Source organism: Eretmochelys imbricata, chromosome 2 (assembly GCF_965152235.1).
Source record: "Eretmochelys imbricata isolate rEreImb1 chromosome 2, rEreImb1.hap1, whole genome shotgun sequence".
NCBI classification, from domain to species: domain Eukaryota; kingdom Metazoa; phylum Chordata; order Testudines; family Cheloniidae; genus Eretmochelys; species Eretmochelys imbricata.
This window is the reverse complement of record NC_135573.1, coordinates 194179294-194305577: the sequence shown is the minus strand read 5'-3', so window position 1 is coordinate 194305577 and position 126284 is coordinate 194179294. Positions and strand designations below refer to the sequence as shown.

Below are 126284 nucleotides of genomic sequence, written 5' to 3'. Positions count from 1 at the left end.
CATGGGAGAGGCCAACGAAGGAGGCGAGATCTAGAAAAAAAATCCCCCCCCCCTTTAAATCATAGTACCCGATCCCATCCCATTGAAAGGGATTTTAGGTTAGTCTTTTTGTGTGTGTTTTCCTCTCTGTATTTAGCTATGGGATTCAGAATGATTATTATTTACGATGTACAATGTGCTACACATTCTCTAAACGTGATAACACACTTGATAACACATGATAACACACCTGTCCTGAAGAAAACACACTTACTTCTCAGATGACAAAGTCTGGAAAAAACATAAAACATACAATTTTTAAAATGCGTTCTTCCCAGCTGGCCTACTGTTTATCCATTATGATAGTGCTCAAAACATCCACCCATTATTCTTTCTCGCCTCTTTGCCCCTAGTTTTATAGATAGATGGAATGCCTGCAAAACAACAAAGTACAGAAGCATAGATAATTTCATGGAGGAGAGATCCATCAATGACTACTAGCCAAATTGGTCAGAGATGCAACTGCATCCTCTGGGTGTCCTTAAACCTCTGACTGCCAGAAGCTGGGACTGGGTGACAGGATGGATCACTCAACTGCTCTTTCCCTCTGAAGCATCAGGCACTGCCCACTGTTGGAAGACAGGGCACTGGGCTAGATAGACCATTGGTCTGACCCAGTATGGCCAGTCTTATGTTCTTGTAAATAAACCATCTTAAATTAATTAAGGGGTTTAACGAATACATGTTTTCTCAGTGTGATGAGCATCTTTGAGTTAGGGAAAATATAATTTATATGGGGGACATTTCCCAGTTTTCATCAGACCCCCATAAATAACGAGGATATTTCCTGAGTTTCCCTGCTTCCTCGGATATAAAAAGGTTGGGTTTTTTTGCATGGATAATGTGTTAATGTTCAATACACCTCACCCCCACACAAGTGTATATATTCATACATGCCAACCTATTTAAAAGTGACAATTCCCTTTTCAGAAATATATTTGTAATTTTTCCACTTTCTCTCCAAAAAAGCTTTTTCTGTCCTATGCTTTTTTATTGAGTTAAAATGTGTGCTTATTTTATATACCCAAATGTTCCTATCAATAGCTTTCCAATGCTCTGCCATTCCACCTCTAACTGACCATTCCCTTATACACTGTGATGAGGGAGTTTGGGTGAATCATCATTGAAGCTAGTGGGCATAATAGCCATCCTTCATTCAAGATAAATGCAAGTAGTTACGCTGATTTTTGGTGTAAAATGAAACAATAGGAGCCACCACCCAAAACACATACCCACAAGACTAGGCTAGTCAAAAGTAGAGCCATGTGGGAGGAAGGGTTTTGCTGGGGACTGAATATAAACATAGGGCATTTGGTATCGTTTAGTGGAGGTTTGTCTGCAGGCTGGTCTACACTTAAAACACTGTATCGGCCCAGCTGCACTGATGCAGCTGTGTTGCTGTAGCACTTTAATGAAGATGCTCTACACCAGGGGTAGGCTCCGGCCCGCTAGCCATTTTAAGCTGTCCCGCAAGCTGCACCATGCAACTTGGCCCCGCTCCGGCCAGGGCACTGGGTCTGGGGATGCACCACACGGCTCGGCCCCGCTCTGGCGCTCCAGCTAGGGCGCAGGGTCGGAGGCCGCACCATGCGGCTCCTGGAAGCCACGGCATGGCCCCGCTCTGGCTCCTACGTGCTCCAATGAGAGCTGCAGGGGTGGTGCCTCTGCGTGGGGCAGCATGCAGAGCAGCCTGGCTGTGCCTCCGCATAGCAGCCAGAGAAGGGACATGCCACTGCTTCCGGGAGCTGCTTGAGGTAAGTGCCACTCGGAACCTGCACCCCTAAACCTCTCTCCACGCCCCAATCCCCTGCCCCAGCTCTGATCCCCCTCCCGCTCTCCAAACCCCTCGATCCCAGGCCGGAGCACCCTCCTGCATCCCAAACCTGTCATCCCCAGCCTCAACCCAGAGCCCGCACCCCCTCCCGCATCCCAACCCCAATTTTGTGAGCATTCTTGGCCCGCCATACGATTTCCATTCCCCGATGTGGCCCTCAGGCCAAAAAGTTTGCCCACCCCTTCTCTACACTGATGGGAGAGTGCTCTCCCATCGGCATAGTTAATCCACCTCCATGAGAGGCGGTAGCTAAGTCCGTGGGAGAAGCCCTCCCACCGACATAGCACTGTCTACACCAGCACTTAGGTCGGTATAACTATGTCACTCAGGGGTGTAGATTTTTCACAACCCTAGGCAACATAGTTATACCAAAGTAATTCTGTAGTGTAAGCTGCCCAGAGAGAAGCAGCAGAAAGAAGCACCAAGGAAACAGCAAGAAAAGCACTTGCAGTGCGACCTTAAGAAAAAGCCCTGAGAGAGAGCTTTTGGGGCAGGCCGCTGACTGGAAAGAGGTTTGGGACTGTAAGCTAAGAAGCTCTCCTGTTGTTTGATTCTACTGTCTACCAGGAAAAAAGGACTTTTGTGTACATCCTTTGTAAATGAACAGGATTTCATCAAATAAATACCTTATTCTATCATCAATTTCTCCTGATAACAGAAGTAACCTGCAAATTCTGAATATTGGTTAACTGTTTGGATTGCAAGGGGCAACAATATTTTAATATGATTTGCATTTCATTTAATAAATATATTACAACTGTAAGCAGTGTCAGGATGAGCTCCACCCTGACACCTGGTGGTGAGGTGTGGCAAGTTGTGGAAAAGAACTTCAGGGGCCGATCTCATTTGCATAGGCACAGCCACCCCGCCTAGAATGAGGCCATAGCTGCCCAAATGGTCACTTTGGCTGCTATGGGATCCCCAGTGTCTCTGTTATTGGGACAGGAAGAATAAATTGTTATTACCCTGATTATGGGAACTGTGCTTGGAACTGTACTTGGCCTTTTGTTATGATGGAGGGACTCACCATCAACTAAGTAGCACTCGCTAGGCAAGGGTCATGGGTTTTAAAAATTAAACTCTGTGAATTGAGAGAGGCTGGGGACAAGTATTAATACTTGGTGGTATGGGCCCCTGGGTGAGGGCCTTACATGCTAATTGCACTTCCTCCTCTCTCCACTGTGGAATATCAGAGCTAATTTTGATTCTATTAGGAGTCTAGCTACAGGCTGCTGAGCTCACTTTGGGCTAATGGTGCACCAGCATTGAGGCTCCCCTACAACAAGCTGAATTCACCAAAGAGCTGAAATGACTAAGAGCTGAAATCACAGAGCATTGTGTTAAGTAGTGGGGGAGCCTGAAGATATATTGTGGAGCAGTTTGTGGGCTGGCTGGAGTGCCTTGTGGACAGGCTAGTGGAGCAGTTCGTAGGACGGTGGGAGCTGCTGGTGGGACGCGGAGCAGTTTGTGTACTGGCTGGTGGAGCAGTTCGTGGGACGGTGGCAGCTGCTTGTGGGCTGCGGAGCGGAGCTGAGCGAAGGAGTTCGTGGGGCGGCTGGCGGAGCGGAGCGAAGCGCAGGCCTATGGAGCTGTGGGGCGGTCAGCTTCAGATCATGTAAGGTGCCTCTTACCCCCGTCCCATCTCCACCCAGGTTGGGAGGTAAAGCTCCGCAGATAAACTTTCGAACTCTGGGGCTGTCCTGACCAGGGACAGAGACTTTTGGGTCATTGGACATTTGGGACTTTGGGTGGTTTGGGGTTGCTGGACTCAAGAACCAAAGGGAAAGGGGCATGCCCCAATTTGCTTGGGGTGGGTTTTTTTTGCTCATGGGTTGTGTTATGAATCCTGTTGGTGGTGTTTCCCCAACATAATGCCACATTGTTTCTCTCTGTTATTAAAAGGCTTTTTGCTACACTCAGACTATGTGCTTGCGAGAGGGGAAGTATTGCCTCTTGGAGGCGCCCAGCGGGGGTGGTATATATTTGTCCCAGGTCACTGGGTGGGGGTTCGAGCCGGTTTGCATTGTGTTATTGGAATGGATCCCCTAGATATTGAACCCGGCCCTTGTTGCTGCCAACTCTGACGATCAGAAGGGTTACATTTTTGGGGGCTCATCCAGGATGCCTGGGTCAGTACCCCTCGCAAGTACCTGTTGAGTGATCCACTACATTGGGAAACAATTTATATATTTTTTGTTTGTGCTTATATTTTGAGGAAATTACTGTTTGTATAATGGCTAATATGTCAGGTTTGTTGGGCCCTGGCTCAGCAGCTTCTAGCTCAGAGGCTGCAGCCTCGGCTGATGATTGGATAAAAGCTCTGGGGCAAACATTGGAAAAGGTTGTGCTGTCCCATGCTGCGTCAAACTCTTGTCGTAAGTTAAGATTATTTGCTGGGGAGGAGGAGTTTGAACCCTGGTTAGAGCATACCACTGAAATGCTGCAAGAATGGGCCGTACCAGATGCAGAAAAGCGAAGATGCCTCATAGAGAGCCTTGGCGGTCCAGCATTAGATGTGATTCGCACCCTGAAGCTCATTGACCCTGGGGTCAGTGTGAAGGACTGCCTAGAGGCCCTTGAACACAACTTTGGGAGCGTAGAGGGCCCTGAAGACAGCTACTGTAAGTTCCTTAATTCCCAACAACAAAAGGGCGAGAAGCCTTCAGCCTACATACAGAGACTGGAGAGACTGCTTCAGAGAGCTGTCATGAGGGGAGCAGTGACTGCTGAGCAGATGGATCGGACCAGACTGGCTCAAATTGTAAGAGGAACTCAGTATCAGAACCCGATTCTACTTCATCTCCAGCTTAGAGAACGACAGGAACATCCCCCAAGTTACTCCCAGCTGATAAAAGAGGTCAGAGAGGAGGAAGAAAGGCAGGCTGCCAGTGAATTTTGGGAAGTCCAAGCATCGGATCCAGCCAGCACAACACCACTGCAAACGCCCAGTGTACTGATGGTGAGCACCAGAGAGGAACTTGCCCAACAAATGCAGGTCCTGATGGAAAGGATAGCTGAGCTGCAAAGTACCGTTGACCGAGTTAAGACTTCCAGGAATAAGAAGCCTCAAACTGTGGCAATTGAGAAGCCTGCACTTAGAGCCACCATCCCACCCAGGCGAAGGGGGAAGGGTCAGTTCTTCTGCTACCGATGTGGTCAGGATAGACACAGTGCTGCCAAGTGCCATAATGAAGAAAACCCCTCCTTAGTGTATGGAAAGCTGAGGATCATTTGGGAGAGATCCGGTAGCTGCCAGAGGGTCTGGGGACGGGGACCCCCCAGGTCTGCAGGATTTGAAGATTCCCCCAGAAAAGACTGTCCAGCTGGGATCCCCGCAGGACTGACAGGGCCTCGAGCAGAGGTCACGGTGAGGATTGAAGGGGTGGAGTGTAAAGCAGTGCTTGACACTGGATCTCAAGTGACTATTATATTTCAGTCATTCTACCAACAGATGCCTTAGGCACCTGCCTATACAGCCACTGACTGGCCTTGGCCTGTGTGGCCTCAGCATGGATGAATACCCCTACCAAGGGTATGTCATAGTGCACCTGGAATTCCCAGAGGAGGTTGCTGGGGTAAGAGAAGAGATAGACACAGCTGCCTTAATATGCCCTGACTCTAAAGGGACTTCTGATGTGTCTGCGCTGATAGGGACCAACTCCAGTCTCTTCAAGGTACTCGCGGATTACTGCAGAAGGCAGGCTGGGGACCAGTACCTGAATACCCTAATGATCCATACGCTTTGTGCTGAAGCCTATAGGAAAATTGAGAACGCTAAAAGGGACACATCTGAGCTACCGCTTGGGGCACTGAAGTACGCGGGCACGACCCCCTTAGTAGTGCCTGCAAGGACGGAGCAAGAAGTGCTTGTCATGAGTACCTGTCTGAAAGGCAGTAAACGGACGTTAGCAATGATAGAGCAGCCGATGGGAGGAGAGCTCCCTGAAGGAGTGCTGGTCCCCAGTGGAGTCATAACTCTACCTGCTGAAGCCCAGGAAAGGGTGACTATACTGATTGCTAATGAAACGAGTCGTGATGTTGTTGTGAAGCAAGGACAAAAGATAGCAGACCTCTTTGAGCCTGAGTCGATTGTAAAACCCCAGTGTGAAACTCAAGTTCCGACAATAGACCCAGCAAAGTTTGACTTTGGAGATTCACCAGTGTCCGAGGACTGGAAAGATCGCCTGAGGAAGAAACTTTGTGAAAGATCCAAGTGTTCTCACTGCATGAGTGGGATGTGGGATGTGCAAAAGGAGTAGAGCACAATATCAGACTACATGACTCTCGACCTTTCAGGGAGAGATCTAGGAAGATTGCTCTCTCTGAGATGGAAGATGTGCGACATCATCTTCAGGAGCTGGCTGCGAATGGCATCATTACAGAGTCCCGCAGCCCATATGCCTCACCCATTGTAGTCCGTAAAAAGAATGGGAAAATCCGGATGTGTATTGACTACTGCACCCTAAACCCTAAACTGTGGTCGACCAGTACACTATGCCTCGAGTGCAAGATGCCTTAGACTGTTTGCTGGGAAGCCAGTGGTTCTCTGTGTTGGATCTTCAAAGTGGATACTACCAGATCCCTCTGGGAGAAGAAGATAAGGAGAAGACAGCCTTCATCTGCCCATTAGGGTTTTATCAGTTTGAACACATGCCCCAAGGGATTTCTGGAGCACCTGCCACCTTTCAACGTCTCATGGAGAAAGTTGTGGGAGACATGAATTTACTGCAAGTGTTAGTTTATTTGGATGACCTGATTGTGTTTGGAAGAACCTTAGAGGAGCATGAAGAAAGACTTCTTAAAGTGCTTGATAGGTTGGAGGATTATGGTCTGAAGCTTTCAATTGACAAATGCCAGTTCTGCAGAACCTCAGTGAAGTATGTGGGTCACATCGTGTCCCAAGAGGGTGTGAGTACTGATCCTGATAAAATAGAAGCACTCACTACGTGGCCGCGTCCAAGTAACTACAGAGAACTCAAGACCTTTCTTGGATTTAGTGGCTACTACCGCAGATTTGTGAAAAACTATGCTATGATTGTAAAGCCTCTGAACGATCTTACCAGGGGACATCAGTCCAGCAAGAACAAATCTAGGTCCAAGAATAAGGGGAGGTCCCCAAAGCCTCCTGTGCAGAGACACTATGGCCCCTTTGAACCATTTGGGCCACGGTGGGATGAGAGATGTGAAAGGGCTTTTCGGGAAATCATTACTTGTCTAACTCATGCTCCAGTGCTAGTTTTTGCTGACCCAAGCAAACCATTTATCCTGCATACTGATGCCAGTTTGGAGGGTCTGGGAGCAGTCCTGTACCAGGAAGTGGAAGGCAAACGAAAACCTGTAGCCTTTGCCAGCCGAGGATTGTCTGATAGTGAAACTCGCTATCCCACCCACAAGCTGGAATTTTTGGCCTTGAAATGGGCCATCACTGAGAAATTTCGAGACTACTTGTATGGTGCTCAGTTCCAGGTGTGGACAGACAACAATCCACTGACGTATGTGTTAACAAGTGCTAAGCTGGATGCTACAGGGCAGAGATGGGTGGCCGCCTTGGCTAGCTATGAGTTCAGCATTAAGTACCGATCAGGGAGAAGCAATGTAGATGCAGATGCATTGTCCAGGCGTCCGCAGGCTCCAGAAGTTGCTGTGATACCCACAGATGGAGTGAGAGCTATTTGCAGTGTGAGTCGCAGAGAGCCAGACGCCCATGAGAGCCTTCAGAGATGTGTTGCAGAAGCTTTGGGCCTGCCCCCTGAATGCATGCCTTCTGCTTCAGTGAACTATATTGCATTGGACCAATCTCCTTTGCCCATGCTCAATGCGGCTGACTGGCAAGAAGCCCAGCGGCAAGATATTGACATTCGTGATACACTGCTTGCCAAAAGGGAGGGGCGAAGCCCAGCTGCGGTTGTCCCACCTAACCCGGAGGGTAAACTACTATTGAGAGAATGGACCAAACTAAAACTGGTTCAGGGAGTGCTACACCGAATGACCACTGACCCTTTACAAAAACAACGAGCACAACTAGTACTGCCAAAAAAGTACAGAGCCCTGGCCATGAGGGCCCTGCATGATGACTTTGAGCATTTAGGGATGGAGAGGACCCTGGAACTTATTCGTAGTAGGTTCTATTGGCCCCGAATGGCTGAAGATGTTCGCAGGAAATGTGAGACTTGCGCTCGATGTGTTTAAAGGAAAACTCTGCCCACGAGGGCTGCATATCTCAAGAACATCACCAGCAACAAACCTTTGGAATTGGTATGCATTGATTTCTTGTCTGTAGAGGTAGACAAGAGGAATGTTGGAAACATTCTAGTAGTGACTGACCATTTTACATGGTATGCACAAGCATATCCCACACGTGATCAGAGGGCCACCACCGTTGCTCGAGTATTATGGGACAAATATTTCTCAGTCTATGGATTCCCGGCTCGGATACACTCTGATCAGGGGCGGGATTTTGAGAGTCACCTTCTGAAGGAGGTGCTGAAGATAGCAGGAATTAAAAAGTCTAGGACAACACCTTATCACCCCCAAGGTGATCCTCAGCCAGAGAGGTTCAACCGAACTCTATTAGATATGTTGGGAACTTTGCGACCAGAGCAGAAGGCAACCTGGAGCCAGCATGTCGCATTTCTGGTGCATGCTTACAATGCCACAAAGAACGATGCTACGGGAGTCACCCCATATCTCCTGATGTTTGGGCGAGAACCAAGATTACCCATAGATTTGTGCTTTGATGTATCAGAGGATGGAGATAGCTATGAAACTCATCAGCAATATGTATCCCGACTAAGAGAAAAGCTGCGGGATGCTTATCGCTTAGCTACTGCTGCGGCTTGGAAGAACGCAGACCGCAACAAACATCGATATGATGCTAGAGTGCGTTCGCAGGAGCTCCAGCCGGGGGACAGAGTCCTGCTGCGAAATTTGGGTATTGCTGGCAAACACAAGATAGCTGACAGATGGAAGGCAATACCTTACCTGGTGATGGAAAAGCTGGGAGATCTGCCGGTCTACAAGATCAAACCTGAAGATGGTCCAGGGCAAATAAAGACGGTGCATAGAAACCTTTTGCTCCCTGTGGGGGAATTGGTAAGCACCCCTTATGAGATGGGCCATGACAGGGCAGCTGGGCAGAACAGAGGTGTTAGACCAAAGCCGCCATCCAACACAGACAGCGGGCCCCGTGCAGCTAACTTACCCCTATTCTGCACATCTGAGAGTGAGTCTGAGGAGGAAGACACAACCCTGGTGTATCCTGGGATGGAGACAAGATTTCAGTCTCGATCAGCTGAACCAAACGAGAGTTTTCCCTCTTCCGCCCTAAACCCCATGGCGGAATTATTTAGGCCCCTTTCTGACACCCCGGTGCTGCTGATGAGACCCCCGTGTGATGACACACACAGGTTATTGGACAATGGAGACACACAGGTAGAGGATGTCCTGGGCACCTTGGACCCTCCAGCGTTAGAAGTAGGAGTGCAGGGGCCTACGCCAGTAGCCGAGGGACCCTCCAGGGAAGCCTCTCCATCCGTCACTCAAGAGGATGTTCCCCCTACCTCAGCAACAGAGATTCTCAATAGACGAGACAGGGTGATACGACCAGTGAAACGGTTAACTTATGATGCACCTGGGGTGACTAGTGAGGAGCCAATACATTTAGCACACAGGCTTGTGGAAGCTAAAGTGGGCTTCCTGAGGCCCTTTGGAGGAAACCAATGAGTTGGTATAAAGGGAGTGTGATTTGTCGGGACAACAAATTCTTGGCTGGGGGGAGGATGTAAGCAATGTCAGGATGAGCTCCACCCTGACACCTGGTGGTGAGGTGTGGCAAGTTGTGGAAAAGAACTTCAGGGGCCGATCTCATTTGCATAGGCACACCCACCCCGCCTAGAATGAGGCCATAGCTGCCCAAATGGTCACTTTGACTGCTGTGGGATCCCCAGTGTCTCTGTTATGGGGGCAGGAAGAATAAATTATTACCCTGATTATGGGAACTGTGCTTGGAACTGTACTTGGCCTTTTGTTATGATGGAGGGACTCACCATCAACTAAGTAGCACTCGCTAGGCAAGGGTCATGGGTTTTAAAAATTAAACTCTGTGAATTGAGAGAGGCTGGGGACAAGTATTAATACTTGGTGGCATGGGCCCCTGGGTGAGGGCCTTACATGCTAGTTGCACTTCCTCCTCTCTCCACTGTGGAATATCAGAGCTAATTTTGATTCCATTAGGAGTCTAGCTACAGGCTGCTGAGCTCACTTTGGGCTAATGGTGCTCCAGCACTGAGGCTCCCCTACAACAAGCTGAATTCACCTAAGAGCTGAAATCACGGAGCATTGTGTTAAGTAGCGGGGGAGCCTGAAGATATATTGTGGAGCAGTTTGCGGGCTGGCTGGAGTGCCTTGTGGACAGGCTGGTGGAGCAGTTCGTAGGACGGCGGGAGCTGCTGGTGGGATGCGGAGCAGTTTGTGGACTGGCTGGTGGAGCAGTTCGTGGGACGGTGGCAGCTGCGGAGTGGAGCTGAGCGAAGGAGTTCATGGGGCAGCTGGCAGAGTGGAGCGAAGCGAAGGAGCTGTGGGGTGGTCAGCTTCAGATCATGTAAGGTGCCTCTTACCCCCGTCCCATCTCCACCCAGGTTGGGAGGTAAAGCTCCGCAGATAAACTTTCGAACTCTGGGGCTGTCCTGACCAGGGACAGAGACTTTTGGGTCATTGGACTTTTGGGACTTTGGGTGATTTGGGGTTGCTGGACTCAAGAACCAAAGGGAAAGGGGCATGCCCCAATTTGCTTGGGGTGGGTTTTTTTGCTCATGGGTTGTGTTATGAATCCTGTTGGTGGTGTTTCCCGAACATAATGCCACATTGTTTCTCTCTGTTATTAAAAGGCTTTTTGCTACACTCAGACTATGTGCTTGCGAGAGGGGAAGTATTGCCTCTTGGAGGCGCCCAGCGGGGGTGGTATATATTTGTCCCAGGTCACTGGGTGGGGGTTCGAGCCGGTTTGCATTGTGTTATTGGAATGGATCCCCTAGATATTGAACCCGGCCCTTGTTGCTGCCAACTCTGACGGGCAGAAGGGTTACACAACCTTATGTTTATCTCTATCTGCAGCTTTGAGGGCATTGTTCTATTCTATATAGGTTTTTATATCATGCTCATAACTGTAGTATCTGAGTGCCTTCCAGCAGTGAATTAGGCATCATGATTATAAATCTGACATGTGGTGTTTGTTCTCTCATTGTCTCCCCGGAGGGAAAGTTTGTGCAGTGAAGTGTCTTTTTTTGATAGTGGTGTCTTTATATGTGTGACACTAAGCACTCCTGTATTCACACCCTTCACATGATTGTACTGATCTTTGTACAAAATATGTCTTGTGAGGTATCATTTGAAAACTAATAACTCACTGATCATTAATACACTTGCAAGATGTACGTACGCAGTAGGCATTAAGACAATGGTCCTCAAACTTTTTTTTCCGCAGACCACTTGAAAATTGCTGAGGGTCTCGGCGGACCACGTAATGATCTTTCCAAATGTTGTTTGTACCGTTAGCTAACTATTGTAAAGTGCTTTGGATAAAAGTGCTATATAAAAAAAACCTTAATAATAATTAACTTTTTTTGTTCTACAAATAAAAGCATACAACTCATATTTTAATATCACTAGTCTTACCTTTCTAATGCGATGGATATGCCCTCTCTCCCCTGCCGCATCAGCCTATTAGCTGAGGCTGGGAAGGAGGGCCATCTCTCCCCGGCAGCACCGACCTGGAGCTGGGGAAAGTCGCCTCTTTCTCTGGCCGCCGCACCCCTGCACATCCCAAATTCCCCCCACCCCCTCTTCTCACCCCACTGCCTCCTCCCACCTACCCCTTATTCTCCCCAAGGCCACCACCTCACCTTACATGTGCATCTTCTCCAGAGTCCAGGTACCTAATTAGTGGAGCCACACCTGCGCAGCTCCACTAATTAGGTGGGTGGCCCTTCATTCTCTTGTGCGTGGCTGCCTAGGCATGCACCTTAGGGGGAACCAACCACGGACCACCTGAATGGAGCTCGCGGACCATTGGTGGTCCACGGACCACAGTTTGAGAACCTCTGCATGAAGAATTCTGAACATATATTGGAATTATGACTAAAGTGGTATGTAAACCAGGTTTGTCAGAGGGAGCTGTTAAACAGAGTATCCTAAACAAAGGAATCACTGTTTACCTCAGGTTACATATAAGCAGTAAACAGGATTATCAGTACATCAACAGGCAGAGATGTCAGGAAACAGAACATTTTGCATTTCAGTGAGTAAACTCAAGTGCGGGAGGAAAGAGCATGGGGCTTCCTTTGCTACCAGACTCAATGTTACCTTTCTCACAGCTTGAATAAACTTTACTCTGAGGGGTAACCCTCAGAAGAATCCATTTCAAAGGTTTACTGGTCTATAAATACGGGGGGTTGAACCTCAAGCAATAAGCAATTGAATCAACTGGTGGTACACAATATTACTGTATTATAAAAGTACATAGAGTAAGGTCTTCTCTGAAAGCTAATGACACACAGTGATTATATCATTGTGAAATGTATGTATTAAGACTGTATGAGGATATATGGATACTTAATGATATTATGTTTTAAAGTCTGTGGCCAAACAGGTTCTCTCCCAGACAGGAGAGAAGGTCTCCTCTGTAAATTAAACATAAAAACAAATAATTCAGAATCAAAACAATGGAAGCACCATTTACATATAAGGGGATGGGAAACCCACAGGAAGCATGCTGTCTCTTGAAACAAAGTCATTGAACTTTGCAAGATATAAGCAAAGACAGAAGCCATCTTTGGCATCCATCAATAGACAGACACAAAAGGCCTGAGGTCTTGCAAGCCAAGAAAGATGGATCCTTTAACCAAGCGGGGAGGGAGGGGGTTGTTGTAATCTCTGGGAACTAAATATAGGTGTGAAAAACATCTTAAACAAAGCCTGTACCTTGCTAGAGTATGTTTTGGACTGTTAAAAGTGAAAATGCATCTATTTGCTTGAAACGATTTCTAAGTTTATTCTTTTTACTTTGCGTTACTTAACCTATTTCCTATTGTTAACAAATTTGTTTTATTTTTACTATAAACCAACTCAGAGTTTAAATGGAAGGGTTTATTTACCCCAGTTAATAATCTGTGATGTGTTTTTAGGTTTTTAAAAGAACAAATGTTATTATTTCTCTGAACTGTCCAGGACAGGGTAGACATTACAGAGCACACGGTTTTGGGAAAGTCTGGGAGTGGGAGTATACTGGAGTCACCCTGCAAATAGTAACCAACGCTGGTAGAGACTAAAGAGCGTGACAGGTGTGTTGCTGGCAGGCTGCTGGGGTCAGTGTTTCTGGACTAGGGCGGCAGTTAAACAGAGACACTCTCTGTGTGTGAGCTGTCTGCTTGTTGCTGACTATGAGTGTCCCAGGTAGGGGGTTACAGTAGCAAGGCATTGTGAGGTAGAGCCCTGCAGCGGGACTGGGATCCTGCAGGACCCACTGCCATAATAGTGGGAGCTGGAAAAATGTACTTCGTTGCGGGCAGGATTGGGTGTGCAAAAAATACAGACTGCGGGAATTTGCGGAGAAACACTAAATCTCTCATCAGTTTATCAAGAGTCGCCTATTCAAGAAATTGCTAATTATTTTGTTTGAGCTTCTCTTTCCGATACGTGTTTATCTCCCTCACTCCGAAACTGGTATAGTACACCAGCTCAAGTCAGGTCAGAGAATCATACTCACAGGTTTTGTTGTTCTAAGACATCACAGATTGTCACTGTAGTATCAGCTGGCTGTCAGTGCTGTGAGCAGTTTTTCTGTTAAATGTTTTTCAAAAAGCAATAATAATCCTGACATATAAGTATCTTGAATGGTATGTTTCAGAGTTCTAAAAACAATGCTTAATTGTTTGGTGTAAAAAATTACAGTTTTTTTAAACAACTTATTTTTTATAATTGATAAAAAGTATCCTCATTATTTAAGGCATAATTGTGGTGCAATTTGTTTTGACATTCCGTATGATATACACATGACGGCAGTTTGGCATAAATAGAATTTTAGCAATATAAAGCAAGTTTTTCTTTTTTAAAAAATAAAGGCTTTAATACTTAAATTTAAGCGAGGGATAGAAAGAGATTTGAAGTCTATTATAACAGCAGTTAAAGTATTTTTTTACATAGTTTAAGCAAGATTTGTTTTATTCTTTTAGTGGTAAAAATTGTGTCTGAATTCCATTTATCTATATATAATAACAGACCCTTAAAAAATGTATTTAGTAGCATGGGGATATCTGTCTCTCTTGCGGGATTTGAGGGATCTAATGTTTTTTGCAGGTGGGAGCAGGATAAAAATACAAGAAACAATGCGGGAGTGGGTAGGAGTGGGTGTTGCGGGATTAAAAAATAGTCCCATGCAGGGCTCTATTGTGAAGCACCCAGAGTTACAGGGTAAGATGTGACACAACCTCTCACTAGTCTGTATCGCACCCCAAATGCTGTCACTATACACACACACTTATCCCCATTGCTTTGTGTTTAGAGAGGGAAAGATCAAAGAAATGTGCTGTCAAGGCTGATTCCCCACTCTGGGGGCCTGCAAGGATTTTAAAAATTAATACTGGCCACTCCAGGCTTGTATTAAACTCCCAAGGTTACAGCTTCTCTCTGACCTTGGATGGGTAGATGCTGCCACCAGCCAAGTGCAAAAACCCATATAAAACAAGAAAGGTGCACTTGGGAATTCCTTAAAATAGGTAAATTTTATTAAAAACAAAAAGAAAGAAAATACATCTGGAACTTAGGCTTTTTGCTAGATCTAAAAAAAAAAACAGTTAACAAAATTAAGCATCAAGATAGCTCTTTTGAGGTTCAGCTTTAAAGGTTACAAGCAAAACAAAAGCATCTGGCTGGCTGGGTGTCCATAAAAGGAAGCTACCCTCCCCCCATTTAGAACATGTGTCTTGCACTTGGAGTGGAAATTGGTGAGGTTTGCAAAGGTCCTTAGTTCCTTGGGGAGTTCATTCCACAGTCTTAGATCACCCCCAGAGACAGTTCTGTTCCCCACACAGATGAGATTTACTCTTATTATTGAGAGTTCCATTGTGCCACAGGAGCATTGTTGTCAACCCCAGTTTTCTTCTTAAACAGTTTTTTAGGTATCCTGGGCCAGGTTATGTAGAACTTTAAAGATAAGGATTGAGAGTATGAACTTGATTCAAAATCCTATGGGAAGTCAGCGTAGAGAGCAGAGGACAGGTTTGATATGTTCACGGTTGCTGAGGAGATGCGTTGTAGAGCTCTGAATTAGTTGGCATTTCCTAAGCACTGAAATCTTCAAACCCAGGTATATTGCATTGCTCTAATCCAGCTAAGAGGTGACAAAGGTATGGATAATTAAGGCTAACTTCATCCAACAGAATGGGATGGAATTTCCTAGCCAAGTGGAGATGGTAAAAAGCATTACTCATGGATGCTGCTCTGTCAGAGCTCAGTGTCAGTGTGGAATCCAAGAGTACTCCTAGAATACAGACTGAATTTACCAATTCTGGGTATGTATATTCAACTAACAGACTGTACCAGAGCTGCAAGCTCTTCAAAATACATTCCTCTGCCCACCAGCATCACGTTGGTCTTGCTTCGGTTTAGCTTCAACCAGCTGTTCCTCATTCAGGAGCTTATCTCATCCCAGCACTGGGCCATATAAGTGGTAATCGTGTGCTTGTATGTGATGAAGGATAGGTAGAGTTGTGTGTCATCTGCACGTTGCTGACACTTGAGTACATGTCACCTGACCAGTTCACCTGGTGGTTTTATGTAGACGGTGAAAAGGACTGGAGAGAGAATTGATCCTTGTGGAACGCCACAGGGGAGACTCTAGCGGTGGAGGTGCAGTTTCCCATCACTACTTATTGGGGTCATCCCTCCCGAAAGGACTCCAACCACTTTAGTGCATTACTCCTACCACCTCTGTCAGGCAAGACAGCAGAATCTCCTGGTCACCAGTGATGAATGGAGGACTAGGCTGGATGTCTGTCCTTTATCCATTGACAGGAAGAGATCCTGAGTGGCGGGTATCAAAGGCTAAGCTTCCCCTGATCCAGGCCGTGGCACCACCCATGTTCCACGGGGAGGCCCCACCCTACTCCCCACCTCCTACCCTGAAGCCGATGCGGTCTCAGCCCCAGCTGGTGGCCTGGAGCTCGGGTGCACCAGTGGCCTGAGGCAGTGCTCGGGCCAGCCCAGCAGGGGTTGGGCTGGCCTGGCTGGGGAGTCAGGCCAGTGGCTCAAGCCAGCGCTGGGGTGGCTGATGGCTCGGCGCTGGGGATGACCCAGCACTGTGGGGGACAGCAGGCGTGGAGTTCCTCCGGCCTCAGCGGGGGGAAGGGGGAGGCTCGGGGCTCCTCCGGCCACATGGGTGCAGCCATCTGGGCTCTGGTGGGCGGAGATGGGGCCTCAGGCAGAAGGATGGGGCCATCTGGGGTTCACCCACCACCCATTCAGGAGCTCCATCAGTGCCATGAGGTTTCGATTCTGCGTCCTGTCCTGAATACCAACTAAGCCCAGTCTAGAATGTTAGCTTCAGTTAGATGAGCTTGTATTTCGCCTTTTGCTAGCTTCTCTATCTCTTCTCTATCAGCTTGCTTAGGAATAAGACACTGGGTGGTAGTTGGCTAGGACTGAAGTATCTAAGGTGGGTTTCTCCAGTGGTGGTTGGACTATTGCGTGTTTGAAGGAGGAAGGGAAGATTCCTTCTCTGAATGAGGTGTTGGCTATTTCAGTTAGGAGTGTGGCTTCCTACCCCTCCTACAAAGTGGAGAATCTTTTACAATGCCAGAGATACCTTTTTTACAAGTAATTAATTTAGATGGTGGAAATAAAATTGTGGCTACTCAGTGTTACCTCCTATTTTATACTAGGTGTCCTGTACTAGATTGATTGTGTGGTAGTGAAATATATTGGAATAAATCTATGTAAATACTGTCCCCTAGGACCTTCATGAAACTAGTATCTGTATCCAATGAGGCTACCACAGCAAGCATGATTTTAAATAAATAGATACTGCAAAAAATCACAGAACACACAGAAGACTGACTGAAATAGAAATACATCACTTTGTGCTGGGGAAGAACATGATGATAATAATGAAAAAAAAACCCTGCAGGAAAGAGCTGTAGAGAGATAGTGCTGTTTCTCTGCTCTCCTGTTTTCACATAGATCAGTGTTCCTTTCTGAAAAAAATATATCTAGTGACAGCTGAGCTGCCAAATGAAAGAGACAAGTCACCTCCTTCCTCTCCCCTGCCCCTTCCCCTTTCACTCATTCTGGATTATTTTTAAGGTAGTTTTTACCCTTTCACCCACTTGTAATGCAAGATCTTGTAGTGGAGGATGTCTCTTGAGAGAGACATTTACAACGCCCCTCATAATTTTCTGAAAGCTCACTTGGTCATATTGTCACAGCTTGACAGCCTTGATGACAGCTGTTTGGCATAGCTTCCACACAGACACACATCCTCCTATTTTCCTTCTTCCTCAGGAGCTGCAGAGGAGAAAGTGAAAAGGGATATGCTTGGTCATTGTACAATCTTAAGAAATGGTGAGATCTGGCCTGGAGCAAAATAGTGATAAAATCAAGCCCACATTTACTAATTTACTTTGATAGGGTATCTTTATTAAGAAGCAAGATTCTGTTATACATAGGTTGCTATTCACAATGTTGCCTATGCTCCCTACAGCTGTGTAGTGTGGAGGAGAAGCAAAACTGGAAAAAGCTGTGGCAGGGGTGGGACAGCTACACAAAGGGGAAAAGCAACTACATGGTATTTTCCCGCCTCTACACATTTTCCCCTGTATAAAAAAAATCGTGTGTGTGGCAAAGGGGGCATAATTGGTGATTAAAGGAATGGTGCATGGGAACAGCCCTTCCATACAGCTTGTTCCCCTAAGAAAACTGCAAAAGGGGACTAAACGTAATGCTGCCCCAACCAGTTTAAAGGCAGTGGGCCTGATTCTGGGCTGCCTCACTCCTTCTGTAGTCATTTACCCTGTGCAAAGTGAGTGTGAGATCTTGTCTACATACAAAGCTGCTCCAGTTTCACTACTATTGCACTGGTCTAACAGATTTAGTTAAACCAATGCAACTTTTGTGTAGACAAGCCCTAACTCTCTACCATTCTGATCTGATAAAGTTTTATATCCACTCTGTGCAGATGTAGATTACTAAAGAGGGTGCAAGACAGTAGAGAATCAGGGCCTTTGTCTACAATAAGGAGCAGCACCCTTTCAGCCACTAGTGGTTAGCAATTACTTTAGCTGAACCAGTGCTAACCAGGGTTTAGTTGTAAATGTCGACAACAACAAACCCTGGTCACCAGTTTTGCTAAGCTGCTTGCTGAAATGGTGCTATTTCCTACTGTAGACAAGGTCTACATTCCCCTCTGCAGTCTGCAAGCCTTGCTGGAGGTATCGCAAAGTGCAGAACCTGACGGGGAGCCAGTTGTATAGTTCTGAACAAGTTATGCTGCCATTGCAAAAAGAGGGGGTCGATAGGAACAGAGAAAGATTGATACTGTGCATAACTAGTTGGAGATCCACACAAATAGGATATTGAGTTTTCTTGTAGATACCAGACAATTTCTAATTTGTTATGTAGCGTGTAACCTATCATTTAAATCAGCTTCTGTACCAAATGACTAGAGGATAGCTAATGTGACGCCAATTTTTCAACAGGGCTCCAGAGGTGATCCCGGTAATTACAGGCTGGTAAGCCTGACTTCAGTACCAGGCAAACTGGTTGAAACTATAGTAAAGAACAATCATTGAAAATTTTTACAGTAAAGAAAAAATTGTCAGACACATAGATGAACATAAATTGTTCGGGAAGAGTCAACATGGTTTTTGTAAAGGGAAATCATGCCTCACCAATCTACTAGAATTCTTTGAGGGGGTTAACAAGCTTGTGGACCAGGGGGATCCAGTGGATATAGTATACTTAGATTTTCAGAAAGCCTTTGACAAGGTCCCTCACAAAAGGCTCTTAAGCAAAGTAAGCTGTCATGAGATAAGAGGGAAGTTCCTGTCATGGATTGGTAACTGGTTAAAAGATAGGAAACAAGGGGTAGGAATAAATGGTCAGTTTTCAGAATGGAGAGAGGTAAATAGTTGAGTCTCCCAGGGATCTGTATTGCGACCAGTCCTATTAAACATATTCATAAGTGCTCTGGAAAAGGGAATAAACAGTGAAGTGGCAAAATTTGCAGATGATACAAAACTACTCAAGATAGTTAAGTCCCAAGCAGACTGTGAAGAACTTCAAAAGGATCTCACAAAATGGGGTGACTGGGCAACAAAATGGCAGATGAAATTTAATGTTGATTAATGCAAAATAATGCACATTGGAAAACATAATCCTAACTATACATATACAATGATGGGGTCTAAATTAGCTGTTACCACTCAAGAGAGAGATCTTGGAGTCATTGTGGATGGTTCTCGGAAATCATCCACTCAATGTGCAGCAGCAGTCAAAAAAGCAAACAGAATGTTGGGAATCATTAAGAAAGGGATAGATGATAAGACAGACATATATATTGCCTCTATATAAATTCATGGTACGCCCACACCTTGAATACTGCGTGCAGATGTGATCGTCCCATCTCAAAAAAGATATATTGGAATTCGAAAAGGTTCAGAAAAGGGCAACAAAAATGGTTAGGGGTTTGGAACGGCTGCCATATGAGAAGAGATTAATAAGACTGGGACTTTTCAGCTTGGAAAAGAAACAATTAAAAGGGGATATGATAGAGGTCTATACAGTCATGACTGTTGTGGAGAAAGTAAATAACAAAGTGTTATTTATTCCTCGTAACACAAGAACTAGGGTCACCAATTGAAATTAATAGGCACTAGGTTTAAAACAAACAAAAGGAAGTATTTTTTCACACAAGCATAGTCAACCTGTGGAACTCCTTGCCAGAGGATGTTGTGGAGGCCTAGACTATAACAAGGTTCAAAAAATGCATTGATAGCTTTGACTGGAGCTCATCAAATAATACAAAAGTAAACATTTTTGCAAATGAAAACACAAGTTTGGTGTTATGAATATTCAGAGAGCTTTCCTGAAAACATTTGTAATTCTTGAAAGTGCCATAGATTTTAGCATGAATGATTAGTCATCTGAAAATTCATACTAGAAGTGCATTACTGATTATTTTAAAAAGCTTCAGTCATCCAATCTGGAAGCAGAAAAAAGACAATGTTACCAAGGTGACCAATCACATGCCACAGTTAGCAAATACAAGCAACCTATAGGTTGAAATTGGTTAACATAAACTATTTGTGGAATACTTAAGAATAACAAACACATCCGGGGTGGTGAAATGGAATAAATTAATAACAAATATTATTAATTTATTCACAAAGAATTATTTGACCAGCTCTGTCTATGACATCTCTATCTTCCATTCAGCCAAGTACAAATCTTTTTATTTCTCCAATAATATTGTGTGCTGATGGGTAATATAAGCTGTGGAGCATGTAGCTATGTAACTGCTCTGATTTTGTTTTCTATACACAGTACTGCCCTTTTAAATTTCCAAGAGGCTGCAGGGATAGCTATAGTTTTGTGTGGTAGAGTAATGAAGCATGTTACAAAGGAAACACAGGCTGTTCTCATGGAGATTTTACTTTTTTCCTTTATGTTTTGTTGGTTCCTTCAACCTAAAATAGTAGTCAGTCACACCCTAATTCAGCACAGCACTTAAACATATGGTCAGCTTTAAGCACATGCTGAAGTACAGTTGAAGTCAATGGGATTTAAGCATGTGCTTAAAGTTAAACATGTGCTTAAGTGCTTTGCAGAATTGAGGCCTCAGACCAAAAGTATATAGTTGCTTTTTGTATATGGAAAACATAATACCCCATATAGGGCCTGATCAAGCAAGGTTCTGAGCACTGTTCCCTCTAAGCTGTGCGCGTGTGAACGCGCACACAGATCCTAAAGCCCACGCACACGGCAAAACACCGCATGCACAAAAATTTGCACAGAAGCACAACAATTTGTACAGAAGAAATTTTTTGCGCACACGACCTGTCGAAAATTAGAGGGAACATTGCTTCTGAGTGTTCTTAACCCCCCCTGATTTCAAGGGCGAGTCAAGGGTACTAATCACCTTATGGGAGGTTTCCCACATCTTGCAGGACCAGATGCATACAAGGTAAATACTGTTGCCCCTTTTGCCTGTGCAGTTAGCCAACATTCAGGGCCTTGCTTGCTAGATTGTTTGCATTAGGAAGAGAAATGGATGATACAAGTCAGATATGTTCTTTGGCATAATCCTGTTCAGTTACAAAGAATGTTCACAAAGTGGTGTCTCCCTGAACACAGAAGAAACAAACAACAGCAGTCAGTTTCCTTGCTATTTCCAAGTCTGCCTTTTCAGTCAGTTCTATGCCACAATGAGCTCTGTCTCTCTGTTTCCTCTAAGGACCATGCTCACAACTGCTTCTTTTGCTGTTTGCCCACTTTTTCCAGGCTTTCTGGCTCACTCACGCAGTTTGCCAAACAATCCTCTCTCGCCTGCATTTGCAATCAGTCAGCTTACACGGCTTAGCTTCTGATCAGAATTTGCCATATGTCCCATTGCTTGGGGTAGTGGCTTCTACTGTTTCCAGCTATCACACTCCATAGAGGCATTTCATTGCTCTTTCTGTTGGGCCTGAAAGAAGGGTGCTTAGCACAACCTCACTGTAACCAGGTCTGAGGTCATCTGTAGCTTAAAACCTGGATGATGATGACGATGATGATTTATTTATATTACCATAGTTCTCCATTATTAGTACAGCCAGTGTGCTCATAGCTAATTCCTAATAACAGAGGGGCCTAATCCTGCAAAATTCTGAGCACCTCTTGGGAGGTAATGAGCACCCTAACATCAGTGGGAGTAGAGCACTCAGCACTTCAGAGCACTGGGCTCCTGACTGCGATGTTCCGAATATGGGACTATTTTAAATAAGTATACTGGTGTTCTACTTTTCATCATTTCCTATAGCTAGTGAATCTGACACCTTTCACCCACTAAATCCAATTATACTTGTGCACCAGAAGTTATGTCTGGTCACTTTCCTGTAGGTAATTCTAATTTCATTTCAGTATTCATAAAAAAATTAATATACGTTTTGTTTATTGACATAAGTCAATATGCCTCTAGTGTAATTGATGTCCCCTCCCTTCTTTCTCCTCCCATTTTAGAGTCTGTCACTGAAATGCTGTGGAGCTAAGAAATATGAGTTTCCTTGAAATTCTTGGCTGGTAATTCCTATTTTAAGTCAGTGATGTGTTGAGTCTTATGGTAGAGGAAGACATTCTTTGCAATATTTCCCTTCCATTTTCTGCAGCTAATGAATGGTGATTTCTCCATTAAGGACACAATCTGTTAGTTCTTAATAAGACAAAACATCCTATTGAAGTTTTATCCTTGAAACTACATAAATGGGTGACTCTGTCTAATTCAATCAAGTTATGAATGGAGGTCCAAATTCTGTTACATTAATGTTAATGAGGGAAGAATTTGGTGCATAAAAATGAGAATAAAAGAAAACAGAAAATAATAAACGTTGGAGATGTGGAAGAGGAAACTGAAATGTTTTTCATTTGCTTTGGAATTGTCCCCTGGTAAATCTGCTTGGTGCAGAAACATTTAAGAGAATGACATTGATTTTGAAAAAAGAAAAGGAGTACTTGTGGCACCTTAGAGACTAACCAATTTATTTGAGCATGAGCTTTCGTGAGCTACAGCTCACTTCATCGGATGCAAGAGCTCATGCTCAAATAAATTGGTTAGTCTCTAAGGTGCCACAAGTACTCCTTTTCTTTTTGCGAATACAGACTAACACGGCTGTTACTCTGAAACCATTGATTTTGAAGCAATATTCTGAAGGATTTGCATGTTTATTTTAGATTGATTTTTAAGGGTTAGTCCTGGAATGAAAAAATATAAAGATCAGGTTGTGCATAGGTGGGGGGAGGGGCATAAGGAGCCTAGCTCCTCCTTGTAGAAAGGCCAGGCATAATTATAGTCCCTGCATGCAGGGGAACCTAAGGGGGTTGCTCTCTTCTAGTGCTTTGGGAGGCACAAGCTAAGGAAGTGGGGGTGGGAAGAAGATGGGCCCAAGTCCCTGCCCCCTCTTTGTACTGTGCAGCAAAGCTCCTAGCTAGTCACTAAGAAAGAGAGAAGCATGCTGAACCACCTGAAGGGATGGTGCAGTGTAAGCACTCTCACTGCACAGTGGGGAGCTCCAGGAGGAAATGTGCCTCTTGAGGGACAGTCTCCTCAAAGCTCTCTCTCTCTGGGGAGGTGTGGCACACAATGACCCAGTTAAACCCTAACTGTATAAAAATGGCAGATAATAAATATGATGAATATTGTTTATTGCTATGCTCTGTTAAGAGAGTGATCGTCCTCATCTCCCCTCGAGCCATCCTTTTGCTATCCATGGTGCTCATTTCCAGTATTGCCATCCTCAAGCGCTTGAAAATCAGGAGTCAAGCCCCCATGAGATTGTTTTAAAAGTCATGAAACTTTTAACAAGTAATAAATGTGATGTCCCTTTTGTTTGTCCTGGTTTCCCCACAAGTGCACTCAGTCAACGTTTTCAAAGTTTCCTCTGCAACCATGAGGCCTAGAAACTTAGGTTTTCTTTTAAAAGTTATGTCACAATCAACTGAGTCCAAGAGCTCGGGCTTTAAGAAAAACTCCAAATGCCACATGATTCTCAATAAAATTGTGACTGTTGGTCACATCACATTTTCCCTGGAGCACCTGTGGAGGGAATTCTGAGACATGGGGAGACAAGTACAAATCAGGAGGAACCCCACTGAGGCCAGTGAAGTTACACGAGTGTAAAACTAGCATGAGAGGACATTCAGCCCAGGGATCTGTCTATATAGCTGTTACCTGTCTATAAACTCTTTCATTTCTGGATGCCTATTCATTTCTTTATAAATATCAGGAGTACAAAGGCCAAGAACAGTTCTGGTCTGAATGCTATCCTGAGCTCAGGAACTGCTCAGAGGGGCTAAGGAGGGAATGAGGTGGGAACATGGCCCTGCTCCTGCCAGCAGAGCTCTGCTTGGGGGAGCAGAGGTCTGTGTCACTCCAGTGTGGGTCTCTGCCTTAATGGCCATTCCTCCCCTACCTCATAGTACATCACCTCTTACAGTGGATCATTTATCCACCCAGTGAGTCTTTCTGGGGGAAAGGATGTCCCGATGTTGCCCTTGGGCAGTACCTCTCAACCTAGGGCTGTTCCTATTTCCAGGGGGTTGGGAGTCCTGCTCCTTCCCCAAGACTTTCTTTAAAAGTTTAAATATTATTTGTGCTGCTGTCCCCTTCAAGGTTACAAACTGTCCCCTCTTCCCTTTTTTTTAGGACAGGTTCCACTGATCAATCAGTTACTCTTGTGCCCATTCCTGGACCCAACCTCCCCAACTCAAAATGAGTTAGGATTATAAGAATGTCCACATATGAAGTTAACTGGGGATAGTTAATCAGGAATAACTCCATGTGTAGACAAGCCATTTCTAACCAAAGCCAATGTGAAAGTGAACTGTCGGCTCAGTTAAGTCAGTGGCAGGCAGCCTGAGGCCTTGTTCTCTGATGCTGTGCAGCATTATGTAGTAGCATGGCTGACAAGAGCAAGTCTGCTGGTTGGAACAGAGCCTTCGCAGCCAGGAAGAAGGGAGGGAGTGCATGGCCAGCTAATCAATGTGGACTAGATGGTGGGGTGAGTAGAACATGGGAGTACTAGAGAATGGACACAAAAAAGCAGAGCCACTTGTGAGCACTACATCTTCCGCTCCTACTGCTCCGCCTACATTTCTCTCCTTCTCTGGCAGCTCTTAGAAACTTGAAGATGAGTACACTTATGTACCTCCATATGTCCCACTAATATGTTAGTGACCTGTTTTTACCAAAATGGTCAGCAGTGATATAAATATCACAAAATTGTCATCACTAGGTTTCCGAGTTTCTACCCCATTGAGATGATTGGGTGCGCTTCACCCAACTCAGGGAGCTGTTTCAGGCTCTGTGAAGACCTGTGCATTTAGCATAGCATTGATTTACATTCAGTTTACATTTGTGAGGTTATTATTGCAACCATTAAGAGTTGGACATTTTTCTAAATGGAAGTTTCAAACCTGCTGCACAGTTCTGCTCAAGTGGTGGATTTGGTGACAAATTCAACTGCCCAAGTATCCAAGAATAGCAGAGCTCTGATTATAAGCATTTGGGGACAGCAACATTGACTTCTGTTATCACTGTAATATTTTTCATTCTTGGTTCTATATAAATAATAGTGATAGAGCTAGGTAGCTGCTGAGCAAATTTACCTGTACAAATCTGCCAGTGAATATCGTTCATTACAGCAGCACCCCAGTCATTCTAGTCCTAAACCTCTCTTACCTTGGGAAGCTCTTTATGAAGGAGAGAATACAAGCAGATCTCAGCAATTAAAACTAGTCTGATCCTTTTTTTTTCCACAATCAAAAAGCAGTTTTTGTCAGTACAGGTCCGTTATATGTTGCATTAGTGGGTGTGTTTGCTTGTTAATATGGCTTTCTCCTGTTTTCTCTGGGTGCAGTTCTGCTACTCAGAGGATATATCAGGCAACACTTGGAACAGGAGAGAAGACATAGAAATACACTGGTTTGATCATTAATTTAACAGACTCTGTTGATAATTTTGTATAATTATCATTTGAATTTCATATGAATACAAGACTCTCTGGCACATGCCACTGATTGAGACTGATTGCCAGAAGCTATTAAAAAGATTTATAATCAAATTATTTTTGTTGTTTGTTGTTGTTGGGGTGTTTTTGTTTTTGCATACTGGTGCGCAAAAGTGGGAGGGAAGGGTTGTTGGTTTTTTTGGATGACTACAATCTTCTATTGGTTTAACTCCACTATCCTTATTTATTAAGCTATGAATACCTGCAAATCCTTTAAAAGATTAACTGTATCAACCTGCTAAGCTTTCAAAGTAGTTAAAAATAACTACAAGCTGATTCTAATGACACACTGAAAACTGTACCTACTCTACATTTTACAATCTGTTTGCTGCTGTTTTGACTGGTGAGAAGTTACTACCCATATCTACTTAAACCTTCATGAAGATTTAGCAGAAGTGAGTGCTATTGAAAGCAGTTCTTATAGCTACAAGCCATTTTCACTTCTCAGTCCACTGAGAAGCAGAGGGGCACAGCTTTTGTTTTACTTTACAAGAAATGCCAGGGAAGAACGGTATGTAAGATGAAAACAGAAATCCAGCTATTTGCCAGTGCGTTAATGAAAGTGCTGTTTTTCACAGAAGTGCCAGGCTTGCACAAGATGGTCTCACTGGTTCCTGCAATGAATCCGTGCATGCGGAATTTTTCTGTGCTGTGCTCTGGCTAGCTGCTTTCATTGAATTACACCAAGGAAAATTTGGGCCATTATGTTTAGGAATGTTGATGTATTCTGATGAAATATGAATAGAGAGGGCTGGATTATGCCTAAAAGGCATTGGGATGGGCGTGACGCACAGGAGCTTCACTGCAATGGGAGCCTCAGAATTTTTAATATTAATATTCTAGAATTCCTCCTGAGGAGTGTATGGAATGGCAGCTCTGCCAACCCTTCAGAGGTGCAGTGGGTGCTCCCTTTCCCTCCAAGCCTAACCAGTTCTGCTAGCCAGTGGGGAGGAAGCGCTGGCTATGATCCCGCCCTTACCCTTCCCTGCCAGCTTTGGGAAAGCTAGAACATGTACTAGTACAGGGATCAGCAACCTTTGGCACACGGCCCGTCAGGGAAATCCGCTGGCAGGCCAGGACGGTTTGTTTACCTGCAGATTCCGCAGGTTTGTCTGATCTCAGCTTCCACAGGCCGCGATTCGCTATTCCAGGCCAATGGGGGCTGCGGGAAGCGGCATGGGCCAAGGGATGTGTGGGCCGCCGCTGCTTCCCACAGCCCCCATTGGCCTGGAATGGCAAACTGCAGCCAGTGGGAGCTGCGATCAGCCGAACCTGTGGACGCTGCAGGTAAACAAACCGTCCCGGCCCACCAGTGGATTTCCCTGATGGGCTGTGTGCCAAAGGTTGCCGACCCCTGCACTAGTATGAAGCGGTGGCTCTGCTCCAAGAGTCACTGTGGCAGGTCCTTGCACAAAAGTGTTTGAACAGTGCGGAAAGAGGCTTCTTGTGCCTCTCCTGGCTCCCTGGGCCCCTACACAGTGCTCTTAATTTTTAATCTTGTGGCTCTTATGTTTTATCTTCTGGCTCCAGGAACCTCAGTTAATGCTTTCATATGACAGAGGTGGATTGGAGAATTTGCAGTTTTCCGTCTCTAACACTGTAACAATTTGGCAACCTCTCTGAATCAAAATATAGGGCTCCACAGAGGTGCAGAGGTCCACTCATGAAAATCAGTTTATAGGATCAGAGCCCTTAGGCTAGATTATCAGGTCTTTCTAGTTCACTTAGTAACATTCACTTGCAAACTGAACAGATTTCAACTACAACCAGCCAATGGAGAATCCCCTTTGGGCAGGGGAAGTCTCCACTGGTGTATGTTGGGTGCAGGAGGCAGGACCAGCTTCTGCACCAGCTTTCCTTCACCCATAGTGTCGGGGAAACGAGGAAGTGTGCTGGCAAAGTGGGGGCATGCTGGAGCAGAACTCTGCTATGTTTCTCCATGGGCATTAATGGGGTAAGTTAGAGGAGCTTCTCAACTGCTCTAATACCAAGGTTGGGCAGTGCAGGATCAGGGAACTGCTTGCAGCTCCCTGTCAGCCTCATCTCTCTCCTGTGTTGAACAGAGCTCTGGCATGAGGAGAACTGAACCATTAGACTGTAAATTCCTTAGGGACGAGATTCCATTCTTGTTCAGACTTCTTCCACCTATGCACACTTATGGTGCTGTGTAATTAACCTGACTTTGTTTTTGGTGATTTAGGTTGCATCTTACATTGTAAGTATATTATCAGTTTTCTGTGTAGAAATTTTCTTTTTATTTGTATTCACTTTTGGATTGAATAAAAGGCATTGAGAGGGGATTAAAAGGTTGTGGAACATATATATATCAAATAGCCTCCATGAGTATGTGGGTTTTATGCCAGCAGCAGGAAGAGTACATATTAATGTACCATTCTTTAAATCATGCAGAGAAAATGAATTCAGTGCACCCTTGAGCAAAAGGTTAGAGACCTCAGCTAGGAGTTCAGAAGTGTGATTATTAAATAAAATCACAATGACAGCATTCAAGGACAGTGTAGCGTAGTTTACTGATCCCAGGTAGCTTTGGAGATGCATGTTTACTATGCCTTTGGGTAGTCATTTATGACAGTTGCTATATTCTGCAGTGAATATATGTGCTTTAATAAAACTACTGTGATTTATAAAAGCAAAATGGAATGTCCTGTTATGACTTCAATACATAAGGCAATTCTGGAACCTGTATTCATAATGTATTTTCATGGGAGAGTTAACGCAGTCTGATATAGTGAAACTCCTTTCATATCATGTGTGTCCTCACACAATAAATGCAACCTCTTTATTTTGATATTACAGAAAGAAACATATTTTAAAATGGACTACTAAAATCTGAGCTTTTTCAGGTGCACAGTACACACCAGCACATAATGTTAGGTTGATTAACTCCTGATCTTCTGAGGTGCTAATTGCTCTCTGAGAGTATAAAATTTTTATTAAAGCTAATGTTAAAATATATATATAATAGATAGGTTGGGAAAAGAGTGTCTGTACGTCTGGGTATAGTGCTTGGATTATCCACAAATACAAAGTTAGTTTTTTAAAAGTCATATGATACACAGAGTACATAATCAGCAATAACCCAAATTTAGGTGAATAGATTTAACAATGCAGTTTAGATATCAGAATCCAAATACTCGGGTACATCACTCATGAAAAGTTGTACAGAGATTTGGTTGTGGAAAGCAAAATATATCAATGAGTGAAGATCATCCCTCAGTCACTGAGAATTAGGTAGGTTGTCCCTTAAGAAAATACAGTCCATGAGGAAAGTATTTCAGTTACTTTCCTGACTGCGCTTCTCATCGGCACTCCAGCTCATCCCTCCTGGTATTGCCGATGTCCGGTGAGGTGTTCTATGTAGATGTCCCTCTGCCACCTGATGGCGTCCGACACCATGAGTTGCTGCATCAGTCAAGCTTAGCGTTGACCGATTCTGCATTCTCTCAGCACTCGCTTGTTACTGGGGTCCCATGCGCCTAAGGCTCTGACGATCAGTGTGTGTGTAACCCTTAGCTGGTAACCCTTAGCTCTCAAGGTTTTGGCCAGAGGGGCATATTTCTCTACCTTTCGAGCTCGGGCATTGTGGAAGGTCAGGGTTCTGTTCTCGAACGGCACTGTGACGTCCGCAGTGATGATCTTCTTCCAGTCCTTGTTAGTGATGACGATGTCTGGTCGCAATTGGCTGTCAGTTCCGGGGATGGCGGAGTTTATGGCAACCTTCCCCACAGGTGGCGGGATGGCTCTGGCCTGGCGATCTTGAATGGTGTTGTGTCACAGCTGCCAGGCTCTCGAATCGGGCTTGCAGCTACACAGGACGTGGGGTAGCATCTCATTGGCACAGCCGCACTTCCTGCATCTCTTGTCCTGACTCCCATGAGGAACGGCTCTGTTCAGTGGGATGCAGTTGAGCTGGACCCTATGGATGAACCTCCAGTTGGCAAATCAGGTGAAGCTGCCCCCCAGGGAGGAAGTGATTGCTGGTGTCCCACTTGCACGTCACCTCGAATGCCTTGCGCTGGTCGGGCTTCCGTTTCAGGTTTTCCACGTATTGGCAGTGGATGGCATCCTTCAGGGTCCTCTCCAGCAAGGTTCTAGCTCTCAGGGTGATGACAGTGTGAATCTCCACTGCAGCTAGACTCGAGCTCATGGCACTTGGCTGTGGGACTGTTTAACTGCTGTGTAGACTTCCGGGCTTGGGCTGGAGCCTGGACTCAGGACCCTGAGAGATGGGAGGGTCCAAGAGCTTGGGCTCCAGCTGGAGCCTAGAAGTCTACACAGCAATGAAACAGCCCGGCAGCCGGAGCCCCATGAGACAAGTATATGGGAGCAGGAATGGATTCTGCTACTAGGAGAGGAGACAATGTTGTATACAGCAAATAGAGCAGAGGAAGAAAGTCAAGAGATCTGGGGTAAAATCCTGGTCCTACTGAAGTTAAGACCAAAGCTCCTATTGATTTCAGTGCAGCCAGGATTTCACCCTTGATTCTGTGAATAACTTTGCCATGGACGCCCTGTGTCTTCCTGGGCAAACCATGCACTGTAACTTCTCGGTGCCACAGTTTCTCCATTTGTAAAATGGGGATAATAATACTTTCCAACTTAGTAAGGTGCTTTGACATCTAAGGCTTGATTTTTTTCACTTCTGGCACCTTCCACAGTCATTTGCACCTGTGCAAAGTTAATGCGAAGTGGATGTAAAATACTACCATTCTGATGTGGTAGCAGTTTATAACCACTTTCCACAGGTGTAAATGAATGTGCAAGCTGAAAGACAATGGAGAATGAAACCCCCAGGCCAAGAACAGCTTAACATTATGAATCCATTATGAAAGGCCTGATTATCAACCTTGAAGTCTTTGTACCATTCCATACCAATGTATCTTAGAATTATTATAAAGGTCCAAATTCCCAGGTGTACTAGAGCTCCACTCAGCATACCTGAGGAAAGAGAGGCAAAGTTGTTCTGAAGACACCTTTGTGCTGTCCTGATCCCTGGCACAAGTTAAAGCAGTCTCAGGGAAGATCTATCTTGTCCTGGCTTGTGGTGGGCTCCTTAGGAGATGTTACAGGTAGAGGTCATACTCTGGTCATGCCACCAGCAGCGCACACAAGGTGGCATAGTGTCCCCATGCTGAGGGAGTCATCAGCTGCCAGTTTAGGGCAATTTTATGGCCATTTTGCACCACTCCAGTAGCACCAACTGGCTGTAGCACAGACCAGAATCTGGCCCAATAATATTTACTTTCCAAAAATGTTGTTGTATGTCTTAATTACTTAATGTTTGTAAAAGAACTTTGAGATCCTTGAATGAAGAGCTCTATATAATGCAACGTAGCATCAGACCTCATCACAATATACAACATTTAAGTTTACCGTTTTCACCCTTCATGGCAAGTTACTCATTGAAACTAAAGACATTCACAAGCTGTCTGCCTGGCTGCAGCATACCACCCATTCTGTGACATGCCCCAGTGGCCAAGAGTGTGGCATGCCTTTCTTTTTGAGAGGCTTGTCAATTGTCACAAGATGCCAGTCTCTTCTCACACTTTTACATGTAATTTCCATTCAGTTATATCCTCTCCTATGTGGTAATCAAAAGGGTTTTTTTAAATGTTTCTCATGTATATAAGCAACTTGCACTGAATCATAGTTAAATAAAAGACACTGAATGATTAATAGCATCAATATTACATCTGCCACAGAGTGACAGAAATGGACGTGTGTAATCGAGTCACTGTTCTATGGACATACTATTGTAACCCCATTTTAGCCAGAGCAGTTAGCCAATATCTGGGGTCTTGCCAGTTGTTTCAATGTTAGGAGGATAAATTGATGATAGTTATTTCTTTGATGCAATCCTGTTTATTTACAAAGAACTGTTTCTCTAAATACAATAGGAATCAAATATCAGGATAATTTCTTTACATACACTTCTAAGCCTCTTTCCAGCCAGCATTCTGCATCAAAAGCTCTTTCTCTCAGGTCCAGGTTACCAGTTTTCCTCTTGCTGACTCCCTGGCTTTGCTGCCTTCTCTGGCTGCTTTTCACTCACAGACACACACAGCTCCACCAAACAATATCCAGCCCCACTCTTTGCATTCAGGCCCCAGGGAAAACCTCTCAGTCTACATGGCTCAATTCTTACTCCAGCCTTGCTATGCTGCTCTGTGATTTTGGTGGATAGCTTCTATTGTTTCAGCTATCACTAAACAAAGAGGTATGTAACTGCTTCCTCATTTAGCCTCAATGGAAGGCGGCTGTCAGGCCTGCTAGCTTCAAGAGGTTTGTGACTGGCCATATATCAAAGACACACTCCTTGGGAGTGTTGTTTAGATGTCTGAATTAGCTGAAAAATGTGTACAGTCAAAAACAGAGCTCCTTATTGACTATATATCAGGGGCTCTATATAATTAGGTGCTGAGCTCTTCCTGAAGGGAGCAGAGCAACCTTAACTCCCACTAAACTCACTGGAAATTGAGGACACATAGCACCTTACAGGATCAGGCTCCTAAGGGGGAATGTGTGTTTGGTTTATTCCAGGAAGTAACTGAAATAACTTGTAGCTGTGCCATATTTCACAAGCACATAGTTCAGATAAGACTACATACATAACAGATAGAGCTGAAACCACCCACTTTTGGGAAGTTTATAACTGTCCTCATTCACCTTTTAAAGAATACATTTCTGGCTGCAGCTCCCTCTTTTAGCAGAAATTGTGGCTAGCTCCTCAAATGCATCAGTTGTTCTGGCTTTTGAGGCTATGCACATGTCTCTCAGTTTAGATTTAATTTTTCAGATACCCAATCAATTTCTTCCTGTGCTTATGTTTGAGGCTTTTAGTTATGCTTTCTTCTTTAGATCATAAGGGCCATATCCTCAGCTGGTGTAAATTAGCATAGCTGATTTACCCCAGCTGAGGAACTGGTTAATTCTGATACTTTTCATTAACTTTCACATGTTCTCAGTTTGATACTCAGAGACATCGATCTAGCTTTTGCCCAATCTAGCTTTTGGGTGCTATCAGTTTCATGAAAATTCCCATCCACTAAACTGAGGTTAGTTTATAGTAGATCACTCTGCTCTACTGTACTCATCTTTTTTTCACATTGTTTCAATCTCCTAAAGTAGCTGGCAGAAGATGGCAGTGCCATGCCTGGAGGAAGACAACAAGATGCATTAGGATCTCGGCTGTGATGAAATTTAGGCTTGAAAAATATCCAGGATTTCAGCTTTATTTTTCACCCTTTGACATTTCAATTCCATATTGTTTGATGACCAAAGGAAAACTAAAAGTACTCCAAAATTGTTGATGTTTAGAGATCTTTTGTTTGCTTGGGTTGATTTGAAAGTTTAAGTGGAAAAAAAAAAATCCCACATCCTACTGCTAATAGGACTAAATTCCTCTTTTGAAAAGTTTTCATCTCTCAGAACATTTGGGACAATTATCTTGGATGGATATGGATATTATAAGTCTGAACCTATCTCACCAGTTTTACATCAGTGTAATTCAACTGACTTCTGGGGACTCACTCCTGATTTTTTGATTCACTGGTGTAAGCAATGGCTTGAAGGCTTCTTTTAAGATATACTTTTGGATTTCTTTGAAGAGAACTACTTTTAACGTATGTCTCCTTGTGTAAACTATTACACAGTCTTAACTCCAATATAATGAAGAGTCTGGTGGCACCTTAAAGACTAACAGATTTAGTCGGGCATAAGCTTTCATGGGTAAAAACCCACTTCAGATGCATGGAGTGAAAATTACAGATACAGGCATAAATATATACTGGCATACACCATACTACAGAAACACTAACCAATCCCTGTAACAAACCTCATTGCCTTCTCTGTCCCCATATCGACTCTTGCGACACCATCATAAGACCTAGCCACACCATCAGGGGCTCATTCACCTGCACATCTACTAATGTGATATATGCCATCACGTGCCAGCAATGCCCCTCTGCCATGTACATTGGCCAAACTGGACAGTCTCTCCGTAAAAGGATAAATGGACACAAATCATACATGAGGAATGGTAACATACAAAAGCCAGTAGGAGAACACTTCAATCTCCCTGGACATTCAATTTTAAAAGTAGCCATTCTTCAACAAAAAAAACTTCAAAAACAGACTCCAAAGAGAAACTGTGGCGCTACAATTCATTTGCAAACTTAACACCATCAATTTGGGCTTGAATAGAGACTGGGAGTGGCTGGCTCACTACAAAAGCAGTTTTCCCTCTCTTGGTATTGACACCTGCTCATCAATTATTGGGAGTGGACTACATTCACCCTAACTGAATTGGCCTTCAACATTGGTTCTCCACTTGTAAGGTAACTTCCTTCTCTTCATGTGCCAATATATATTTATGCCTATATCTGTAATTTTCACTCCACATATTTGAAGAAGTGGGGTTTTTACCCACGAAAGCTTATGCCTGAATAAATCTGTTAGTCTTTAAGGTGCCACCGGACTCCTCGTTGTTTGTGGATACAGACTAACACGGCTACCCCCGGATACTTAACTCCAATATATATACAAAAAGGAGATGTATTACAAGTTGCCTTTTTCCCTAAGAAATCCAAAAGGAAAATTGTAAGTTAAAAGAAAGATATGTGCTGTTAACATATATGTCCTTCTTGTATGTTTGTCAGTGTTAAGGCTGCATGGTAGTTTAAGAAGCTTTGGGTATTAACAATATGCTGTGGAAGGAGTAGTAGTAAGGGGAGGCTTGGTAAGTTTTATATTGGTGTAGTTAGAGAAACAAAGATCTGGCTGTTGACTTCAACTCTTTATTTCCTAGCTTTTAGGCACTGAGGACAATGTGGTTTTGTAACAGGGTTCACATATTGGCCACTAGCGTGCCTTGGCCTGTCTTGATCTGGGAAAGTAGCTCTTGTGGCACTGGGTGCCCCCTTCTGTTCTGTGCTTGCTCTGCAATAGTCTCTCCTCTGGTAACTTGGCTCTGTGGCCAGGTCCCCATTTAGTTCACCCCTTCTGGATTTACAAAGTCCAGCAGGACCGCTGTCCAAATGGCTTCTCCAGATGGTGTTCAGCCCCAGCTCAGGATTCCCCTTACCAATGGCTGGCAGAGGAACCCGGGCCTGCCCACTACACTGGGTTCCAACTCAGGGACACTATAACCAACAATCTAAGTCTACTCAGTCTCCACCCCTGTTGCTGTTTTCCTAGGATCCTTTCTACACAGCCTCTTTCTCTTCCCTTGTCTGCTTCTTGGTTTTGCATAGAAACCTACTCAACCACCCATGGCTACTTCACCCCCTCTAGCCTCTTTACTAGACTCCTTACTCCAGGACAGGATCTCAGGGGTTACTCTTCCCCTGGACTTCCTCATTCTCACTAATGGCCTCCCTCATCCCAGGGAATGACTGCAGCCTTCTTCTCCTTTTTCTTTTGTTTTATGGTGATGCAGTCTCACTTGCTGAGTCTATGACTGCCAAACACTGGACAACATAGATTAATTCTTGAATTAAAATCTTTCACTTTTCCCAGTACTCTTAAAGAAATGCAGTATTGCTTTTTTATAGGATTCCATTTTTCTGATGCTCTTCTTAGGGGTTGCAGTGAACTTTTTGATACTTTAAGGACTCTATATTTTTCATTTAAATACCCTTTTTTGATGGTACTCTCTTTGCACTCCCACAGGAGATCAGCTGTTTCCTGGATCTTGCCTCCCCCACGTAATCCATCTTTATGTTTGTATATTAGAAACAAATTACTATTTAAGGAACAATGGCCAGTTAATATTCGAAATAAAGCCACTTCACTGTTTGTCTCATGGCCTTGAATTACATCAGCATTTTCAACTTGGGCAGAATCTTTTCCCTTTTATTTCTTTTGCCCATATTTCCTGCCATTCTTCTCTTCACTCATTTTTAATTGGATTTTTAAACTCCACTTTACTTAAAAGGATCTCTAAATCAACTTGCTCATGGTTTGACAGCATTTTTTTTGCCACTTGCCAGCTCATTGCCCACAACCCCTCCATGTGCTGGGATCCATGCTATTACTATGATTACATCCAAATACATCAGTTCTGTTGTTAGCAGCAACATTTCACTAAGTATATCATTTCTGCTGCCTGAAATGTCATTTCTGATTGCTAGTAGTCCTGATAAGGAATCCGACAGAATGACCATGGTGGCTGGGTGCACATCTATGACCTAATTTAATCCGGTATTATCCCTGCCTGTTCAGCCATCAAAATGGCTACAAAATTTAATAGCCTTACAGTTTTTTTGAGTCCGAGCGAAGGAATGCAGAATGCTGTTTCCACTCTTTCTGTTCTTACATCTTTGGAGCTGTTAGTATACATTGGGCAATAGCATCCCTACTTATCACAAACATATTGCACATTTAACACTCCTGTTCCTCTTTTAATTTCATCATACAATTCCATATTTACCTCAGGAGACATAATTTTCCACTTTTAATGCATTTTCCCAAAGCTATAGATTTTCACCTCTTTTAGGTCTTTCTTTTCTCTAAGATCCTTTGTTCACACTTTAACCCTACTTACATGAGGCATTTTGAGTTTTCGTCCTACATGTTGGTGACATAATTCCCAGCATTCATCATATATTAGCTTAGCGTTTTTATCCATTCTTTCCAGTGACTTAAGCCCAAAAGGTTAAGTCTAAAAGCTTCATTTTTAAAGTAACAGGCATTTCATCCATAGCTATCTGCAGTTCACACAGTGGCATTGTGATGAAGGCATCATATGTAATTCGCAACACCTGAGCTTGAATTGAATCAAGCTTTCTCAAATTCATTTTCGACGCCAAACTGAAAGCCTGGCACCCATACTCATAACGAGTCTTATTCTGCGTAGCATTACCACTGGTTTTTTATCCATATTCGAAGCAGTTCCAGAAACACTTTTAAGCGAGTTGATTCTCCTTTACATTTATCTCTAATATTTTCAACATGAACCTTCCAAGAGGGCTTGCTACCAGATATCACACCTAAACACCTGGAGCTTTTAACTATATCTATTTGTTATCCATATAGATACAATTTATAATTTTTAAAACTTTCCTTTGTCTCATTCCCTTTGTATTGTCAAATGAGAATTTTAAAGCCCAAGATGACAGGTTTCAGAGTAGCAGCCATGTTAGTCTGTATTTGCAAAAAGAAAAGGAGTACTTGTGGCACCTTAGAAACTAACCAATTTATTTGAGCATAAGCTTTCGTGAGCTACAGCTCACTTCATCCTTCCTCAGACCTTCATTTACTCTTTTAGCAGATATTTCAGGGTTTTTGTTTTTGCCCTGTGTGGCACGTCATCAGCAAACAAAGTGATCATCTCTTTTGGAGGATCATTTATCATGATGTTGAATAAGGTAGGACTGATGACACTCCCCTATGGAGTGCCATTTGTAGATGTCTATATACTGAAGCAGGCTTTTCCTTACTCTAACTTGTATAGTTCTTTTACTTAAGAAATCCCTTATCCACCTATACATTTTTCCTTTTATACCCATGGTAGCTTTAATTCGGTAGCTACTTTATGAAGTAACCCTCCCTCTATATCACATCATAAGCTTTTTCAATATACAGAAAAGTTACTTTCATAAATTCTTTAGTTCCCATACTTTTTTGTGTTTCTGTTCCTATCCTTACAATATGGTTGACTGCATTCCTTCCCCCCATAAATCTACTCTGCAAGCTATATATGAGTCTATTTCTCTCTAAGTATGAAAGCAATATCTGAGTTACCATTTTTTCCATGGTTTTACACAAACACGTTGTGAAGGCAATTGGCCTGTATGCATCAGGTCTTGATCAAAGCTTGCCTGGTTTCCTTACTGGAACAATAACCATGGGCTTCTAGTTCATTGGCAGCTTACCATGTCCCCATATGCTATGGTACAATGTTGGTATCACTCTAAGACTCCCTTCAGGTCAATGTTTAAACATTTCAGAGTTTATATCATCCTTGCCTGGAGCAGGATTTTTGCTCTTTATTTATAGCTTTGTGAAGTTCCCTCATACCAAAGTTTTCATTTAAAATAGTTTCCTCATCTTCCTGCCACCTTTTCAGTATCTCATAGTTTTCTTAAATTAATTTTCTTTTCCTGTCATGGATCTTTACACTCTGATTCTCATCCTTACTAATTCTGGAACACTTCTGCCAAAGTTTCTGCTTTTTTCCCATTGGAGCATCTTACTCCATGACCTTCCACAATGAGGCCTGGTACTATGTTGTTCTTACTTTGCACACCATTCATTTTCCTCTACATCTCTGCGTTACTGGTATCTTTATTAATTTTTCCAAAGTATTTTCTCTAGCTTTCTGTTTTTGCCCTTTGTATAGTCCTTTTTGAAACTGCCTTACTTACTGTATCTAATGTCAAGTTGAGTTTTCATATCAACAATATTTTTTTTTAATTCCTGCCCATGCGCTATCAGGCTGTGCACATTCCAGCTAGAAATTGTTACCACCATTCAATTTTAACCATCTGCACTTCCTTCACTTAGGAGGGCAGGTAATTGTTCTTCTGATAAGTTGCTAACATGTAAATACTTTTCAGCTGCTTTAACTATTATTCTTACTTTCTCTGTTTTCTTTCCTGAGATGTGCAATTTATTACTTCAGTCATAAACCCTATGAACCACCAGTTCCTGAACCAGTGAGAGGCAAAAAGGCATCCTTTAAAAGTGGAAGATAAATCCTAATGAGGAAAATAGGAAAGAGCATAAATTCTGGCAAATGAAGTCTAAAAATATAATTAGAAAGACCAAAAAAGAATTTGAAGAAAAGCCAACCAAAGACTCCAAAAGTAATAGCAAAAAATTGTTTAAATACATCAGAAGCAGAAAGCCTGCTAAACAACTAGTGGGGCTACTGGACAATCAAGATGCTAAAGGAGCACTCGAAGACGATAAGGCCATTGTGGAGAAACAAAATGAATTCTTTGCATCGGTCTTCACTGTTGAGGATGTGAGGGAGATTCGCAAACCTGAGCCATTCTTTTTGGGTGACAGATCTGAGGAACTATCCCAAATTGAGGTGTCGTTAGAGGAGATTTTGGAACAAATTCATAATTTAAACAGTAATAAGTCTCCAGGTCCTGATGGTATTCACTCAAGAGTTCTGAAGGAACTCAAACGTGAAATTTCAGGACTACTAACTGTCATCTGTAACCTATCATTTAAATCAGCTTCTGTACCAAATGACTAGAGGATAGCTAATGTGACTCCAACTTTTAAAAATGGCTCCAGAGGTGACCCTGGCAACTACAGGCCAGTAAGCCTCACTTCAGTACCAGGCAAATTGGTTGAAACTATCATAAAGAACAAAATTGTCAGACACATAGATGAACATAATTTGTTGGGAAATAGTCAACATGGTTTTTGTAAAGGGAAATCATGCCTCACCAATATACTAGAATTCTTTCAGGGGTTCAACAAGCATGCGGACAAAGGAGATACAGTGGATATAGTATATTTAGATTTTCAGAAAGCCTTTGACAAAGTCCCTCACAAAAGGCTCTTAAGCAATCATGGGATAAGAGGGAAGATTCTCTCATGGATTGGTAACTGGTTAAAAGATAGGAAACAAAGGGTAGGAATAAATGGTCAGTTTTCAGAATGGAGAGAGAGAAATAGTGGTGTCCCCCAGGGATCTGTACAGGGCCCAGTCCTATTTAACATATTCATAAATAATCTGGAAAAAGGGGTAAACAGTGAGGTGGCAAAATTTGCAGATGATACAAAACTACTCAAGATAGTTAAGTCCCAGGCAGACTGCGAAGACCTACAAAAGGATCTCACAAAACTGGGTGACTGGACAACAAAATGGCAGATGAAATTTAATGTTGATTAATGCAAAGTAATGCACATTGGAAAACATAATCCTAACTATACATATACAATGATGGGGTCTAAATTAGCTGTTACCACTCAAGAGAGAGATCTTGGAGTCATTGTGGATAGTTCTCTGAAATCATCCACTCGATGTGCAGCGGCAGTCCAAAAAGCAAACAGAATGTTGGGAATCATCAAGAAAGGGATAGATAATAAGACAGAAAATATCATATTGCCTCTATATAAATCCATGGTACGCCCACACCTTGAATACTGTGTGCAGATGTGGTTGCCCATCTCAAAAAAGATATACTGGAATTGGAAAAGGTTCTGAAAAGGGCAACAAAAATGATGAGGGGTATAGAACGGCTTCCGTATGAGGAGAGATTAATAAGACTGGGACTTTTCAGCTTGGAAAAGAGGCGACTAAGGGGGGATATGATAGAGGTCTATAAAATCATGAGTGGTATCGAGAAAGTAAATAAGGAAGTGTTATTTACTCCTTCTCATGATACAAGAACAAGGGGCCACCAAATTAAATTAATAGGTAGCAGGTTTAAAACAAACACAAGAAAGTATTTTTTCACGCAATGCACTGTCAACCTCTGGAACTCCTTGCCGGAGGGTGTTGTGAAGGCCAGTACTATAATGGGGCTCAAAAGGAAGCTAGCTAGATTCATGGAAGATAGGTCCATGGATCACTTGATGATAACCTGTCTGTTCATTCCCTTTGGGGCACCTGCCATTGGCCACTGTCAGAGGACAGGATACTGGGCTTGATGGACCTTTGGTCTGACCCAGTACGGCTTTTCTTATGTTCACTCCTTCTCTATCAACAGTATGTCATGTCTGTTATTCCCAGTATCACTCATAACATCTTTTCCATTATTTTGTTGCTTTGTTATATCTTTTTTGAGATGGGGCAACCACATCTGCACGCAGTATTCACGGTGTGGGCATACCATGGATTTATATAGAGGCAATATGATATTTTCTGTCTTATTATCTATCCCTTTCTTGATGATTCCTAACATTCTGTTTGCTTTTTGGACTGCCGCTGCACATTGAGTGGATGATTTCAGAGAACTATCCACAATGACTCCAAGATCTTTCTCGAGTGATAACAGCTAATTTAGACCCCATCATTGTATATGTATAGTTAGGATTATGTTTTCCAATGTGCATTACTTTCCATTTCTCAACATTAAATTTCATCTACCATTTTGTTGCCCAGTGACCCAGTTTTGTGAGATCCTTTTGTAGCTCTTCACAGTCTGTCCTCCTACTTGCTGCTCCTTCTTCTGGATCAGGGAGATACACCCTTTTCTTTTTCCTAACCTGTAACCAGTCTTCCTCCCTGACATCCACCTCCAACCTTTTCTAAACTAGCTTCAGTATCATTAATTACATCTTCCATCTCTTTGTCCTCCCTCCTAGTCCTGTGGATCAGCAGCCTCCTTCAGCCTGTATCTCCCCAACTTCTCAGACATTCTGCCCTCCCTCACTCCAACTGGTTCTCCAGTCAAGTCCCTCACCCAACCACAGCCCCCAGCTGATAGCCCTCCAGCCCCTTCTTCTTTTTCTTCTTGGGTTTTATGATGCAGCAGACTCACTTCCTGAGTCTATAAAGGCCATTCACTGAATCTCATAGATAGGTTATAACAAAGTCTGTCGCCTTTCCCAGTATTCTTAAAGAATTATAGAATAGCTTTTTAATTGGGCCCCTTGTTTTTTCCTTGTATTCTGGCTAGGTTTTTCAAAGATAATATTGTTACTTTAAGGCTTCTGAGTTTTCATCTAAAATATCTCCATTTACCTGTACAGTCTTTACAGTTCCATCAGAGATGATGTATTTTTTTTTGGGACCTTATGTTTTGCATAGTCTATCCTTTATGTTTGTTTATTAGAAACATATTACCATGACCTGTTAAAATTCTGAACACAGCCACTTTGCTCTTCCTCTCAGGGTCTTGGATTATCTCAACATTTTCAACTATTGGGGATATTTCATGGAATTTTCCCCCTTCGTTTCATGTGCCCAGTCTTGCCTTTCCTTCCTTAGCTCCTTTTTGATTAAGGGGATCTCTAGGTCAACTTGTTCATGCTTAATAACATTTTTTGCGTGTTTATCTGCCAATGCTGGTCTCCCACGTTCCCGGGATGCTGCAAACAACCTTTGACTCATGGCTGCTTTGACACTGCAGGCCATGGGATCATGTCACCTAATACTGGCCTCCATCTTGGACTACTAGTATTTTTCCACTAATAGGGGGTGGGGATCAAACTGGGAAACAAAGGATTCCCGCCCTATGTAAATCCTATTTAAGGCAGGGAAATGAGTTAACCAGGGTGCATTCTTCACTGAATCCCTGCCCAGGATGACTGCTGGAAACATCTAAGAAACAAAGACAAAAGGGGGAGAGAAGAGCTGAGCCCAGACTGGAAAAGGTGTCTGGCCTGTGAAAGAATATTTAGAGTGAAAAATTACGACTTGTAACCAGTTTCTTTTGTGTCTTAAGCTTATATTACAGGTTTTTGTTTTATTTGCTGGGTAATCTGCTTTGATCTGTTTGCTATCCCTTATAATCACTTAAAATCAACCTTTTGCAGTTAACTCGTTTTTGTTTAGGGCTTGGCTACACTTGTGAGTTACAGTGCAATAAAGGAGCCCAGGCGCACTAGCTCACTACCCGTCCACACTGGCAAGGCACATAGAGTAATCTGACTCTGCGGCTACAGCGCTGCTGGTACTCCGCCTCAGCAAGTGGAGTAACGTTTGCTGCGCCCTCGCTGGAGCGCCACAGCGCCATTGTGAATGAGGTGTTGCTTTAGTGCACTCTGATCAGCCTCCGGAAACGTCCCATAATCCCCTTAAGTCAAGTGGCCACTCTTGTCATTGTTTGGAATCGGCTGTAGGAATGTGGATATGGCCTTTGAAAGCTCAGTTTCTGACAGCTGGCTGCTTATCTGCTCCAGGACAAAGCAACCATTAGTGTGGAATGCTGTGTGTGTGAGAGAGAGAGAGGTGGTGGGGGGAGGAGGGGGTCTGCTGCAGTCTGAACTTACAAGACAGAATGCTAACATGCTCTCAGCCTCCCCAAACCCCACTCTCTCTCCCCCCACATACACACAACACACTCCCTGTCACACTTCACCCCACCCCCCCCATTTGAAAAGCATGTTGCAGCCACTTGCATGCTGGGATAGCTACCCATAATGCACCCCTCCCAATGCCGCTGCAAATGGCGCAAATGTGGCCATGCCAGTGCGCTTGAAGATGTCAGTGTGGACAGACTGCAGCACTTTCCCTACTGCGCTCTATGAAGGCTGGTTTAACTCAAAGAGTTCTACATCTGCAAGTGTAGCCATGCCCTCATTCTAAAGCCAGTTTGTGGAATTCATAACGGGGGGAGGGGAAATATCTTTCTCCACATTGAGGGAGGAAGCAAAATTCAATTAGCTTATGCTGTACACTTCTCTGTGCAGCACAACACAACACAATACAATTTTGGGTTTACTCTCCAGAGTGGGAGTGCACTTGAGTGCTGGGCAATTCCCTAACTGAGTCTTCCCATGCAGAGCTGATTTCAGTGTCTGTGTCTTTCTGCAGGTGGGTGTGTCCCTGTGTGTGTGCTGGAGGAGGCTTGAGGACCTGGCTCAGCAGGGCAGTATAAAGGAGCCCAGGCTTGCAGAACAGGCAGGCTCAGTGGTACCCCAGTACAACAGGTAGCACCCTGGGGGTAATACCATCACACTGACTTCAGTCTGAGGTAAGTACAAATGTAAAGTTATGTATTTGCTTAAATGCTTTTCTGAATTGGAGTCCCACTCTCTCTATGATATTTTAGTAACACTGGTACTACACTGCATTATGTAAACATTATATTTCATTATGTAAACCCAAACTTATGCAGGAATGGTAACACACATTTTTAGAAACACACAAATGGGTCTGTATAGCCCTTTGTGTATATTGATTAAATACATGAATGGATGGTGTGTTGGTAACAAGCATGACTCAGTATTGTTCTAACCCCAGACAATATAGAATCTGCACAGGGTCTTGCTACATCCATTATGACTGTCACATTGCTTGTGTCACTAAGCTCTCATGTATGTACCAGTTCTTATGGGATAGCCATGGGTTTCCAGTCTGTCTGAAACATTTTGTAACCAGATACACAGGTATTTATAACATTATACACTTCTGAAGGCCTGCTGTCTAGCACATCTGCTAGTGATTTCCTACGGTATGTAGATGTCAGTGCATTTCCCCTCCTTTGTGACTTTTTCCTTTAAAGGGCTTCATGTGGTCACTTGTACACAGTTACCAATCTCCTCGTTTTTCTGCTTATTTACAAATCTTCACATCAAAGTATCTTAGTAGTGAAAAGTAATACACAATTCACTTTGTAAAAATTTTAAGAGCTATTTTTCAGTGTGGATTTCAAAGTCTAAATCAGGGCTTATAAACTGTAAATGAAAATCATTACATGGAACACATAATGAAGTGATGGATGTAGGCAGTGGCCTTACCTAACATCACAGGTTTCTCTCAGAGATTCCATAAATTATAGATTTTTTTTTTTTAGCAAAAAGCCAGTTCAGATTTTCTGTGCTTTGTTTTCTTTTCCAAAATAGCACACACTTGCAATAATATCTCTCTAGACATTTATTATTATTATTTTATTATTCATTACTAGTAGCTGAAAACATGGGTGTAATTCGTAAAGTCTTGTGGGTAAAAAAGCCAAAAAATGGTTGAGAAATTAAAACTTGGATGGTAATAGACCATCAATCTCAGTAATGATTGAACCTGGTGATAGTCTAATAAAGAGATCCCTCAACCATGCTTATCTTGTTTCAGTCACTTTACACTGACTCTGCAGAAATTCTAGGCTTCGGAATGACACAGAGTGATGATTATATACATTATTATTTGTATTACCATATTACTGTCATGGACCAGGACTCCATTGAGCTGGTGCTGCATAAACACTGAACAAAAAGACAGTCTCTGCCCCCCCAGGATCCTACAATATAAGTGTCAGACATGAGACAACAAGTGACTTTTGATAGAAGAGGGAGCACAAGTAAACAATGAGACAACACTGGTCACTGTCATAGGCAGTAGTTTCTGCACACTATCAGCCGAGTTGTTTTTTATAGGCATCACAGCTAAGGAGAGTTTTGGTGAGGGATTTGAAGGTGGATAATGAGGTAGCTTTGCAGATGTTTATGGGGAGCGTGCAACAGTGTGGGAGAAAGCATGAAGGTGTTTGTTTTAATATTTAACAAGTGGGTGATCAGAGGCAGGTATCCACAGCTCAACAGCCAATGAGAGATGATAGGAAGGGAGGGGAGTGACCATGAAAGGCCTTGAAAGTGAATACAAACAGCTTATGTTTGATGCAATAGAGAAGGGGGAGCCAGTGGAGGAATGGAAAGGGAGGGGGTAACGGTCAAAGCAATAGGCTAGGAAAATTATTATTGCAGCAGTATTCTGAGTGGACGTGAGCAGGGAAAGATTGCATTTTTCAAGGCTAGAGAGGAGAAAGTTGCAGTAATTGAGATGCAAGATGATGAAAGCTTGAAGATTTTAACTTTGTGGATGGATAAGCAAGGCCATACCTCTGATGTAATGCAGAAAGAATCAGCAAGTCTTAGGGCTCATCTTCACTACCGGGGAGATCCACGCTGCTGCAGTCAACGCAGTGGGTGTCACTAAACAGATGGCAGAGCACTCTCCGGTTGATCCTGGTACTCCATTTCTCTGAGAAGAGTAAGGAGAAAGCATCTCCCATCTACGCAGCGCAATGAAGACACCAGGGTAAGTCAACCTAAGCTATGTCGACTCCAGCTACATTATTCATGTAGCTATGTTATTCATGTAGCTGGAGTAGCGTAACTTAGGTCAACTTACCCCTTAGTGAAGACAAGCCCTTAGACATAGAGAGAGGTCCGAGTTGAAGATGATGCCCAAGGTATAGACCAGAATGACAGGCAGGATGGTGATGATGTCCAAAATGATCAAGAAAGTCAGTATTTGAGTGCCTGGATAACCCTGGATATAATTAAATAAAAGGACAATGTCACAAAAAGGGGGAGGGATAGCTCAGTGGTTTGAGCATTGGCCTGCTAAACCCAGGGTTGTGAGTTCAATCCTTGAGGGGGGCCATTTAGGGATCTGGGGCAAAAATTGGAGATTGGTCCTGCTTTGAGCAGGGGGTTGGACTAGATGACCTCCTGAGGTCCCTTCCAACCCTAACCTTCTATGATTCTAAGGAAAGCATCACACATGTACAAATATTCACAAATAGAAGCTAAGTGAAAAATATATGTATCAGAATTAAATATTTTAAGTATGCAGCACCTTGTACATTTTAAAGTTTTCACTGCACATCCATACATGGCTGCATATTTTTAGGTCCTGTGTTAAATCACATGTGACATTTTGTCCACTGTAGTTTCTATGTGCATGTGTGTTGTGAAGGGGAAAGGACAGAGGAGTCAAGAAATAAACATCTGAACACGTCACAAATCCAATTAACTGTGACAAGGCTCGTAAAGTTGAGTGAATAACAAAGCAATGCTGTCTAGAAGCAGCTTTGTGTTTTGAATTGCATTGGAGAGTGTAGGGCACCAGCTGGACAAGGCAAAACCACTTCACGCTGCTGGATTCTCTGCACCCAGTAAGACCATCTTACTTATATCCTAGCTGGGTCATAGGACTATTATTTTCAAGCGTCAGTTCTTATCTCTTCACTGGTTCTGAGCACTGAATAAGGGAAGGACAGTATCCCACACACAGAATGCAAAATATGTGCTACTGTCATTACAGGATAATACCAGAAATCACGATGAACATCCGACTCTCCAATCCTCAACAGCCAGCACCAAAAGACTGCCCAGTAAGATGACAGACTTGAACAGAGCCGAACTTAACCCCTCTCAGACACAAGTTCTCCTGGCTGTCGTCTGGACCTGGAATCTATGCAGGCCAGAGGCTTTCCTTTTCTTTCCCCCAGCTCTTGACAGATGCATATTTTATTGCTGGGACAGGTGAGAGGCAAATGAACCATAAAATTTCTTCCTTCGATGATCTATTACATGTTTGGTTGAGATTCAAACATTTGGGGCCAGATTCTGATTTCAGTTATATCAATGTCAATCTGGAGTGTATTTGCTCTGGATTTACACAGTGGATTTACCCAGGATCCAGCCCATAATATTTTGGTAGGAAATTTAATCTATTAACTGCAACATGGTTGCACATACTGCACTTATTTGGATTACTTAGATCAATTACTTAATACTTGTATTGCACTTTGAAGCTGTAGGGCCTGATTCGCTGTGCAGTTAAACCAGTTGTATAACTCTGCAATGCCATTGACTTAAATGGAGTTATTTCTTATTTACATATGGAAGAGAAAAATCAAACCCATTAAGTGTTATATAATTAAGTATTTTATTGATATACATTATTATTGTATTAAATTATCCCAATGCTAAGGAAAGATAGGAAGAATAGTATGAGGTCAATATGGCTCCATCAGAAGTTCTTTATTTATCTGAAAATCAAAGAAATTCTACATAAAGTAGAAACATGGAGAAATTACTAAGGAGGAGTACAAAAGAATAGCACAAGCACGTAGAAACAAAATCCAACAGGCTAAGGTACAAAATGAGTTTTATGCCCCTACAAGGGGCATAAAAGGCCATAAGAAGAGGTTCTTTAAATGCATTAGAAGCAAGAGAAAATGAAGGAAAGCATAGGTCCTCTTAACAGGGAAGGAGAGCTAATAATTGAGGCATCAAGAAAGCTGAGATGTTTAATGCTTACTTAGCTTCACTCTTCACTAAAAAGTTTAATGGTACTCAGATACTCAACACACTTGATATTAACAACAAGGGGGAAGAAATGCAAGCCAAAATAGGGAAAGAACAAATGAAATAATATTTAGATAAATTAGATGTATTCAAGTTGATAGGGCCTGTTGAATTTCATCTTAGAACAGAACTAGCTAAAGCAATCTTGGAACTGTTAGCAATTATCTTTGAGAACTTCTGGAGGACAGGTGAGATTATAAGGACTAACCAGCATGGATTTGTCAAATCATGCCAAACCCAAACTCTGTCCTTCTTTGACAGAGTTACTGGCCTTGTGGCTAGTGGGGAAGCAGTAGATGTAATATATCTTGATTTTGTAAGGGTTTTGAGAGAGTCCCAGATGACATTCTCATAAGCTAACTAGGGAAATGTGGTCTAGACAAAATTACTATAAAGTGGATGCATAAATGATTGAAAGACAGTACTCAAAAAGTAGTTATCAGTGGTTCACTGTCCAACTGGGAGGGCATATCTAGTAGGGTCCTGCAAGGGTCAATTCTGGGTCTGATACTATACAATATCTTCATTAATGACTTAGATAATGAAATGGAGAGTATGCTTATAGAATTTGCAGATTACACCAAACTGGGAGGGGTTGCATGCGCTTTGAAGGACAGAATTAGAATTCAAAATGAGCTTGACAAATTGGAGAACTGGTCTGAATTCAGCAAGATGAAATGCAATAAAAGCCTACTGAAATGTACTTCACTTAGGAATGAAAAATGAAATGCACAACTACAAAATGGGGAATAACTGGCTAGGTAGTAGTACTGCTGAAAAGGATCTGGGCTATAGAGGATTACAAGTTGAATATGAGTCAACAATGGATGCCATTGTGAAAAAGGCTAATATCTTCGTGATGTGCATTAACAGGAGTGTCATAGTTAAGACACAGAAGGTAAGTGTCCCATTCTCTTTGGCACTGGTTAGGCCTCACCTGGAGTACCATGTTCAGTTCTGCATGGCACACTTTAGGAAAGATGTGGACAAAATGGAGAGAGTCCAGATGAGAGGAACAAAACTGATAAAAGATTTAGAAAATCTGATCCATGAGGAAAGGTTAAAAAACTAGGCTTGTTTAGTCTTGAGAAAAGAAGATTGAAGGGGGCCTGATAATAGTCTTCAAATATGTTAAGGGCTGTTATAAAGAGGACAGTGATCAATTGTTCTCCATGTTCACTGAAGGTAGGACAAAAAGTAATAGGCTTAATCTTCAGAAAGGGAGATTTAGATTAGATTTTAGGGAAAACTTTCTAACTATAAGGGTAGTTCAGCTCTGGAATAGGCTTCCAAGGCAGGTTGTGGAATCCCCATCATTGGAAGTTTTTAAAAATAGGTTGGACAAACACCTGGGGCCAGGGATGGTCTAGGTTTACTTGGTCCTATTACAGCACAGGGGGCTGGACTTGATAATTTCTTGAGCTTATGCACTCAGAGTCTAATAACAAGAATTTTTGATACAAGCTGAGGATGTATCAGTTGGAATCAAGAGAGGAGGAGAAAGATGTGAGTGAGTTAGTCCATCCCAGGATGTCTATAAACCACCAATATGTGGTAGCTGTGAAAAAGGCTAATGCAATCCTGGGATGTATCACCCAATGTATTTCCAGTAGAGATAGGGAAGTGTTCTTACCATTATACAAGGCACCAGTGAGACCTCATCTGGAATACTGTGTGCAGTTCTGGTCTCCCATGTTTGAGAAAGATGAATTCAAACTGGAACAGTGCAGAGAAGGGCTACTAGGATAATCGGAGGAATGGAAAACCTACCTTAGGAGAGGAAAGTTAAGGAGTTTGTCCTGTTTAGCCTAACAAAACGAAGCCTGAGGGGAGATATGATTGCTTTCTATAAATACATCAGAGGGATAAGGGAATGAGAGGAGTTTTTTAAGTTAAGGGCCAGTGTTGGCACAAGAATGAAATCTGGACCCATGGAAAAGAAGCCCTTGAGGAATTCCACCATGATTTCAACAATTTCCATCCCTCCACCAACCTCAGCCTGGTCCAGTCCACACAAGAGATCCACTTCCTGGACACTACAGTGCTAATAAACAATGGTCACATAAACACCACCCTATACCGGAAACCTACTGACCGCTATTCTTACCTGCATGCCTCCAGCTTTCGCCCTGACCACACCACACGATCCATCGTCTACAGCCAAGCTCTGCGATACAACCGCATTTGCTCCAACCCCTCAGACAGAGACAAACACCTACAAGATCTCTGTCAAGCTTTCTTACAACTACAATACCCACCTGCAGAAGTAAAGAAACAGATTGATAGAGCCAGAAGAGTTCCCAGAAGTTACCTACTACAGGACAGGCCTAACAAAGAAAATAACAGAACGCCACTAGCCGTCACCTTCAGCCCCCAACTAAAACCCCTCCAACGCATTATTAAGGATCTACAACCTATCCTAAAGGATAACCCAACACTCTCGCAAATCTTGGGAGACAGGCCAGTCCTTGCCTACAGACAGCCCCGCAACCTGAAGCAAATACTCACCAACAACCACATACCACACAACAGAACCACTAACCCAGGAACTTATCCTTGCAACAAAGCCCGTTGCCAATTGTGCCCACATATCTATTCAGGGGACATCATCACAGGGCCTAATAACATCAGCCACACTATCAGAAGCTCGTTCACCTGCACATCCACCAATGTGATATATGCCATCATGTGCCAGCAATGCCCCTCTGCCATGTACATTGGTCAAACTGGACAGTCTCTACGTAAAAGAATAAATGGACACAAATCAGATGTCAAGAATTATAACATTCATATACCAGTCGGAGAACACTTCAATCTCTCTGGTCACGCAATCACAGACATGAAGGTCGCTATCTTAAAACAAAAAAACTTCAAATCCAGACTCCAGCGAGAAACTGCTGAATTGGAATTCATTTGCAAATTGGATACTATTAATTTAGGCTTAAATAGAGACTGGGAGTGGCTAAGTCATTATGCAAGGTAGCCTATTTCCTCTTGTTTTTTCCTCCCCCCCCCCCCCCCAGATGTTCTGGTTTAACTTGGATTTAAACTTGGAGAGTGGTCAGTTTGGATGAGCTATTACCAGCAGGAGAGTGAGTTTGTGTGTGTATGGGGGTGGGTTTTTGGAGGGGGGTGAGGGAGTGAGAGAACCTGGATTTGTGCAGGAAATGGCCCAACTTGATTATCATGCACATTGTGTAAAGAGTTGTCACTTTGGATGGGCTATCACCAGCAGGAGAGTGAATTTGTGTGGGGGGGTGGAGGGTGAGAAAACCTGGATTTGTGCTGGAAATGGCCTAACCTGATGATCACTTTAGATAAGCTATTACCAGCAGGACAGTGGGGTGGGAGGAGGTATTGTTTCATATTCTCTGTGTATATATAAAGTCTGCTGCAGTTTCCACGGTATGCATCCGATGAAGTGAGCTGTAGCTCACGAAAGCTCATGCTCAAATAAATTGGTTAGTCTCTAAGGTGCCACAAGTACTCCTTTTCTTTTTGCGAATACAGACTAACACGGCTGTTACTCTGAAACCTGGATATATACTGACCATCAACAAGTTTAGGTTTGAAATTACATGAAATTTTCTACCCATGCGAGGGCTGAGGTTCTGGAACAGCCTTCCAAGGGGAGTAGTGGGGACAAAAAAACCTAACTTGTTTCAGAACTGAGCTTGATAAGTTTATGGAGGGGATGGTACAATGAGATTGTTTACAGTGGAATATGGCCCATCTGTGACTGCTATTAGTAAATATCTCCAGTGGCAGAGATGGACACTACAGGGGAAACTCTGAGTTACTACAGAGAATTCTTTCCCAGGAGTCTAGCTGATGACTCTTGCCCACATACTCAGGGTCTAACTGATCATCATATTTGGGGTTGGGAAGGAATTTTTCCCAAGGTCAGATTGGCAGAGACACTGTGGGTTTTTCACCTTCCTCTGCAGCATGGGGTACACATCTCTTGCTGGTCTGAACTAGAGTAAACGGTGGATTCTCTATAACTTGACGTCTTTAAATCGAGATTTAAAGAACTTCAGTAACTCAGACAGAGGTTATGGTGCCAACTACAGGAATGAGTGGGTTCTGTGGCCTACAGCGTGCAGGAGGTCAGACTAGATTATCATGATGCTCCCTTCTGACCTGAAAGTCTGAGTCTGTGAGTCACTTCCAGCTCGTTCACCTGCACATCCACCAATGTGATATATGCCATCATGTGCCAGCAATGCCCCTCTGCCATTTACATTGGTCAAACTGGACAGTCTCTACGTAAAAGAATAAATGGACACAAATCAGATGTCAAGAATTATAACATTCATAAACCAGTCGGAGAACACTTCAATCTCTCTGGTCACGCAATCACAGACATGAAGGTCGCTATCTTAAAACAAAAAAACTTCAAATCCAGACTCCAGCAAGAAACTGCTGAATTGGAATTCATTTGCAAATTGGATACTATTAATTTAGGCTTAAATAGAGACTGGGAGTGGCTAAGTCATTATGTAAGGTAGCCTATTTCCCCTTGTTTTTTCCTACACCCCCCCCCCCCCAGACGTTCTGGTTAAACTTGGATTTAAACTTGGAGAGTGGTCAGTTTGGATGAGCTATTGCCAGCAGGAGAGTGAGTTTGTGTATGTGTGTGTGTCCCCGGGGAAAAAAGGTGGGGGGGGGTGAGAAAGCCTGGATTTGTGCTGGAAATGGCCCACCTTGATTATCATGCACATTGTGAAGAGAGTTGTCACTTTGGATGGGCTATTACCAGCAGGAGAGTGAGTTTGTGTGTGGGGGGGTGGAGGGTGAGAAAACCTGGATTTGTGCTGGAAATGGCCCAACTTGATGATCACTTTAGATAAGCTATTACCAGCAGGACAGTGGGGTGGGAGGAGGTATTGTTTCATGATCTCTGTGTGTATATAATGTCTGCTGCAGTTTCCACGGTATGCATCCGATGAAGTGAGCTGTAGCTCACGTAAGCTCATGCTCAAATAAATTGGTTAGTCTCTAAGGTGCCACAAGTACTCCTTTTCTTTTTGCGAATACAGACTAACACGGCTGTTACTCTGAAACTTCCAGCTCTACATCTCTCATTTCTATGATTATTGGATCTGATGACAATGCACCTGGTCTGGATGCCAAGATGAGTCAGCAGAATCACCCTGCCCCTGTACATAGGGTCCTAAAACATTGCAACAGTCAGTGATCCTAAACCTTTGGCTCCAGAGCTATAATAGTCTTCAGGAAACTGCATGGGGATTTGATTTAGTCCACATTTTAGTGAGTCTTATCTTACTTAGGGAATGTGAACAATGTGCTGAACACGGATGCTAATTCCCATTTTGGCTGATAAATATAAGTTAGCATGAGGAGAGCTGAGCAAATGTACTTGAACTGCCAGGATCCCCTTAGAAACTACAAAAAGGGAGTATGAAAAGGGAAGATATGCTGGCCAAATGCAGCCACAAAGAACTACAAGGCAAAATATCTTGATATTGCATTTTGATGACTGCATCAAAATCTGGGGACAACTCTCATTCCTCTGAAGCCACATATATTAACCACTGGCAAAGGTTAGGATGCTGGACTGTTTAGAATACACATATGATCTGGTACGTTCCTCTGTTCCTCTATCGAGAAGCTGATAGGATTTCCAGGGAAATACATTGAATTCTATTTGTATTAGCAACTTGGAAAATAAACTGAAGATACTATGTTGTTGTTGTTTTTTTTAACTCTGCAGTGCTCTTGCCTGAGGAAAAAACACTTTATTACTAAAGCTTTCCACCCTGAATTGATCAGAGCTACAAACAACAGATTTAATTATATTATGAAACGGGGCATGTTAAAACCTAGGCCAAAAAGAACAACATATTAATCATAAAGTGCCACATGCAAAGATCCTGAAGCCATCTGGAGTAAGGACCTTATGATTTGGCCCCCAGAATAAGGGGAGTCAATAACTATGGATTCCCTGTTGGTTTTCCACATAAGTAACAAAAAATGTGGATGTCACTCGTGATCTGCAAATGTGTATTATAAAACACCAGGCGCTGAATTTTACAGAGGATCAATCTGTTAGTAAAATAGTAAATAAACAAAGCCTCTTCTATCTCAACAACAACAACAAAACCTAACTGGAATATTCAAATGCCTTCTAGCAAAGTGCATGACTGCTACAAAATATAGCCAGCCTTATGTTAGGTTTGGCATTGGGAAAAAATGCTTCAAAATTATTGAAACATCTTTAGAAAATTTAAAAAAAAAATGCTTGGAATGAAAAGGTATGTTAAGATTTTTCTTTCCCATATGGAGGCACAAAGTCTGCTTTGAGAACTCTTATTGAGACTCATTTTTTGGCTGCGGGAAAATCTGGTAAAATCTAGATAGCAATACAAATACAGTATCCCCTTTTAGTTTACTGCCCTATCAATAAAATGCTTGCAAATGTTACAGTATAACAGAGTAAAGGGTGAACACTAAGTTGGTGGAAGGGGTAGGAGATGGACAAGTTTGTTTATATCTTTGGAGAAAACACTTCAACAGCTCCTCAGGGAGGACCCATTCCTCTTTGAATGTCTGGAAAAATGTGTAGATCATCATAAGCACTACCACAAACAAATAAATAATATTCTGTAAATTCTCTTTTTTCATTTATTTAACATTCATGTTAGGAGAGTTGTTAGTTTCACTTCTCACTGAACACCACGGGCTTCACTAGAGTTTCAAATGCACTAGGGTATCAAATGTTCAGTTTTTACTTCCCCCACAGAATGAAACAGGTAAGTTTATTGAAAAGCATAGAGAATGAAAATTCTCAAGGACCAATGTCTATTCAAGGCTACAGATTTAATATATGTACACGTTTTCAATTTTCTGCATCTCAGATCACTTTGTCAAGGAACAAGGTAGCAAGGTTGCAGGATGCAAAGTGCTGTTCAGATGCATATGATACAAATAAACTTCTCATGCAAGCACGTCAGTACTTTGCATCAACCAGTTACTCAGGGACATTTTGTTTGGTTACATAAATATTTCAAAGCAAGTAAAGGGCCAGATCTTTTAGCTCTTACTCACGTGGAAGTTGAACTTAATGGAAATTTTGCCTCGTTGAGGATTCGACCATAATATACCTATGCTGAAATGCTCCCATGTGCAAAGTACCACTCAAGTCTTACTATTTGAACACTTAAATGGGACTTGAGTGGGACACAGACTTTGTGGTAGCCCTTTGCACAGAGAAGCATTTAACTTATTGAATATGAATATTCTAGTTTTTCTTCCCCAAATACCATGATGTTTGGAAGTACTGTCACTGGGGGCCAAACTGCTTCTGGACAACACCAAAACTGGGGAGCTGCAAAAGTGGCATAAAGCTATAAAGCCATTTTTGTTCCCCACCCCAAGCCAGTTCTGCACCAAGCACAATTCAGCTGCTCCCAAGAATGGGACCAATTACCGTGCAAATACCACTAGATCTTTCAGAAGAGAAAAATGGGAGGAACATAGTATTCCAAAATGAGAATAAAGATGTAGGTATGGGGATGGGAAGGGTCATACAGTGCATAGAAGGTGAGTACAAAGATTGGGGAGAAAGATAGTTACCTCTTTTCAAGAACTACCACCATGAAAAGTTTATTCAGGATGTTGCTATTCCACAGACTTCCTGTTCCATTGTTATTTTATTTACACTGTGTAAACAAACAAAGGTGCTGAAGCACCATTCCTTATTCTGTAGGTCAATGTGCTGCCTATCATCTCAAAAGAACTAATTCCACCATTGTAACAGGTTTGTGATGTGTATATATAATGTGATTGCCAAATTAATTCCTAATGGCTACACATGACTTATTTTGTGTAATTAGCTTACATTTTAAAGCATAACTCCATCTTAAAATGCTGCATTTATATGCATTAAAATATATACTAAAGGCAAAATATTAGTATATATTAATTTGTAATATAGTGCCACCTAGAGGTCAAAAGCTTTTTGGTAATGTGGAATAAGGAAACTGTGATGGGTGCCTATGCTACCAAAGCAGAGCAGGTTAAATTAGGTTGATTAACATACGGCACCTGCAGGAGAGCCAGGATTCCATAAAACCTAATGGAAGATGAGATTCAGTTGGGAAGGAGCAGGTTGGGCCTGTATACAGAGAGAAAAGAAGGGGTCTGGGCTGGGAATTCAGAGGCAATTTGGGCTTGCTGGCTAAAGCTGGGAATACAGGCTGAGACAACGCTGAAGCACACAATACTCCACTTGAGGCCTAATCATCGTGGAGTAGAGTGGAAGAATTACTTCTGGTGTCTTGCTTACAACGTTCCTGCCAATACATCCCAGAATAATATTTGCTTTTTTTGCAACAGTGTTACACCGTTGACTCATATTTAACTTGTGGTCCACTATGACCCCCAGATCCCTTTCCGCAGTACTCCTTCCTAGGCAGTCATTTCCCATTTTGTATGTGTGCAATGGATTGTTCCTTCCTAAGTGGAGTACTTTGCATTTGTCCTTATTGAATTTCATCCTATTTACTTCAGATCATTTCTCCAGTTTGTCCAGATCATTTTGAATTTTAATCCTATCCTCCAAAGCTCTCTATACCATTATCTAAATCATTGATGAAGATATTGAACAGAACCGGACCCAAAACTGATCCTGCGGGATCCTACTTGTTATGCCCTTCCAGAATGACTGTGAACCACTGATAACTATGCTCTGGGAATGGTTTTCCAATCAGTTATGCACCCACCTTATAGTAGCTCCATCTAGGCTGCATTTCCCTAGTTTGTTTATGAGAAGGTCATGTGAGGCAGTATCAAAAGCTTTACTAAAGTCAAGATATACCACATCTACTGCTCCCCATGTCCTCAAGGCTTTTTACCCTGTCAAAGAAAGCTATCAGGTTGGTTTGACACAATTTGTTCTTGACAAATCCATGCTGTTACTTATCACCTTATTATCATTGGCAAATGCTTTGAGCAGCCGGCTACCGCTGCTGCTGGGTTTAAGAGCTAATCTGCTGATTCTTCCCAATACTCAGGTGGTGTAGTGTGACAACCTACTATAAGTCAGCGGTGCTCATTAGACTGACCAGAGACTGGTTTTGCTGCAAGCCCTGATTCCTGACAGATGTGACCACCAGGGGTTACAGACAAGGCTGCTTAACATTGAGGGCAGGTAGTGGTAAGATGCCACACAAGCATAGGTACCCCTGGGGAGTACCACAGTTATTTTTGGGAACACTTTTATAACTGCAAAAGCCCTAGTATAGACATAGTTATACTAGTGTAAATGTGCTTTTGCTAGAGTAGCTTATTTCACTTACTGAACCAGTATGAGCTATACAGGCAAAATACTTTTCTGCTAGTTTGAGCTGTGTCTACACTAGGAATATTTGCTGACATAGCTAATATAAACTTGGCCTGCAACCTTCACACACACACACACACACACACTGATTTCAAGGTGCAGAACTTAAGAAGTACTCATGAGTAAGGGTATGTCTACACTTGCAGAGTTTTTGCGCTGTAAGTTTCACCGGTGACAGGGAACCAGTGAAAGAAAAGCGCTGGTTTGTGTACTCACTTAATTCCTCAGGCATCAGAGAGTGTTTACACTAGCAGCACTTCCATCGCCCCGGATGAGAGCAGCACTGTAGGGCAGCTATCCCACAGTGCAGCTCTCGATAGGTCTATTGGGAATGGTGGGGAGGCATTCTGGGTCCCTGCTCAGTGCCCCATGCTGCCCTGCTTCATGTCCCATTATTTCCTTGTTTCTTTTGTGGCATATTTTTAAAAACCTCCTGCTGTCTGGCTGCTTGACCTGCCATATCTACAAGCAAAGGGAAAGGGAGTTTCAAACTTCCCGGGGCTTACAGGGGGAGGGGCGGACATCCGTTTACCTGGCGTCAGAGCAGCGGAGATGCTGGCCAAAGTGGTCACTTTTGGAACTGTGGGATATCCTTCGGAGGCCAAAAGGTGTTTACACTGGTAGAACACAGTTCACAACAGTGCAAAAAGAACAGCGGTAAGAGCTGTATGCCTCTTGTGAAGGTGGTTTTCTTTTTGTGGTGAAACTTCTGAGTTTCACCACAAAAAGTCATTAACAAGTGTAGACACTACTGTGGTTTTAGTGCAAAAAAGGGACTTTAAATGGTAAGTGTAGACATAGGCTAAGAATTTCAAGATAACTCCACCCCATACCTCTTCTTTTGACACATGTGCGGGGTGGTTAAGTGAAAAGAAAACATGAAATATCAGCAAATATTACTTTTACAGAATATATTAACTCACACTTAAAACTCTAATAACAAAATTACAAGAATTCCTGCCACCCTCAAAAATGTCTAATACTAAGTCCACAATTTCACAGAAATATTTTTTCCAAGATCTCTGACAGTGTGATTGGGAAAAGAATATCAAGAGGCCTAACAGAATGGGACTCCCAGGCCCCAGTCAAGGCAACGAGTTTTGCCTCAGGGGATAGGATTTCACCCTCAAGTCTTAACCTTACTGGAAGAGGGGGCAACAGATACATGTTCCAAGACAATCTGGTCCCTCTTAACAACAAATATGACTAGCTGGTAACAAAGTCAGTAATACCGATGATATAACAAATGGAATTGATTAAGCTATGCTCACACTTACTGCAGCAAATATATAAAAAAGTCAATATTAAACAGGAATGAAATTTATCAAAATTTTGGAGAACCAAATTTGAAGAAATAGTACAGAATAATACAGATGAGTGTACTTAAGTTATCAGATGAGTAAAGTATGGAAACAGTCTTAAAGCATTTGTCCCAAAAGCAATCCGGTGTTAAGAAAAACCCATTATTACATATATAAAGCTTATAGAATTAAACAAAGGAGGAAAACTGCCACACTAAAAATGGTAATTATCTAAAGGTTTGACCTCAGGGGCTCCATGGACTGCCACGGAGCTATGCCAATGTATATCAGCTGAGGATTTAGTCCTGAAGATGTTATTGGCACAGATGAATACTGAAAATAGCTTATTTGTTATTATTAAACGTGTGAATCTTTGTGATACTTATAGTACTTTGGATGCTGCAGTGCCTAAGCTCATGTCTTAAAAATAAATCATCACTACAAAGATATAAAAATAAGTGTTCAAAGAATCTGGATGGTGTCTCTAAATGCTCTTTTCTACAGCACAGAGAATCCCATGGACACTTAAATCAATCATGTGAAACAGGCCTCACAGGGATGAGGCCAGAAGTAGGAAGAATCCTGGCAGGATTAATATGGGATTCAAACACCAATTTTGAAAGGAATTTAAGACTCATACACAATGCCACCTTCTGCACGTTTAGTGCTATGGTGATGAGCTCCTTATCAATACATAGTCATATAATCCATATAAGATACAAAGCAGGCTAGGAAATGCTTTTAGAGAAACTCATCCAAGCACCAACAAAGATCTCAGATTGGATGCTTGCAAGTAAATACAATTCTTCACGGAACACTGAAGTTCAGGACTGTAAACAGACGAGTGGAACCAAGCAGAATCAAACCATCAAGGCAGGAAGGAAAACTCGTCCTGGATTCCGCTGGCCAATGGCGTTTCCATGGGCACAGGGCGGGTGGGGCCTCGCTTTCCATTTCAACACCCGCCTGCGGGGGGAGGAGCGGCTCGGGCAACGGCACCAGACACTGTAGAGTGTAGATGAATGGCTGGCTTGGTCAGGGTGGGGATGAATTAAGGGTCACTTGGGTTTTGCAGGGAGACGGGCGGGAAGACGGGGCTTGTCGAGCCTGCAGCTCGAGCCCAGACTACCCTGGCCTCAGGCGCAAGCGGCTCCGGCAGGCGGGGAGGCGGGGCCTCGGGCGGAAGGGGCGGGGCCAGCGGGCTCGTCTCCCCGAAGGGGCGGTGTTCGCCCGCCGCCCAGGCACTGGATTCTCGCGGGAGGGGAGCGACCATGGCGGCGGACAAGGCGGGCGGTGAGTATGAAAAGCGCCCCGCTGACCCCGGCCTCTGGCTCTGTGTGCGGGGACTCACGCCTCCCCGCGCAGGGATCCCCTCCCAGGCTCGCCGGAGGCCTGTACCCCGTCCTAGCGGAGGGATCTAAGCAACAGTATCTTTCTTCGCCGTTCGACTAGTACCGTAGTGTTGTGCCCTTCCGCCGGTGGGAGGCGAAGTAGGGCGGGCAGCCCCTTCTCCTTGCTTGGCGGGTGGGGGCTGCCCCCTCATTCGCGGGGCGGGGCTTGGGTGCGTGACGCGCGTTCCCGGCGTCGGCGTTTCCCGCTGCGCCCGTGTGAGCGGCTGGGTGATGTCCCCTCGGTCTCTGCCCCGGCTTCCACGGGGCAGGTCCCGAGCCTCCTTCGGCGGAGGAGCGGCCGTTGGGGCCACGCTACATCTTGGCTCCTGCGCTGGGGCGGGGGCGCCTGGGGTCTGGCCGCTGGGGGGCTCCGCAGTTGCCTGGCTCCCTCAGGGGTCCCCTGGTGCCCAGTCTTGCGGAGGCCCCTCTGCTCCTGAGCGGTGGATGCCTGGCACTGGGCTTGGGGCTATTGGGTGGGGCCCGTCTAGGGGGATGTCCTGCCTCTGGCAGCACCCGGGATGAGATGCTGCAAGAAGCCCACTGCCTCCCGCCCTGTGGACAGGTTCTCTCCTGCCAGGTGCTCGCTCTGAGCCCTGCACCGGGCACGTGTACCCCATGCTTGGAAGAATGGGGTTTGATGGGCCTGCCATCTCCGTTTGCCTGACTATTAGTGTTGCTGCTCATACGCTATTGCAATGGCTCTCAACCTTTCCAGACTACTGTACCGCTTTCAGGAGTCTGATTTGGCTTGTGTACCCCAAGTGTCACCTCACTTAAAAACTACTTGCTTTCAAAATCCGACATTAAAATACAAAAGTGTCACAGCACACTACTGAAAAATTGCTGACTTTCTCATTTTTACCATATCATTATGAAATACATTTATTAGAATATAAATATTGTACTTACATTTCAGTGTGTAGTATATAGAGCAGTATAAACAAGTCATTGTATGAAACTTTAGTTTGCACTGACTTTGCTAGTGCTTTTTACATAGCCTGTAGTAAACCTAGGCAAATATCTAGATGAGTTGATGTACCCCCTGGAAGACCTCTGTGTAACCCCCCCACCCAAGGATATGTGTACCCCTGAATGAGAACCACTGCCTTAATATACTAGCTCTGTTTAAAAATCTTTCTTCGGTTTTTGATGCAGTGGTCTCCTACAGAAGTGAATTCCCCAGGCTGGTTGTATGGAATGCAGAGAACCGTTAACTCAGAGTTTTACGAAGCATTTCAATAAATGTTTACTAAAAAAAACCCCTAAAAAATGTTGAACGTCTGATTTTAATTCCCTAAATTAGGGAGTGTGAAGTTGGAAGACGCTAAAAATGTATTGCTTTGTGAAAGTTTAGTATGGCTTCTGATTGTGGATGTGTCTTCTGAAATTAAGCAGGCTCAGTCCTGGTCACCTGGTTTAGATGGGAGACCAAGGACCATCCTCATCCCCTACTTAAAAAAAGATGCCGCATGAAGTAATACTAGTAAAATGAAATACTACTAATGTAATACTAGTAAAACAACCCTCACATGCCCAACCTCCTACCTCTGCCCCTCCCCACAAAAAAATTAAGGCCTGATTGACAGTTGCTGTTACACTGGGCAGGCCCCCTAAATAATACCCATGGTTCACAAAGACCAACTAGCTTTGTGATCCCTTTGGCCCAGTAGGATGGGGCTCAGGCAGTGTGGAGGGGGAAATGGCCAAGATGTGCTTATGCCCTGGTGACTCTCTGCTGCAATGGTCCATTAAAACCTGAGCAACAAGAGCACAAGCTAAAATAGTCCTGAGCACTGCCTTGTCCTGCATTCAATATTGAATTGGCCATCAGGAGCCTCTGAGGATGGGAGGGCAAGTTGCCTCTCTCACTGCACTGGTCCAGAGAGGAATTCATGTGTGCGTTCTAACATAAAACAAAACAAAAATCTTGTGTGTTGGGTGGGTGATAGAAGATGTGTACCAAATTGTCTTGTGCATATGCACCTAGTTGTTTTGTGCATCTTTATAAGGATGTACACTCTTCTTAAATAACAGGAGAACTTAAGACTTACAAGAAAAACTTTTAAAGTGAGGGACTTATTTTTGCCTTAATTGAGTTTCCTAGAAAGGAAAATGCTGCTCTATCAAGTTGATCAAACACAGGTTAGTTTTCATACATATTATTGTAGCATACATACTATAGTGTACTGTGCTATATTTGTCCTCTACTGGGTGAGTTATGAACAGGGCTGTTGAAAACATTTTATTGATACAGTTTTTCAAAAGAAATGTGGAGTTTTGACTAAATTTTTAGTGAAAATTATTTGCTTTATTTTGAAAATGTTAATATTATTTTGAGAAACTGAATGATCAAAAACGGAAAAGTTTTTATTCAAAATAGCACTGTAGTGCCTCATGGGAGTTATAGTTCAGGTGGCTTATGTTCCCATTCTCCTCTAGAGACTGGCTTCACTGTCTGGACTATGTCTCCTATGATGCACCATGGCTAGAGACTCTTGTCTCTTGTAACATACCCTCTCCCCTCACCCAGAGTGGAGAAAGTGGTGCATCACAGGAAATCTAGTCCAGCTAGAGAGCCCAGCCCATAGATGAAAATGGGAACATAAGGTACACAAACTGCAGCTCCAAACTATGAGACATTGCAATATCAGTTTGAACTGAATCTTTCAGGTTTTTGATATTTCATTAAAAAGTCAAAAATTTCCACAGAACACTTAAACAAACATGAAAAATGTTTTTTGTTGACATTTTCCCCAGGAAGATAAACCTGTTTTCCAACCAGCTCTAATTATGAACAATAACTTCACTTAGCCCTGGTCTACACTAGGGGGGGATCAATCTAAGTTACGCAACTTCAGCTATGTAAATAACATAGCTGAAGTCAACGTACTTAGATGGACTTACCGTGGTGTCTCCACTGTGGTGAGTCAACTGCTGCCGCTCCCCTGTCAACTCTGCCTGCGCCTCTCGTGGTGCTGGAGTACAGGAGTTGACAGGAGAGCGCTTGGGCGTCAATTTATCGCATCTAGACTAGATGCAATAAATCGATCCGCGCTGGATCGATTGCTGCCCGCTGTTCCGGCCGGTAGTGAAGACATACCCTTAGAATTAAAATAGTGTAGGAACTGGCATACGGTCTTTGACATTAAGTTTCCATTCTGCTAAAGTCCTAAGTTTTTTTTGTTTTTTTTTTAATCAGGATGCCCACACACACAATTCATATACCAATTTTAATTAAGATATTCATTTTTTAAAAATACAACTGAGAAGTTATGCATAGTGAGTAGTACTTATGTGATTTTTTTTTTTTAGAACACTGCGCTGAATAGATTAGTTTGAACTTTAATTGCATGCTGCAAGTCCGACATTCTTGCTTTTCTACTTAGGTACTGGAATAATCTTCAATGTTATATATTATGCTTAGGCAGTGTGACTTTTTTTTTTTTTTAAAAGACAATTTAAAAAAAAACCAGAAAATATGTTAGCATCTGTCATAGCAGAGATGGATTTGGATAGTGTGGAATAAACTAAGAGTCTTCCTTATATTTTCTTTGAGAGGTGCTAGAGAGTAGTAATACACAATTGTTCCATCTACCTAAATGGCACACTAGTGGGCTTCCACAAGGGTCTGTTGTATCAACTCTTGTGTTCAATGTGCATATGAGGCATGGTGTGCTTTGGTAGAGTCAGTATGCAGATGACATTCAGCTCGGTCTCCATTGCATTGGATTTGAACTATGCAGTTGTCATAAATCCAGTGTCTGGCCACAGTTGGGGCTTGCAGAATTTACTGGCTGAGACTTAATTCAGATAACATAGAACAGTGGTCCCCACCGTTTCTGTGGGAATAGCACATTCCTATTCCCAACAGACTGGCGGGCGCCAAACACCCCGCTGCCGAAATGCCATTGAGAAGTGGTAGTGGAAAAAAACCTTGCTGCCGAGAAACGGCAACGCTTCTCGGTGGCATTTGGGCAGGTGGTTCTCAGGTGGCAGTGCTCAGCGGTGGCATTTTGGCGGCGCGGTGTCCTTCGGGCGCACACAACTGCCCCACTGTGCACCATTGCGTCCGCGGGCACCGCGTTGGAGACCCCTGACATAAAAGAATAAAGGAAACAACATAAAAATGTCTTCAGTGTCTTTAGATCTCTGGATGTCCAAGTAGTAGTAGTGTATATTAGTGTTCTTCCATCGTGTGTGGCAAGTACCTTAAATGTACCTACATTAGATTGCCTTTCTCTTTGTGTGATACCTAGACAGTTGAGAAAAGCTGAGGCAACAAACCCATGTTTACAAAGGCGTGGATGGTGGCAGGGTATGTCAGGGAGTATCCTGAACTTGTAACCTGATTTAGAATGTGCTTGATAGAGAAAGGTAAGAGGGGCAAAGGGGATAAGGAAGAGCCAGAATTCAAGAACATTTTAAGAAAATGTTACAGAGAATATAATATGTACAACTTTTAAAAAAAAAAAAAAAAAACCCCACAAGTAAATAAAATTCCGTGTTTTACATTAATTGGTTCAAACATAAAACTCTTCCCAGTAGGAATCTTGCTCAGGCTTCACTAAACTTCTTGTTTAGGGCTTGTCTATGTGCGCTGTCAAAGCCCACAAGAGTGGTGTGATTTGTAAAACATTCTAAAATACTGTGCTGTAACTGCCCTGTGTGGGTCCTGCTTCAAACAGGACTACGTTAACACGAACTATATACCTGCTAGAACACTCCAGTTGGATCTACGTGGGCCAGTTACATTGCAAGATGTTAGTGTGCTCTACAAATAACACTCCTCTGGCACATTTTGCCATGCTGTATATACAAGCCCTTAGTGTTTTGTACTATGCAGGCCATCAAGTTGCTCTTTTTCTGTAATGTTACTATTTTGTGATTACAGAGGCTTGTCCTTTAAAATACCCCACAATTTCAACTTTTATTTAAGTATCCTAACTGGCTTTAGTAGTGAAGACAAACTGTACAGAAATTTACTAGTAGATTATCTGTGATCCAGCCTTCCATAGGAAGTATTTAAAGCAACTGGGAAACTGGTGCTTTTCTGGGATAACTAGTTTAACAATTACTTGACCAGTTTTTCCTGTAATTGAAGAATAAACACTACTTTTGGACTCAGCTTCACATGTGCCCATCTTTACTGCAGATAAATTAAGAAAACAGGATTTTTGTAATAGAAACTGGGACAGCCTTAACTTCTGTGTTGCTTGAGGTGATGCTATAATCAGTGTGTGGGAATGCTTATCCTGCTTAGCAACTGTTATTAACAGTCATTATCTGCAGCAGTCTTTTCAGTTCAGATATTAGAAAAATAAATGCATCGGATGTGTGAACCCTGGTTCCATGGAAATGCAGATAATACAACATTTTCATGCTGTGAAATGGTGTCCTGATGCTATAAACCAAGGGTAGCCAACCTGAGCCTGAGAAGGAGCCAGAATTTACCAATGTACATTGCCAGAGAGCCACAGTAATATGTCAGCAGCCCCCCATCAAATCCCCCCGCCCCCCAGGCAGCCCCGCCGATCAGCATCTCCCCCTCCCTCCCCGCACCTCCTGATCAGCTGTGGCATGCAGGAGGCTCTGGGGGAGACTGGGAGGATAGAGGGCATGGCAGGCTCAGGGGAGGGGACGGGAAGGGGTGGAGTGGGGGCAGGGCCTGTGGCAGAGCCAGGGGTTGAGCAGTGAGCACCCCCCAGCACAATGGAAAGTTGGCGCCTGTAGCTCCGGCCCTGAAGAGCTGCATGTGGCTCCGGAGCCACAGGTTGGCCACACCACTATAAGCTGTTTTTTTTTTTTTTTTTCCATGATGGTGCAATCGATCCCTTGTTCTAAGACATTAAGGAAGCTTCAATTACTGCAGACAATGTGCATTGCAGAGAACTCTTACATGATGGATCCACCAATCAGATTTGAGTCCTCAACATTCTGAGGTTCTATATTTTCAATTTAACACTTCTCAGTTTACCGTTAACTGATGCTTTCAGCAAATCAGGTGAACCTTTACACAGGGAATGCTGGCTTTCTGTACCTTGCTACAGGATTAAGGGTATCGTGCAGCATGAGACCAATTATGATGAGATTTATTAATCCTGTAAAGATTCTGGATCAGGACCTCTTCTACTTGCTTCATACACAGAAATAACTTTGGTTTTGTTGGAGATGGAGTCTGTTAACTTGAGTATGAAGGTTTTGGAGAGTTGGGCTCCATTGGCTTCAGAGGATGAGCCACAGCTGCTGGACCATGTCAGCAGAGTGGTCCAAGTTTGGGATAAGAGGTCTTCTACTATTTCCGTGGGAAATGGTGACTTCTTTTGGCAGAGCAAAGAAGAGATGTGGCAGTGGATGCAAACTCTTTCTGGTAAGAAACTATCGTCAGCAGTGGAGATTACAAATAGTTTGGACTTGGAAGCGACTGAGAAATTTAATAAAAACCAAGGTGAATGGTTAGTTGTATCATCAGTCCCATTAAAGAATATGGCTGGCATTTGAATTGTCAGCAATGGAAAGGAAGGGAGAAGCTGACACAAGGGCTGCAAAGTCCTCAGCTTGTTTGTCTAGGAAAGTCTTCAGGGAATCCAACATCTAATGTCATTCCAGAGGAAACTTGGTGTTGTTTAGAAATGCTAACACCTGCATTTAAGAACCCCTTGTATTCTGTACATGACAAATATCTAAGAGCTAAGTCTTTAGTAGTGCTTTTGTTACCACTTTGAAAAAGAAAAATATTACTTCCTCCAGAAAAGAGCTGAAACAATAAAACTAGGAGAAATGAATCCGGTTCCCAGAATACTTCTGTGGAAGATACATTGCAAAAAATGAAGCTTAAAGAGTTGTCTGCTTCAGTTCTGTACCAGCAAGTAAATTTTGGATGATACTGAAAGCCTTTTGAGAGAAAACTTAAATAGCTCTCTAGCTAGCGACAAAAAAAAAAAAAAAATGGCTATTGGTTTTTTACTTAACATATGTATCAGAAAATTCCTGTCACTTATCAGTGTTGGTGGTATAGCACACAGACTGCGAAGGCTACCCAGTTATGAGTAGAATGATTTATTGGAGAATTGGAAAAAGAGAGATGATGTGCTACATTCATACTTACCAGAATGTTCCACAAAAGAGCCCATCTCTGTGGTGCCTTTGTGCCTATCAAGTTGGCCTTCTTTCCAATGGAAGGTAGTTAAATGTGTCAATTTGTAATGACAACCACTTCATAGAGAATTACTCAGAGATTTAATTTCTGTAAGTGTGTTTTAATTGACATGGTATGACAAGATTTGTCTGCAACTTTCATTTTGTGAGAGTGGGTAAGAAACAGTACAGATGTTCTTTAAAGCCTCCCCCACCCCCCAATTTATTAAATAAATTGTAGGGCCAGCTAAAGGATTTGTTAGATACTTAGTTCTGGGTCTAAAATGAGAACTAACAATAAAAAGCTCCAGATGTGGGTGGTTTATATGTTGGAATTCTACTCAACCAATCTGTCACCTGTGTAATGGTTTTTCAACTAAGGTGGCTATTCCAAAGAAATCAGAAGAAGACTATGCATAGTTCTCTCAGCTATGGATTCCCTTAAGGAAGTATGGAAAAAACATGACATCTCGAAATGTGCAAAGTTGCGACTCGTGAAAATCCTAATTTTTTCCATAGCGATTTATAGCTTTGAATCATTGGGTGCTGATGAAGGCTCTTGTGCATCTTCTGGATTGAAAAAAGGACAAATGCCTGTGTTAGAAATATTATTGGAGAGAAGTGGACCCTTGTGTTAGAAATTAATAAGACACGGATTTATGTGCTTTGGTCACATAAGAGATAGAGGTAGAAATAACCTTGAGAAAATTATTATAGAAGGAATGGTGGAGAGTCAGATGACCAGCGAGGGAATGGATAGATGGTGTATGGCAGATCACTGGATGGCCAGCTGCCGAGTGCTCGAAGTTAGCAATGGATTGTGAAGATTTCCAAAAATTGTGATGTAGTGTACTGATGGTCAGGCAAGAATGAATGAATTTACTTGTTTCAACTTTAAGGAGTTTAATAATTCTCTCGTGTGCTTTCTCCCCCCCCAATCAGTTTCACTTAACCGAGGAATTTTCTGGCCTATCACTTCTGACAGCTGGTCTCAGCTCAGTGGTTAACTTTTTATTTTTGAATATTTGGCTAAATCTATTTCCGAGTTAAGCAGTGGGGGTGTGAAAGGAACTTTGTATTCGACAATTTATTTTGTATGTACTCTACTCATTTAACTAAATATATTGGTTTCAAATTTTGCATTGAGTTTGGGGGCAGGGCAAATAGTTTCCTATTTTGAACTGTTAATGATGAAAGATACCTATTTGCAACTGTGCAAATATTCATCTCTTAATGTGTTCCAAACTAGTTAATGGTTATACTGCACATGTATAGCAGATAGTAATTTGTAACATAAATACTCTGGGGCAGCTTGGTTCTTTTATTCCCTAGTGTTGTGGAGGGCCACAGCATTGGCTAGTTCCCTGCCCCACCACAAGATCTAAAGGAGGAATCAGAGTCATTAAGGGTACATCTATGCTGCAATTAAAAACCCATGTCTGGCCCATGCCAGCTGACTCTGGCTCACAGGGCCTGGGCTGTGGGGCTGTTTAATTGCAGTGTAGACTTTTGGGCTCAGGTTGGAGGCTGGGCTCTGGGATCCTCCTAACTCATAGGTAGAACACGGTAGAGTTCTGTAGCAATCCTCATGTGTTCCAGTAACTGCTGAGCAGTGCTGCAAAGTGATCCCAACTCCAGTTGAAGTCAATGTGAATTGAGGTCACTCATTACCTTTCAGGAGCTGGGGTTCTTATGCTTTGAAAATCTTGATACTAGATTAGTGTAATTTTTTTTGTGTTAATTGTTAATGTAAATGTGGAATATTAAAAATTTGAAGGCACTTTTTTGGGCCTGAGTCGGCGTTCATTATAACTTATTTCCAGGTACGAAAGGAGATGTGTTGCTATCTTTCTGTCTTCAAGCTTAACCAATAAGTAGCCTACCAAGTGTCACTTCATTTTCTAATGTAAAATTTTCATTAACGAGACTTCTAAAGTGTAGATGTCCATAGCTGCTGTTGCGTATTTATTTTTCTCATAATATGGGAATGGGCAATGGCAGATGCTTAAGATATGGCAATGATGACATGATAGACCAGTGGTCTCCAACCTTTTCATGCACAAGATCACTTTTTGAATTTAAGATCAATTCAAGATCTACCCTGCCACTTCACTGAGGCCCCGCCCCATTCACTCCACTCCCCCCCCCCCCCCCTTGCTCGCTCTCCCCCACCCTCGCTCACTTTTACTGGGCTGGGGCAGGGGATTGGTGTATGGGAGGGGGTGCAGGCTCTGGGCTGGGGCTGAGGGGTTTGCAGTGTGGGAGGGGGCTTTGGGCTGAGCCTGGGGGTTGGGGTGCAGGAGTGAGCAAGCTTGGGGTGCAAGCTTTGGGAGGGGGTTTGGGTGCAGGGGTCATTTGGTCATACTGCACCTAATCTCATAGCATCCACTGGACATTTCATGAGTTTTCCTTTTTATTAGTGTCATTTGTGGTTTATAGATCCAAAATCCTTCAGGGATTGTCACAAATCAGTGTAACATTCTCAACTATGGGGTGTGCATTGGCTGAGTCTGGGGCAGGGGGTTGGGGTGCAGGAGTGAGGGGTGTGGGCTCTGGGAGGGAGTTTGGGTGCAGGAGGGGGCTCCGGGCTGGGGCAGGATGTGGGAGGCGTGAGAGGTGCAGGCTCTGGGAGGGAGTTTGGTGCAGGAGGAGGTTCCGGGTTGGGGTGCAGGAGGGGGTGCGAGCTATGGTTGGGAGGCACTTACCACAGGCGGCTCCTGGTTGGCAGTGCAGCGAGGCTCAGGCAGGCTGCCTGCCTGCCATGGCCCCATGCCGCTCCCAGAAGCGGCTGGCTGCTGGCACATCTCTGCGGCCCCTGGGTGGGAGGGGGGCAGCGGGTCTCCGCGTGCTGCCTGTGCCTGCAATTGCGGCCCCTGCAGCTCCCATTGGCCGGTTCCCGGCCAGTGGGAGCTGCGGGGACTGTTCTGGGGGCAGGGGCAGTGTGCAGATCCTGCTCCCCGCAAGGGCCACAGAGATGTGCCAGCAGCCAGCCGCTTCTGGAAGCAGCGAGGGGCTGGGGCAGGCAGGCAGCCTGCCAGACCCCTGCTGCGCCACCAGACTTTTAGAGGCCCGGAGATCGTGATTGACTGGCAGAGGCTCCAGGATCGACCAGTCTATCGCGATGGATGAGTTGGTGACCACTGTGATAGACGGTACTGTGTAATTTACAGATAAAAGCATAAGGTTAGATAACTAAGGATCATATAGATTAATATTTTAGTGTCTAGTGGGAAGAAGAAAACAGTAGATTTATAGAGCTCCCCATGCACAATAAAATGACAACAAAAAATAAATTAGAGTAAAACTGAAACAGCAAAACATGAGAAATAGGAAACTCTTCTCTTCAAGGGTGAAAAAACATAGTGGTTCATATCATTTTGTGGGCTTCAGGACTATGTATGTGGTTTCTATGCAGTGTGCATCTTTTTAATATAATGCTGCTAGATAAACTTATTTCAGTAATATCCTAGTAATGGTTTTTGCCAGCTATTTTCTGTGAATATAAAAACCCCATACTTTTAAGAGTGAAATCTAAAATCATCCTTTTATGTACAAATTTACAGCTGTAAGTTACTCCGTTTAAGATACACTGTGAAAATGAATCAATGGTGATGTGATGTCTAGACATTACAAGTGTCAGAGTAGCAGCCATGTTAGTCTGTATTTGCAAAAAGAAAAGGAGTACTAGTGGTGCCACTAGTACTCCTTTTTTTTTCTTTATACGTTACAAGTAACTTAGTAAGGGAAGGTGGTTGTTCCAATTTTCAGCAGAGGAATTCTAGCTTTCAGGGGTGAAATTTTTCATTCCGAAGTTATAGTACTATCAGTTCAGAGTTGAATTTAGCTTTTTACAGTGTTGCTATCATTGCTTAAGGTGCTTTCGGTATGAACAAGAAGATCTTGAGGGAAAGGAAGGGAATGTGTAATGGAAGGAATGGAGTTATGTTTATTAACCTTAGTTGCAAATATAACTAATGTTTTCTGTACTCTTCTGTTTATTTTTTCAGATCAGGGAACTGAGAAACATGAAGGAACAGTTACTTCCTCTGGGATTACTGATCAGGAAAAGGAGCTGTCAAGTAGTGCATTACAAGCTTTTAATGTAAGAAAAGGCTTAAACTTCAAAACTTTCTGTTGAACTTACTTGATTATTTAAACTATCACCTGTCAACCAATTTGTTCCCTTTTTTTTTTCAAGAGTAATAGTAAATGTATCAACAACATAAATAAATTAAATCTAAATTAGTAGCAGACTTCATTATAATATAGTGACATGTCCATTTTGATTAATCTAAGATATCTGATATAATGTGAGAAGACATAGAGGGCTCTTGAATTTAGGGCAAACAGAAACATAACCAAATCTTTTTCTAGGTTCCCAGAGTTCAGTCACTATCAATGCTATGTGATTGGTGAGAATTGGGTAAAATAAGCAGACAGCTATTTTGTGACAGTTCTGTCAACTCTGTGTGCACTCACTGAAGAAAAGTTTCCCTAATTTTAGCTATCAATTTGTGGACTTCAAAATAGTTTAAAAAAGCGAAGTTCCTTTATCATTTTGGCTGTCCTGCTGAATATACTTTTGTAGTATACTTTTGAACACTACACAACATTTAAATGTCCACATAAAGGACTTACACACGATAATTTGATAACTTGTGTTCAATACCTCTTCCTATACTTCCTGAAAGCTTTTGTTTGTATATTTAGTAATGTGAAGGCACAAGCTATAAGCTTTTTAATTTTATTTACTTCTTACTTCATATTTCATTTCTGTTTTGTATTCTGTAGCTTATGGCTGTTATATGCAGGAATCTGCAAGCCTGACAAGTTAGATAGGATATGGCTGTTATGTTTCCGTTTCTTTGTTTTTCTTTGTACTTACTTTTTTCTACCTTGAATTTCATAAACCAGTTTTCTTATGATACATCTAGTTTATCCAAATCATTTGAATTGGTTGTGTTGCTCATTTTAGATGTCCATCCTCCTTTTCCATTTTGTTGATCATATGCCAATATTGCTTATACAATATTGTTATATAAAGTGAACAAAATTGTCCTAATATAGGCTCTAGTGGCATTATCACCCTCTCATTTCTCAAGTGATTCCACATCCTATTGTCCTGTCTTAGGTATCCTTAACTTTTTTCCTCTTTGGATAGTGGGAAAGGATTTTTTTTGAGCTAATTTCATATTATTCTAACTGGATTTGAATGACCTACTGCTACCTTTGTTATTGGTTCTAATATGGACCCAGCCCACTTTGCTTATCCACTCATGATATAATGTCTCTGTACCTAGAAGACTTTTAACATATCCGGTTCTAAGGAGGTGACAAAAGAAGACAGAACCACATCTACACTTCCAGTTGTCAGTATTGCTTAGTGTTAAGTTGCCCATAAGTAACCTTGTCAAATGTTTTTGTCATTTCCCTTTCTGGCAGAGCTGCCTGACAGGAGGATGCTGAGAGAGGAGCCCAGGGGTGCTCAGTGTAGTAGGATCAGCAGAAGGGAAAAGAGTAAGATCTTGTGTAATATCTTGCTAAGAAGAGCTCAGGGAGACCCAAGAGAACAGTGTTGGACTCTGAGTGCATCAAGTAGTGGCAGAATAGGGAAGGAATCTGCAAGCCTGACAAGTTAGATAGGAAGTAGTCTCTGGATGAAGAGAGGAGAGGAACTTGAGGCCAGAGAAGATTACCACTCCTGGATGGCACTTGATGCTGGAGCAGGAGGAGGGATTGGGTTCCCCATCACCTCAGCAGCACTACCTCTGGGTGGCGCTGCTGAAATCTGTGCTACCCAGGGGAGAGTGCAGTTGACTATTGTGAAACCCTGCTGTCTAACAAAGGAATTGCTTGCAGGTGGAAGGCCAAAGATAGTTTTGCTCTGTCATAATAAACCAGACTCCAAGTGGAGACTTACGTGAAACACATGAGTATGTCAGGTTTCAGAGTAACAGCCGTGTTAGTCTGTATTCACAAAAAGAAAAGGAGTACTTGTGGCACTTTAGAGACTAACCAATTTATTTGAGCATGAGCTTTCGTGAGCTACAGCTCGCTTCATCAGATGCATACCGTGGAAACTGCAGCAGACTTTATATATACACAGAGAATATGAAACAATACCTCCTCCCACCCCACTGTTCTGCTGGTAATAGCTTATCTAAAGTAATCTTCAGGTTAGGCCATTTCCAGCACAAATCCAGGTTTTCTCACCCTCCACCCCCCCACACAAATTCACTCTCCTGCTGGTGATAGCCCATCCAAAGTGACAACTCTTTACACAATGTGCATGATAATGAAGTTAGGCCATTTCCTGCACAAATCCAGGTTCTCTCACTCCCTCACCCCCCTCCAAAAACCCACCCCCATACAAACTCACTCTCCTGCTGGTAATAGCTCATCCAAACTGACCATTCTCCAAGTTTAAATCCAAGTTAAACCAGAACATCGGGGGGGGGGGGGAGGGGGTAGGAAAAAACAAGAGGAAATAGGCTACCTTGCATAATGACTTAGCTACTCCCAGTCTCTATTTAAGCCTAAATTAATAGTATCCAATTTGCAAATGAATTCCAATTCAGCAGTTTCTCGCTGGAGTCTGGATTTGAAGTTTTTTTGTTTTAAGATAGCGACCTTCATGTCTGTGATTGCGTGACCAGAGAGATTGAAGTGTTCTCTGACTGGTATATGAATGTTATAATTCTTGACATCTGATTTGTGTCCATTTATTCTTTTACGTAGAGACTGTCCAGTTTGACCAATGTACATGGCAGAGGGGCATTGCTGGCACATGATGGCATAAATCACATTGGTGGATGTGCAGGTGAACGAGCCTCTGATAGTGTGGCTGATGTTATTAGGCCCTGTGATGGTGTCCCCTGAATAGATATGTGGGCACAATTGGCAACGGGCTTTGTTGCAAGGATAAGTTCCTGGGTTAGTGGTTCTGTTGTGTGGTATGTGGTTGTTGGTGAGTATTTGCTTCAGGTTGCGGGGCTGTCTGTAGGCAAGGACTGGCCTGTCTCCCAAGATTTGTGAGAGTGTTGGGTCATCCTTTAGGATAGGTTGTAGATCCTTAATAATGCGTTGGAGGGGTTTTAGTTGGGGGCTGAAGGTGACGGCTAGTGGCGTTCTGTTATTTTCTTTGTTAGGCCTGTCCTGTAGTAGGTAACTTCTGGGAACTCTTCTGGCTCTATCAATCTGTTTCTTTACTTCCGCAGGTGGGTATTGTAGTTGTAAGAAAGCTTGACAGAGATCTTGTAGGTGTTTGTCTCTGTCTGAGGGGTTGGAGCAAATGCGGTTGTATCGCAGAGCTTGGCTGTAGACGATGGATCGTGTGGTGTGGTCAGGGTGAAAGCTGGAGGCATGCAGGTAGGAATAGCGGTCAGTAGGTTTCCGGTATAGGGTGGTGTTTGTGACCATTGTTTATTAGCACTGTAGTGTCCAGGAAGTGGATCTCTTGTGTGGACTGGACCAGGCTGAGGTTGGTGGTGGGATGGAAATTGTTGAAATCATGGTGGAATTCCTCAAGGGCTTCTTTTCCATGGGTCCAGATGATGAAGATGTTATCAATATAGCGCAAGTAGAGTAGGGGCTTTAGGGGACGAGAGCTGAGGAAGCGTTGTTCTAAATCAGCCATAAAAATGTTGGCATACTGTGGGGCCATGCGGGTACCCATAGCAGTGCCGCTGATCTGAAGGTATACATTGTCCCCAAATGTGAAATAGTTATGGGTAAGGACAAAGTCACAAAGTTCAGCCACCAGGTTAGCCGTGACATTATCGGGGATAGTGTTCCTGACGGCTTGTAGTCCATCTTTGTGTGGAATGTTGGTGTAGAGGGCTTCTACATCCATAGTGGCCAGGATGGTGTTATCAGGAAGATCACCGATGGATTGAAGTTTCCTCAGGAAGTCAGTGGTGTCTCGAAGGTAGCTGGGAGTGCTGGTAGCGTAGGGCCTGAGGAGGGAGTCTACATAGCCAGACAATCCTGCTGTCAGGGTGCCAATGCCTGAAATGATGGGGCGCCCAGGAGTTCCAGGTTTATGGATCTTGGGTAGTAGATAGAATATCCCAGGTCGGGGTTCCAGGGGTGTGTCAAATACTCACCAACAACCACATACCACACAACAGAACCACTAACCCAGGAACTTATCCTTGCAACAAAGCCCGTTGCCAATTGTGCCCACATATCTATTCAGGGGACACCATCACAGGGCCTAATAACATCAGCCACACTATCAGAGGCTCGTTCACCTGCACATCCACCAATGTGATTTATGCCATCATGTGCCAGCAATGCCCCTCTGCCATGTACATTGGTCAAACTGGACAGTCTCTACGTAAAAGAATAAATGGACACAAATCAGATGTCAAGAATTATAACATTCATAAACCAGTCGGAGAACACTTCAATCTCTCTGGTCACGCAATCACAGACATGAAGGTCGCTATCTTAAAACAAAAAAACTTCAAATCCAGACTCCAGCGAGAAACTGCTGAATTGGAATTCATTTGCAAATTGGATACTATTAATTTAGGCTTAAATAGAGACTGGGAGTGGCTAAGTCATTATGCAAGGTAGCCTATTTCCTCTTGTTTTTTCCTACCCCCCCCCAGATGTTCTGGTTTAACTTGGATTTAAACTTGGAGAATGGTCAGTTTGGATGAGCTATTACCAGCAGGAGAGTGAGTTTGTGTGTGTATGGGGGTGGGTTTTTGGAGGGGGGTGAGGGAGTGAGAGAACCTGGATTTGTGCAGGAAATGGCCTAACTTCATTATCATGCACATTGAGTAAAGACAGGTTTCAGAGTAACAGCCGTGTTAGTCTGTATTCGCAAAAAGAAAAGGAGTACTTGTGGCACCTTAGAGACTAACCAATTTATTTGAGCATGAGCTTTCGTGAGCCACAGCTCACTTCATCAGATGCATACCGTGGAAACTGCAGCAGACTTTATATATACACAGAGAATATGAAACAATACCTCCTCCCACCCCACTGTCCTGCTGGTAATAGCTTATCTAAAGTAATCGTCAGGTTAGGCCATTTCCAGCACAAATCCAGGTGAGGGAGTGAGAGAACCTGGATTTGTGCTGGAAATGGCCTAACCTGACGATTACTTTAGATAAGCTATTACCAGCAGGACAGTGGGGTGGGAGGAGGTATTGTTTCATATTCTCTGTGTATATATAAAGTCTGCTGCAGTTTCCACGGTATGCATCTGATGAAGTGAGCTGTAGCTCACGAAAGCTCATGCTCAAATAAATTGGTTAGTCTCTAAGGTGCCACAAGTACTCCTTTTCTTTTTACATGAGTATGTGCAAGTCAGAGGAGAAACTGAGGCCTAGATGACCAGTTGCTGGAATACACCAACCCTGTTGCACATGCCCTCAAATAAATTGTGAAGTAGTTTATTTAAAGCTGGATTATTAAAGTTGGTAGATCTCAAACTTCACCTGCATTTATTTTTTTATATGTTTGTTTGTATAGGCTAACACTTTAATATGTTCCCCACTCAGATGCCTCAGTGTTTTGTTTTTTTTCCCCTCAGAGTTATAGCCTGATATTTATAAGCAACTCTACAATAACAAAAAAGTGTACTCATGACTGGAGAAGGGATTGTGAAAATTCTGAAAGGAAGACAGGTTTTAGTTTCAAGATTCCAGAGGGCTAATATAAACAAGGACGAATACATTAGAAACTTCCCTTTCAAATAATTTTAGGATTCTTCCATTTCAACTCTTCTTTCACAGATTTCTTTCAATTTCTTTGAATCTTGTGCTCAATTTTAGATTTGTTTCCCATATTAATTTTCATCAGTCTCCCATTACAGCACACCTTTAGTTATGTTTTGTGTTTCAGCTTGGCAGGAAACAATTGTCTTTATGGGTGTGAAGAGTGGAAATACAATTTTATTCTATAAACTGGAAGAGAGTACTTTTATATTGAGTTACTAACATGTTGATTAAACATTTTTTCCTAATGTATATTGTTGATGTGTGTGCTCCCACTTACAGGCTGGGAATTATGATGCTTGTCTGCAACATCTTAGCTGCTTGCAAGAAATAAACAAAGATGACTACAAAATAACTTTGAATACAGCTGTTGCAGAGTTCTGTAAAAATAACCAGACTACAACAGACAACTTGAAACAAACACTTAATCAACTGAAGAATCAGGTAATGCAAAAATAGTGAGGTGCTTTTTGAATTCAAGTAGTGTCTTCCGCTTACGTCACGGTTGGGGCCCTCTATCAGTTGACAGAACAAGAAATAATTTGTAAAGTTTAGATAGAATAGTGTCTTGGTTATTCAAGTAGTTTTATTTTCTGCTTTTAATTTAATTATGTTCGTAAATGCTTTGTTTATATCAATACTTCCCATTAACACCATATAAGGGTTTATTAGCCTATGAGTAGAAGGTGAAATTTTCTTTATCTTCATACGTGGATCAGTCTATAGCTTTTAACTGTTGTTTCCAAATATTGGACCTTTTCCCCCCACAGTGAATACAGGAATTCTGACTAAAACAAATTTACTTTTTTTTTTTTTTTTTTTTTGGTAGGTTCATTCAGCTGTTGAAGAAATGGATGGCTTAGACGATGTTGAAAACAGCATGCTTTACTACAATCAGGCGGTTATTCTGTATCATCTGCGTCAATACACTGAAGCAATATCGGTTGGAGAGAAGCTTTACCAGTTTATAGAACCTTTTGGTATGTAGATAGGAAGGCAAAGTTATTTCTTATATTTGTTCCCCTCTGGTTTAATGGCTGCAGACTGTTAAACTGTTTCTTGACCGAAAGCTTCTTGTGATTGATTCTTCTGATTAAGAGGGGGGTGTGTGTGTGTGTGTGTGTGTGTATTATATAAATATGAATGATCTACATTAGCAATTGATACACACGCACACACACACAGTAGCTGAGATTTAGAAATAAAGAAGGTGCTGTATGTATATATCAAGAGAAGCATGATTCAAACACGGGGGCTATGTCTTAAGATAGCATTAGAACAATGTTTCCCAAACTTGGGACGCTGCTTGTTCAGGGAAAGCCCCTGGCGGGCCGGGCTGGTTTGTTTCCCTGCTGTGTCCGCAGGTTCGGCCGATCGCGGCTCCCACTGGCTGCGGTTCGCCGCTCCAGGCCAATGGGGGCTGCAGGAAGTGGTGGCTGGTATGTCCCTCAGCCTGTGCCGTTTCCTGCAGCCCCTATTGGCCCGCAGCTGCAAACTGCAGCCAGCGGGAGCCGTGATCATCCAAACCTGCGAACGTGGCAGGTAAACAAACCAGCCTGGCCTGCCAGGGGCTTTCCCTGAACAAGCGGCATCCCAAGTTTGGGAAACACTGCAGGAGAACATATATTATTTTTATCTTGAATACGAAATGGATGTTAAGGGGTTGACTTCTTTCCGAAGATGCATGTGCAAATACCATGATTGTACATGCAGAATCTTATATGTGCATGAACAAATGGGCAGTTAAGCATACAACGCAATTCGTGTGTGTGTGCGCGCGTGCAAATAATCTATAGGGCTACACAAGCTGTAAGGAACTGTGATAACCAGACATGCCAAACCCACGAAAAAACGCAGAAATTGGGCTTGTTTTTGTCTTAATTAGCTTGTGAGTTGCTTGTTGGCTAGTTTATGGCTTGTAGCTTGTTGCTTCTTTTTTTTGATCAGCTCCCAGAAAGCAGGGGCAAGTGGGGTAAAGAGTCAAGGGTGCACAGCAGGCCCACCACAGTCCCAGACTGCACACCGGCGGGATCTAGTCACATAGAGTGTTGGGGTTCTTAGGAATTGGCTTGTTTTGAAATGGGATCACCTTGATTTTTGGCTTATTGTGAAAGTCTGGGTGCTTATTTACTGCATGGAAGTTGGCAACTGTGGGATAACTTGTATGTAATTGTATGCACTCACCTTTGAAAATTAAGTCCCCCATAACTGTAAACAGTGGCTCTCTGTGTAGTGGAATGGTGCTGTGCTTGCCTGATAGGATTTAGAAACCTTGCTGAGCTACAGAAGTGTTAAGGTTGTTTGCTGATGCATGCTTGTGTGTGGGGGTGGGGTGGGGCGGGTTGTTGTCAGTAAATCCATTAAGTGAGAGCAACCGAAGGAACAACACATTGTCAATTTTTTATATGCCAACTATCATACTGGTGTATGATATCATACATGAACTTAGGGTTCAGTCTCAAAGGCATCTATGCAGAGACACTTAGCCTTGTGTAGAGTTCTACTGACTTTGATGGGATTCCATGTAGCCATATAGGTCTGCCCACGTTGATCCCTTTAGGGGATTGGTTCTCCAGTGCTTACCAGTTAGACCAACTTTCAAAATAAATTTTTTTTTAGAGGAAATGTTTAATTGTCTCAATTTTATATACTGTATAGGCTTGTTCATAAGCCAAATATTTTTGGTAAAGTGACGCATCAAAGAGCAGGGGTCAGCTTATAAATGGGTCTACACTAAAATTTGATGATTTTAAACTCTATGAAATCATTGAATTGAATATTGTCGTTTTGTTTATCTGGAGCGTTCACAGGCACGGAGCCCCTCAGTTCCCTGTGGCCGTGGTTCGCCATTTCCAGCCAATGGGAGCAGCAAACTGCGGCCACTGGGAGCTGAGGGGCTCCGTGCCTGTGAACACTCCAGATAAACAACACATCCTGACCTGCCAGTGGCTTACCCTGACGGGCTGGGAGCCAAAGTGTGCCAACCCCTGAAATATAGGGTTGGCATATGAAAGAGTCACACGTTTTTTACTATTTTTACCTATCCATCTTGGGAGGGCGGGGGGGGGGGTCTGCTTACAAACGAACAGGCTAATGAATGAGTATATACGGTATTTTAATGTTGACAGGTCAACATTTTCAGTGTTTGTAGGTTTGTTCATCAGGATCACCATATATAGTGCATTCAAATTAATTTTAGAACACTTTATGACAGTGCTTTATGGCTATGGGTGTTTTCCCAGTTATGGATTAGTGGGGGCTACATATTAAAAATATAATATTTCTTTCTCCTTTCTTTGTCTGATGTAGAAGAGAAGTTTGCCCAGGCTGTGTGCTTCCTGCTTGTAGACTTGTATCTGCTAACTTACCAGGCTGAGAAAGCCTTGCATCTGCTTTCCGTTTTGGAAAAAATGATTTCTCAGGGCAACAATAACAAAAATGGAAAAAATAATGAGGTGAGTATGTTTCAGAGGACCTTATTTAAAAAACAACTACTATTGGGTGTATTCATGGCAATATGCTTTGGACTAATCCAAAAATAACCAATAGCTTTTTCAAATAGTTTAAATTTTAAAAACTATGTTAGCATGGTTTTAATCTTAGACTGCCACTGGTCACTTTGTAACTCTGTTTAATTACATTTGGCATGTGTATATATATTCTCCTGCATCCCAAAAGATTGAGAGGTGTTTCCTATTGTCAGATTTTGCATTAGTGGGACGGGTACAGTCTTTAAGGTCAAATATTCCCACTTTGTCTCCCTGGCTGACAGCTTTAAGCTGTAACCAAGAAGCTCTTGCTTTGGACTGCAGTTCCTTTGACCCTGAGCCAGGGAAGTAACTAGTAGGTCAGAGAAGAATTGCCTCTGCTGGTTGAGATATCGGAGGCGTCCTTGAGTATATGAGACATGTTCATGTGTTGCTAGTTGGGGTGAAATATGCTTTAGTTGGCACTGAAATTCTGCTACTAAGAAGTACCCTTTTTGGAGTAAGAAGTAGATTGAGGCTAGACAAGGATCTAATTGAATATAGAACACTTCTTTGTTCTTTTAAAGGAATCTATTGTTGTCTATCTTAAGTGTACACTAACTTTACTGAAGAGTCTGAAGGACAATAGAAGGTGACTTGACATGAAAATGTCATTTGCAGAACCTAAGGATGTATAGATAAAATGTCCTTGGCTTCCTTATGTGTTAGTGAACTCTTAAAAACCACCTAAGTACCAGAACAGGATGTGATGATATTAGCAGATATTCTTGTGTGAACATGGACCTTCATTCTCTATAATCTGGTGTGTTTGTTCTTGGATGTAGATTTAAATATGACTGTGTTTTCTTCAGTGGACATTGATTTTCCCCTCTGATATTAAACCTAAGAAAAATAAACCTGTACACTGGATTAAAGATGAAATAATATTTTCTCCTTTTAATTTGTGTTCAGACAGGTAATAACACAAATAAGGAGTCATCTAATCATAGAGCTGAAAGTGGAGCTTTAATAGAAGCTGCAAAATCTAAGATACATCAGGTAGGAAACTTTTTGGTGTCCAGAATTAGATATTTATATGCAATTTAAAATTGATGATTTCATTTATCTTTATTAAAAAGAGGTATTGAATACTGTGAATCTAGTTAGTCTTTAAAATTAGTTTAAAAGTAGTTTCGGATACTACACCTGCTCCTGAATTCCTTGGCTATTTGTAAAACAACCCCTCCACCCCCAGTGTCTGTATTTTAATTTCTCCCCTGTTTCTGTAAAATCTACACAAGTAAGGAAAGCTGACTAAAGAACAAAGGGGCAGAACTTCAAATGGTGTTAATTGTTGTATCTCCATTGAAATCAGTAGAGCTATGACCGCTTATACCGTAATAGTGGAATTATGACAGTTTACACCAGCTGAGGAGCTGCCCCAGAGGACTATTAAATGAATAAAAAGAAAACTGAAAAATATTTTTCTCTGATCTTTGTTATAGAAGTTACTTATCACAATAGTAACAAAAAATTGTATCACTGAGATTTTTTTAACTAAGGGCTGATGTTTAAGTTTTGAAACTTGTTACTCAACCATCATACTGAATCTCTTTTACAATCCATTTTACAGGATTCTGTAGGAGTTATTTTGTTAGAAGCCTGTAATTAAATTTTCTCTTTATATTCTGAAGAGGAGTTTTACTTTTAGACAGTTTTTAAATAGCTTTTCTTAATGTATATAAGTACAATATTGTGTAGTAAACTTAGGCATGTTGCATCTTACAGATAACATCAAACTGCATAATTTACTAAACTGTAAAATGTTAATTTTTAAAATTATACTAATGAATTTTTTTTTAATTTAACAGTATAAAGTGAGAGCCTATATCCAGATGAAGTCTCTAAAAGCATGCAAAAGGGAGATTAAGTCTGTTATGAATACAGCTGGAAATGTAAGCTTTTTTTAAAGCATAGTCTGTTTGCAGTCTAGGTCAATTCTCTGTCCTAAAACTAAACTCGTTTGACTTTATTTCTGTTCTAAAGTTTGAGACTATGGGGAAGTGTCTGAAATAAGAAGAGCTTTGGCATTAGTCTTGTTTATAATTTACTTTTGTATAATTGCAACTCATTATTATGGAATTATTATTTGGATTGGCTATTTATGTGCTCAGAAAATCACGCTCAGGGTTTTTGTTAATTTAAGATATAAAAGTTTAAAAAATGAAGCACTATATAAACAAACTCTAAAGCATGGATTATAATAACCTTAATCAAAGAGTAAGCGACTCCCAACAGAATGTAAATTTCTCTAGAAAAGTTATGGAAGTCTAATCTCCAGTTGATGCAAAGAACTTTATTCACTGACTAGAATAAGTTTTCCTGTTCATTGATAGGATTAAACTACTCCATAGTTGATCAATAATAAGAATTTGGGGGTACTAAAATCTGTTGCTTCAGTTGAAGTTTTTCAGATCCTTTCATTTTGTTAGAGGCAGTATGTCCAATATAATTCACTTTTGCAGAGCTGGAAGAAGATGCATTCTAGTGCATTCTTTCCATGTGAAGAAAATAAGAATGTTACAGAACAGTTTGTATGTATGTGTGGTATTTTTCAATTTTTTTTTTTTTTTAAAGCAGTTACAAAAACTTTTAGTTAGAAGTCAAGGTGAATTGTCATTGATAGCTATGAGAGTTCTAGGAAGAGAAAAATGTTAACTATATATCTGAGGAACAAGTTTTGCTGCATTAAAATAAACACTTCTGTTTTAAAATAGCAACAATTGTCAAACTGTGACTATTGCAGTTTAACAACAACAGTAGATCTCCTAAAGCAATTGATAAATAATTTTTGTTTTCTTCACAGTCTGCTCCTTCTCTCTTTCTTAAGAGCAATTTTGAGTATTTGAGGGGGAATTATCGGAAAGCAGTAAAACTGTTAAACAGCTCAAACATTGCTGAACATCCAGGATTCATGAAAACAGGTAAAATAAAGCATAAAACTCTGATTGTGCAACCACTTACACACATGCTTATCTTTACACACAAGTAGTCTCATTGAGTTCAGTTTTAAAAGACATTTTTTGGTGCATAAAACCCAGTTCTTTTTTATTTTGTATGAACTGGGTTTTCCAACGTTTTAATTCTCATTGAGTTCAGTAAGACTATTCACAAGCGTTCAAGTTAAGCATGTGTGTAAGTGCTTACAACACTGGGGCCTTAAATACCATGTTTCTTTATCTTCCTTAGCTCATTTTCCATATCCTTTTCCTCCCAGCCCCTAATTGTTTTTGTGTCTGTTTAAAACAAAACTCTAATCCAGCCTAGCAGATATTTAGGAGTATTGTCACATGAAGAGGTGAGGATTTTTTTTTTTATTTAATTTTGTTTTATTATTATTTTTTTTTTTGGAATGCCTATGTTTGGACCAGTAGAAACTAGAAGCATAATGGAAGGTGAGTGTGAGGTTCTATGCTGCGCCCAGGGGAGACGTTATATGAGACGCGGTGCTAGCTGCAGGGTGAATTCAGAGTTTGCATTGAGTGTTTGCGGTTGGCTCAAATCTTGTGGAGCTTAAACTACTTGTAAATATTTATATCTTCTTTCAAGTGAGATGGAAGGCATAAAAATGGTCTTTTAGCCAACATTGGTAACTTAAAACCTTGGAAAACCCAGTTCATACAAATGATAAAAATGGGTTTAATGCAAGAAAAGACATTTCTGTGTTTTAAATAATATAGCTATTTGCCCTTTCTTCCATAAAGTTTCATTTGCCGTGTTTTTGTGCAACACTTCTTAATATGCTCTGTGAAACCTCTTGCCACCACAAGGGTGTTTCTTCATCTAGCAGGTATTGCTGGAGAAATAGCAGCTACATGAATAATAGTCATGGAATCTGCCCTGGAAATATCACAGTTCTCTGATTACTTGAATAGATGCAATTAAATAAATATGAAGTTGCTTAATTTAGAAACTAAGTTATTTTTTATTAGTGGTAACCTTGTGAAACTGCGTTTATAAGTAAATAGGTCAAAAGTTAAATTGTCAATATTATCTGAACACCATGTATGTGCAGTCTCAATCTGAGAAGCCCTCATTTCTCTTCTGCTTGTATAGTTGGATTAGTGTATTTGCTTATTTTATTAAACATTGAGCAGATAATGTCATGTAAGAATTTCCTTCTTACAGGAGCCATATGTCAGAAAACTGCAAGTGTTTACACATGAAGTACTAAGAGAACTTTCAGATTAATGTGCTGTAAATTGAAATCTGCCACAGTGGTTTTATTCCCTGCTGTTCAAGAACATGATGCATGAGAAGCTCACCAAACCCCTTACCACTTATCAATTTAAATAATGTTGTGTGTTCAAAGGAAGTAAAATGGTACACAGAAGTAGTAGGTGATTAATTTATTGTCTCATTGGTCTTCATAATCGATCATATCATACTATGTTTAGTTTAGCTCTTCACAGGAGTATCTTGCTAAGAATGTACAATAATGTCCTGAGCTATAAAAATGTTTTGATTTCTAAATATATTTTTTGTTTTCTCAGGTGAATGCTTAAGGTGCATGTTTTGGAACAATCTCGGCTGCATTCATTTTGCTATGGGAAAGCACAATTTAGGAATCTTCTACTTTAAAAAGGCCCTGCAGGAAAATGATAATGCATGTGCACAACTAGGAACAGGTAGCACAGACCCAGGTAAGACCTGTAACAGACGCAAAGCGTGGTGGTGAAGTGAGTGTTTTGATTCAAATAAATTCTTACTGGAGAGCTTATATTAGTACTTCTTTTTTTAGTAATTACCATTCAGTGATCCACAAGGGACAGGGTAAGAAGGAAGGGAGTTTTGAGTGTACTTGATTTCAAAATATAGCTGCCTGCTGTCAGAAATAGATGATGAAAGGTGTGTCCTTTTCTTGCTTGCTTCAGCATGTTGGACGCTTTGGTAATTATTTCTACATTTGTTTACGCTATTTGATTGTCAGTCAAGAGGGTCTGAAATAAACACAGTTTTCCTGCCCTATTGTACATCATTAAAACCATTACTCATGATCTTGCTGACTTGGATTGAGTCATCAAGGTTTGAAAGTCTCTCTCATTTGCTGCCTTAAAAATCATTTTAACTGTGTTTTGTCTTAAATACAAACTTCTCAACCTTTTTTGTTAGTGAACTGTCCAGGTTTGTGTGAATTTTCACCTACAATTAGTCTGATTTCATTATGTTTATCTGACACCGACTTTGATATAATCAAAGTTTTTTTGTTTTTTTTTAAAAAAGCCTGATTTTAAATGATTCATGATACTGTATCTCTTAATTGTAACTCAGTCTGTTATTATGAGTTTGTTTGTTTTTTTTTTTTTTTTCCAACCAGAAATCTTGCATCAAGTCATATTTCATTTTATGTTAAATCCACACTTTACCAATTTGACAACTAGTTCTCAGTGTAGCTTGTTAATTCTTATAAGTGTGTATTATGGTGGTATAGACCGTAATGTCAATAAAAAGGGAGAGGCTGTTTATGATGATATTAAAATAGTAAAACAGGCACTTTTAAAAAGTGGAACGAATTTGTTACAAATTTTATAAAAATTGAGAATAATGAAGAAGCCAAGGGCATTTAGATGACTTTGGAGTTGTATGATATTTCATATCTAATATATTGAGTAATCAGCATAGTTAGTTAATAAGATTAAAACAGTCTATACTCTGACTAAGGTGCATTTTTTTGTTCTGAGGTCAACTCTAAGGTGGGAGGAATTTATTTACAGAGGGAAATTAGTGAATGTTTATATGATGCAATTATTTTTCCAGCAGTATTCTTTCATTTCTGCCCTCTTAAACTGGATACCCAATATTATCTAACCTCTCTCACAGGCAAGAAATTTTCAGGGAGACCTATGTGTACGTTGTTGACTAATAAACGGTATGAATTGCTATACAACTGTGGAATTCAGCTTTTACATATTGGGAGACCCCTAGCTGCTTTTGAATGCTTGATAGAAGCTGTCCAAGTTTACCACTCAAACCCACGCCTCTGGCTGAGACTAGCAGAATGCTGCATTGCTGCCAACAAGGGGGTAAGTAAGTCTGCTTCAGAAGCCATCTGATCACACACCACTTCTAAAAACCAGTATCCTTTTGAAAAGAAGAAATATTCCTTGAGTTCTACTGTACATGTTACAGGCCTGCTTCTTCAATATTTAGTTACGCAAATAATATACTATTGTGAATTTATATCAAATTATTTTAATATGAAGATATCTACCTGCTTTACAAAGGTGGATAAGCACTATCTCCATTTTATAGAAGCGGAAATTAAGGTCTGGAGGTTAACTCACTTGTCGTATGGTCAAAAAATGTCGTGGTAGCTATTTTAGAATATTAGTAAGGGATAACAGGAAAATATGTAAGTGGATGTTAGGACAATTCCTCACTAAAGTTATAGGCTTTGTATATGAGACTAGTGAAGGATGCTTTCTCCTGGCAAATTTATATGACATTAATGCATTTAGACCATATTTAACTCATTACAATACTTGGTAGACATTTTTAACGTGCTCTGAAGCAGAGTTGTCTCCCAAGTCTCTGCATGGCTTAGATTTGATTTTGTACTGACTTTATTTTGGGGCTAAAAATAAAGATAAGGAATGAATCAGCGGTAGTTTGCAGTGTGGCTTCACCCGTTAATAAGATACAACATGCTACTTCTCCATGGTGAAAACTCAGACTTGCCTTATCATGCCGTCTCATTCACCCCACTGTTCTTAGGTACTTAATGGGACCTAACCTTCCCATTGTGCTTTCACACTGATAGCAAAATTTTACTCCCTCTTCAGGCCATATTGTTCCTTGACCCAGTAGAACTAGTTGTACTGTGGGGTAGTTGTACTGTGAAAAGGAGAATCACAGGATTTAAAAGTCTTGCATGGGCTGTACATCCTTCTCTGTCCTGTGGAGTTCTGCTCTGCTGGGGCTCTCAGTGCAAGGAGTTTTGGGGATGGGAAGTAGTAAGGTTAAGTGGAACTGCTGGCCAGTTCTCTTATGGGAGCATAAATATCCATGCAGACCGTTGCTAGCAGTTACAGTATAACTGCTGCTGCTCTGTGGCAGTGGGGTGGGTTTCTTTCTCTTCTCTCCCACTCCCTTCTCCCAGTCTCAGTGGAAATTCCCACTCCACGCATCCCACATCCATATGCCAAGATGTATGATTTGAGTGCAAGTATATTGTTACATTTGCACACACAAATGTGTTAGCTGGCTTCTTGTGACCTGTATTTGTTTACTGCTGAATATGCTGGTATCTAAATCCTACAAATTGTCTTACTGTGTCAGTCCCTCTAGTCCAATGCCCTGTCTCTGATAGTAACCAGTACTAGGTGCTTTAAAAGAAGGTGGGCAGAATTCTGACCAGTGTCATTTAGTGGTTGGCATTTGTCCTGGTTCTGGTTCATGAGGGTTGGTTTGTATCCCTTAGAATAAACAAAAAACAAGTCCTATCTAATATAAATATTTTCTCAAAGTAGGGGTATGGACTGCATGTGATAGGAATCTAAACAGGATATAAGCAACAAGCCATACAGTGGTGTATGTAGAATCCTGGTATATGACCTTTTTCCTTTCTTTTCACACATCCAAAACTAACTGCAGGCTTTCATAATTTCCTATCTTGATTATTGCACCCTTTTTCTCTCTGGCTTCTCTGAAATCTGGGCCACTCTATCCAGTTTGTACAAAAATGCATCATCTCTGCTCTTTGTTCTGATCCCATCCTCCTCTCTTTGAATCCCTCCACTGGAAACTCTTCTCTCACAGTATCAAGTTGAAATTTCTTGTTCTTTTTGACTTTTAGTGCCTTACACAACTCTTCCCATCCCTGTTTTTATGTAGTTTTGTTCTCTTTATTGCATGCACTTCTGCTCATGTATTTGCTCCTACAAACACTTTCATGTTTTCACCAATGCTATCCTTGAATTGTTCTGTAAGGTTCCTCTACTCCAGTGATTTTCAAACTTTTGTACTTGTGACCCATTTTACACAGCAAGCCTCTGAATGTGACCCCCTTTATAAATTAAAAACACTACTTTTATGTTTAACATTTATTATAAATGCTGGAGGCGAAGCAGGGTTTGGGGGTGGAGTTTGACTGCTCAGGACCCCCCCATGCAATAACCTTACGACCCCCAGTTTGAGAACCCCTGCTCTACTCTCTTTCCTCCTTTAATTCCCTCTCAAGACCTGCTTGTCTCATGTTGCCTACAAGAAACCAGCCAGTACTTAATAGCGAGGCTTACAAATATAGAAAATGTTATGTATGGTGCCTCTCCCCCACATTTTATGTTTCTGCCTTTGGATTGTAAGACTTTTGGGATTGGGACCATATTTACATCAGACTGTAAAGCTCCTAGCCCAGTGGGGCCCTAATCCTGATACAGGACTTGGACATTACCATGAAAGAAATATTTAATAACAGTGATGTCACAAGAAATTCTCAGGTCCATGGCCCGCCTTAATCTGGCCCTGATTCTATGCACACCACATCATGGGACATGGCTCTGCCCCTGTGCTGTGGCCTTGCATCCCACTTGAAATGGTAGCAGCAGGGCCTTCCGTTCTCAGAGAGGCAGGGGCAGCGGATCCTCTTCTCTTCTCCTGAAGTGCACCAGCAGCCCATGGGATGGTCTCCCGCAGCTTTCTCCAAGAAAAGCAAGGGTGGCAGTAGGAGGGCCCCCAGTTCTTTCTCCAGAACCTGTAGTATTTATTTTAGTGGGTGGGCTAAGCCCACTGCATTATTCTCCTTCTGCTACACAGACCCATGTTGGGATGATGTCAAGTTTGGTGGGGGGATGTTTGCCGAGATTGGGAGTTAACACCCCATTGAGATACAGGGGCAGTTCATATCTGTTAAAGCTACTGCTTTATGCTCTCTGGAAGCTCAGGCAGATGTCATTGCGTTGGATCACGTTTTCATGCTTTTCTTCACAATTGTTGAGGGCTAGAAACGTACTTTTATTTTATCACAGATGGAGCTGGTAACTGCTGCTATAATTGGGGTTTCCTGGCTCTTCTCAGTAGAAGACTTTGTTTGGCTTATAACTTTGCCAGACTTAAACTGTGTAGGCTGAAATTGTCCATGCTGGGTGTCTACCTCACAATGAATCTTTTTGAAACTTTCAGCAAAAATGGTTCAGCTGTTTAAGGGAAAATGTCCTTTTGTCTATGTTAAAAATCTTACAACCATTTTGTTGAAAAGCTGTAATGCCTGCTTTGGAGCCAGGTCTTGAAATTTGGCCAGGGGAGTTGCATTCGTGTCAGGGATGTGGCTTTTGCTTTTCCCATGGAAGTCTTCCCAAATTTGGCCAAAGTATAAGACTGAAAAAAATCTGCTAGCAAATGCTCCATAAAAATATTGTTAGTATGTGGCAGCCAAATTTTCCAGATTCTGTCTGCACTGAGCATACTCCAGCCTGGGATTGCAGAGGCTGAACTCGACTTTCCCTGCAGTTGCTGCTTCTGGCTGCTGTGGCACTAGGCACTGGAATTAAGCAGGGAGACTCTCTTGTGCTCTCAATATTTCCCCTGCTGGTGACCAGGCAGTGTGAAGCAGGAGCAGCAGCTTGACTGAAATGCAGAGGGGACAAGAGCTGGAAGGGAGAAGATACTGGCACTGGCTGGGCAAGGAGACTAGGGAAAAGGAGCTTGGGAAGGAAGACTGGCACTGGGAGCCTTAGATTTTACAGGGGGCATGGGGAGAAAGATTGGGATTTGGACATGGAAAGGAGGAGACTAGGACTGGAACTGGGATTAGAAACTGGGTTTGGGGAAGAAACTTGTATGCGACTGACACAGGGACAGGTCAGAGGGGACACAGGTAGAAGGAGTCTGGCTTGAGGGGATCAGGAAGTGAAGGGTCTGTACCTAGAAGAGCACACTTCTCTCCCCTCCCCCCGAACCTGGAATTGAACCCAAGGTTGCTGAGTCTTGACGTTCCTCTGCTGTCAGCAAATACTTGTGAAACGCACTGCAAAAGCATGTCACATCTTCTTGATGACCCCTGAAACATCAAGATGCTTTCACATGATGGACTTTCTGGGTTTTGGGTTTTTTGGTTTTTTTAATACCTGGGAAATTAAACATACAAAACTACATAAAGTTAAGGTTGCAAAGTCAAACACTCAAAAGTTACAAAATGGTGAGGATTAAGATTGCCTGTGGAATCTTAATTCAGATCCCTTGTGCATATATGTTATAATACAGTCTTTAATTACACGATGATATCCTAAATTTTGCCCAGGATCCCTGCCTCATTCAGGGCACAGGATAGACCTGATCTGGGGATACATTAGGGTTGTGTAGCGAAAGAGACGTGTCTGTAAGACCCCACCTTTGTTTGTTGCAGAAGTTGGAAAGTTTGTACTATTTGAAGTACTTGGGATGGGTGGCTGTAGGCCCACCCAAAACTAAAGGCCTGAGTTCAGGGAGAAGAACCACTGGACCCATGCATCTATTGAATATGGGGGACAACAAATGAAAAAAATAGGGTGAGGGTGAGGTCAGAATATAAATATTGGTAGTTTAGATTATTTAGCTTCATATTATGTAAAAAATTTTAATGTCCTAGCAATTCTAAATTTGACTATTTTTGAAAATGACTTGGTTCATTGTCTTTTTTTTTTTTTTTTTTTTATAACAGGAAAGACTAGGTCAATAGACTATTGAACAAATTATCAAAAATAATCCCTGAAGCTTCAAGTTAGTTGGGGTATAGTAAAACTGCATTGTGAGGACAAATTAAAAGTTCCTTATCCTTCATGATATTTGGATGACAGTAAAACTTTCTGGGGTGTTCTACCATCTCCAGGCGAATTCCAAATCAATGCAGGTTAGCTGGGTTCAGTAATGTACGTGTAATATTCTGTTTTCTCAGCCCTGCAGCTTTTATGTCAAGAAGATCACCTGTTCAGTCTCACTGATATTTTCAATCCTTCTTTTAGACATCAGAACAAGAAACTAAAGGTCTTCCAAGCAAAAAAGGAATTGTACAATCTATTGTAGGTCAAGGCTATCACCGTAAAATAGTCCTTGCCTCACAGTCAATACAGAATGTTGTTTATAAGTAAGTATGCAATATTTCTGTACTCTGTTACTTTCTACTCATCTCTGTAAAGGGTGTATGGCTGTTTAGAATATTTTTTTCTGGTAAACTTCCCTGTCTTTAAACGTGAATAACTTTATTCATGTGAATATTCCCATTGATTTATATGGGACTACACATATGGTTAAAGTTACTCATGTGTTGAAATGTTTACAGGCTTGGGGTCTTAGTGGGTGTCTAGTGTTGGATGGGCAACAGAAGGCTTATTTATGTGTTTAATGAAGCTCAAATTTTGGTTGGCCATTTCCTAATTTAATCTCTCTAGAATTCATGTTTTCCACCTAGTTGCATGTTAAATTCTTTATAGAAAGGGAAATTATCACAAAAACCCTATCCTAGAAAGTAGCCTAGAGTAGCTTAATAGATAAGATGTACAAAGTTTTATTATTTGTTAGCTAAAGTATCTCATCTTGTAAGAGCCATAACACTTGAAGTAAGATTATATGTGAATTCCCTGTACTTCTAAGTGGTAGAATGTATTGGCTTTGTCTTCAGGCTTCACAATATAATGTGTGCACGTATTCTGTTGTTCCTGCACATCTTGTTTTCTTGTATGTGCACTGATGCTGTGTTTAGTTCTCTACAAGCCGAAGTGTACAAACAAAAAGGAAAAAGTGCCCCAGGATTTTGTATCCAAAGGATCTGATTTTACCAGCACTCTATTTAGGGAGTTCCTGTTGGAATATATGGGACTTCCATGGATGGAGCTCTAAATTAGGATATAATCATTTTGTTGAGTGCATAAAGTAAATATTTAAATGTAACTTATTAAAGCATGAAATTAGTCTTCCACTGGTCCATAGGACAAAGTTGTTCTGTGTCGTCCTGAACTCACTTTTTCTAGAGCGTTATATTTTGTGAATGAAGTGGCAATAATATTAGTATAGTTACTAGTTAACCTCCATCTTTCAAGTGATGGGCAGTCCTCAGCTATCCCTGTAGCCAGTATGGAGTTTGCAGCAATTTGTCTAAGAAATGCCTTGCTGTTGCTGCCGGAAGATCAGCAGGAGCCAAAGCAGGAAAATGGATCTAAAACTAATAACCAGTTGGGAGGAAACGCAGAGAACAATGAAAGCAGTGAAGCATGCAGGTAAATATAATAGTAGATATTTCAGTTATTTAAAAAACTTTTTTTTTTCATCCACAGCATCTGAGTGAGATTTCTGTGCCTATTGCCTGTCCTGTAGTTTGACAGGCAGAAAAATAGAAAACGTAAAAGGTGATCTCAAACACATGCAAAGTCATTCTGTTACACTGGTAGCAGTTTTAAGTACTGCTAAGTAAACCTGAGTTAAAATTAGTGATTGGACTTCCACCATCAAACACTTACTTATTTTCTTTCAAAACAAAACAAAAACTACCCTTCAGCAATTAAATTGATTTTTACGAATGTTTTCACTGTCTTTTTACTTACGTTTTACAACTACTAAATGTGTTGACGGTGGTTTTTGTTTTCCCAGTTACCTCGGGGGTGCACATACTTCTGTAATGCTCAGGACTGGTCTATGCTGAACACTCACATTAGAATAGCTACGTCTCTCGGGGGTGTGAAAAATTCACACTGGTGACAGGTGTAGCTATGCTGACCTAACCCCCAGTGTAAAGAGCACCAGGTCAATGGGAAAGTTTGTCGACCTAGCTACCACCTCTCAGGGAGGTGGACTAACTACAGTGACGACTAACTACAAACTAACAGTGCCGCTGTGGCACTGAAGTGCTTCAGTGTAGACACTCACTAGAGCAACTAACTACAGAACCCCTTCCATCACTGCAGAGACTCTCCACTGGCACACTACAGCAGCACAGCTGCAGCAGAGGCAGCTATGCTGCTGTAGCATTTTAAGTGTAGACAAGCCCTTAGTGTCTTATACTTCAGTTCTAAACATCTGCCCTGGCCTCCAATTTGGTACATAGACAAATCACTCTTGGGTGCTGTATGCGATATTATGCTTATTTCTGAGGTGGGGGATGGAGGTTGGATTTCCATATAAAATCAGGGGTGTTGGAGAAGAGCATTAACAATATCATGTAGAGAACTTTTCTTGGTTCCTGCCTGCGCTGTGCCTGGTGTAATGCCGGTGAGTCCTTCACTTTCATGGACACAGTCCTCGGAGAAAATGTTTAGAACACCAGCTTTGGGGGAAAAAAACAGGTAATACTGGAGGCCTTAGTTCGTTTAAGAAAAATAATAGAAAGTTGCATTTTGTTATACCCAAGTTCCAATATACAGTACTGAAAGTGCAGAAACCCCATTTATCCCTTTAACAGTTAAGGAATTCAGTCTATGTCGGGTATTTAAAGGAAACTTCTTTTCATTTTCTTTTTTCTTGCTATTGGGAGTATTTTTTCCCCACCATCTTTCCTTAGAAATCCTTCATGACCACAGTCCACAACTTGTGATTTTTCTTAGTGAATCATTCCTAGTGTGTCCCTTTTCCTTAACAGGAGTGAGGAAGAGAAAATGTGCATTGTAGAAGAGGATTTCTTACTGTCATATGATTTCAAAAGCATAGGCTTCTATAACTAACATTTTCACTATACCTTCCAAGGAACATTGTTGCCCCCCAAAAGTCCAATAACTAAGTATTCTCTTCCTGAATTCATGCTGCCAAGTTCTGAAAGGATTTTCATCCATTCCTCTCAGCTAGGAACCTTGTCTGTTTGGAGGTAGGGGGTAGGGACAATAGAAGAACCAAGATGGTGACATTCTCCTGAAAATATTGTACACGCTGGACCTTGTAACAGACATTCCCCTGGTGAAAAGGGGGTGGTTTTGTGTGTGTGTTCTACAACTTTAGGTAAGGTTTCTTTTACTTCTATACTTCTCTTGATGTTTGGTCCGAAGTTTGCACTGGAATAACGTCATTCATCTATACATGTATGAGGTAGTGCTTGTGGTAAGCAGAGATGAAGCAGTACTAGACTTGGGTGAAAAGTTTCTCACTGTTTGTGAAGTGGGCGAAAATAAAAAAAAATCCAAACCAAAAACTTGGTCTGTCGTATCCAAATTGTGTTGTTTTTTCTGCCGAAATGCAAGTGTAGTCTTTCCCCACCTCAGAAGGAAGCTGTTTTTCAGCTTATTGTAAACTGCAGTTCCACGTTTGCCAGTGCAGAAATTAGTGTTTGCTGCCAAAGATGGAAGGAAAGCTTTCAAAATTTGTCTTCAAGAAAAAGAAATGGTGAAAATACAAGTTTTGAGAGAGAAGTACGTCTTGAATTGTCCAAATATATGTGTATATTTCAGGTTTCACATTAGAATATCACTAACTGAAAAATAAGTGGATTCTTGGTGTGGTTTGTGGGTGGGTGGGTGTGGGTGGGTGTGTATATATATATATATATATATATATTTATGATAAAGAATTCCTCTAATTGGACCATACATTGCTAAAAATTTCAAATTGTACTGGGCCTCTTCCTGTCCTTCCCCTAAGTTAGAGATAGCTTCCTTCCTTTTAATACAAACCCAACACAATCTGCATCTACCAGATTTAGTCGTTTCTCCTATAGAATTCTAAAAATAGCTTAAAGCTGCATAAGGTAGTGTTGGTGGGTTTTTTTTCTTTTGTTGGTAAAAGGTTGTCACTGCCTCCCCTCAAAATTGGAATTGTTAATGATACCAGTGCTTGAAGTATTGCCAGCCCTCACTTTTGCTTCTTTGTCCAGCTTTTTCCATTTCAACATGTAGGATTCTTGCTGTTTTTTTAAAAAGAAAAAAAAAAAAAGGCGGGGGGGATTAGTGTCCGTCGTTATTGCATTTACATTCCTTTTTTTTGTTAAAGGCTTGAAGGTCACTGCTCGCAATTAACAGGCTGTCTTCATTTCAGCAGTAAAAGTCATGAAGGAGATAAATTCATTCCAGCTCCACCTTCTTCACCTCTGAGAAAACAGGAATTAGAAAATTTAAGGTAAATACTTCTATTGCTTGGGAACTTGAAACTGACAAAAACAAGTAGAATGTCAGACTGTAGTTTAAAAGTGTTTTTAAAAAAGTCACATTGAATCCAAAAACTACATCACAGCTGCTAGGCATGGAATGAACTATCAGCAGATTACAAGGAAATTAGATTAATATTTATCTAAGAGGAAGGCACTTTCCTTCCTTAAGGCTACATTTTTAATTAAAAGAGTAAAACTCAATAAAGAGCAGGGTACAGGTAAAAAAACTGTAGCTTTGAGGTTTGTACACAAATCTAATGTCCCTTTTACTACATGGAAAAAAAAGCATGCTCACTTTACACTCAAGAATCTGTGATTCCTGCTGCCATTAATGGAAATGATTGAGATTTCATTATGTTGCCTTTTCCTTCTAGAGCACTTGTAAGGCTAGCTTTCATGCCAGCCTATAATATCCCATCTTTCTCGGACAGATTGAAAATCAAAGTAATGTTAGTGCATATCACGCTTCCACATCACGACTCTCCTAACAAAGGTGACAGGGTAGTGAACTGAGGTTTTGAACCACATGTGATAGCCACCATATGGGTTTTAAGAAACTAGCATATTCCACTGAAGGATGTTAAGACAACTAAAAGCTATTAAAGTAATCTTAATGCAAATTTAGAGGTTTTTTTTCGTATATAAGTATAATCAAAGCAAGCTTTCTAAAAACTTGTCTAGACTAGGATTTAAAGATGTGATTTGAGCATGTGTTATCTAAATCAGGCTAACTAGTACGTTTTAAAAGTCTGGCCAATACAAGGGAATGCCTTTAACATTGCTCAAGTGGTTGATTTTAAAGCTTACACCCTAGCATGTCTTCATGTTCCAGGGCTACAAGTAACTGACTAGTTTTCCATTAGCAAATTCTTCAGACCTATGGTGCTTGGACATCAAGGTGATAGGTGCTTATACGTTGAATGTTAAGCGAATAGTAGGTAGTGGCAGCTGCTGGTGATTTTCTTTTTACATGGGTGAGTATAGAATGTGGCAAATTGGCAGACCAAACTAAGTATGATTGTTTGTCATGGATTCTATAATTTTATTTTTAAAAATCATGACTTCACATTTTGAGATGTATATGAGATAGTAAACAAGTATGCATGTTAAAGCTTTATTAATTTAATCATACTTAGCCTTTGACTGTACATAATATGAAACTGAGTTTGAAAAAATTATCTTTGTCCCATGTTGTTTTTGACCTTTTAAAAAGTACAGTTTTTTCACCTCAAATTCCTCCAATCACTTCACTTTAGTTCTGCACAAGTTACTGAAATCTCAGGCTGTACCACATATGACCTTATGCTAAGTGCAAAAAAAAAATCTGAAGTGCACACATCTGCTATGTGTGGCAAAACCAAGCCGTTGGTGGAAACCCCAGGTCAACTAATACCATGTTCTAGTGTATTAAAACATCAGGCTGGAAGGTTCCAGAAAAAAGCCACTTCTACCAATCTGGAACCATTACATCTCCATTCCTTGGTCATCCCTGCCCATTACCTCAGAACTGGATTGGAGCAGTACCAGCCAGTGAAATCTGGCTGCATTAAAAACTGAAATGCATGTGACCTTAAAATCCAATGCTTTGTTGAACTGAATTCCTCAAGTGGATGTAGTGCTGTAATTTTGCTTTCTGTCTATATGCTGCTGCTTGTCCTTTAAGTGCTACCATTTGGTAAAGTGGAATGTGAAAATCATCAGAAGACGGTGATGTTGGTGATGGTGTGTTTTGGGTTTGTGTGTGGGATTTTTTTTAATAGAAACTGGAAGCCCAGAATAAGAGCTTAATAGTTCTGCTTGTATTTGTTGTGCTCCCTTTTAATACAGAAGCCCTGATCTCTGGTCCATGCACAAGCAAACAGTGGTTTATACTTTATCAGTCCAGTAAAGATGTGCAAAGAAACGGTTTGACGTTTCAGCCTTCCAAAACTAGAAATCACCACTCTGGCATAGAAGTAAATTGGACAAATTAAACAGCTGGGCTCTGTGGGGAGAAGGGGTGCAGGTGCTTGGGCTCTGAGGAGAAGGGGTGCGGGTGTCTGGGCTTGGGGATGCTCATGGCTGGGCTCTGGGGGGAGAGGGGGTGTGGGTGTCTTGGCTCTGGGGATGCCTTGTGGCTGGACTCTGGGGGAAGAGGGGTGCGGGTGTCTGAGCTCTGGTGCACGGGGCAGGTGTCTGGGTTGGGGGGGTTCCCTCTGGCTGGGCTCTAGGGGGAAGGGGTTGCCCTACGGCTGGGCTGGGCAGTGCCCACGGCTTGGCCCTGAGGGGAGGCGGTGCAGGTGACTGGGCTCTGGTGGCACACACAGTGGGCTCTGGGGGAAGAGGGGTGTGGGTGTCTGCACTCTGGGCGGGAGGGAGCAGGTGTCCGGGCTCTGGGGGCCCCATGCAGCCACCTTCAGTACTCCCCAACTGGAACTGGGTTGTAAGGGCTTCTTTAACTCTCTCTTACTGGGGAATCTTTTTTGCTGTTGTCTATATTGTTGACATACTTGTTGACAGATGTTTTGAGATAAATTACCAAAATAATTGAAACTAGAGTGATTATATTGTGATATTTTGATAATAAAATATGCAGAATTTTTCAGAATTTTAAAATATTGTGTGCAGAATTTTTAATTTTTTGGTGCACAATTCCCCCAGAATTATTAAATGCAGTTTCTTGTATAACTGGTTCTTTTGGGGACAGTGATGGCAAAAGGAACAGGTGTTATTTCTAGTCTGTTCTAAAACAGTCCGCACATTATGTAGAGTCAAATTCAACCCCTTATTGGAGTTTGGTGTTCTTAACCAAAATCAAATCTCAGCTCTAGCCTTTTATGTTCACAAGGTACTTCTTCAAGGAGTGTCCCTGTGCATGCTCCACTTTAGGTGAATCTGTGCCCCAGCGCTTGTAATCAGAGGTTTCTAGTAGCAGAGCATGGGTGGTTCGCATATGCGCTGTCCTTGTCTCATGCCACCTATGGCGGTTACATAGTGCTGTGCGACCAACCCCCCCTCAGTGCCTTTTCTACTGCCTTCGGCTTGAGATGGAGCACTTAGAAGTGCCTCTGTACTTTGTCTTTCTCTAGTTTTAACTTTAGAATGCTAGTTAGTTAATCAATAGTTTAATTACTCTTCCTTGTTTTTGTTTAAGAAAAAATAAAAAACCTTTGTTTTCACTTAGGCATTTAAGTTTCAGTTACCCCTTAGTGTAGTATAGCTACCTTCTTCACAGGAGAATGCCCAGCTCCCCGGGTTTTAAACATTACCTCACTTGCTGCTCCTCAGTCGTGGTGTGTGATGGACACTCGGTGTGTCCGCTGCCTCAGTGAGACAGACATACCTCAAAAGTGCTCCCACTGCCACAGCTTGAAAGTCTGTGCCAGGAGGGCGGGAGACATACAGCTAAAACTTCTCATGGTGGAGAAGTCTTTGTGCCCGCATCCGATCTGGGATCACAGGCCCCTCCTGTGCAACAGTTTCCCACAGTGGCATCTGACAGAGATTCCCCTTCATCCTCTCAGTGGAAGGATCACAGAAGCAGGCTCTGACCTCCCCTCCTTGGGAATCAGCCAAAATGTGGAATTCCCTGACTTGGCAGACCCCATTGCTAAGGCTAAGATGATGTCACAGAGGTCGCGGAAGCCACGGAATCCATGACTTCCAGTGACCTCAGTGACATTGGGGACCCCGCAGCAGCCCAGCCTCTGTGGGCGGTGGGGGATCCTCCCGCAGCTGCCCAGCAACTGACCCTGGAGCTGCTCAGCAGGTAGGGGGTCAGCTGCAGCTCTCCAGACTCTGCTGCTGGCAGAGGCCCCTCCCTGCTTCCTGGCCGCTGCAGGTGGCGGGGGATCCCCCTCCAGCTGCAGCCCCACAGGACGGTAGCGGGACACACACACCCAGCTCCAGCCATGCAGGTACCCCTCCCAACCACTGAGCAATGGGGTCCCTGCAGCTGCCAGTTGCTGCAGGGTGGGGCAGGGTGCTGGACCCTCCTCCCTCCCCATTTTGTGAGGGATGTTTTTAGTAAAAGTCAGGGACCGGTCACGGCTTCTGTGATTTTTTTGTTTTGTTTTGTTTTTGTTTGTTTAGTGCCAGTGACCTGTCCCTGACTTTTACTACAAATATCCAAGACAAAAATCATAGCCTTACCCATTGGTACCGACCACACCAAGACCTTCCACCTCTGAGTTAGTGGGATCATTCGGTATCATGGGTACTATGCGAGCAAAAGACCCTAAAAAGGCACGACAGGAAGACCTACAGTCCCTCCCGCAGTACTGCTGGAGCAGCTCAAACATGCAGCACTGTGGCGCTACCTGCTGCCTCTATAGCGCATCGCGTATGACCCCTGGCACCGTCAACTGCAGCAAAGGCAGCGGTACTGCTGACAACACCCTCGGTACTGATGCTCTCGATACCGCAGCAGTTTCTGTGCCACAAAGATCTTCTAGTCTCCTCAGCACCGGAATCTCCACTCCTCAGTACCGACTTCACTCCAGGACACTCGGTACTAAGCCAACTTACCACATCCCCAGATCAACTCCTTCTTTATCTAGCAATGAAGACGGTGAGGGTGAAGGGGAAATCTACTCCTCGCCTATCCACGCAGCTACTAGAACCTACTCAAGACAGTAGCTCTCTTCACACATCTAGGCCTACAAATAAATGAACAAAAATCAACACTCACACCTGTGCAGAAACTGGAGTTCGTTGGGGCCTACCTCGACTCTCTGGAGGCTACAGCCTCACTGCCCTGACAGAGGTTTAGCACTTGAGTAAATCTAATCACCACAACGCAAGCCAGTCCACAGACATCAGCCAGGACCTGCCTCCAACTGTTAGGCCACATGTCAGCAATGACATTTGTGTCAAATATGCCAGACTGCACATATGATGCCTGCAAGGCTGGCTCAGGACAGTATATATTCCACACAGACACAGCATTAACAAATGTTTTATAATGCCAACTAAAGTAAAAAAAAAACACAAAACTTTACATTAGTGGACGCAACCAAACAATGTTTGTGCAGGAATTCTCTTTGCACAGAGCCTTCCATTGATGATACTCCCAACTGATGCTTCTCTGCTAGGTTGGGAGGCACACCTGCACAACCACACAATGCACGGCCTCTGGTCCCCATTGGAATCCACATTAGACATGAATAGGCTGACCCGCGGCTCTAACAGGTTTATCTCCCATCATTCTTCCCAAAACCTCACAGGAATAAACGAGAAGCAACACTGCATGCTCTAGATGTCCAAAGAGCGCTAACATTTTATATTGAGAGGACAAAGACTTTCAGAAAATCACCAAAGTTATTTCTTTGCATCACCAAACAATCTAAGGGAAACACCATATCTAAACAGAGGCTATTTAAAAGGCTCTCAAACTGCATAGACCTTTGTTATCACCAACAGCTACAACCCCGCTGGGGACCTGCACATGCTCCACTTGAGCACTCTGTGCTTTGATAGCTTTCCTCAACAATATGCCCATTATGGACATCTGTAAAGCAGCAACCTGGGCATCAGCCCATACGTTCACACAGCACTATGCCACAGAGCAGCACTCATCATCAGACTCTCTATTCAGACTTATGGTTTTATCATCCGCTAAGACTGCAACTCCAAAGACCCTCCCTTCCACCAAAGGCCATTTCTCTACAGTCACCTAAAGTGGAGCACCCACAGGGACACTCCTCAAAGAAGAGGAAAAGGCTACTTCCCCCTGTGCAGCAACTGAGGTTCTTTGAGATTAGTTGTCCCTGTGTGTGCTCTCCTACCCTCTCTCCTCCCCACTACTTTGGAGTTGATTTTTTTTCACCCTAGAGACTGCGGTAGAGAGGGAACTGAGGGGAGGTTGGTCACAAAGCGCTATGTAACCCGCAGAGGCAGCAGGAGATGGGGACTGTGCGTGTGCAACCCAACCAGGCACTGCTATTAAAAATCTCCAATTACAGACACAGGGGCACAGATTCACCTAAAGTAGAGCACCCACAGAGACCAACATCTCGAAGAAACTCACCCTGTGCAGTAACTGAGGAACTTTGTCTTCCTTAAGACTACTTGGCACACAGTCTAGGTGCTCTTTCTACAGACCCATTCTGTCTCCCAGATATCCAGATAGGGTAACAAGCCACATGGAACCCACATATTTTTTTCCCAGCAGGATCAACCAACACCTGCTAATGTTGTAAGTAGTTTCCGGCAGATGAAAGTTTTAGGGATTTTTTTTAAAATTGGGTAATGAATGCAGTACTTGAGTTTCTTCTCTCTGTTAGTACATGTTTATGAACAGGAATTTCTATAAAAACAAAAGGTATCTGCTCTAACTGTATTTTTATTTTCTGTTAAAGCATACAGTAATTTCTTACTTAAGTTATGAGGTATACACTGTCTTCTAGGCTAACTTCTGGCTTACCTGTTGTCATAATATCAAGCTTAACATTTGCTTTGCTCCAGTTATGTGCAGAAAATCTAGCTTTAGTCAATTAAAGAAAATTTTCGTTTGAATGAGTGAGGAGTCGTTACTGATATTTTGATTGTTTTTAAACAGAGGAATATAATACTTGAGATGGAAGGTATTGGGTTAAAAAATAAACAAATAGTATGGCTCTTTTGTCTGTTGTGTAAAATATGACTATTATATGTCAAAATTATTACATGGTGTCATGTAAGAAAATGAATGTATGTAATCCTTTCTTTCACAATCAACCATTGTTATCTATTGATGTAACCTGACAGCATGTCAGGAAAAGCTTGTCAGTACAAGAATTATTTTACTGCTTCTGGTAAGGAACATCATATCAGAAAAGGAAAAGAGAAGAAAAACATTGATTTAGTTCTTGTCATATTTGCTTTAACTAATAGTTAAAACCGTGGGACTTGGTATCCTTAGGGCGTGAGTCAATATAAACAATTTCTGGGCTTTTGCATGTGGCTGTGTAAAACTCCATTCTGTACAGAATCAAATGTTAACTAACTGCCTTCAGTTTTGCTGGAAGAGGAGCTGTTAAAAGAAAAACTAAAAAGATTAAAACTCTTATCTTGTTGGTCAGTTAAAATTAATAGAAAATTCCAAGAGCCAGCAAAGATTTTCTCTAAGGGGGGAAAAAAGTTGTATATCTTTAGATTTACCATGATGTCAGCTAGTTGGACTCAAAAACTTCATCTTTCCCAATTCTTGAATGTGCTTTTAAATAGCTTTGAATGTGTTTTGTACATAATTGCTTATATCATCATAGTTTTAAAACAAAACAAAAAATCTTGTGTCATTTTAGAGGGATTTGTGCGGACAGTTAGAGTTAATATGTAATTTACCATACATACTGAACTTGGTAGTTGTCTGAGTCTTTTACATTCCAGTTATTTGGCAATTGCACAAAGTAACTAAGCAGAGGGTTTGGGTTTTTTTTTTTTTTTTTTTTTTGGGTAACATGTAAAAACCCTTACCCACACCCACATACCATGTAGGGAAGAAGAAACTTTGAGTTTCGACTTCTGGTTTTTCTATGAGTTCTTCTGTTGTAATAGTTTCTTCAGCCTCCTAGCTTCTGCATACTTAGCATACTTTGAATAGGAAGTCAATCCCTTTACCTTTCTACTGCCCAGTAAAATTCCTTACAATGTTTTAATATGCTAGAACAACCCAATTCTGTTAGGCTTCACTGAACCTGATGTATCCTCTCTGGGCCACAGATTACAAGTGAAAGTGCTGTAAAAACTATTGTAGGGATCAAGAGAAATGTTGGTGCCTCTTTTGATGGACAAACATACTTTATTTACCTAGTCTTCCTCTTTTTAGGCCTAGTACAGCTAAAAAATCTCTTATTTTACTAATCTTTTATATTGATAGATCACTAAATCATGGTCTCAAATAATAGTGAATTTTCTGCTTTAGGAAAGCCCTTCAGAAGTTTTATTGCTCCTCTGATGGCTGCCTGTGGACATGTGTGGTGCTAAAAGTGTTACAGATTGAGAGGGAAAACAATGTAGCTATAGATGAATGAATAAAGGGGAGAAACTATGACAAGTAGAAACACAGTTACTGGACAAAGCACTAGAAGATATACTGTAGAGAATAATCCTGTGTTGTCTTTTCTCTCTCTAATTCTGACTTGTAGTGTTAAAATACTATTTCTACTGTCTCTATTCACTGCGGTATTGTAGAAAGTTTCAGGCCTGTGTTTCAAAGGATTCCTAGATTAATCTGAGTTTAAGGCCAGAAGGGACCATTTTTATCGTATAGTCTGATCTCCTGAATAACACAAGTCATAGAAAAACATCAGACCTTGATTTTAAAATCTCCAGTGTTTGAATAATCTACCACAAGCCTAGGTAAATTGTGTCAGTGGTTAGTTACCTTCTCTGTTTAAAAACTTGCATCTAATTTCTAGCCTGAATTTGTCTGTTTTCAGCTTCCAGCCATTGAATCTTGTTATATTTTGTCTTCTAGATTGAAGGGAACAGAAATGTGATAAAGAGGGCTCTAGGTAGACTGTGATCAAGTCACCCTGTAACTTTCTCTTTTTGTTAAGCTAAATAGATTGAGCTGAAGTATCTGGCACTGACCACTGTTGGAAGACAGGATATTGGTCTAGTTGGACCATTGGTCTGACCCAGTATGGCCATTCTTATGTTTTTATGAGCTCTTTAAGTCTGTTAAGGCTTATTCTCCAATCCTTAAATCTTTCTCATGGCTCTTCTCTGCCCCTCTCTAGTTTATCTGTCCTTCTTGAAGCGTGACCACCAGATCTGGACACAATATTGTAGTAGCAGTTGCACCAGGGCTAAATATAGAGGTATTATAATCTCTTTACTTCTGCTCAGTACTCCCCTTTCATACGATCAAGGGTTCCATTAGCCCTTCTGGCCACTGCATTGCACTAGGAGCTCAAGTTCAGCTGATTTATCCACTGTGACCCTCAAGTCTCTATCAGGGTTAGTCTACGTTAGAAAATTAGATTGATTTAACTGCCTTGGTTAAGAGTATGAAAAATCTACACGCCTGAGTGGTGGTGTTAAATCGACCTAAGTCCCTGTGTAGACGAAGCCTAAACTTGTTCCATCGACATAGCTACCGCCTGTTGAGGAGATAGATTACGAGAGTACCGCACCTGTCAGCGTAGGTAGTGTCTACACTGAAGAGACACAGTAGCGCAGTGTACCGCTGTAGCATTTTAAATGTGGAAAACCTTAGAATCACTGCTTTCCAGAATAGAGTTCCCCCATCCTGCAAGTAGGCCTTGCATTCTGTGTTCCTAGATGTGACCTTGCATTTGGCCATATTGAAATGTGACTAGAGTATAGATAGGCAATGTTGTGTTTAATTTGGTATTTTATATTTATTTCAGTTTGCAGATTTTCTCCATATTATTCTGGAAATTCCATTGTTTGCTATTTGATTTGGGTATCAATTCATATCTTTAAAGAGTTGCACTGTATGTCATTGTAGTTCTCCCCTTTAATGAGTTTTGAATGACTGGATTTATCCTGGTTAGCCTTTTTACATGGATTAAACTAATTCTAGTAGCTGGTTGAGGCTCAATAACCTGAGTCTATGCGGGCTGACATATCTTATTGTCAAGTCCTGCATAACAGGTTGTTTGACATAATCTGGCAGTTTAAAAAATCATCTTTTTTTCCAATGCAAACGAAACTTTAGGGAAAAGAGAAGCAGACTAATGCTGGGACTCTCCAGTGTTTAAAGACAGCCTGTGGAGTTTTCTCAGAATCCTCATCCGGGGGGAAAAACTAGTTTTGTCTTTTCCCTTGTGATGCAATTTTTCCACTCTGATTAACTGTCAGATCTCTTGACTGTTTGGTTTAACAGGTTTTGACAATGAATCCGAGTGTAAGAGGAACAATACTGCAAGCAAGAAAATTTGATATAAGTGTCTTGCTCTTCTCTAGTTGCCTGTTGCTGTGCAGTGTCTTTCCTAAAATACTAATGAATATAGGGGGTTTCCAGATCGACAGCATTTTCACTGGAGGGTAACTTGTGATGGCGAATGAGTGTCCGTTTTTGTTTCGTTTTTTTTGTTTGTTTTGGGTTTTTTTCATTGAATGTATAGAAAGATGTGGAAGGGAGAGAGCAAATTTTTTGCTTGGGACAGATGTTGTAACAACCCTGTGTGAGTACAGGCTTGGCCTTTTTATACAGATTAGTTTTATCAGCTAAATACTTTTACCATTCTCCTTGTTAAAAGTAGTGCTCCCTTGAGACAGAAGAAAACACGCCAGTTAGGACTTTCTCTCATACTGAATTCTGTTTTTTTTATTTATTGGAAACCTTTCAAGAATATTTTAGGGAGCTGAGGTGGAAGCCTTCTCCCTTTCTTGAAAGCTTTTGTGAGGCTTCAGATTTCATGTGACAAATAAGCATGATAAAGAGGAATAGAGGGTGGTGGGGAAAACAGTGGAGAAGTTTCTTACAGTGTTTGTGTATAATTAAAGAGCAGGCCTCCTGGGAAACAGGAATAAAGATATAACTTACTGCTGGACCAAAAGTAGGCTTGACAGTTGCCAGAAAATTGATGCTATAATAGCCCACCTACTGGCAGGAGAATCAAATGCACTCTTCTCTCAACTCCCAACATGAGACCTGTCTGAGGATCCATTTTTCCTCCCTGCAGAAGGATAGAATCTGTTCTTGCAGCAAGGAGTTCCAAGGCAAGGAAGGTGAAGGCTCATGCCCTGAAGATAAAGCAAGCCTACATTGAACTGTGTCTTATGAAGTGGAAAATATTCCAAAGTGCTATGTTTAAGGGGTAGAGAAGGAAAAAAATTACAAGCTATAAAAGCTTGACCTAATGCTGACATCCTAATGTGGGACTATTGTTTGAACATGTGGAATGTGTGATTCAGATTTTATTACAAGAATTTCAGGAAATCTTGTGCTTTAGAAATGCATGAAACTGTACAAGTAACATCTAAAAGACTGTGTAGTTAAATATCTCTGGCACTTCTATCTCATAGGCACTTCTATCTCATAGACTCTTCCGATACAGCACTGCAATTTGTGTTTAAAATCAGAGTTATCAGTTTTAAAATAGTGGAATCAGTGTAGAAAACTTCAAACTGTTACTCTTAATACTTTAAGGTTTTATGGTCACATTCATACAGTACAAATACTATAAAGTATCAATATGATAGACCCAAGTGGCTGTTAATTTTTGAATAAAAGGCTTATTACAATAAATCTGTGATGCAAGGAGATTACCTATCAAGTTACATGATGCAGTATCACTTTATTGCTTCATAAAATGGGAACATATCAACTGAAGTTCAAGGCTAAAAGAATCCAGAACACAAGTAATAAAATCAAAGTATAATTTGTGTGGATTTTCTGAATACTATAAAGTGTTGATAAAGTGAGAATTTTGAACTTGATTTTACTGGACAAATTTTATTCCATCCAGTGAGTACTTCTAGACAAAATATTTTGAGCCTAAATGTGCAGAGCATTTTAACAGGTTTCCTGTTGCAGGTTCATGGACTATCGTACAGTTGCTTTTGAGAAAACAGTATAACTTAGCTCTTAAAAGCTCACATTTTCTGGAGATTAAAATAGGACTTTTCATAGACCGCTAAATGTTCATGTACTGTTGCTATATAGGAATCCTGAATTTACACAGGGTTATTCCAGCCATTCAGCCTCTTCACAGATTTGAAGTTTGGCATGCAAATCACTGTTGACAGCCAACAGGCCCTCTTGGACTGCTTAAAACTATGAAAGCCAACCCCTTGCACGATGTTACAGATTACGTTTGTTGTAATATATGCCATATAGAAGTCAGGCCTGAAATGGTGTGATCTGAAAAAAGGATTCAGGCCTTCTTATATGTATATCAAATAATCAGCTATCCCAACATCTTAGCTCTTCTTTCTGCCCAAATCCGCTTAGAAGGACCCAGCATGTCTTTGAGAATTTTCTATATGTATTTATTAATACAAGAATTGGACAATTACATTTGGATTTGAAACTACAGAATTTTTCTTTTTCTTTTCCTCTTCCAGGTGTTCAATACTTGCCTGCAGTGCTTATGTTGCTCTGGCTTTGGGTGATAACCTTATGGCTTTGAATCATGCAGATAAACTTCTTCAGCAGCCAAAGCTGTCAGGATCTCTTAAGTAAGTCTGGATTGACCATTCTTTTGCCCCTGGTATCTGGAAGAATCTGAGTTGAAGTGCCAACATTTTTAACTTGTTGCCAGTGCTGCCTTTAAGTCTAAGAACGCAAATATTAGATCTGACTCTTTCCCCTTGAAGTCTGTGGCAAAATAATCACTGACCAGCAGGAATGGGGCCTAACTTTTTATATATGAAATCTGTATAATTGGAATGGTCAGATTCTGTAACTACTTTTGGTGCTTCTTGTTAATCTTGAAAAGGCAGTTTGGTCCAGTGACTAAAGTAGCAGACTAGATATTTTAGGCCTGGGTTCTGTTCCTGGCTCTGCCATTGACTGACTTTGTGAGACATAGCTTCTGTGCTTCAGCGTCTCCATCTGCAAAATGAGGATAACAATGCTTACTATTTCTGTAAAGTTTATTTAGCCCTACCGGTAAAAAGTGCTATGGAAGTGCTAGTTACTTCTTTGTATATGTATTTAATGTTAAACTGCTGTGAATGGGCAGTAACTGCTCTCCACAAAGACAAATTTCAGAGTAGCAGCCATGTTAGTCTGTATTCGCAAAAAGAAAAGGAGTACTTGTGGCACCTTAGAGACGAACCAATTTATTTGAGCATAAGCTTTCGTGAGCTTCATCCAATGAAGTGAGCTGTATCTCATGAAAGCTTATGCTCAAATAAATTGGTTCATCGCTAAGGTGCCACAAGTACTCCTTTTCTTTTTGCTCTCCACAAAGACTGCTACTTTGAGTATTCAGTGTGTAAATTAGCTTCAAAGGGGCTTTTAACTTCCAGAAGATAAGCAAGATACTTTGAAAGAAATCCAGCTACGTTTACAGAAGAGATTGCACGTGTGTAATATTCCTGTTGGACTCAGTCATGTTGATTGTCATACAATTCTGAAGGCTTTTTGTTTAAAAAAAACAAACAAGTGAGCTTGAACCTGTATCCTTCACTCCCTGGCTATAAGTGGTATTTCATGGTGGGGTTCACAAATCTGTTGCCATACATACATACGACGAAGTGAGTTAATCCATTCATGTTTGTAGTACTTTGCTGGCAATATACATGCTAAACCCACCCATGTCAAGAAATTAACTGATCTTAATTTTGTTTTTGTTACATGCCTAATGTTACTTCATTGTAGCTTTTGTGCAATCCTTTTATGACCCAAATATTCTTAAATTTGAAAGTCCGCCACAAACTGCTTTGTGATGGTATGCCCCAAATGGAGAAATAACTGATCAGAGTCATATTTGGGAGCAAAAGACAGCCATTTATGTTCTTTGCCTTGCAGAATTAGCTGTTCTCTGTGTTAATTATGCGTGTTTTCTTCATGTTACTGAATGGGGTAAATTACATGGAGGGAGCTGACTGTCTGTTGCGGTGACTTTGTCTTTTTAGATTATATGCTTCAGATTAAAACGCTTCAGTTTATGGATAGTTGTTTATATAATAATTGCTTTGCCTTTTAATACAAATTGTCAATAAATTCCTTGTGCGTGCTAATCATTAACTCAAAACAAAGCAATTTTGCTGTAATTTGAGATGGATTCTATATTGTGATGTCTTATACATATGTATATCATTTTTTTTCAACTTTTGTTTTAAATTTAATATTTCCTTGTAAATTTGTATATTGTGGTAATATCTAATATGCAATCTTAATTAGAATATTTTAATTTAATTTTAAAAAATGCAGATTACCTGTGCTAAGCTAAAAATGGAGAACATCATAAACATCTCTGTGTTGTTAATTGTATCACAGTAGCTCCCAGGAGCTCCAGCTGGGAATGGTTTCAGAGTAGCAGCCCTGTTAGTCTGTATCCGCAAAAAGAAAAGGAGGACTTGTGGCACCTTAAAGACTAACAAATTTATTTGAGCATAAGCTTTCGTGTGAGCTGTAGCTCACGAAAGCTTATGCTCAAATAAATTTTGTTAGTCTCTAAGGTGCCACAAGTCCTCCTTTTCTAGTTGGGAATGGGCGTCCCATTATGCTAGGTGCTGTACAGACACGTAGGACAGCGCAAGAATGTACAGCCTGTATTCCCTCATTGGGATATAAATTTATGCCTGCAATTTTGTTTGTTTTTAGTAACAGACTCTAGTAGCAGGTTGGTGTTTTTTCTTTTGGGTATGAAATCACTTAGCCTTAGTTTCTCCATCTGCCAAATGGGAATAGAGACAAATACCCAACCTCCCAAGGATGTTGTGAGAATTAAATTGTTTTTTGTATAGCAATCTGAAAGTGTAAAGTGCTACATAAGTGCTATTTATTTATTATTATTAAATGACAACTGGATACTTTGGAGAGTAGCCGTGATCCCACAAACTCTTGTGCACGACTGATTTCACTGGGACTACTCACATGCACAAGTGTTTGTAGTATTGGAGTCTAAAATGGCAAAAAGTCAAATGACTCACTTATAAAAGTATCTCCATAATAATTTCAGTGCAGCAAACTGTCACTCAGGTAAAGAAATACATCCAGTTTCTCTTCTGAAACAGTAATATGGTAATGAAACTTGTCCAAGTGGAATTTGTATCTGAATGTTTGCTGTTGTAGGTTTCTTGGCCATTTGTATGCGGCAGAGGCTCTCATCTCTCTAGACAGAATATCTGATGCCATTACTCACTTGAACCCTGAGAACGTCACTGATGTTTCCCTGGGGATCTCTTCAAACGAACAGGATCAAGGTTAATGAGTCTACACTTGATTAGAACCGGTCGTGCTTTCAGCTGCCTTCCTTCTGTAACTTGCAACATATATAAGTTTGCAGCAGTTTTTGTGAGGTGGATGGTCTGTTCTTTAGTCCTTAGTTTTTGGTTTACCTTGTGTATATTTGTAATTTAGTTCAAAATAACTAATGTATTGCTCATCAGTTTGTCTAAACATTATTTATTGGAAGTTTGTTATTAAATATGTAATTACAGTTAATGCTTGGGCTTCTTACCTGCTAACACTTCACCCTTTTTCACCCTCCATGCTTGTTTTCAGAGTTTAATACCATGTATATACACTGTGGGGATATGAGCGGGGAGATGGTTAAATCTATATCTTAAAACTTCCAACGATTTTGGGGGGTGGGGTAGGGAATGTAACAAAACCAGCTACTTTTAGATCCCATCTATACAGTTCAGCCTTCAGAAGCAGTTCTGATTTGAATGGCACATTTGCAGTTTAAACTTTATTGCCCATCATTATACTGCAGATTTAAAAGATGTTTGTAGATAAGCAAAACCCTAACATGAAAATTGAAAGCTTTCTAAATGGTCCACGATTTCTAACAAGCTGATAGATTTTTCTGGTTTATCATAGTCAGTCCATGAAGAGAAAGTCCAGCTTGAATCTGCTGTCATAAAACGATAGGGTTTTCTTTTAAAAGCCTTAAGAAGGCTCACAGGACATTCTGGCTTTTCTTGTCTCTACAGGGTCAGACAAAGGAGAAAATGAGGTGATGGAATCTTGTAAGTAATAGCTCCAGAATCCAGAAGTAATGCAGGCATTTGTCTTGCCACAGTGTGGAATGAAATCAGAAGTGTGAAATAATTTTGATTATTTTTTCTTTCAGCTGGCAAGCAGACACCCCAGTGTTATCCCAGTTCAGTCACTTCTGCACGAACAATGATGTTGTTTAACCTTGGCAGTGCTTACTGCTTGCGAAGTGAATATGATAAAGCTCGCAAGTGTCTCCACCAGGTGAAAAAACAAACCTCAAGACAGCTTTATGTACTGTTCCCTTATATAGGAGCCATCTTCGTCGTTATGCTGGAAATATTTATGTTCACACTTTAAAATGAAACTTCAAAATAACTTCAGGAAGGGAAATGTTTTTTAAAGAAAACATTATAACCTTTCCTCCCCCCTCATCTTTCTCCTTTATCCTTCAGAAACTTGCTCAGTTGAAACTTGCTATATGTTTTCAACCAGAAGATAAGCCTGAAAAATGTTTTCAGTAATAATATTTTAATTACATCTTTACATATTCACCTGATTTCAAAGACATTTGTCTGCTTAGGTGAATTTCTCTTGGGTGTTTTATCTAAATGAATATTGATACAATGGTTTAGAACTACTTTAAATGAGCTCTTCTGGAAATAAGAGCTGTTCTGGATTAGTTCTAATGAAGTTGTTCTCAATTATGTCAACCATCACGCCAACATCCCTTTTAGCTTCTTTGTTTTAAAAAACATTGGGGTGGCTAAAGGGAAGCCAAAGGCGTCAAACTCTCTAAAGCAGTCAATTAAGCCTGTAATTTTAGCCTTTTTCTTCATATTTGCCTTAAACTGTTGGTAGGTGGGCTTAAAATTAATCTGACACTTAATTGTTCCTAAAACCGGTGATAGTTATTGCCCTTAAAAGCAGAACTTTTGTGGTGTTTTGGTATTCCAAACACTGGACTGCTAAAACTTGATTTTAGTTTACTTTTAAGACTGTAAAGCTGCTCAACTGCCTTGGTGGGAAGTTAGGATGCTTTATAGCTGTTATCCATCATATCACAATCGAAACACAAACATCCCATTTCTGTTGCCTGAATACAAGAATTTCACTTGTGGAGTACTTACAAAAAATGTGCAAATACTTGTGCTGAAAGGTTAGGGGTTTCCTGAGGCTGAGGGAGTTGATTGTCCTTGGAGTTCAGTTTCCTCTAGTTTTTCTAGCTTTTACTCCCTCTTCCTTTCTTCCCTTGGCGTAGCAGCTCTCCGCTCTGTACAACTAAAAAGGGTTCTCTGCAGAATAACTTAGGCTGTCATAATTTAATCACTGTCCACAACAGGATACTACTCTGAAGTTGAAGCTATTCAAAGCTGTTCATTTCCTTCCTTTCAATAGAGCCGATCCATGTCACTGGGTACTACATGTAACTATCACCATGTGTGAAAGAGAGGGGACACAGAATGACTTCACTGTGCATATTTAAATGGATGGATAGGTGGTGTTCAACACTGAGTGAAACCAACTAGAAAAACAATGGGCAGGGACACCATTGGATTTTATATCTTGCAGAGAGAAATAAGGCAAATTAAATGGTGAAATAGCATTTTGGTACCAAGTTACGCAAATTACCGTTCAGTCTTTTAACTGTACTGCTTGGACCAGGGCTTTTTATACAGAATCATCTTGTCCCATATTTTTAGTGTTCACAAATATGGTCCCAGTCCTTTTCAGGAATGTTTGTATATGTGTTTGGGGCGGGCGGGGTATTAAACCAAATACACTTGTACAGGTTCAGTTAATATAATTTCAGTGTGCTCACTTCTTAGTGAAGTAATAGCTGTATTTTGGGCTGAACAAACTGTAAGGCTAAGGGGTTTATAGCAAATAAACTTGGAGGCCCCTGAGTCTACTAATTGGTGATTAGCGAGTTAATGGGAAGCATCTTTGTTGTACTGGAAATATTTAATTGTTCACACTTTAAAATGAAATTCAAAGTAACTTCAGGAAGGGAAATGATTTTTTTAAAAAAAATCATAGCCTCTCCTCCCCCATCATCATTCTTTCATCCTTCATGTCTTCCTTCTTGCTAAGCTATGAGGAAAGGAAATAAGGCTTTTGTATGAATAGTTGGAATATATTTGTTTACATGTTTCAAAATTGACTAGGAGAAGGGCTGTTTTCTTCCAGTGTAAACAAGACTAACACAGATACGACAATGATGCTTGCTCAGCTGTAGAGGGAAGGAAGTTGAGGTTGAAGGATGAAGAGGAGGGAAATGAGTCAAATATTTAATAACATTTGCCCTTTCAGAGGCTTGACAACCCTTGCTGTTTTTCTTTGCATGTTAATCTCGAGAATTTTTCTGTTATGACTGAAAGGAATGACGCTGTGCGTGAGCTTTCTGAGTATAGGAGCCAGTCGGAGCACAGAGATTAGAGTGACTGATCGGAGACCTGCATATTTACCACACGGTTTTGAGAAATAATTGTACTGTGATCATGAAATCCTTTTATGCTGCCTGTCAGCTGATCAGAGTATGGGGAATCAAATACTATATGATTTATTAAGAAATAAACATCTGTACAAATCATTGGCAACCAATCTGAGCACAGGGAAGTAAGTAACTATATAGTATTCCTGCACTCTGATTGGCTGAGACAATGACATTTCACTGCATTCTCAAACTGCCGCAGGTTGGGAATAGAGAGAGAGAGAGATCCCTAGCTGGTGCACATCTGAATAGGTTCATTAGCTTTATAATGGAGGATCTGGTCATGTGACCGTAGGGAGATTTTTGAATGAATCGCTCATCTGGGAAATCACCCCTCCACGAAAAAAGAGACAAAACCTTCAGATTGGCTCAGGAATGACTCCTTTATATTTGTCATGTATGTATGTAAAAAGCAGATGGTGCCTCTGAGTAGAGGTGCGAAATATTCTTACAAGGCAGATCATCTGTCATCCTCTCTGCATACATGGACCTGATGGCAGGTATTGATATTTCAAAAATAGTACCTTAGTTTGTTTATTGCCCTGTCTTACAACTATCCTGTTAACTGGTATTTTCCTTCTTGTTGAATTATCTGTTGAGTTATTAACCTTTTTTCTCTTATTTCGGGGTAAGGCTGCTTCACTGATCCATCCCAAAGAAATTCCCCCGGAGGCCATTCTACTGGCTGTGTATCTTGAACTACAGAATGGTAAATAATTTTAGCATCTTTTCTAAACAATTTTAACCCCTTTTATGTTGATTGGAGCTTCCTGTGCTTCTCTTGCTGCTTGTGTTTAATTATGATTCTTGGCCTTATTGCAAACTTTACCGAGGAATCCCCCAACCTTTGAAGCTGAAGCAGTAGAATAAAGCCTTTAGTAGCATCTGAAATATATGGTCTATTTAGACTTTGAGTTCAGATGTGTTACAGCTCAGCAAGTTGTGCAGTTAATTGTTCCCCACATTTCATGTCCAAAGCTTTTTGTGTGTGTGTGTGTGTGTGTGTGTGTGTGTATGTAGGCGCCCTTGGTTGCCACCTCTTTGCTTTTATGTTTTCTTTGTAACTGATAAATACTTGTTTTTACACAAGGACTCTTAGCCTAAATTACACAGCTGGCTGGCAGGGCCTGCTGTAGTTCAGACTTAAAAACAATGTCTAGCATAAACCTGTTCTTACCCACTCGAAAGCATTCATCTTCTGGGCTGAAATTTTCCATGCATTGTCTCTGTACATAAGCAATTTGTCTTGGAAAGTTTGAGCAAAATCCTGTCAGTTAGTGACAAAGAGTCCTGTGGCACCCTATAGACTAACAGACGTATTGGAGCATGAGCTTTCGTGGGTGAATACCCACTTCGTTGGATGCATGTATTCACCCATGAAAGCTCATGCTCCAATACGTCTGTTAGTCTAAATGGTGCCACAGGACTCTTAATCTGAATCTGTAAAAGCGGCAAACATGGCTACCCCACTGATGCTTATCAGTTAGTGAGTTATGAGAGATCGAATGATGAGAAAGTTTATGCACTTTCTTGCACCTTTGTATAAAGCAGGGGTCGGCAACCTATGGTATGTGTGCCAAAGACTGCATGCGAGCCAATTTTTAATGGCACGCTGCTGCCTGCGGGGTCCCAGCTGCCGGCCCCGCTCAGCCCACTGCCAAACCCAGGCCAGCAGCAGGCTGAGTGGGGCCGATGCCCAGAACCCCAGCAGGCAGCAGCGTGTCATTAAAACTCCTGCCCACCCCAGCCTGCTGTTCTCTCTTTTCTCTCCCCCACCCTCCCCCCGCCCGCCCGCCGCGTGGCGGCAGGGTGAAGAAGCTTGGTCCTGCTGGCTGCTGCTGCAGGGCAGGCAAGCTCCCCCACCTCTTTCCCCAGCATGCTGGGTTCCTGCCCTTCCTCCTCTCCCGCCCTGCCTCCGATCAGCTGATGGCCCTTGCAAGGGATGGGGAGAAGTGGAGCCGCAGCGTGCTCGCCGCTCCGGGGAGGAGGCGGAGAAGAAGTGGGGACGGGGCCTTGGGGTAGGGGGGTGGAATCAGGGCATATCCCCTCCAGCCCCCGGCCATGAGCCACTCTGGGCAGGGAGCTGGGGGTGTGGGCTAGGGTTGTGGGGGTGCTCCCAGCCCTCTGCACCCCCCACATTCCCACCCCCACCCTGAGTACCAAACGGGAGCTCCTGCATGCCCCTCCCCCCCACATTACCGCCTGCACCCCTCGCACCAAATGGGAGCTGCCAAGGTAAGCATTCCACACCCAAACCTCCTGCCCCAACCTTGAGCCGCCCTCCCTCATTTTAGCTACTGGCCAGACCCAACCCCCAGCCTGCTCCTTCACCCCCCATCCCTGTGCTCAGTGCACTCCCACCCTCAGCTCAGTGCAGAGAGAGAGAGGAAGAGAATGGACTAGAACCAGGGAGAAGGTAGGTACCCACCCTATGTGGGCAGGGCCAGGATCCCAGACCAGCAGCTAGCTGAGTGGGGCTGGCAGCTGGGACCCTGGCTGGCAGGAGCCAGCGAACACTCAGCCCACTGCTGGTCTGAGGTCCCAGCCACTGGCCCTGCTCAGCCCACTGCCGGTCTGGGCTTCTGGCTGCCGGCCCCTTGCCAGCCACTGTCCCAGCCACAGGCCCCGCTCAGCCTGCTGCCGGCCTAGGTGAACGGAACCCCAGGCTGGCAGCGGGCTGAGCAGGCCGGCGGCGTAAGATCAACATTTTAATTTAATTTTAAATGAAGCTTCTTAAACATTTTGAAAACCTTGTTTACTTTACGTACCACAATAGTTTCGTTATATGATATATAGACCTATAGAGAGAGACCTTCTAAAAAACATTAAAATGTATTACCGGCATGCGAAACCTTAAATTAAAGTGAATAAATGAAGACTCGGCACACCACTTCTGAAAGTATAAAGAAGGCCTAAAAGGTTTATTGGGTTTTTAAGGGACACCAACCTGAAACCTATTAAGCTTCCAAAAATAAGTTAAATAGTGCCATGTACCACACCTACCCCTGAGATGTCCTCAGTTTAGTATTCTCCTTCACTTGCTTGTCCATATGCACATTTGCATCATGCACTTGAGTCCAGAGTATTTAGTCAGCAGTACCTAGATCTCGCACGTATGCCCTGAGAGTCCTTATGCTCCACATCAAGGGCATGCAAAGGCAGAACGTACTGCACTCCTCCATTCCTCTTACTCACGTCTGGCTTGAGACTATACAAGACTTTACACTATACCTATGCTGCAGCTTAGCCTCAAAAGTCACGCTGCCAAAATCCAGCCTGATTCCTGTCCAGAACATTGAATTCATAGGAGCACTCTTAAGTTCCGCCAAGTCTGTGGTTTACATCCCGCAGGACAGATTCAACGACCAATTGGCCCTCATCTATCAGTTGGAACAAAACCCAAATACCATAGCAAGGATCTGTCTGATGGCTACTAGGACATGTATCCTCTGTCACCTTTGTGACACCACATGCCAGACTTCACCTCTGCTGCTGGTAGAAGCTTATCCAACTTACCAACAATCATCATTAGTAATGTATCTTTGTGTGTCCTCTCTAGTTCTGTCCTCCCTGACACACTGGAAAAATCCAGCAAGCATCTGCAAAGGGATTGATTTCCATTCTCTCTCTCTTCGCCCCCTCCCCACCCCACCCCATCACATACCATAGTGACAGATGCTTCACTAAGGGGATGGGAGGTCATATGATATTGCTCAAAGTGTAAGTCCTCTGGATGGTATGGGAAGCAAGGATGCATATTAACCTCAGAGCTTATGCAAAACATTAAGACTTTTCTCAAACTTATCAGAAGACAATCGGTACAGATAAGGACTGACAATACAATTACCATGTTCTGCATCAAAAAACAATGCGGAGCCAAGATGCTGTCAGGTTGTGGACCTGATGCATCAAACATTAGATTGTCCTGTCAGCAGTATACTTAGAAGGCATTTAAAATACATTGGCAGGCAAACTGAGCAGGCACTTCTTCCAGAATCACTACTGGGAGATAAAGAACTCTGTTCTTGGGTCACCTCCAGATAGACTTGTTTGCCACATAAGGTCACAGGAAGTGTTGAATATTTTGTTCTAGGGGAGGCATCAGCCTGGGCTCCCTGGCAAATGCATTCCAGGGTCAGGGACCTTAATATACGCCTACCCTCTGATATTGAGAGTGCTCTGTAAGGGTCAACAGGAAGATTCATACAAGCTGATTGTGATAGCCCTGGCATGGCCATCCCAGTTTGGTTCACAGACCTGCTATACCTGTGAACCTTCCAACCCAAGACCTTACCTCCTGCTCCCAGACCTCATATCAGAGAACAAGGGAGAGATCCTACATCCAGAACTGAAATCCTTCCATCTCATAGTGTGGTTCCTGGGTGCATGTTGTCAGTAGAATATGCCTGTTGTTCTCCAGTGAGGAATATCCTTATGAACACCAGGAAGGAGTCTACAAGAAAAACCTACCTGCCAAAACGGACAAGGTTTTCCCACGGGTGCTGTAGAAGGCTGATTGTTCCTCACAATTCTTTGATACCTCAGATCTTAGATTATTTGCTAGAACTAAAGAACAATAATTTGTCACTGAGTTCAGTCAGGGTTCACTTTCCGCTCATCACCCCCTGGCCTGGAAAAACCCTGTATTTTCTCACCTGACTATGATGAAATGTTTAAATGGGTTGATTGACGTATTCCCACCGATCGAGTACCTCATTCCACCATGGGACCCCAATTTTGTAGTTTCATCCTTCATGAGCAGACCATTTGAACCATTTGCTACCTGTTCCTTTTTACGCTTCTGCGAAGATGGCCATCCCATCAGCAAGATGGGTAAGTGGGATCCAAGTACTTCCGAGACGATATCTCAAGGACACATTCCAAGTTCCTGCCAAAAGTGGTTACTGACTTCCACTTGCCAGTATTCTTTTCAAAGCCTCTTGCCTCAAGAGCACAAGCAATGCTACATTCCTTAAATGGCAGGAGGGTATTAGCCTTCTACCTGCATCGGACAAAACCATTCAAATAGCCTTGGAGAATATATGTCTGTTTTGCAAAAAGAATAAAGGGGATCAGCCATATCAACACAGAGACCATCAAACTGGATCTCCAACTACCTCAAGACCTGCTATGAAGTAGCCAGAGCAGAGCCACTTGGTTCCTTGGGCTCATTCAACTAGAGCTCAAGCATCATCAGTAGCTTCACTGAAGAGATGTTATTCACATGCACATTCCACATAGCCTCCATCCACTCAACTTTGGTGGTCCTTATCCTTCAGATTCTGCAGCTGAGAAGAAACAGAGGAGCACTGATGCACTCTGCCCTTATATGCCCTTTATGTGGAGCACAGGGACTCTTGGGGTACTGCTCATGTCCACTGCTCCATGTCCATAGTGCAATGTGTATATGGACAGCACATTTCAAAGGATTCCAGGTACTGTAAGATGAGTAAATTTCCCTTGTTGCTGTGTGAAGGACCCACATGGAACAGGAATGACAGCCCTCATTCTGAGCTTCTCTGCATGGGCACAACCAAGCACCCACATGGAGCCCTGCTGAAGCCATCAGGACTCTGGTTGCAAGGGACCCCCAGAGCAGAACTGTGGCATTAGTAACTGAATAGACAGTGCTGTCGGTGCTCAATTTTTCACCGCTCTAATCTCTGTTACAATCGTGTTACACGTAAAAATAGTACATAAAACGTATTCAGATAGGAGTGTGACTTAAGCTGATAGTTTTAAGATTTTTCTCTTTATATTTTCAAAATAAGAAATATGAAGTCTCATATTCTCTGTTTTTTGTGGATAATTTATATGTTGAGTGAGAGATTTCTTATCTTTGACATTGAATTCCGAACAAAGACATCTTTTGAGGAAAAACTGGTTTCACCAAAATCTTTTAAATAGTCTGAATAAAAATCAGGTCCCTTCAGTTAACCAGATTTTGCTTGCCTGGTTTCTTTGACTGCACAGCTACTACGTTAATGACAGCTCTGGACAAGACCTGACGTCTTTTGTTTTTAAAGCAAACTTTGGGAAACTCTTCTGGATTTACTTCAATTTACAAAGCAGAAGAGCACAATCCCTTTTTCTTTTCCTTCTCAGGTCTCCTTCTCAACGTGGTGTAGATGTTCAGTGTGACCTAGAGCTGTTTTTATACAAACATCACTTCAGTTCACAAATTCTCATTACTCTCTTTCCCCCTCTTTTCATGATGCATGACTTGAGAGAAAAATCAAAAACCAATCTTTTCAGAATTCATTAAACGGAAAACAATTCGGGGTCATGTTGGCTTTTTTAAAGGCCATTTTTCAATGAAAACTTTTGTTTGAAAAATGTGGACCAGCTCTAAGCATGACTGATTTAAGTCAGAATCTTAGCTTTCATATGTTCTGATTTGTATATGTATCCTTGATGTCTCACTTGTGTTTCCATTTATTATGTACTATGTTGTCTGTGGGGATGACTGAGAGATCAGTGATGGCAAAGGAGTATAATTGTCTAAGAACCCTTATGTTTTCAGATCTAATAGGATTGTACAAAAGTCCAAGTTGGATGTAGGGGGCAAGGTGGCTCTGGGGATTCATAGTGTCAAGTACTCTGCCAACTCTAAGATCTTAAAATCAACTTACACCTTCAGGACAGAGACTTGATTTTAACTGTTAATAGCTAGGAACAGCAGCTGGAATTGAGCACTGTTGTTGCTTCAACTATCTTTTTTGTTTGATGTGCATTTATAGAAGGTGACATCCACTTATCAGTATGTTGATCATTATGAAATAGCATATGCCAGCTGCAGCATAAGATTTACCAGAGTTGCGTGGGTGGGACCTACCGCGGGCAGGGGATTGTCTAGGATGACTTTTCAAGATTTTTCTGTCCCTGACTCTCAAGAGTTTGTCATGGGTAGAAGTGAATTTTAACTAGAAACTATTTTGTAGGTAACACTCAACTGGCACTGCAGATCATCAAAAGAAACCAGCTTCTCCCTTCAGTGAAAACACACACTGATATGCGAAAGAAGCCAATATTTCAGCCAGTCCACCCTATCCAGCCCATTCAGATGCCAGCTTTCACCACTGTGCAAAGGAAGTGAAGTCTTGCTATAACCTGACAGGCCCTAAGGAAGAGGGCTTGTGAGTTTGTATATTTTTTAAACTGTCTCTTAGCCACCTGAATACCAGGCATATTGGAATGTGCTGGCTTGTGTACATTTTTAATAAAAAAAAAAAAAAACCATTTCAATGAAAAAATCATGTCTGAAGATGTTTGTAAAAGGCATTTAGTGTGGAACATTTACATTTTAATTACTAACAGGCCTGATAGCCACCATCTATGCTGTTAATCGTTTTAACTCACACTCTTTGCAGTAGTCATTAGTTTTGATTCTGCTTTTTTCATACAGAGCAGTTTCTGTTTGCACCACTGCTCACTTCTATTAATTGTCAGTACAGACAATCAGACAGCGCAGCTGCCTCTTTTTGTTAACGGAGAGCCTCTGCCCAAGCTCTCTACTCTTCAGGCTTCTTAGGGACCAGGGACAAACCACCATCATCAGATCTGTACAAAAAGTAAGTCATCTGCCAACCTGAGACCATTGTGATCATCTAGTCTGGCCTGTGCTAACCAGGATGCCATAGAAACAATAGTATTGTAGCTACTGTATCGGAGACCCCTTTTCTCTGCTGTTTTTGCTATGTCACCTTGAGACATTTACTGGATTCTCTACCTGCAGACAGCTACTGTCTGCAAGTTTCTGTTTTACAAGAAGAGATTTAACTGTTATAGGTGACTTTCCTCAGCTGTCTCCAATCTTAAAGACCTTGTACAGCTGGGCCTATGGTTTTATTTCCTTAAAGCTACTCCCTGTATAGATTCTGCCATGTACGATAACACTTCTTAAAAAAAGTTTTTAGTCGATAGATAAGCCTGATTTATTATCTTGAAAGGTATAGAGTGGATTGATGACGATGGTACCTATCGGAGCATCAGAATTGTGAACTGCGGGAGCCTTGGGTTTGTTCTGTGTCCTCCCAGTAAATACAGCCCATCACTGCTAAACTGCATGGTGGGATGAATGGAAGATAGGCAGAGACTAAACACCTCTTCACTTGTGCCTTAAACTAGGAGAGGAGCCCTGGGTGTTAGTGCATTGGGCTACCTAAGCTCCCGTGCACATGCTACTTTGCTACACGCAATGCTTCGTACTTCTAAAGCCTGCTGGTATGCAGTGGTGTGTCTCCTATGTCTTGCAGCCTGAGCCCACTCTAGTCTGAGCTAACTTGCCAATTTTAGAGTTGCGTTAGCTTGGTGTTGAGTCAATTGATGTAAAGTTAGCTTGGAATGTTTTAAATAGTAAAGATATATTAATAGCTATTAATACATTTATGTACACAAATGTCTGAAACACAACAAGCTGCTTTATACATATGAGGCAGAAACCTCAGACTGGCTAAGTCTCTTAGCTCCGGCCAGAAGAACTTTTACAGGAAGGTTGGACAAATGCTCACCATGAGAATAGACAAGTGTCAGACTAAGGGCTTGTCTACACTGGCACTTTAAAGCGCTGCAACTTTCTCGCTCAGGGGTGTGAAAAAACACCCCCCTGAGCACAAGACGTTTCAGTGGTGTAAAGTGCCAGTGTAGACAGTGCACCAGCGCTGGTGGCTACGTCTCTTGTTCAGGTGGGGTTGGGTTTATTTTTTTGGTTTTGTTTTTAAGAGCGCTGGGAGACCTGTCTCCCAGTGCTCTGCCACCGCTGCACAAGTCAGGTTAAAGCTCTGCCACGGCTATATGAATAATCCATATGAAAATGGCTAAACAGTGTGCGTCAGTGCCTTGAGAGCAATCCGTTCCTCTTCTACATAGTTATAGCCCTGCGGGCTTGGTAGGTACGCAGTGCAAACTATATGCGTCTGTTTCCTTCATAACACAAAAAGAACAGGAGGACTTGGGGCACCTTAGAGACTAACCAATTTATTTGAGCATGAGCTTTCATGAGCTACAGCTCACTTCATCGGATGCATACTGTGGACTATCAACTTCATAACACAGCCTCCCCTGAGTCCTACTACTGCCCAGTGTGGGTTGTGTCTCCTTCTCCAAGAATCTCTTTTTACTGCGTAGGAGCATGCATACACACGTGTACAATGCAGGCATTCTAGTAACCAGTAAGTGTTCTTACAGGGCTTTGGTTCCTCTGAATTAGGCATAGGTACCCTCGTCCCCTCTTTTATTTAAGAGCCAGTAAAACAGGCTCTAGTGTTGGAATTTAAACCTCATTTCTCCGCTGTCCTTGTGAGTATAAGACCATCAGTGTACCACACAGAGCAGCTTCAGCACTTAAAGAGCTGATGAGGCTGCAGCGCCCTGTGAGCATTTCAACTAACTTTTTTGGAGGGTCAGGGGGGTAGGGTGTGAACTCACGCTTGGATTAATTCAAAGGAGTAGCCTGCAAATTTCACTTTCCAGGTGGGTGGTCGTGTTACTGTTTATGGGATCTCGCAGGTACATCTGGTACAAATACTCTTAGGCAGAGCTAAACCTTGTGATTTTACTAGCACTAATGTTTGTAGAAAGTAAAATGCAAAACAATTGCTGCACATATGTGCAAAAGCATTGCTCTAAAATAAAAACACTTGTCCAATCTTTACAGCAATCACTCAGCTCTATCAACAAGCCCCAAGCAGTTACTTCAGAAGCTGCCTGAAGCCAGCATGACCCCTATCAAAACTTAGCAGGTGCTCATCTTGACGAGTACAGTCAATGCTAAAAGGCCATAATCTAGCTGGGTCATTAGTGTCCAAGTACACCTGGAATTTACTAGCCTACATCCTTATAGTCACTAGAATGGGAGTGGGTAGTAGGTGATCAAGACATTAGCTTGCATAGTAGTCACTTGAGCCAAGAATGTACCATAATTCAAAAGGGACTGTGTGTGCGTGTTTGCCAACCAACTCTGAATATCTGCAATATGAACATTTTGGAAAGGTTAGGATAATCACCATTAGGGGGATAGATCACCCTCATTTGCTTACTGTGGGATCTTTATCTTTCTCTTACTGGCTGTTGTCAGACTGAAGTAGTCAGACCTTTGGTCTCAGGCAGTTTGGCCATTCCTGTGCAGTAATGAGCTGTGGGTCGGTTCAGCTGCATTTCTTCTGTACCACATAGTTGTCCATACCTGTGCATTTTTTTCTAGCCACCGGAAAGTATGCTCATAGGAATGCTGCCTCTGAGTGGCTGCAGGCCAGTGCTGTCAACACAGTGATGCAAATGAGCTCTGAGCACAGGAAAGTATGTCAGATAAATCACCTAAGCAGTGGCCAGCATCCCCTGTAGGAGGAACAGTAGCAGGCTGGCTTGCTCTAGAGGGGCTATTAGGCCAGTCCCTTTCCGCACTCATGGAAATGGTTAGTCTTGCTTGTTGCAGAGGCTAATTTAAACATTGATGTGAACACAACAGTGAGAGTTGTGCATGAATGGTCATTAGCATGGAATAGGTCCTTGCTGCTTGTATTTAACTCCAGCAGTGGGGAAACATTGGCAAGCCCATTAACTTAGCACTTGGTGAAAATGGAAAGCTTATAGGCCATGATACCAAGCCCTGGAGAAGTATTTGATTAATAGGGAAGCCTTCAAATGAAATGATGGGCCAGGACTGTGAACGCCCAGGAGCTGGTGCCAAAGTCACAACTCTGTTTTTGCTTAGACAGCAAATTAGCTTCTCTACCATCTCACTCCCGGGCTTTTGAAGTCAAAGCTGCCCAGGTAATATTTCAATGTGACAACATGGAAAGATGCATTAATGTTGTTTCAGGATCAGTTGTCTGCAACGTTTATGTCCCCCTCTCCTATATACTTTAACTTCAGCACTCAGCCTGAGGTGACCTCTGCTTATTTCTATAAAAGGGGTTAGTCATATCACAGCACATTGACTGATTCAATATAAAAAGGTTGAAAGATGCTTTCTGTGTGGTCTCCTCCTGAAGAAAGGGTTTTCCCTCCCCCTCCTAGGAATGTGGAGTATTCACATGCAGAAATGCTAATGTATCGTTTCAGCATTTCTCAGCTCCACGAGAAGACATGCAACATTACGCTCACCGGTTTGCAAAAGGATGCAGTTGTTGTTCCCCAGATACCACCTATCTAATCACACTTGAGCGGAACTATTCATTCTTAACTCTCCCTTGAATCAGAATGCTCTTCTGGCCCAAGAGAGGCTGAATGCTAATGTAGGCTTGTAGTTTGAACCAGAGACGCCTCAGTATTTTCCTGCAGCAGAAACGCTTTCAGAAATTGGCTGTATATTTAAAAAAAAAAAAACCAAAACCAACTCCTAATGAACTAATGCCTGAGCTCAGCTGTGAAATATTTACTAGGGCTGTGGGTTAATTCCTGTTAACTCAAAAAAATAAATTGCGATTAAAAAATAAATCATGATTAATGGCCGTTTTAATCGCACTGTTAAGTGAGAGAATACCCCTGGAAATGTGTTCAGTATTGTGGATTTTTTTTTACATTTTCATATATCTCTTGTATTCTGTGTTGTAATTGAAATCAAAGTGTAGATTTTGATGACAGTGCAAATATTGTAAAGAAAAAGTGAATGAGGTGAATTGAAAAATACAAGTACCATAGTGCAGCAGTCTTTGTCCTGAAAGTGCAACTTACAACTGTAGATGTATTTTTTTTTTTTTTTTGGCTACAGAATGGCACTCAAAACCAAAACAATGTAAAACTTCAGAGTCAACAAGTCCACTCAGCCGATCACTAAGACAAACAAGTTTGTTTACATTTACAGGAGATAATGCTGTCCTCTTGTTATTTACAATGGCCCCAGAAAGGGAGAACATGCATTTTGCATGGCACTTTTGTAGCCGGCATTGCAAGGTATTTAGTATTTACGTGCCAGATATGCTAAACATCCGTATGCCCCTTCATGCTTCAGCCACCATTCCAGAGGACATGCTTCCATACTGATGCTGCTCATTAAAAAAAATAATGCATTAATTAAATTTGTGAAAACTCCTTAGGGGAGAATTAAATGTCCTGTGCTCTGTTTAACCCGTCTTCTGCCATATATTTCATGTTAGGACAGTCTCAGCTGATGACCCAGCACATGTTTTTCATTTTAAGAAAACTTTCACTGCAGATTTGACAAAATGCAAAGCAGGTACCAATGTAAGATTTCTAAAGATAGCTACAGCACTTGATGCAAGATTTAAGAATCTGAAGTGCATTCCAAAATCTGAAGGGACGAGGTGTGGAGGATGCTTTCAGAAGTCTTAAAAGACCAACATTGTGATGTGGAAATGACAGACTCCAAACCACCAAAAAAGAAAATCAACCTTCTGCTGGTGGCATCTGACTCAGATAATGAAAATGAACATGTGTCGGTCTGCACTGCTTTGGATGGTTTTCGAGCAGAACCCGTCATCAGCATGGACGCATGTCCTCTGCAATGGTGGTTGAAGCTTGAAAGGACATATGAATCTTTAGTGCATCTGGCACAAATATTTTGCAATGCCAGCTACAACAGTGCCATGCGAATGCCTGTTCTCACTTTCAGGTGACAGTGTTCTCACTTTCAGGTGACAGTGTAAACAGGAAGTGGGCAGCATTATCTCCTGAAAATATAAACAAACTTCTTTGTCTGTGTGATTGGCTGAACAAGGAGGAGGACTGAGTGGACTTGTAGACTCTAAAGTTTTACATTTTTATTTTTGAATGCAGGTTTTTTGTACATAATTCTATATGTGCAAGTTCAACTTTCATGATAGATTGCACTACAGTACTTAGTTTTTCAATTCATCTAATACATTTTTCTTTTTACAGTGCAAACACTTGTAATCAAAAATAAAGTGAGCACTTTACACTTTGTATTCTGTGTTGTAATTGAAATCAATATATTTGAAAACATAGAAAACATCTAATGGTATTAGTGATTAATCACGATTAATTTTTTTAATCACTTGCCAGCTCTAATATTTACACACGTCCATTTTATAATTTTTTCCTAGCTTTACCATAACACTGACTGGTTAGCCAGTTCCAGAAAGCTGAAGATGTCCTGTTCCTCCTTAATAGTGAGATGATTATCTCATGAGCAGTATCCTTCCTCTCTAGTTTTACTTCCCAACACGTACTTTCCCTTCATTATTTAGTCTCTTTTCCAAAGTGTGTAAGTGCTTCAAGAGGCAGGCAGACAAGGAGGCTGCTGGGTGCCTTGGTCCAGCTAAAGCTCTGAAAGAATTTGGTAAGAGGATTTAATTTAACCAATTTAATAAATGGGTATTTGTAAGATTCAGTAGCAAATGCTCCAGGATTCA

At 42.0% G+C, this 126284-nt stretch overlaps 1 protein-coding gene across 2 annotated transcripts; it reads left to right on the top strand.

Annotated features, from left to right (window-relative positions):
• Nucleotides 1-59288: 59288 nt before the first annotated feature.
• CNOT10 (CCR4-NOT transcription complex subunit 10) lies at nt 59289-120192 on the top strand. Of its 2 annotated transcripts, none has more exons than XM_077811230.1 (19): nt 59289-59382; nt 70622-70716; nt 76628-76789; nt 77175-77325; nt 79655-79800; nt 80785-80871; nt 81684-81767; nt 82679-82796; nt 84366-84515; nt 85693-85895; nt 90810-90931; nt 91884-92060; nt 94801-94878; nt 106910-107023; nt 109590-109720; nt 110456-110491; nt 110596-110723; nt 113587-113662; nt 119895-120192. In XM_077811230.1, the coding sequence occupies exons 1-19, from the start codon at nt 59361-59363 to the stop codon at nt 120047-120049; spliced, it is 2235 nt and encodes a 744-aa protein (XP_077667356.1). In that variant the 5' UTR covers nt 59289-59360; the 3' UTR covers nt 120050-120192. The 2 variants fall into 2 exon arrangements, with proteins under 2 accessions (XP_077667356.1, XP_077667355.1); XM_077811229.1 differs by having other exon boundaries at nt 94798-94878.
• Nucleotides 120193-126284: the final 6092 nt, after the last annotated feature.

Bases quoted from the DNA above. Each gene is read 5' to 3' on its own strand.
- CNOT10 (XM_077811229.1), top strand. From the start codon at position 59,361: ATGGCGGCGGACAAGGCGGGCG. The intron at 90,932-91,883 runs GTAAGTATGCAA...CCATCTTTCAAG, and splicing joins ATACAGAATGTTGTTTATAA to TGATGGGCAGTCCTCAGCTA. The intron at 110,724-113,586 runs GTGAAAAAACAA...TTTCGGGGTAAG, and splicing joins CTCGCAAGTGTCTCCACCAG to GCTGCTTCACTGATCCATCC.